General features: G+C 37.2%; 1 protein-coding gene across 2 annotated transcripts; it reads left to right on the top strand.

Annotated features, from left to right (window-relative positions):
• The first annotated feature begins 62,392 nt into the window (after nucleotides 1-62,392).
• On the top strand, nucleotides 62,393-128,090 carry LOC103998333 (uncharacterized). 2 transcript variants are annotated; one of them, XM_065183669.1, is made up of 7 exons: nucleotides 62,675-62,807; nucleotides 65,831-65,945; nucleotides 97,583-97,652; nucleotides 98,326-98,585; nucleotides 114,442-114,558; nucleotides 126,653-126,704; nucleotides 127,461-128,090. In XM_065183669.1, exons 2-7 carry the CDS (start codon nucleotides 65,844-65,846, stop codon nucleotides 127,916-127,918), a joined length of 1,059 nt encoding a protein of 352 aa, XP_065039741.1. In that variant the 5' UTR covers nucleotides 62,675-62,807; nucleotides 65,831-65,843; the 3' UTR covers nucleotides 127,919-128,090. The 2 variants fall into 2 exon arrangements, with proteins under 2 accessions (XP_009418052.2, XP_065039741.1); XM_009419777.3 differs by lacking the exon at nucleotides 65,831-65,945 and having other exon boundaries at nucleotides 62,393-62,807.
• Nucleotides 128,091-144,179: the final 16,089 nt, after the last annotated feature.

Genomic DNA, 144,179 nt, shown 5'->3' with positions numbered 1-144,179 from the left:
TTACTACTAGCATAGGCAAGGAGCATCCTTATGGCTTCTAATCGAGCCACGAGAGCGAAGGTTTCTTCGTAATCGATACCTTCTTCTTGGTTGAAACCTTTGGCCACTAATCTAGCCTTGTTTCTAACTACGATACCATTTTCGTCTTGCTTGTTTCTAAAGACCCATTTAGTACCAATGACTAAATGGTCACTAGGTCTAGGAACAAGCTTCCATACCTTATTCCTCTCAAATTGATTCAATTTCTCTTGCATTGTAATAAACCAAAAATCATCTTTTATGGCCTTGTCAATGCATTTAGGTTCAATTTGAGAAAGGAAGGCGGCATTAGCACAAAAATTCTTGAAAGAGGAACGAGTTTGAACCCCTTTTGATGTATCTCCTATAATTAGTTCCTTTGGATGAGCATCTATATACTTCTATTCCTTGGGTAAGGAAATTTCGGAAGAAGGTGCATCCAAGTTGCTATTTTGAGGAGGAGGTTCATTTAAATTCAAATTATCAAAACCAAGATCATCATCAAAATCATTTTTCTTTAAATTAGAAATTTCATTAAAAACTACATGAATAGACTCTTCTATTACTAACGTTCTTTTGTTAAAAACCCGAAAAGCCTTAGAAACGGAAGAGTAACCAAGAAAGATGCCTTCATCGGATTTAGCATCAAATTTTCCTAAGACATCTCTTTCATTCAAAATAAAGCATTTACAACCGAAAACTTTAAAATAGGAAATATTTGGTTTTTTGTTATTCCACAATTCATAGAGAGTTTTTGATAAGGATGGTCTTATTAGGACTCTATTCATGATGTAGCAAGCCGTATTTACGGCTTCGGCCCAAAAATACTTATGTAAACTATGTTCATTTAACATAGTTCTTGCCATTTCTTGTAGGTTTCTATTTTTTCTTTCAATCACTCCATTTTGTTGGGGATTCCTCGGAGTGGAGAAGTTGTGATTGTATCCATTAACTTCACAAAAATTTTGAAAGTCACGGTTTTGAAATTCGCCACCGTGATCACTCCGAATTGATGAAATCATGAAACCTTTTTCGTTTTGAGTGAATTTATAAAATTTAGAGAAGCACTTGAAGCAATCACTTTTGTGGACTAAGAAATAGGTCCAAGTGTACCTAGTATAGTCATCCACAATTACAAACGCATATTTGCTTCCTCCTAGAGTTGTTGTGTCAATTGGTCCGAATAAGTCCAAATGGATCAATTGTAGTGGTCTAGTGGTGCTAATTTGATTTTTTGGTTTGAAACTAGTTTTTATTTGTTTACCTAGTTGACATGCATCACATACTTTGTCCTTAGTAAACTTCATATTTGGAATCCCTCGTACTAATTCTCTAGATGAGATCTTAGATATTAGTTTCATGCTTGCATGGCCTAATCTCCTATGCCAAAGCCAAGCATCATCATTTACAGCGGAGAAGCACATTTCATTACTTAGTTCATCAAGGTTGATGGTGTAGACATTATTTTGTTTTAATGCAATCATAGTCAAGTTATTGTTTGGTTTTTCGATAATATACATATTTGATTCGAATCTAACGATATAACCTTTATCGCATAGTTGACTAATACTCAAGAGATTATGTTTCAATCCATCAACTAGTAAAACATCATCAATAGAAAAACTAAATTTGTTACCAATAGTTCCCTTGCCAATGATTTTACTTTTGTTGTTATCTCCGAAGGTGGCGTACCCTTCTTCTTTGCTGGTGAGCCTAGAAAAATGAGATGGATCTCCAGTCATATGTCTTGAGCATCCACTATCGAGATACCATCTCTTTCTCCTAGCTTGTGGGTTTGTCTACAAAAGAGGATGACTTTTAGGTACCCATTTGATTTTGGGTGCCTCAAAAATTGATCCACTAACTTTGTTATTTATTATTGAATCCTTTATAGTTCCTTTAGGAACCCATATTAATTTTTGTGAACTAATTTTCCTAAATGGACATTTGTAGGCAATATGTCCGGATTTGCAACAGAAGTTGCATTTCATATAAGAGGAAACATGTAATGTAGGTCCTTTTTATGAAAGTGGTAGGATTTTGATGTAATCCTTTTACAAATCCAATTCCATTTCTATTTGCGATGTGACCCTTGTGTGCAAGGATCATATCTAATCCTTTGCTACCAACCTTAAACTTGTTTAAGGTTTCTTTAAGAAGCAAATTTTTATTTTTTATTACTTCTAAATGCTCACACTTAGAGCATAGAGGAGTTTGAAGACTATCAAACTTATCTTGTAGCAAAGCATGCTCTTTCTTTAAGATACTTAACTTCTTGCTAACAGTTCTACATTCATCAAATAATTCATGAAAAGTGATAGAGAGTTCTTCAAAAGATAAATCTTCATTAAATAAATCACATACCTCTTCTCCTAAAGCCATTAGCGCGTAATGAGCAACTTGCTCGGTGTTGGACTCCTCTTCTTCGGACGCGCTTGAATCATCCCACGTTGCCTTGAGCGCCATCTTCTTTGATGTTCTCTTTTTGGCTTGAGGACAATCGTTCTTGTAGTGTCCCGATTTTTTGCTTTCATAGCAAATCACTTGGTCCTTCTTTTGTTCAAATTTATTTTTTGTATTATTTTTAAATTTATTCTTTCTTAAATATTTTTTAAATTTTTGAGTCAAAAGTGCAATGTCATTGTCACTGTCCTCATCACTTGATGTTCCTTTCAAGTGGTCTTCTTGTGATTTGAGTGTCATATCCTTCCTGTTCTTTGAAAGGGGGTTCTCGAGCTCGTCATGAGCTTGACATGTCATTTCGTAGGTCATTAGAGACCCAATGAGTTCTTCAAGAGGGAATGCTTTAAGGTCTTTGGCCTCTTGAATGGTCGTAACTTTTGGATCCCAACTTTTAGGGAGGGATCTTAAGATTTTAGTTACTAGTTCAAAGTTAGTAAAATCTTTACCAAGAGCTTTGAGTCCATTGATGACATCCGTAAACCGGGTGTACATGTCTTCGATGGACTCACTTGGTTTCATTCGGAAAAGTTTGTAAGAGTGCACAAGGATGTTGATTTTGGACTCTTTCACTCGGCTAGTGCCTTCATGAGTGACCTCAAGAGTTCTCCAAATATCAAAAGCCGAATCACAAATTGAAACATGATTAAATTCATTTTTGTCTAGTGCATAAAACAAGGCATTCATAGCCTTTGCATTTAAAGCAAAAACCTTCTTCTCTGATTCATTCCATTCGCTAATCGGAAGAGAAGATTTTTGAAATCCGTTTTCAACAATAGTCCAAAGCTCGAAATCCATAGAAATGAGGAAGATCCTTATCCGAGTCTTCCAATAAGTATAATCCGACCCATTAAACAAGGGTGGACGTGTGATAGAATGACCCTCATGCATGCCGGAGTAAGCCATCTCTCTTGGGTATTAAACCAAATATGAGAGTGAGTCTTGCTCTGATACCAATTGTTAGGATCGAAGTGGCACTAAGAGGGGGGGGGGGGTTGAATTAGTGCAGCGACTTAAAACGTTGGTTTCGACAAATATTTCATGCGATAAAAATCGGAATCAAAAGTGCTTAACTTGAAAGCGTATTCGCAAAGTTGTACAGTAAATGTAATGAGGAAATAAAGCAAGTAAGAGGGTTTGCAGTAATGTAAATAGCAGTAATGAAATGCAAACCAGAGATTACGCCGTTTTTAAAGTGGTTCGGTCAAGTGACCTACATCCACTTGCGAGGCCCCTCTTCGATGAGGCTCCCACCTTACTCTAGCAAATCTCTTGAAAGAGAAGGGTAAATACCCCTCTTACAACTTTTACAAGCGGTTCACTCTCTTACATATTTTCAGCAAGAAAGAATGAGGTGAACACTACCAAATTGAAAACAAGAAAGGCAAAGACTCTTCTAAGACTTTTCTCTCAATCACTTGCTGCTCAAAAAGTTGTGTTCTCAGCTGAGACTTGAGGGGTATTTATAGGCCTCAAGAGGATTCAAATTTGAGCTCCAAAAATTTGAATTCTCTTATGTTCCCGATGTTGGCGGTACCACCGCCCAGCGCTCGGGTGCTGGACGGTGCAACCGCCCAGCCTAGGAGGTGTCACCGCCCAGCTCTCGGGTGCTGGGCTGTGCTACCGCCCAACCAGGCGGTGCCACCGCCTGGCTCTCCGATTCACTAGTTTGGCTTAATTTTAGCCCAAACCAAATCTGACTTTGGGCCCAGTTGGCCCCTAACCAGGATATAGGATTATCTCTTAATCCTAATCCTAATTACAAGTGAACTACATAACAAAAAAACATCCTAAGCAAGTTTTCAACAGCGAACGTTGAGTCTTGTTCCAGCGAGCTTTCCGATGAACTTCTTCCGACGGACTCCCTGCAAGCACCCGATCTTGTGATGACTTTAACGAGTAGCCGAGCCTTCTCGGTGATCTCCGTGAACCTTCGACGATCTCTTCGGTGAACTTCCGAAAATTCCGATAGGTTCCCGATTTCTTCTCGGTTGGTTCCGGCAGCATCTCCGACGATTCTTCGGACTCTTAAACGTCCATCGAACTTGACTCCGGTATACTTGCTTTGTGTTTTCTGGTTATCGTAGTTAATCCTGCACACTTAGCTCAATAATATGGATTAGATCAATTAACCCATCAATTGATTTTATCATCAAAATCCGAGATTCAACACTTTATGCCTTGCTATCATAGTTAATCCTGCACATGTAAAAACATACTTTAATCTAGACAATTATTACTAAGCATGAATCATGTTGTGCGACATGTCATTGGTCCATCGACGCTTTGTCCGATTTTTTGACGCATCATCTTCTTTTACATCCTATTGCCTAATCGGCCAATTGACCTCCATAACTCCGATATCCTTGGCGTAATTTCTGCTCTTCTTAGCCCGATGCTCGAATCCATGGCTCGAAGCATTCTCTCGATACGTCATCCGATCCTCCGGCTAGACATCCAATCTTCTGACATGTTCCACCGGCCCAACATGATTCTTCCTATTTTAATTGTCTCATCCTGATCAAAGCATCCTGCATCACTTAAAACGTAGATCAATTCATAAACACTTATCAATTGGTTTCATCATCAAAATCCGAGATTCAACAATCTCCCCCTTTTTGATGATGACAACCAATTGATGATGGAGTTAACCTTAACTCCCCCTATCAATATACCATATTGATAGAACCTTGAATTCAAGCTGAATTCAAGTCATTGCAAATTTCATCATGAATATTTGCAACACATCATCATGCATAACATGATCATACTTCTCCCCCTTTATCATCAACAAAAAGGAGAAGTTACAATTATCAAGTATTTGGACATAGAAGTTCAAATCATTGCAATATAATCATGATCTTCAGTTTTATCATTATGCAAGCTAGCAAATTTAGCATCACTTTACAACATGCATAATCATCAAATCATCATTAATTTTAAAGATGTGCAAGATTGTAAATTATGCAAGTTTGCATTTTTGTTTCTTAAGATAGGTAATCTATCAATTTTTTGGTGATGTTCAAGATAGCAAGTTTTTTCTTCTCTTTTGAGAAGTGCCATTTTTGCTTCCTTTGCAAAGTGCAAGTTAGCAAAATTTTACATTATTTTATAACATACAAGCTAGCTATTTGGCAAGTGTTACTTCTCTTTGAAGTATGAAAGCTAGCAAGTTTTTTGAAAAAATAATACAAGATAACAAGCTAGCAGGATATAATGTTTTATATGAAGCAAGCTAACAAGTTTTGCATCTTTTTGTGATATGTACGTTTGTAATTTTTGCTTCTCTTTAGATGTGCTAGCAAGCAAGCAAGTTTTTCTCCTTGCAATTTGTGAGCTAGCAAATTTTACACATATGAAAGTTGACAAGATTTTTGCATCTTTTTGAGATGAGTAAGCTTTTGCTTCTTCTTAAAGTATGCAAGCTAGCAAAATTTGCTCCCCCTATGTCATTGTCAAATTGAAGGGAAGAATACAATGTTGTAATTCTTTTTCCTTTTTATCAATCTTCACATCATGACAAAGGTTGAATAATCAAAGATGAAAAATTAAGTTATGAATGTCAAAATAATTTTTCATCATGAATATTTTATTATTGCATACATCATTATCATAAGTTGAAGTATTACATGCATAATATCAAATCATCATTCATAATTACATTAATGTTTCAATCATTATTTCAATATGTTTATGCATCATTAACATGCACAATTTTAAAACTTTACATATCATCCTTACTCTATGCATGACGTAAATAAATCAATCACCATGGGCATATCATACATGATATTCACGCATTCATGATACATCATTTTGGCAACAAATCATAGCATTTCAAATCATGATGGTATCTAAATATCAAATTATATTACATCTTATCATGTATGATCATAACTTCTCATTTGTATACATCAACATAGTATCACATTCATTTCATCACATGAAGAATATCAAAAATTAATTGGGTGATGAGATATACGCTAAATGAATACAAGGGAGTTTCAAAAGATGAAAGAAAAATCAAGTTATGTATACCATGTTCCAAACTTCAAAGCACATCATCTCAAGTTGAGTGTAAAAGAAAAAATCATGGAAACATTGTGATTCATTTGGACAAATATTCTCATTAATAAACTACAAGAAATCATTCGAGAATAAAAAGTGAGGGATCTTGATTCAATTAAGAAATATATCAAGATTTGATTATGAGAATCCAAGATCATGAGTTCAATAATACTTCCTTTTAATATATAGCAAGTAGAATCATAGGAGATCAAATAGTAAAAGATCTTCAAAATAAATTTTCGGTCATGAATTCCTAAAAAGATATTCTCTTTAGTAAATCGCAAAAGGAAACGTAGGAGAAAAAGATTTCAATTCATGCATAAGAAATTTTATTATTCAAATTCAAATCTCAAGTAATTCCGAAGAATCAAAATCATAATATAGGTAAAAACTCATTTAAATTCAAATAATCAAAATCATCAAAATCTTTTCAAGAAAATTCAATGAAGACAACGTAAATAGATTCTCATGAGAACTTGATTCATGCATAATGTCTCAATTTTTCATGAATATCATAAGGCATGATTTATTTTAATAAATCTCTTCTTTTATAAGTGGATAAAAGAAACATAGGAGATCTTGATTCGTGCATAGAAATTCTCAAGTTATAAATTTTGAAAAATCAAGATAAAGCTCATTTAAATTTAAATCATCAAATCAAAATCATTTTCAAGAGATTCTAAGAATAAAGATAGGTTCATTAGTCTCTCCTTTTTGAAAAGTCGATAAAGTAGAGAAATTTTTCAAGGAGAAAGTTTTCTTCTTTTTAGTAATTCAATTCATAAGATTGATTTCATAGAGCATGCCTTTTTCATTTATGCCAAATAAAAACATGTATCATTCATTAACACCGAAAAAGAACTTTTAAAAGATCACAAAAATTATCATGCATAAGTTCGAAATATAAACTCGTTAAGCATGCTTTCAAATCATCATTATATTTTCATTAAGACATCAACCAGGGTTTCGTTGAACATAATGTTGAATGATTCTTAAAGACATCTAAACTTCTTTAGTTTCAATTTGTGTAATTGACTTTATATTAGCATGCCCAAATATTTGTTCTTATGTCAAAACCATGCATCAACGTTTAAAACGAAAAGATAAAAAATCATCAAGATCAAAAAGTATAACACATAATTCCAAAACATATAATTTCAAATCATTACTTCAAATCCTCATATATAAAATAAAATCATCAAGATATACATTATTGCTTCTTAAACCATACATAGGATTTATCTTAAGTATTAGATTTTAGTCTAATATTTTTATTCATTTATCATAAAACATACAATTTTCATGATCATTTTCAAAATTACTAGAAGGATAAGCATGATCCTAATTTTTTAGCATTTTCATTATATTATTAAATATGTAATTTTCAAGAAAAATAATTAAACTAAATTAAAAATAACTCATTAAAAGTATCATGTAATTTCGAAATAAATTAAGGGAGTATAGTTTACCTCGTCATCAAAAGCTGTTAAGGCATAGTTTGTCACCTCGTCTTCAGAGGAACTCGATTCATCCCAAAGTTCAAAGTTCTTCCCTCTTCTTGCGTTCTTTTTGTTCTTTAATTTTTGCTTCATGAACTTTTTAAATTTCATAGTGATGAGTTCAAGTTCACCATCACTTAAGCTTATGCTCGAGTGGTCTTCAATTGTTCTTAGTCTGAAATCCTTCCTGTTCTTTGGAATGTGGTTCTCAAGTTCTTCACATACATTGCACGTCATCTCATAGGTCATTAGAGACCCGATAAGTTCTTCGATAAAAAAAGTATTCAAAATTTTTTATTCTTGAATAGTCATTATTTTCGAATCCCAATTTTTAGAAAGCGATCGTAAAATCTTGTTAACGAGTTCAAAATTAGAAAAGCATTTGCCAAGAGCTTTTAAACCATTGACGACATCCGTAAAATGGGTGTACATGTCAATAACGGTTTCACTCGGCTTCATTCGAAAAAGTTTAAAATTATACATTAAAAGATTTATTTTTAAAACTTTTAATCTACTAGTGCCTTTGTGAGTGGTTTCAAGAATGTGCTAAATGTCGAAAGCTATTTCGCAAGTAGAAACCCGATTAAACTCATTTTTGTCTAAGGTGCAAAATAGAGCATTCATAGCTCTAGCATTTAAAGAAAAAGTCTTCTCCAAATCATTCCAATGGTTTATTGGAAGAGAAGTCCTTCGAAAACCATTTTCAACAATACTTCATAAATTTAAATCCAAAGAGAGTAAGAAAACTCTTATTCGAGTTTTTCAATATGTATAGTCCATCCCATTGAACAAGGGAGGATGAATGAGAGAAAGTCCCACTTGAAAGTCGAAAAAAGTTATTTCTCTTGGGTGTTAAACCAAATGAGAAATAACGAGGCTTTGATACCAAATGTTAGGAAAAGAATCGGCACTAAGAGGGGGGATGAATTAGTACAACGGTAAAAATTACGTCGGTTTAAAACTTCATTACGATTAAATTTATTTCCGACAAAAAAATATTTTGTAAAGGTATTAACTTTAAAAGCATATGGAAGAGCATAGTGGATGTAAAGCAAGTAAAGTAGTTTACAGTAAAGTAAATTGCACAAGAGAAACGCAAACTAGATTTTTATAGTGGTTTGGTTGTCGTGACCTACATCCACTTCGCTGATTCCTCTTCCGTCGAGGCCACCGGTATCCACTATCGGTCTTCTTTTAATGGGTAAAGACCAACTACCCTTTTATACCCCTATTCTCTTTTTCACAGGCTTAGGAGACAACTTTTTATAATCCTCTTTTACAAGATATCCCTCTCACATCTCCCTTTGAACTCTCTCTAAGCTTTGGGAGGAGAAAACTCAACTTTCTAAGGTTTACAACTTTAGAATCATAGGGTTTTTCATAATATTTCTTCCTTATCCATGTAGAAATAGTGAGGGTATTTATAGGCCCCAAATGGGTTCAAATTTGGAGCCCAAAATTTAAACCCCCGAAATTTCAGGGTATGGGCGGTACCACCGCCTGCAGCTTGACATTGGGTGGTATCACCACCCAAACTGGTGGTACCACCGCCTAGACAGTTTCAGAGACTGAGTCTAGGTGGTACCACCGCCCAGACTGGTGGTACCACCACCTGACACAGTCTCAAAGACTGTGCCACGATAGTTTCACCTGTTTGGTCACTATTTGGGCCTTTCTCTTGGCCCAACACAGCCCAAACTTGGCCAAACTATCCTCTAATTGGGTTGGCCCAATTCTAATCCCTATTATGTGCTAACTTTGAATTTTAAGATATTTACTAAGCTAAACAAAGTTCGTAAGTCTAAGTTTCTTCCGGTAAGCTTCCGGCGAACTTCCAACGATCTCTCGGCAATGTTCCAGCGGACTCCCGATAAGCTCTTGGACTTCATGATGATCTTCTTGGTGAGTTCTAACAAGCTTCTTTGGCAAGCTCTGGGACTTCTCGGTCAATTCCGATAGAACTTTCGATGAACGTTCGTACTTCCGACGAACTCCCAATGAAATCATGTTTTTGACTCCGGGACTTCATTTTTCTTTATATCTTGCTATCGTAGTTAATCCTGCACATGTAAAAACACATTTTGATCTAGACAATTATTACTAAGCATGAATCATGTTGTCTGACATATCATTGGTCCATCGATATTTTATCTGATTCTTCGACGCATCGTCCTCTCATGCAGCCTATTGCCCAATCGGCCAGTTGTCCTCCGCAACTCTGATATCTTTGGCTCCATTTCCACTCTTCTTAGCCCGATGCCCGAATCCATGGCCTAAAGCATTCTCTCGATACATCATCCAATCCTCTGGCTAGATGTCCAATCTTCTGACATGTTCCACCAGCCCAACATGATTCTTCCTACTTTAATTGTCTCATCCTAATCAAAGCATCTTGCGTCACTCAAAACGTAGATCAATTCATAAACACTTATCAATTGGTTTCATCATCAAAATCTGAGATTCAACAATCTCTTTGGGTGTTAGACCAAATGAGAAAGAATGAGACTCTAATACCAATTGTTAGGAACGAGTCGACACTAAGAGGGGGGTTAAATTAGTGCAGCGAATAAAAACATTGATTTTGTAAAATCTTCGTTTGTCGAAAACTGATCTCGGAAAGTGTTTAACTTTAAAGAATTTACAATAATGCAATAAGCAAATAAAGTAAGTAAATCAGTTTGCAATTTGAGAATTAAAAGCAAAACAAGAATGCAAATCGATTTATAGTGGTTCGGTCGTCGTGACCTACATCCACTCCACCGATTCTTCTTCTGTCGAGGCCACCAGCATCCACTATCGATCTTCCTTTAATAGGTAAAGATCAACCTCCTTCTTGCACCCCTCTTCTCCTTTTCACAGGTTTAAGAGACAACCTTTACAAGCACTCACTCCTCTCTCAAACTATTCTAACACTTAGACTAGAAGAGGAGGATTCTTACAAGAGATTACTACAATATTTTTCCCTTTTAAAATTCTCTGTGCTTGTATATGTTAACCAAGGATGAGAGGGGTATTTATAGGCTTCAAGTTGATTCAAACTTGAAGCCTAAAAATATCTCAACCTGAGTTTCCTAGGTACGGGCGGTACCACCGCCTGTGCTGGGTGGTACCACCGTTGGTGTTAGTCTAACACTACACTAGGTGATACCACCGCCTGACACCCTACACTGGAAAATACCACCACCTAGAGCTCCTAGGAGACTGAGTCCCAGGTGGTGCCATCGCCCCAATCTGGCGGTGCCATTGCTAGATAGGGTCCAGCATCTTGGTTGGGCCTTGAATCCGGCCCAAACCAGCCTAACTTCGGGCTTAGCTGGCCCCTAACAGAGTTGATGGGATTACCACCTAAATCACACTCTAATTATATGCTAACTATGATTCTTAAGACATATTCTTAGCAAATTAAGTCCGGTTAGTCTTGGTTTCTTCCGGCGAGCTTCCAAGGAACTTCTAACGATCTCTCGGCAATATTCCAACGGACTCCCGATAAGCTCCTAGACTTCACAATGACATTCTTGGGGAGTTCCGATAAGCTTCTTTGGCAAGCTCTTGGACTTCTCGGTCAATTCCGGCAGAACTTCTGATGAACGTTTGGACTTCTAACGAACTCTCGAACTCCCGACGAAATCGCGCTCTTGACATCGGGACTTCATTTTACTTTATGCCTTGCTATTGTAGTTAATCATGCACACATAAAACATACTTTGATCTAGACAATTATTACTAAGCATGAATCATGTTGTCTGGCATGTCATTGGTCCATCAACGCTTTGTCCGATTCTTCGGCGCATCATCCTCTCTTGCGGCCTATTGCCTAATCGGCCAATTGACCTCCGCAACTCTGATATCCTTAGTGCAATATCCACTCTTCTTGGCTCGATGCCCAAATCCATGGACCAAAGACTTCTGCCGATATGTCGACCGATCCTTCGGCGCGACTTCCAATCTTCTGACATGTTTTCCTCTAGCCTAACATGATTCTTCCTGCTTTAATTGTCTCTCCCTAATCGAAGCATCCTGCATCACTCAAAACACATATCAAATCATAAATACTATCAATTGGTTTCATCATCAAAATTCAAAATTCAACAAAGTTAACACAAGGCCTCTATAAATAGGAGAGAACCAAAGATTCATAGGCTAGAGCTTCTCTGGGTTGCCATCTCCTATTCTCCTCTCCCCTTCTCCTTCTCAGATAATAGGCCTAGAGATTTGAGGAGTATCGTCACAACCCTGCTGTGTGGATCACCGCTAGAGAGGAGGGCACTCAACTTCCTTCATCCTCTCTTACAGATCTAAAGGATTCAAGGATATATGATCTCCCTAAGTAAAAAACAATCTTTCACATATGTAGTTGTCGTTTTTGTAGATTTTGTGCACTAATCTTCGGATGATGACGAATACATCATTGAGAAATTTTGGGATTTTTGTTTTCTATTCCTTCGCTGCACATGTGATATCGCCCCTAGATTTTCCTACAGTGGTCTCAGAGTTAGGTTGTTCATGCGAAAGATTAGTTTTGAACTACATATGTTGTGTTTTAGGAAGACTTTTGTTGTTAAAATCATTGACGCAAAAGGTGAGAGACGGCAGCAATTGTTGCTACCCACACAGGTTGGCCAATGGCTGCTTGCAACCTTGGCCAAGGCCTGGCAGCTTGCTGCTAGCAGCATGCAGGCCGCAAGTAGGCAGCCGCAAGGGTAGGGGCGCCTATAATTAAGATGTTAATTAAAATGTTTAATTAACTTTAATTATTATCTAGTAGTCTTACATAATGATATTTACATGTGATGTATGATATTGATGGATGATCATGGACCATGTGATGTGTGTACTTGTGATTATTATTATTATTATTATGGCTTGCGAGCCACCACTTTATTTCTTATTTATTGTCGGGCCTGCGTGCCTATGATTAAGTTGTGATTACACGAGGAGGTGCAACGAGAGCGTGGAAGCGATAATAGGACCCACGAGGTCGAGACGGACGATCTTGATGCACCGAAATGCCGATGGAACATACAAGAATGAGATGGACGATCACAGGGCATGGAGATGCACTGCTACATACATAGATCTGGATGTGAGTGATTAGGCCCACTGGCTTAGGCCTAATCACATTAGGCTGTGGTCCATGATCATCTAGTGTGATTGCTTATGCACCTACTATATATGTATATATATTTGCATGCAATATAGATATATATTAAATATGTATGTGTGTGACATGTCATATTAGGAGACCAAATCAAAATCACCTCTCTCGATAATATTAAGCCGGTAAACATGAGGCAATTAGATTGACCCGCGTGACCTTTCATCATTATAGGTAGGGATCGATTCTCGACGTAGGTTGAGTTGGTCGAGTCCCTTGAGGCTCACCTATATCATGATTCGCTATCTTGCCTACGACATAGAGATGTCACCGGTGACCTGAGGATATGGTATACTTCGTTAAGAATGAAGTTGCGCCTTATGTGTACAGGAAGGTAAGTGGGAGCATTGTCACTTTCTTGGTACTATATGTGGATGACATCCTGATCATTGGGAATGATGTAGGAATGCTCTCCATAGTAAAGGCTTGATTATCTAGACATTTCTCTGTGAAAGACTTAGGGGAAGCATCCTATATTTTGGGGATTTGAATCTATAGAGGTAGATCAAAGAGGATGCTTGGCTTGTCCCAGTCCAGGTACATAGACACCATTGTCAAAAAGTTTGGCATGAAAAATTCCAAGAGAGGTCTTATACCGATGAGACATGGGATATCGCTTTCTAGGAGTATGTCCACAAAGACTCCTAAAGAAAGGGCAAACATGGATAGGATACCCTATGCATTAGCAATAGGGTCTATCATGTATGTCATGTTATATACCAGGCCTGATATAGCACATGCTCTTAGTGTCACGAGTAAGTATTAGGCGGATCCAGGATTGAAAAATTGGAAAGCAGTAAAATATATCCTTAAGTACTTGAGAAGGACTAAGAATCCTTTACTAGTATATGGAGGTAGTAGCCTTAGGGTTGAAGGCTACACGGACTCGAGTTTCTAGGCTGATGTCGATAATAGCAAGTCTAATTCGAGGTATGTGTTTACCCTAAATAAAGGAGTAGTATGCTAAAAGAGTTCCAAGTAAGATACTACTACTGACTCAACCATAGAAGCAGAGTACATTGCTGTAACAAAAGCAACAAAGGAGAAAGTTTGGATGAAAATGTTCATCATAGATTTGGGAGTCGTGTCAGGTAGCGAGAAGTCGATTCCCTTATATTGCGATAACTATGGGGCGATTACTCAAATGAGGGAACCCGAGTCTCATCAGAAGTGTTATGAGGAGGTTCCAGCTTATTAGAGAGATCGTGGCCCGAGGAGATATAGCAATGGAAAGAGTTCCATCCGAAGATAACATCGTAAATCCACTAACAAAGTCATTGTCTCATATTGTCTTTGAGCGTCATAGGGGTCTGATGGGGATCAGACATATAGGTGATTGACTTTAGATCAAGTGGGAGATTGCTAGTTATAGGTGCCTTGTAAGCCAATCACATAAGTGATGACACGTGTAACTTGACACATAGTCATTTTGCTTATTATTATTATTATTTGATATTTTATCACTTTATATTACCTAATGCATGAATATATTGTGATATCCATGGATCTGTGCAATGGGAATCAGATCGTGATAAGATCACGATAATGAGACCAATTCGCCTTTAAACACAGATTCTAAATATCCCGATCATAGGTTACTCGAGAGGGACATCGAGATAACTAAATAGACTATTGTACTATATACTCATATATATGATGGAAGTAGTTGGTCTCATAGATACTCGTGTAGGGACACTTGGGCTACAGTGTAGGTGCTCATTGGAGAATGAGTTCATTGATTGATCTGTTCACAGAATGCTGGATGGTTGATGATGCCTTATTGTTAGAAAGCGATTTTGTAGTCCCAATGGTGTATCTGGTCCTTATACTTGAGACACTAAGATTGTCCTATATGAGTACTCCACTTTTTGATATGAGACTTATAGGCCTGGAACTTTTAGATTTAGCATAACCGATCATCGGGAGTAGTAACAACCTTACAAGGGCTATTGAGTGTCGATAGAGGATCATTCGACCTCGGTATCATGAGAGGAATATCCCATGTGTTCTTACTCAAACAAATCCCTAGCCAGGGTCATTCAAATTGAGAAAAAGAGTTCTCCGGGAGAATTCGATTAGAGCGAGACTCGAGTAGAAACCATATAAGCTTGACAGCACAATGCTCGGTATATGGTCTCTAGGGTATTAGATGGATGAGGGACTATAGATACACGGTAACTAAGGACAGACAGGTCCAATTGATTGGATTCCTCTGTATAGTTTGGGGTATGTGGCGTAGTGGCCTAGTACGTCCGCAGTCGATGAGTCGAGTGAATTATTATGAAGATAATAATTTACTGAGCCAAAAGGAGTTCTGATAGGTATGACTCATAGCCAGCTCGATATTGGGCCTAGAGGGTCACACACATATGGTAGGCATTGCAATGAGAAGAGGTTCAGATATGAGATATCCATTGAAGCCCTTGTCTTATTTGTTAGGATCGGGGTCGGCACTAAGAGGAGGGATGAATTAGTGCAGTGGTAAAATACATCGGTTCTGGAAAATTCTTTTGTTCGATAAAAACCGATCTCGGAAAGATAGCTTGAAAGCGTACGGAAAAGCATAGTGGATGTAAAGTAAGTAAGGAGGTTTGTAGTTAAAGTATATTACACAAATAAAATGTAAACCATATTTTTATAATGGTTCGGTCGCCTGACCTACATCCACTCTGCCGATTCCTCTTCCGTCGAGGCCACCGGCATCCACTATTGGTCTTTCTTCAATAGGCGAAGACCAACCATCTTTTATACCCCTCTTCTCCTTTTTTTGGGTTTAGGAGACAACCCTTACAAGCACTCACTCCTCTCTTACAGAATTCTAAACTTAGAGTGGAGGAGGGAATTTCTCAAGAGATTGCAGCAGTGTTTTCTCACTTTTAAATTCTTTGTGCTTGTGTGTTTTAACCAGGGATGAGAGGGGTATTTATAGGCTTCAAGTTGATTCAAACATGGAGCCTAAAAACATCTCATCCCGGGTATGGGCGGTACCACTGCTAGTGTTAGTCTGACACTAACACTGCGCTGGGCGGTACCACCACCCAGTCTGGCGGTACCACCACCTGGGGGGTTATGATGGCTAGTACCACCGCTTGGCACCCTACCAAGGGTGGTACAATCACTCAGACTAGCGGTACCACTGCTTGACATAGCCTCAAAGACTATGCCACGATGGTGCCACTTCTTGGAGCATTGTTTGGGCCTCTCATTGGGCCCAACATAGTCTTTACATGGGCCTAGCTGGCCCCTAATTGGGTTGGCCCAAATCCAAACCCAATTACGTGCTAACTACGATTCTTAAGACATTTGCTAAGCTAAACAAGTCCCTATGTCTTGGTTTCTTCCAGCGAGCTTCCGGTGATCTTCCAGCGGACTCCTGGCAAGCTCTTAGACTTCATAATGATCTTCTTGGTGAGTTCCGACAAGCTTCTCTAGTAAGCTCCGAGACTTCTTGGCTGGTTCTGACAAAACTTCCGACGAACGTCTGGGCTTCCGACGAACTCTCGAATTCCCAACGAAATCGCGTCCTTGACTCCGGGACTTCATTTTGCTTCATGCCTTGCTATTGTAGTTAATCTTGCATATGTAAAACATACTTCGATCTAGACAATTAATACTAAGCATTAATCATGTTATCCGGCATGTCATTGGTCCCTCAACGCTTTGTCCGATTCTTCGGCGCATCGTCCTCTCTTGTGGCATATTGCCCAATCGGCCAGTTGACTCCATAACTCCGATATCCTTGGTGCAATATCTGCTCTTCTTGGCCCGATGCCCGAATCCATAGCCCGAAGCCTTCTATCTATACGTCGACCGAACTTCCGGCTCGATGTCCAATCTTCTGACATGTTTTCCCCTAGCCCAACATGATTCTTCCTGCTTTAATTATCTCTCTATGATCGAAGCATCCTGCATCACTCAAAATGCAAATTAAATTATAAATAATTATCAATTGGTTTTATCATCAAAATCCAAGATTCAACAATCTCTCCCTTTTTGATGATAACAACCAATGGATGACGAAGTTAACCTTAACTCTCAAAGTTTAAACAAACTCCCCCTATCAATATGCCATATTGATAGAACCTTAAATTCAAGTTGAATTCAAGTCATTGCAAATTTCATCATGAATATTTACAACACTTCATCATGCATAACATGATCATACTTCTCCCCCTTTGTCATCAATAAAAAGGAGAAGTATACCTTTCATGTGTTTGGACATATTCAAATTTAAATCATTGCATAATAAACATAATTTCTAATTTTATCATTATGCAAGCTAGCAATAATTAAATATGTGCAAGTTAGCATGTTTTGCTTCTTGAGATAGGCAAGATAGCACTTTTGCTTGAGATAGCAACTCTTTGCTTCTCTTTAAATCACAAGCTAGCAATTCTTCAAATTTTACATCATGCAAGGTAGCAAATTTTTTATGATCTTCAAGATATCAAGTTCTTCTCCTTGCAATATGTAAGCTAGCAAAATTTCGAAAGCAAATGCAAGATAGCTTTCTTGTTGAAGTGTGCAAGCTAGCGATTCTTGCTTCCTTTAGCAATGTGCAAGTTATAAGTTTTTGCATTTTCATTAACTTGTGCAAGCTAGCTATCTTCCCCTTTGTCATTGTCAAAAAGAAGGGAAGAATATAATTTTGTATCTCTTTTTCCCTTTACAATAATTTTCAAAGCATTACAAAGGTAAAGTATCAATCTTATTTCAATATGTTTGTTCATCATAATAGTTTTAAATTAAAACATACACAATTTTAAAACTTTATATTTTATTTTTCATGCATGATACCAAAAAAATAAATCAATCATCATTATGGCTATATCATACATGATACTAAAACATTAAAATTTTTAAACATTTATCAACATTTTGATCATGATACCAAACATTCATCATTTAAAGTATTCATGATACCAAACATTAAATCAACATTTATAATACATCATTTTAGCAACAAATCATAGCATTTTAAATCATGATGGTATCTAAATGTCAAATTACATTGCATCCCATATTTCATGCATATTTTTATTTCATCACATTCATTTCATCTCAGCAAGAAAAATTAATTGGGTGATGAATACAAGGAGTTATACAAAAATAAATCATATCATGAGAGATAAGATCATATAAATACCAAAATACATGATTCATATATTAAATCTCCTCTTAAATAAAATACAAAAAAAAATTATAGGAGTACAAAGAAGAGATCTTGAATAAAAAAATAAATCTCAAGTAATAAATGTTAGGATCGGGGTCGGCACAAAGAGGGAGGATGAATTAATGCAGCGGTAAAAATTATGTTCGTTTGAAACTTTCGTACGATAAAAACTATTTACGTTGAAAATTGATCTCGGAAATATCTTAACTTGAAGCACGTTCATAAATGAATTGAAGGCAGTAAGAACTTAAATAGGTTTGCAGTAAGATAATAGCAAGAATAAAATGCAAACCAGAGAACATGATAGTTTTAGAGTGGTTCGGTCAAAGTGACTTACATCCACTTTCGACTTCCTCCTCCGACGAGGTCACCGGCATCTACTAGAGGCCTTCCTTTAATAGGCGAAGGCTAATCACCTTTTACACCCCTCTTCTCCCTTTCACGGGTTTAGGAGATAACCCTTACAAGTACTCACTCTCCTCTCTAAATAGAATTCTAACACTTAAACTAGAGGAGGATTCTCACAAGAAATTTCTTTACTTTTAAACTCTCTATGCTTATGTGCTTTAACCAGGGATGAGAGGGGTATTTATAGGCTTCAAGTTGATTCAAACTTGGAGCCTAAAAACATCTCATCCCAGGTTCCCCGAGCACGAGCGGTACCATCACCTGCGCTGGGCGGTACCACCGCCCAATGTCAGTCACACTAATACTGTCCTAGGTGGTACCACTGCCTAGGTCTAGTGGTACCACCACTTGGGGGGGCAGTGCTGGGAGGTACCATCGCCCAGACTAGCGGTACCACTACCTAGACTAGCGGTACCACCGCCTGGCACCCTACCAGGGGCGGTACAACCGCCCAAACTGGCGGTGGTACCGCTTGACATAGTCTCGAAGATTATGCCATGATGGTGAGACTTCTTGGGGCACTGTTTGGGCCTCTTATTGGGCCCAACATAGTCCTTACATGGGCCTAGTTGACCCCTAATTGGGTTGGCCCAAATCCAAACCCAATTACGTACTAACTACGAAATCCAAGACATAATCTGAGCTAAACAAGTCCGTAAGTCTATTCTTCCGGCGATCTTCCGGCGAACCTCCGACGATCTCTCGGCAATGTTCCGGCGGACTCCCGGCAAGCTCCTGGACTTCATGATGATCTTCTTTGCGAGTTCTAATGATCTTCTCTAGCAACTCTGATATCCTTGGTGCAATATCCGCTCTTCTTGGCCTGATACCCGAATCCATGGCTCGAAGCCTTCTATCGATACGTCGACCGTTCCTCTAGCCCAACGTCCAATCTTCTGACATGTTTTCCTCTGGCACAATATGATTTTTCCTACTTTAATTATCTCATCCTGATCGAAGCATCCTGCACCACTCAAAACGCAAATTAAAATATAAACACATGTCGATTGGTTTCATCATCAAAATCCGAGATTCAACAATAAATCCAAGAACTCACAAGAAAATTCAAGATTCATTTAGAAAATCTCCTCTTAAGAAGATAACAAGTAGAATCGTAGGAGAATGATTAATAAAAAATCTTGATTCATAATAAATCTTTTAAGTTATAATCAAATCATGAATACCAAAAGAACATTCATGATTCATTTGGATAATTTTTCTCTTTTATAAATGGCAAAAAGAAGCATAGGAGATATAAGATTTTGATTCAAAAATCTCAAGAATATGTGAAAGATTTGGATAAAAAGTCATTCAAATTTAACTCATCAAAATCATTTTCAAGTCCAAGAGATTCATAAAAATAGGTTGTCTCTTCTTTTTGAAAAGTCAATAAAGTAGAGAAATTTTTTAAGGAGAAAGCTTTCTTCTTTTTAGTTTGTTTCATACAATCATGCCTTTGTCTTTTTTATACCAATTCAAAATATATATCATCTTTTAAAATAAAAGTGCAAGATTTATCATAAAAATCATCAAGATTAATAAATCACAAAAATCATTAAGCATAATTTTGAAATATAAACTTATTAAGCATGATCATTATGCATCATTACTTTGAGCATGATATCATTAATCATTGAGCATCTTTAATTAAAATTAAGAAATAATATGAAAATCAACATGATTCACATTAATGCTTCTTAAAAACATACATAGGATTATCATTAGATTTAAATCTAACATTTTATTACTTTATCATAAAACATGTAATTTTCATGATCATTACTAGCATGATTCCTATTTTTTTATATTTTTATTATATTATTAAACATGTAATTTTTAAAAATAATTAAACTAAATTAAAAATAACTCATTAAAAGCATCATGTAATTTTGAAATAAATTAAAGGAGTTTCGTTTACCTCATCGTCAAAAGCCATTAAGGTATAGTTTGTCACCTCGTCTTTGTTGATTTTCTCCTCGTCTTCCGAGGAGCTTGATTCATTCTTTTGGCAACTTCTTCTTGCATTCATAGCAAGTGAGTTCAAGTTCACCATCACTTGAGCTTATGCTCGAGTGATTTTCAATCGTTCCAAGTTCGAAATCCTTCCTGTTCTTTGGAAGGTTGTTCTTGAGTTCCTTTTTTGCCACATTATTCATTTCATAGGTCATTAAAGACCCAATTAGTTCTTCGAGTAGAAGGTTATTTAGGTTTTTAGCCACTTATATAGCATTTACTTTTGAATCCCAATCTTTAGAAAGAGAACGTAAAATTTTGTTTACAAGTTCAAAATATGAAAATCTTCTACCAAGTGTTTTTAAACCATTGACGATATCCGTAAAACGGGTGTACATGTTAACAACAGTTTCACTTGGCTTCATTCGAAAAACTTTAAAATTGTGCATTAAAAGATTGACTTTAGAATCTTTAACTCTAGTAGTGCCTTCGTGTGTGATTTCAAAAGTGTGTCATATGTCGAAAGTCGTTTGGTACAAAGAAACCTGATTGAATTCGTTTTTGTCGAAAGCGCAAAATAGAGCATTCATAGCTCTAGCATTTAAGGAAAAAGTCTTTTTATCTAAATCATTTCAATGGTTCATTAGAAGAGAAGACCTTCGAAAACCGCTTTCGATAATATTCCATAAATTCAAATCCAACGAAAGCAAGAAAACTCTCATTCGAGTTTTCCAATATGTGTAGTCCGTCCCATTGAACAAGGGAGGACAAATGAGAGAGTGACTCTCTTGAAAACCGAAAAGAGCCATTTCTCTTGGGCATTAAACCAAATGAGAAACCACGAGGATCTGATACCAATTGTTAGGATCGGGGTCGGCACTTAGAGGGGGGTGAATTAGTGCAACGGTAAAATACGTCAATTATGGAAAAAATTTTCATTCGATAAAAACCGATCTCAGAAAGATAGTTTGAAAGCGTACAAAAAAGAGTAGTGGATGTAAAGTAAGTAAGGAGGTTTGTAGTTAAAGTAAATTGCACAAATAAAACGCAAACCAGATTTTTATAGTGGTTCGATCGCCGTGACCTACATCCACTACGCCGATTCCTCTTCCGTCGAGGCCACCAGCATCCACTATTGGTCTTCCTTTAATAGTCGAAGACCAACCACCTTTTACACCCCTCTTCTCCTTTTCTCGGGTTTAGGAGACAACCCTTACAAGCACTCACTCCTCTCTTACAGAATTCTAAACTTAGAGTGGAGGAGGGAATTTCTCAAGAGATTGCAGTAGTGTTTTCTCACTTTTAAATTCTCTGTGCTTGTGTGTTTTAACCAGGGATGAGAGGGGTATTTATAGGTTTCAAATTGATTTAAACTTAGAGCTTAAAAATATCTCATCCTGGGTTTCCCGGGTATGGGCAGTACCACCGCCTGCACTAGGCGGTACCACCGCCAACGTTAGTCTGACACTAACACTGCGTTGGGTTGTACCACCACCTAGGGGGCTGTGTTGGGCAGTACCACTGCTTGGCACCCTGCTAGGGGCGGTATAATCGCCCAAACTGGTGGTACCACCGCCTGACACAGTCTCGAAGATTGTGCCACGACGGTGCCACTTCTTGAGGCACTATTTGGGCCTCTCATTGGGCCCAACATAGTCTTTACATGGGCCTAGCTAGCCCCTAATTGGGTTGGCCCAAATCCAAACCTAATTACGTGCTAACTACGATTCCTAAGACATTTGCTAAGCTAAACAAGTCCCTATGTCTTGGTTTCTTCCGACGAGCTTCCGGCGATCTTCCGGTGATCTTCCGGCGATGTTCCGGCGGACTCCCGGCAAGCTCCTGGACTTCATGACGATATTCTTGGTGAGTTCCGATGAGCTTCTTTGGCAAGCTCTAATACTTCTCGGCTAGTTCCGACAGAACTTCCGACGAACTCTCGAACTCCCAACGAAATCACGTCCTTGACTCCGGGACTTTATTTTGCTTCATGTCTTGCTATCGTAGTTAATCCTGCACATGTAAAACACACTTCAATCTATACAATTAAAACTAAGCATGAATCATGTTGTTCGGCATGTCATTGCCCTCGACACTTCGTCCGATTCTTTGGCGCATCGTCCTCTCTTGCGGCCTATTGCCTAATTAGCCAGTTAACTCCACAACTCTAATATCCTTAGCCCAATATCCGCCCTTCTTGGCCTGATGCCCGAATCCATGGCTCGAAGCCTTCTATCGATACGTCGACCGATCCTCCTGTTAGGATCGAGAGCACTAAGAGGGGGGGGGGGGGGTGAATTAGTGCAGCGGAAATCTTTCAGCGATTAAAAACGAAAGCTGCGTTTGTTCAATAAAAGCGATTTCGATCTAAAAGCCGATCTTAAGATTAAGCGCAGTTTACGCAGTTTGCGTCTAAACGCAGTTTGCGTCTAAACTCAGTTTGCGTCTAAACGCAGTTTGCGTCTAAACTCAGTTTACGTCTAAACGCAGTTTTACGTTTAAACACAGTTTGCGCAGTTTACGTTTAAACGCAGTTTTACGTCTAAACGCAGTTTGCGTCTAAACGCAGTTTTACGTCTAAACGTAGTTTGCGTCTAAACGCAGTTTTACGTCTAAACGTAGTTTGCATCTAAAACAGTTTCAAAGAGATCCAAACTTAGAAGCTAGTTCATAAAAAGCGCAGAAGACAGTTTTGCAGAATCAAAACACAAACGTAAGCTGATCGTACGAAAAACACAGATTTACGTCTGAATGCATATTCGAAAAGATCAGCACTTAGAACTTGTTCGTAAAGGCGCAGAGAGCAGTAGTTATGTAGGAGGTTTGCAGTAATGATAAGGTACTCGAAATAAAAGCAAACCAGAGATTTAGAGTGGTTCGGTCAGTCTTGACCTACTCCACTTTTGGCTTCCTCCTCCGACGAGGTCACCGACGTCAACTAGCTGCCTTCCTTCAATGGGCGAAGGACAACTGCCCTTTTACAGTTTCACTCCTTTTGATGGGCTCAGGAGACAACCCTTACAGAACCTTTCTCTCCTCACTTTTACAATTCAGAAGCTTAAAGAACAGAAGGAGGAGACTTAAAGGCTTTACAACAATTTTGAGCTCAAGAATCATAGAGAAGATCAAGATTTCGATGTCGGTCTCTTGCTCTTTCTGTGCTGAATGGGTGGGGTATTTATAGGCCCCAACCCAGTTCAAATTTGGAGCTCAAAACGATCAAATCCCGGAATTCCGGGATCAGGCGGTTGCACCTCCTGACTGGAGAGGTTGCACCGCCTGGCAGAGCTCGGAGACTAAGCCCAGGTGGTTGCACCTCTCTGTCAGGGGCGGTTGCACCACTTGAGTCTGGCTCGGAGACTGAGCCCCAGGTGGTGCCACCTCTTGACTGAGGCGGTTGCACCTCTCTGCCAGAGCTCGAAGACCGAGCTCAGGCGGTGCTACCTCTGTCAGGAGAGGTTGCACCGCCCAGTCTCGCTCGGAGACTAAGCCCAGGCGGTGCCACCTCCTGCCTGGGGCGGTTGCACTGCCCAGCTTCGCTGGGAGATCCTCTCCTGGGCGGTGCCACCTCCAACCCTAGCGGTGCCACCTCTTTCACTATTTCAGCTCACTTGGTTTGGCTCCAAACTTGGCCCAAACCAGTCCGAACTTGAGCCTAATTGACCCCTACTTGGGTTATAGGATTAACACCTAATCCTAACCCTAATTAACGTGCTAACTATGAATTTAAAGATATTTTCTAAGCTATTACAAAGTCCGCAAGTCAAGACTTCTTCTGGCGAGCTTCCGGCAAACTTCCGGCGGTCTTCCGATGAACTCTCGGAAACCATTCTGCGGACTCCCGGCAAGCTCCTAGACTTCACGATTTGATCTTAGCGAGTTCCAATGAGCTTCTTCGGCAAGCTCCGATCTTTCTCGGCGATCTCCGGTAGCATTCCCGACGAACCTTCGGACTTCCGTCAAACTTTCGAACTCGCAACAAATCCTTCGCGCTTGACTCCGACACTTTGTTTCGCTTTATGTCTTCATCGTTATCATAGTTAATCCTGCACAATTAAAACAAAACTTCGATCGAGACAATTAATCCTAAGCAATTTAACCAAGTTGTCCGGCATGTCATTGGTCCCTCGACGCTTCGTCCGATTCTTCGGCGCATCGTCCTCTCCTACAGCCTATTGCCCAATCAGCCAGTTGACTCCGCAACTCCGATATCCTTGGCACAATACCCGCTCTTCTTGGCCCGATGCCCGAGTCCACGGCCCGAAGCCTTCTGTCGATACGTTGACCGATCCAACGGCCCGACGTCCAATCTTCTGACATGTTCCTTCGGCACAACATGATTTTCCTGCTTTAATTATCTCATCCTGATCGAAGCATCCTGCGTCACTCAAAACACAGATTAAATCATAAACATATATCAAGTAGTTTCATCATCAAAATATGATATTCAACAATCTCCCCCTTTTTGATGATGACAACCACTTGATGACGGAGTTAAACTTAACTCCCGGAGTTTAAACAAACTCCCCCTATCAATATGCCATATTGATAGAACCTTAAATTCAAACTGAATTCAAGTCATTGCAATATTCATCATGAATACTTGCAACACGTCAACATGAACATATGCATAAACTTATGCATCACATGTCATGTCATCAACATACTTTCATCAACATACTTCTCCCCCTTTGTCATCAACAAAAAGGAGAAGTATCACAACCAATCGTTTGTGATATAGATTAAACTCATTGCATGAAAAACATAGTATCAAGTTTTATCATCATGCAATCTTGGAGCTAGAAGATTTAGCAAGTGTTACATCATGCTTAGAACATTCATGCTATCAAGTTTTAGATATGCAAGTTTTATAGCATATAAGATAGCACTTTTGGTAATGTTCAAGATAGCAAGTTCTACATCATGCAAGCTAGCAAATTAGAGATGTTCAAGAAGGCAACTCTTGCTTCTTAAAAATTTTGCTCACTTTGCTAGATGCGCAAGTTAGCATTTTTGCCTCTTGAGATAGGCAAGATAGCACATTTGCTTCTTTTGAGATAGCAACTTTTTTTGCTTCTCTTTAGACCAACAAGCTAGCAATTTTTACGATATACAAGTTTCACAATATATAAGCTAGCAAAAATTTCGAAAGAAAATGCAAGATAGCTTTCTTGTGTAAGCTCATGATTCTTGCTTCCTATTGCAATGTACAAATTGCAAGTTTTGCTTCTTGAGATATTCAAGATAGTGATGTTCAAGAAGACAATTTTTCTTCTTGAAATAAGCAAGTTAGCAATCTTTGCTACTTAAGATAGGCAAGCTAGCAATCAAGTGTTTGCATCTTCTTGACTTGTACAAGCTAGCTATCTCCCCCTTTGTCATTGTAAAAAAGAAAGAGAGAATACAGTTTTGTAGTTCTTTTTTCCTTTTACAACGATTTCAAAATCATGACAAAGGATGAATAATCAAGTTATGAATGTCAAGACAATTTTTCATCATGAATATTTTATCATTGCATGCATCATTATCATAAGTTGAAGTATTACATGCATGATATCATATCACCATTCATAATTACATTAATGTTTCAATATAACAATTTCTTCTCAAAATGTGTAACTTGGCACTCATAGCATTTTAAATCATGATTTACATCATATGCAATACATCACATCATAATTAGAAAGCACAAGTATTGCATGCATAATTGCACATCATAAATGTTTCATATCATGAGGTATCAATTTTGTCAAATTATATCCTACCATGCATGATCAAAACTTCTCCCTATTTTATCATTGAAAACAAGAAGAAAGTAGGGGGAAGAGCATAAAAGTGTTAAATATTTCAATCATTTCAAGGCATTTACATCATAGATCAAGTCATGATTTGTGATTCATCATAAAGCAAGTTAGTTTTCAATCATCACATAAGGCATTTAAAGGAATTTTTGAAACATAGGAGAATGATTAATTTAAGCATACAATGTTTCAATCCAATTCAAGTCATGAATATCAATGCTTTCATATTGTGAGTATCAATTCATGAATACCACAAGATATTATTTGTGACTTCAATTTTGCAAGATCAAGATTATGATTTAGATAAAACTTATTCAAATCAAATCATTAACTTGAAATTCATAATCAAGTCATTAAAATTAATTTCGAGATTCACAAAATATCATGAAATCATTAATCTCGATCAGATGGGAAAAGCATTTTTTAAGAGATTCTTTTTCATCTAAGCATGCCTTAGTCTTTATATGCCAAATTAAGATAAGCATGAAAGTTCAAGACATAAGGCAAAAAAATCTTGTATTATGAAATATATGATATCAAGGCTCATGATTCATTCGAAAAGATATATTACAAAGAGCAACTTGAAACATTCTTATCAAGATCACATTTTAAAATATTCCAAGTTTCAAGATATCAATATGACACTTCATTGAATTGCATTTCATTTGAAGAACTCCTTTTTGATAAATGTAGGGAGCATAATGAACGATCTTGATTTATAAAGAGCTTCATGTTATAATTATCAAGATCATGATTATGATTATTCTCTTTAGCAAAGAATCACAAAAGCACTTTATTTTTGCATAAGAAATCTCATTGTATTATGATTTATAAATTCTTTTTCTGCACATGAATCATAGGAGATATGAATGTGAAACATATCTTCGCAAGCAAAAACACTATCATTCATATTTTAAGATGGAATTTATAAGCAGGAATCATTTCATCAAATCCATTTTAGAAAAGTATTTTTCATAAGTGTATGAGAAAATCTAATTGTTATGATAGCAATTGTTAAGTGAATCCGAAAATGAAATTAACACTTTCATATATTCATACATGATTTTTGCTATAGATCTTGAAATTAAATCAAGAAGATCAAACAAGCTTATGATCATGGATAACTTAAAATCTCATGCATAAAATTGTTAATAACCATTTAATATTACATCTTTATGTATTACTTTAAATCAAACGTGATTTCATTCAACAATGTTAATCAAACATGATACACATTATTACTTCTTAACCATGATCAAAATCATTTTATTTGTTTATCATGCAATATTATCATTTTTGAAATTATCAGCATGATCATAATTTTTTGTATTTTTATTTTTAAACATGTAATTTTCAAGAAAATTAATTCTAAACTAAAAAAGAAAATATATCATGAAAGCATAAAGTAATTTTAAAATAAACCAAAGGCATATTAATTACCTCAATGTCGTAGGCTGGTAAGGCGTAGTTTGCCGCCTCGCTTTTGTTGACTTTCTCGTCTTCAGAGAAGCTCGATTCATCCCAATTTTTTTTCTTCTTCTTGCGTTTAAAGCAAGTAGTTCCATTCTTTTTGCTTTTTAATTTTCGTTTCATTTGTAGTTTAAGTTCACCATCACATGAGCTTATGCTCGAGTGGTATTCAAATGTTCTATGTCCCAAATCCTTCCTGTTCTTTGGAAGGTTGGTTTGTTCATCATTGTCCTCATCACTTGAGTCATCGCTCAAGTGGCATTCATTTGTCCAGAGTTCCAAATCCTTCCTATTCTTTGGAAGGTGATTGTGTTCAACATGTTCATCATGTGCATTGTGCACCATTTCATATGTCATCAATGAACCAATTAGTTCTTCAAGTGGAAATTGGTTCAAGTTTTTCGATTCTTGAATAGCAGTTACTTTTGAATCCCAAGTTTTAGAAAGTGAGCGCAAAACTTTGTTAACGAGTTCAAAATCCGAAAAGCTTTTACCAAGTGATTTTAAACCATTGACGACATCCGTAAAACGGGTGTACATGTCAACAACGGTTTCGCTTCGTTTTATATGGAAAAGCTCGAAATCATGCAGTAAAATATTAACTTTTGTGTCTTTGACTCTACTAGTTCCCTCGTGCGTGATTTCAAGAGTGCGCCAAATATCGAAAGCCGTTTCGCACAAAGAAACCCGATTGAACTCATTTTTGTCCAAAGCGCAAAATAAGGCATTCATAGCCTTTGCGTTTAAAGAAAAATACTTCTTCTCTAAATCCGACCATTCGTTCATCGGTTTAGAGGGAAGTTGAAAACCGTTTTCAACGATATTCCATAAATCCAGATTTAGAGAAATCAAGAAAACTCTCATTCGAGTTTTCCAATAAGTGTAGTCCAATCCGTTAAAGAACGATGGATGAAAGACCGAAAAGCCCTCTTGAAGAGCCATATCTCTCGGGTGTAAATCCGAAATGAGAAATACTCCGCTCTGATACCAATTGTTAGGATCGAGAGCACTAAGAGGGGGGGGGTGAATTAGTGCAGCGGAAATCTTTCAGCGATTAAAAACGAAAGCTGCGTTTGTTCAATAAAAGCGATTTCGATCTAAAAGCCGATCTTAAGATTAAGCGCAGTTTACGCAGTTTGCGTCTAAACGCAGTTTGCGTCTAAACTCAGTTTGCGTCTAAACGCAGTTTGCGTCTAAACTCAGTTTACGTCTAAACGCAGTTTTACGTTTAAACACAGTTTGCGCAGTTTACGTTTAAACGCAGTTTTACGTCTAAACGCAGTTTGCGTCTAAACGCAGTTTTACGTCTAAACGTAGTTTACGTCTAAACGCAGTTTTACGTCTAAACGTAGTTTGCGTCTAAAACAGTTTCAAAGAGATCCAAACTTAGAAGCTAGTTCATAAAAAGCGCAGAAGACAGTTTTGCAGAATCAAAACACAAACGTAAGCTGATCGTACGAAAAACACAGATTTACGTCTGAATGCATATTCGAAAATATCAGCACTTAGAACTTGTTCGTAAAGGCGTAGAGAGCAGTAGTTATGTAGGAGGTTTGCAGTAATGATAAGGTACTCGAAATAAAAGCAAACCAGAGATTTAGAGTGGTTCGGTCAGTCTTGACCTACTCCACTTTTGGCTTCCTCCTCCGACGAGGTCATCGACGTCAACTAGCTGCCTTCCTTCAATGGGCGAAGGACAACTGCCCTTTTACAGTTTCACTCCATTTGATGGGCTCAGGAGACAACCCTTACAGAACCTTTCTCTCCTCACTTTTACAATTCAGAAGCTTAAAGAACAGAAGGAGGAGACTTAAAGGCTTTACAACAATTTTGAGCTCAAGAATCACAGAGAAGATCAAGATTTCGGTGTTGGTCTCTTGCTCTTTCTGTGCTGAATGGGTGGGGTATTTATAGGCCCCAACCCAGTTCAAATTTGGAGCTCAAAACGATCAAATCCCGGAATTCCGGGATCAGGCGGTTGCACCTCCTGACTGGAGAGGTTGCACCGCCTGGCAGAGCTCTGAGACTGAGCCCAGGCGGTTGCACCTCTCTGTCAGGGGCGGTTGCACCACCTGAGTCTGGCTCGGAGACTGAGCCCCAGGTGGTGCCACCTCTTGACTGAGGCGGTTGCACCTCTCTGCCAGAGCTCGAAGACTGAGCTCAGGCGGTGCTACCTCTGTCAGGAGAGGTTGCACCGCCCAGTCTCGCTCGGAGACTGAGCCCAGGCGGTGCCACCTCCTGCCTGGGGCGGTTGCACCGCCCAGCTTCGCTGGGAGATCCTCTCCTGGGCGGTGCCACCTCCAACCCTGGCGGTGCCACCTCCAACCCTGGCGGTGCCACCTCTTTCACTATTTCAGCTCACTTGGTTTGGCTCCAAACTTGGTCCAAACCAGTCCGAACTTGAGCCTAATTGACCCCTACTTGGGTTATAGGATTAACACCTAATCCTAACCCTAATTAACGTGCTAACTATGAATTTAAAGATATTTTCTAAGCTATTACAAAGTCCACAAGTCAAGACTTCTTCTGGCGAGCTTCCGGCAAACTTCCGGCGGTCTTCCGATGAACTCTCGGAAACCATTCTGCGGACTCCCGGCAAGCTCCTAGACTTCACGATTTGATCTTAGCGAGTTCCAATGAGCTTCTTCAGCAAGCTCCGATCTTTCTCGGCGAGCTCCGGTAGCATTCCCGACGAACCTTCGGACTTCCGTCAAACTTTCGAACTCGCAACAAATCCTTCGCGCTTGACTCCGACACTTTGTTTCGCTTTATGTCTTCATCGTTATCATAGTTAATCCTGCACAATTAAAACAAAACTTCGATCGAGACAATTAATCCTAAGCAATTTAACCAAGTTGTCCGGCATGTCATTGGTCCCTCGACGCTTCGTCCGATTCTTCGGCGCATCGTCCTCTCCTGCAGCCTATTGCCCAATCAGCCAGTTGACTCCGCAACTCCGATATCCTTGGCACAATACCCGCTCTTCTTGGCCCGATGCCCGAGTCCACGGCCCGAAGCCTTTTGTCGATACGTTGACCGATCCACCGGCCCGACGTCTAATCTTCTGACATGTTCCTTCGGCACAACATGATTTTCCTGCTTTAATTGTCTCATCCTGATCGAAGCATCCTACGTCACTCAAAACACAGATTAAATCATAAACATATATCAAGTAGTTTCATCATCAAAATACGAGATTCAACACCTCCGACTCGACATCTAATCTTTTGACATGTTTTCCTCCGGCCTAACATGATTCTTCCTGCTTTAATTGTCTCTCCCTGATCAAAGCATCCTACATCACTCAAAATGTAGATCAAATCATAAACAATTATCAATTGGTTTCAATATCAAAATCCGAGATTCAACATTATTGGATATCCAATAAACCCCTAAATTATTGGATCCTATGAATGAGATCCAATAAAAGCCAATGAGAGATTATTAGATAGAGATTCACTAATTTAAGGAACTTGGGTAGTTGGATAGAGATCTAATATCCAATAGGATATGATCCATTATGGTTAAGTTGATAGGGGGCTTCTATAAATAGGATGGAACCAAAGGTTCATAGGCTAGAGCTTCTCTTGGTTGTCATCTCCTATTCTCGTTTCTTATTCTCTTCATCGAATAGTAGGCCTGGAGATTTGAGGAGTGTCATCGTAGCCCTACTGTGTTGATCACCACTAGAGAAGAGGGTGCTTGACTTCCTCCATCATCTCCTATAGATATACATAGATTAAGGGATATACGATCTCCCAAGGTAAAACATAATCTTTCATATACGTAGTTATTATTTTTACAGATTTTACGTACCAATTTTCGCACGACGACGAATAGATCGTTGGGAAATTTGAAGGTTTTTGTTTTATGTTCTTCCACTACGCATGCAATATCACCCTTAGATTTCGATATAGCCATCACCTGGCCTAATTCAACCCTAATTCATCTGGTGCTTCGTCCCACTCTTCGACACATCGTCCTCTCCTTCAGCATATTACCCAATCGGCATATTGCCTTCTCACAACATCTGATCTCCTTGGCGCAATGTCCATCTTCTTGGCCTGATGCCTGAACTCGTGACACGAAGCCTTCTGCCGACATGTCGACCATTCCTCCGGTCTGACGTCCAATCTTCTAACATGTTCAATTCCAACCCAACTTCTCATTCTTCTTGTTTTAATCAATTTGCCTCTCTTGATCGAAGCTAGTCCTACATCACTCAAAACACAGATTAGATCATAACATTATCAATTGGTTTCATCATCAAAATCCGAGATTCTACAGTTATTTTGTTCCTTCTATAATTAATTATATTATTTCTATGTCATGTTTGAAAGTTAGTGGATATAAATTAGTTTTTAAGAACAATGATTGTTCAATATTATTAGATGATGAGATCATCATAAGAGAAACATTGCATAATTATTTGTTTATGCTAGACACTGCTCCACACATCATAAATATAAGTGTGCCCAAGAGGAAACGAGATGAGGCGAACAGTGCATACCTGTGGCATTGTAGGCTAGGCCACATCCATGAGGGAATGATTCAAAAGTTACTAAAGAATGGATATCTAGATCCATTCGACTATGAGTCATATGCAACTTGCGAGCCTTGCCTTCACGGCAAACTGACCAACTCTTCTTTTAGTGGAACTGGAGAGAGAGCCACTGAGCTGTTGGAACTCATACATAGTGATATATGTGGACTCATGTCAACTCATGTCATAGGTGGTTACTCATACTATATTACTTTTACTAATGATTTCTCAAGGTATGGAAATGTGTACTTAATGAAGTACAAGTTCGAGGCCTTTGAGAAATTTAGAGAGTATAAGAATGAAATGGAGACCAGACTGGAAAGAGTATTAAAACTCTTCGATTAGATCAAGGAGGTGAGTACTTGAGTACAGAGTTTATCTAGTTCCTTGAGGACCATGGGATTCTATCCCAATAGATACCTCCTTATACACCTCAACTCAATGGTATATCTGAAAGGAGGAATCGTACCCCATTAGACATGGTGCGATCCATAATAAGCTTCGTCGATCTACCCATCTCATTCTAGGGATATGCCCTAGAGACCACAGTTTACCTTCTGAATAGAGTTCCAACTAAGTCGATAGTATCTACATTATATGAGATATGGAAAAGGAAGAAGCTCGATCTTAAGGTTGTTAAGATTTGGGGCTGCCCTGCCCACGTTAAAAGACACAACCCCGATAAGTTGGAATCCAAGACGAAGCGGTGCAAGTTCGTGGGATACCTTAAGAAAACTTGTGAGTATTACTTATATCATCCCGAGGCTCAAAAGGTCTTTGTAGCCAAGAGAGCGGTATTCCTTGAGAAGGAACATATTCTTGGCGAAGACAATGAGAGCGTGATAGAGTTGAGTGAGGTTGGAGAACCTAGCTCAAGCCGTATTCCTTCAATAGCCCTCGTAAGGTTGACTGTCACTCCCGATGATCGTCTATGCTAGATTTGAAACTTTCAAACCTATAAATCTAATATCAAAGAGTGGAAGACTTATAAAGGACATCCTTGGTGTCTCATGTCTAAAAACTAGGTACACCATTGTGACAACAGAATCGCTGTCTGATTATAAGGTATCATTAACTATCCAGTATTCTGTGAGCGGATCAATCAGTAAACTCATTCTCCAATAAGCACTTGCACTATAGCCCTAATGTCCTCACACGAGCAGCTATGAGACTAGCTACCTCCATCATATGGATGGATATACAACACACTAGTTTGTTTGGTTATCTTGATGTCTTTCTCGAGTAACATATGACCAAGATTATTTAGCGACTATGTTTAAAGGTGAATCGATCTCATCATGATCTCATTATGTTTCGATTTTCATTGCATAGATCCATAGACATTACAATATATATATATATATATATACACACAAAAATAATATAAAGTGATAAAATACCAAATAATACAATAAGCAAAAAGAATGCATATCATGTCATACGTGTCATCACTCACGTGATTGGCTTGTAGAGCACTTATGACAACTATGAGACTAGCTGCCTCTATCATATGGATGGATATATAGCACACTAGTTTGTTTGGTTATCTTGATGTCCTTCTCGAATAACCTATGACCAAGATTATTTTGGGACTATGTTTAAAGGTGAATCGATCTCATTATTATGATCTCATCATGATCCAATTTTTATTGCATTGATCCATAGACATCATTATATATATATATATATATATATATATATATATATATATATATATATATATATATATATATATATATATATATATATATATATATATATATATATATATATATATAATATAAAGTGATAAAATACCAAATAATATAATAAGCAAAAAGAATGTGTATCATGTCATACGTGTCATCACTCACGTGATTGCCTTGTAGAGCACTTATGACTATCACTCACGTGATAGCACTCACGTGCCATCACTCACCTATATGTCTTATCCCCATCAGAGCCCTATGTCACTCAAATACAATATAAGACAATGGTTTTGTTAGTGGATCTGTGATGTTATCTTTGGATGAAACTCTTTTTATTATTATATCTCCTCTAGTCATGATCTCTTTGATTATGTGGAACCTCCTCAGAATGTGCTTAGACTTCTGATGAGACTTGGGTTCCTTCACTTAAGCAATTGCCCTATTATTATCGTAATATAAGGGAATCAACACCTTGCTTCCCGGCATGACTCCCAAATATGTGATGAACTTCTTCATCCAAACTCCCTCTTTTTTTGCCTCTACTATAGCAATGTATTCTGCCTCTGTGGTCAAGTTAGTAGTAGTATCTTACTTAGAACTCTTACAGCATACTGCTCCTCCATTCTGGGTAAACACATACCCCCAATTAAACTTGCTATCATCGACATCGGACTGGAAACTCAAGTCCGTGTAGCCTTTAACCTTTAGGGTACTTTCTTCATATACTAGCAAAAAATCCTTAGTCCTTTGCAAGTACTTAAGGATACACTTTACTGCTTTCCAATGCTCCAAGCCTAGATCTGCTTGATACTTGCTAGTGATACTTAGAGCATACTGTCACGGACTTAGCTGGTTTTGCCTAAGTCGTGTGGCACCCTTGCGTGTCCGTCCGCAAAGGTCAGCCTCCCCAAAGCCTCCCATTGTCCCTTAGGACCAACAAAAGAGAGAACGGGCTAGAGAGAACGTCTCAATCGGGATCCACAAGCAAACATCTCCGAAAAATACTTCATAGACAATGCAAATTGCAAACAGACTTTACAAGCTCTGAACAGTGGCACAACAAAGGGTAAAATGGTCCATTATAGATCGAGAATCTCTCGCACGTGTCCACATGACACAACCTTTATTTATAAGCCTAAAGAGGTCACCAACCCAACTAAAGTGGGACTATTAAGCCTTCGGCCGCCCCTCTACATGTTGTACAAGGCATGAACATGCCAAAAGACACGGACACACATAAGCATTACATCGAACATCTTGTTTAGAAGTTTGTCCGTGACAATACGCTACATCAAGCTTGGTACATAGCATGACATACATGATAAACCCTATTGTTGAGGCATAGGGTATCCTATCCATGTTCACACTTTCTTCATGAGTCTTTGGAGACATACTCCTAGAAAGCGATATCCCATATCTCATCAGTATGAGAAATCTTTTGGAATTTTTTATGCCAAACCTTTTGAAAATGGTGTCTATGTACCTTGATTGGGATAAGCCAAGCATCTTCTTAGATCTATTTCTATAGATCCAAATCCCCAAGATATAGGATGCTTCCCTTAATTCCTTCATGGAGAAGTGTCTAAATAACTAAGCCTTTATTGTGGATAGTATTTCTACATCATTTCCAATTATTAGGATGTCATCCACATATAACACCAAGAAGGCGATAGCACTCCCACTTACCTTCTTGTATACACAAGGCTCATCTTCATTTTTAATGAAGTCATAAGATCCGATTGCCTCATCAAATTTTATGTTTCAACTTTGGGAGCTTGCTTCAATCCATGAATAGACCTAAGCAACCTACGCACCTTATTTGGGAAGTTCTTGGACACGAATCCTTCAGGTTGTATCATATATACCTGCTCCTTAAGGTTGTCATTGAGGAACATGATTTTTACGTCCATTTTCTAGGTCTCATAATCATAGTATGCTGCAATAGCCAATAGAATTCAGATAGATTTTAGCATAGCCACGGGTGAGAAGGTTTTGTCATAGTCAACACCTTGCCTTTGACAATATCCCTTAGCCACAAGTCTTGCTTTATAGGTCTCTACCTTTCCATCTACTTCAATCTTCTTCTGGAAGATCCACTTGCAACCAATGGGTATAATACCCTCAGGTGCATCAACTAAGTTTCAAACCTTGTTGGAGTATATGGAATCTATCTCAGAATTCATGGCTTTTTGCCACTTCCTAAAGTCTATACTTGTAATAGCCTCCTCATAGGTCTCAATAGAGGATTATCCGCTCTCAGTGTCATGAGAGGAATATCTCATGTATTCTTGCTCAGACAAATCTTTAGCTAGGGTCATTCAAATTGAGAGAGAAAGAGTTCTCCGGGAGAATATGATTAGAGCGAGACTCGAGAAGAAACTGTATGGGTCTGACAATACCATGCCCGGTATACGGTCTCTAGGATATTAGATAGATGAGGGACTATAGGTACACGGTAACTAAGGATAGATAGGTCTAAAGGATTGGAATCTCCTATATCGTCTAGAGGCTGGGGCGTAGTGGCCTAGTACGTTCGCAGTTGATGCGTCGAGTAAATTATTATGAAGATAATAATTCACTATGCTACAATGAGTTTTGATATGTGTAACTCACAACCAGCTCGATATTGGGCATAGAGAGTTATACACCTATGGTAAGTGTTACGACGAGTATAGGTTTGGATATGAGATATCCGTCGAAGCCCCTATCTTATTGGATATCCAATAAGCCCATAAATTATTAGATCTTATGAATGAGATTTAATAAAAGCTAATGAGAGATTATTGGATAGAGATCCACTAATCTAAGAGGCTTAGGTAGTTGGATGAAGATCTAATACCCAATAGGGCATGATCCGGTTAAGTTGTCAAGGGACCTTTATAAATAGTATGGAACCAAAGATCCATAGGCTAGAGACTTCTTGGTTGCCACCTCCTATTTTCCTCTCCCCTTCTCTTCCTCAAATAGTAGGTGTGGAGATTTAGGCAGTGATTTGAGGAGTGTCGTCGTAGCCCTACTATTTGGATCACCACTAGAGAGGATGACACTTGACCTTCTTCTTCCTCTCCTATATATCTATAGGGATTCAGAGATATATAATCTCCCTAGGTAACACAACTATCTCATGCGTGGTTTTAAATTTCGCGGGTTTTGCACACCAATCTTCACACGATGACGAACATATTTTTTGAAAATTTAAGAATTTTTATTTTTTGTTCTTCCGCTGCACATGTGATGTCACCCCTCGATTTCCCTATAGTATAGAGTCACTTCTTCCTAGTATTTAGAAAATTCTTCTAAAGGGAGAAATAAGGTCTGAGTGTAAAAAAGAGAGGTATAAAGGTTTTCTCCTGAGCTTGTGAAAAGTGTTGAATCTCGAATTTTGATGATGAAACCAATCGATAGTGTTTATGATTTGATCTATGTTTTGAGTGACGTAGGAAGCTTCGATCAGGGAGAGACAATTAAAGCAAGAAGAATTATGTTGGGCCGGAGAGAAATATGTCAGAAGATTGGATGTCGAGTTGGAGAATCGGTCAACGTATCGATAGAAGGTTTCGGGCCATGGATTTGAGCATCGGGCCAAGAAGAGCAAAAATTGCACCAAGGAAATCAAAGTTGCAAAGGTTAACTAGCCAATTAGGCAACATGCCACAAGAGAGGATGATGCGCCGAAGAATCGGACGAAGCGTCAATGAACCAATGACATGCCGGACAACATGATTCAAGCTTCGTAATAATTATCTAAATTGAAATAGGTTTTATTTGTACAGGATTAACTACGATAGTGATTAAGGCATAAAGCAAAATGAAGTCCCAAAGTCAAGAACGAGACTTCGTTGGGAGTTCGAGAGTTCGTTGGAAGTTCGGACGTTCGTCGAAAGTTCTACTAGAACTAGCCGAGAAGTCTAGGAGCTTGTCGAAGAAGCTCGTCGGACTCGCTAAGAAGATCATCGTGAAGTCCAGGAGCTTGTTGGGAGTCCATTGGAACATTACCGAGAGATCATCGGAAGTTCACCGAAAGATCGTCGGAAGCTCACCAGAAGAAACATAGACTAACCAGACCATATTTGCTTAGTGTATGCCTTAAATTTCATAATTAGCACATAAATAGAATTATAATTGGGCCAACCCAATTAGGGGTTAGTTGGGCCCATGTATGGACTGTGTTGGGCCAAGAGAAAAACCCAAACAATGACCTAATAGGTGGCACCATCATGGCACGGTCTCCGAGACTATGTCAAGCAATGGTATGGCTAGTCTGGGTGGTGGTACCACCCAGACACAGTCTCCCAAGCGGTGGTAGTACCGCCTAGTGTCATTGCTGCAGGCGGTGGTACCACCCAGCACAGGCGGTGATACCGCCAGGACCCAGGAAACCTAGGATGAGACCTTTTTAGGCTCTAAGTTTGAATTAACTTGAGGCCTATAAATACCTCTCTCATCCCTGGTTAACAAATACACAACTGAGTATACAAATTGGGAAAAACACTATTGTAATCTTGAGAGTTCTCCTCCTCTAGCCTAAGTGTTTAGAATTCTATTTAGGGAGGAGTAAGTGGGGTTGTAAAGGTTCTCTCATAAACCTGTCATAAGGAGAATCAAGTTGTAAGAGTAGTTGATCTTTGCCCATTGAAGGAAGATTGTTAGTGGGTGCCAGTGGCCTCGATGGAAGAGGAATCGGCAGAGTGGATGTAGGTCACGATGATCGAACCGCTATAAAATCTGGTTTGCATTTATGCTTTGCTATTTACATTTATTGGAAACTATCTTACTTGCTTAACTTTCACATTACACTCGTCTGTTTGCTTTCAAGTTAAACGCACTTTGTCGAAATTGGTTTTTATTTTAAGTAGATTTTGTAACCTGTATATTTTTATCCACTATACTAATTCACCCCTCCCCCCCCCCTCTTAGTGCTGACTCGTTCCTAATAGTTGGTATCAGAGTCACGTTATTTCTTATTTGGTTTAACACCTAAGAGAAATGACTCTTTCAGATTTCAAGAGGGTTTTTATATCATTCATTCTCCTATGTTCAATAGGATGGACTATACTTATTGGAAAACTCGAATAAGAGTTTTCTTACTTTCTATGGATTTAAACTTATGAAATATCATTGAAAACAGATTTCAAAAGTCTTCTACTCTAATGAATGAATGAAAAGATTTGGAGAAAAAAACTTTTTTTTTTAATGCTAAAGCTATGAATGCTTTATTTTGCGCCTTAGACAAAAATAAATTCAATCGAATTTTTATATACGAAACGGCTTTCAATATTTGTCACACTCTTGAAATCACACACGAAAGCACTAGTAGAGTAAAAGATTCTAAGATAAATCTTTTGATGCATGATTTTGAATTTTTTCAAATGAAGCCAAGCGAGACTATTGGAGACATGTACACTCGTTTTACGGATGTCATCAATAGTCTAAAAGCACTTGGCAAATGTTTTTTGAATTTTGAACTTGTTAATAAAATTTTACGATCTCTTTCTAAAAATTGAGACTCTAAAGTAATAGTTATTCAAGAGGCCAAGGATTTGAATACTTTTTCGATCGAATAACTTATCGAGTCTTTGATGACCTACGAAATGACCAATATGGCATAAAACAAATATGAGAACAACCTTCCAAAGAATAGGAAGGATTTGACACTTAGAACAAATGACCAATATGGCACAAAGCTCAAGTGATGATGAACTTGAACTTCTCACTATAAAAGTTAAAAAGTTCATTAAACAATGATTAAAAAATAAAAATAAACTTAAAAATAAGTTATAAAAGAAGAAGAAAGCACTCAAAGTGACTTGGGACGAAACGAGTGCATCCGAAGACGAGGAGCAAACCAACAAGGTAAGCGACTCAATCGAATATCCTTTTCCTTACAATGAAATTACTTAGTGCTTTTCATGATTAGTTTTTAATATATATATATATATATATATATATATATATATATATATATATATATATATATATATATTTATAATAAAGGAACAAAATGTTAAAATTAAATGCTTTATGTTTAATGAAATCATATTTGATACTTTAATGATTTAATTATGCATAATGATTTTGTGTTGATTTTTGATTTTAAACATGATGAATCGTTTTCATAAAAAAAAACTTGAGCATGCTTGTGTGAAATAAATCAAACAAAAAGGGGGAGGAAAACATTTTTCTTAAGAATTTCTCAATCCCTATCTTATCAAGTTTTCAAAAAGGAGATTGATGAATATATTTGTATGAATCTTTTGAAACTTAAAATAATTTTGATTTGATAATTTAAATTTGAATAAGCTTTATCTTGATTTTTCGAGATTTATAACTTGAGATTTCTTATGCATTAATCAAGATATTATATATTTTGTTCTCCTATGATTCTTTTTTGTTATTCACTAAAAATGAGACTTATCCTAACAAACCATGATATGCTACTTGACATCTTGAGAATTTATAACATGAGTTTTGTTATGCATTTCTTTCCTTTTTCGTTCTTGTTTATAATGACAAAAGGGAGAAATAAAATCGCTAGCATAGATTGATAAATCAATTAATGCCATTTTGAATCTCTTATGATTTTGATGATTTGAATCTAAATAAGATTTTTCCAATCGAATCATGAACCTTCTCTTGATTTCTTAAACTTGAGATTTTCTTTTATGAATCAGGATTTCTTACTCTTTATTTTTATATGATTCTTGCATTTTGTTTAAGAGAAAATTTTCTATATGAATCATATTTTTTGGTATTCACATGATCTTATCTTTCATGATATGATTTTTATAATTCCTTGTATTCATGAAGTATATCTCATCACCCAATTAACTTGTCTTGATATTCTTTAGATATGAAATTATGCATGAAATACTCATGATATTATGTTGATGCATTCAAATGATAAGTTATGATCATGCATGGTAGGATGTAATGTAATTTGACATTTTGATACCATCATGATAGCTTGAAATACTTATGATTTGGAATGATGCATGCAATATTATAATTTTTTGTTATGAAATGATGTGAAAGTCAACAATTATCATTTTCTAAAATAATACCATATTGCAATAAAGAATGACATATTATCTTTGTCATAATTTGAAGATTGACATAAAGGGAAATGAATTGCACCTTTATTTTATTATTCCTCTTTTTGCCAATGACAAAGGAGAAGAAAGAATTGCTAGTGTGTACATCTCAAAAGAGAAAGATTTGCTAACTTGCAAAAGTCAAGAAAATTCAAAAACATGCTAGCTTGTTCATTTCAAAAGAGAAGCAAAGATTGCTAACTTGCATATTTCAAGAAGCAAAAGTTGCATTCTTGAACATCTCAAAATTGCTAGTTTGCATGTTGTAAAATTCACTAGCTTGCATGATGTAGAACTTACGATCTTGAACATCACCAAGAATTGCTATCTTACAATCTCAAGAGAAACAAAAGTGCTATCTTACCTATCTCAAGAAGCAAAACTTGCAACTTGCACATTGCAAAAGAAAGCAAAAATTGCTAGCTTGCATCCTTCAACAAGAGGCAAAAATGTTATTTTCAAAAACTTGCTAGTTTAAACATTACAAATAAAAGCAAACATGCTAAACTCTGCACATCTCTAAAACTTGCTAACTTGCATGATGATAAAACTTGATATTATGTTTATTATGCAATGAATTCAAGAGTTCTATAAACATTTGTTAGTTGCACTTCTCCTTTTTATTGATGACAAAGGGGGAGAAGTTATGATAATGATCATGCATGGAATGATGTATTATAAATTTGATTATGCATGATTTTATGATGACGTGTTACAAATATTAATTATTAAATTTACTTTGACTTGAAATCAATTTGAATTCAAGAGTTCTATCAGTATACCATATTGATAGGGGGAGTTAAGGTTAACTCCATCATCAATTGGTTGTCATCATAAAAAAGGGGGAGATTGTTGAATCTCGGATTTTGATAATAAAACCAATTGATAGTGTTTATGATTTGATCTACGTTTTGAGTGACACAGGAAGCTTCGATCAAGGAGAGACAATTAAAGCAGGAAGAATCATGTTGGGCCGGAGAGAAACATATCAGAAGATTGGACGTCGAGCTGGAGAATCGATCGACGTATCGACAGAAGACTTCGGACCATGGATTCGAGCATCGGGCTAAGAAGAGCAAAAATTACTCCATGGAAATTGAAGTTACTGAGGTCAACTTACCGATTAAGCAACATGCCGCAAGAGATGATGATGCGCTGAAGAATCGGACGAAGTGTCGATGAACCAATGACATGCCAAACAACATGTTTCAAGCTTTGTAATAATTGTCTAGATCGAAGTAGGTTTTATTTGTGTAGGATTAACTATGATAGTGATCAAGGCATAAAGCAAAATAAAGTCCTAGAGTCAAGAATAAGACTTCATTGGGAGTTTGAGAGCTCATCAAAAGTTCAAACGTTCGTCGAAAGTTCTGTCGGAATTGATCGAGAAGTCTAGGAGCTTGCTGAAGAAGCTCATTAAAACTCACCAAGAAGATCATTGTGAAGTCCAGGAGCTTATTGTGAGTCGGCTAGAATATTGCCGAGAGATCATCGAAAGATCGCCGAAAGCTCACCGGAAGAAACATAGACTAACCAGACCGGATTTTCTTAGTGTATGCCTTAAATTTCATAGTTAGCATATAATTAGGATTAGAATTAGGCCAACCCAATTAGGGGTCAGTTAGGCCCATGTATGGACTGTGTTGGGCCAAGAAAAAGGCCCAAACAGTGACCCAACATGTGGCACCGTCGTGGCATAGTCTTCGAGACTATGTCAGGCGGTGGCATCGCTAATCTGGGTAGTGGTACCGCCCATACACAATCTCCCAGGTGGTGGTATTGCCCAGTATCAATGATGTAGGCGGTGGTACCGCCAAGACCCAGGAAACCCGGGATGAGACCTTTTTAGGCTCCAAGTTTGAATCAACTTGAGGCCTATAAATACCCCTCTCATCCCTGGTTAACAAATACACAACTGAGTATACAAATTGGGAAAAACTATGTTATAATCTTGAGAGTTCTCCTTCTCTAGCCTAAGTGTTTAGAATTCTATTAGGGAGGCGTAAGTGGGGTTGTATAGGTTCTCTCCTAAACCTGTCAAAAGGAGAATCGAGTTGTAATGGTAGTTGATCTTCGCCCATTGAAGGAAGATCGTTAGTGGATGTCGGTGGCCTCGATAGAAGAGGAATCAACGGAGTGGATGTAGATCACGACGACCGAACCATTATAAAATCTGGTTCACATTTATTGCAAACTGCCTTACTTGCTTAACTTTCACATTACACCCTTCCGTTCACTTTAAGTTAAACTCATTTTGTCGAAATCGGTTTTTATTCTAAGAAGATTTTTGAACCAATATATTTTTATCCACTACACTAATTCACCCCCCCCTAGTGTTGACTCGTTCCTAACAAAACAAAAAAAGAGTTATAAGGGTAGTTAATCTTCGGCCATTAGAAATAAGATCGGTAGTGAAAGTTGGTGGCCTCGAGTGGAGGAATCGTGAGTGGACGTGGGTCATGACGATTGAACTACTATAAATTGGTTTGCATTTACTTTATGCTTTTCATTCTTATTATAAACTGATTTACTTATTCACGATGCTTGTGAATGCTTTTAAGTTAAATGTTTTTCCGATACGAGCTTTATCGAACGAAGTTTTTTTAATTAATGTAATTTTACGTAAGCACTAATTCACACCCCCCCTCCCCTACTTGCTAGGAAGGCGCAACACTTCTAGGCGCAAAAGGCGACAATGTGTTCTATCAAGTTGGTACTACCATCAAAGGTCTCCAGTGATGAGAAGTGAAAGTTCATCGAGATTGGCTCCTTCTGAATGTTCTAAGTAAATGGGCGCTAACTCGAGGTGGGGTTGTCTAGCCTTTCCTCTCAAAATTGCTGGAACTCTCATTGCATCTCTTCTAGACGTTAGTTCATTTAGATCCTCAAGGAGCCATCCATTGAATCCACTAACTAGGTCTCAGATTCGAGCAGAGCAAAGTAATGGTACGATGATGCACTGAATTCCATGATTTGGGAGCGAGGCGCTACCTTAGATAGCAATTCCATAGGCCTTGGGTGATCATGAGATGTTGACATCGCGTCAGGCGAGAGAATCCCAACGAGCACCAAAGCCAATGGCAATTGAGATACTGATCATGGTTGAGATTGTAGTGTTGCTTATTAGGCTAACTAAGGCAAGAGTAGAGCGATAGCTTGGATCATGATGGTTAGCGTCTATAATTATTGGGTGAAGTTAAGAAAAACCTCGGTGGGGAAAAGTAAGTGACCTGAGGTTGTCCTTGGGGGCAAAAGACCTGAGTCATTGAATAAACGTCAATACCATGTCAGTGTTGTTGAATCTCATATTTTGATAATGAAACCAAATGATAAGTGTTTATGATTTGATCTGTGTTTTTAGTGATGCAGGATGCTTCGATCAGGATGAGACAATTAAAGAAAGAATCATGTTGGGCCGGAGGAAAATATATCAGATGATTGGACGTCGGGCCGGAGGATCGGTCGACATATCGACAGAAGGCTTTGGGCCATGGATTCGGGCATTGGGCCAAGAAGAGCGGATATTACGCCAAGGATATTGAAGCTGCGGAGTCAACTGGCCGATTGGGCAATAGGTCATAAGAGAGGACGATGCGCCAAAGAATCGAACGAAGCGTTGATGGACCAATGACATGCCAGACAACATGATTCATGCTTAGTATTAATTGTCTAGATCGAAGTATATTTTTACATGTGCAGGATTAACTATAATAGCAAGACATAAAACAAAATGAAGTCCCGGAGTCAAGGATGCGATTTCGTTGGGAGTTCGAGAGTTCGTCGGAAGTCTGGATGTTCGTTGGAAGTTCTGCAGGAACTAGCCAAGAAGTCTCGGAGCTTGCCAGAGAAGCTCATTGGAACTCGCCAAGAAAATCATCATGAAGTCCAGGAGCTTATCGGGAGTCCGCTGGAACATTGCCGAGAGATCGTCGAAAGTTCACCGGAAGATCACCGGAAGCTCGCTAGAAGAAACTAGACTTACGGACTTGTTTAGCTTAGGAAATGTCTTAAATTTCATAGTTAGCACATAATTGGGTTTGGATTTGGGCTAACCCAATTAGGGGCTAGTTGGGCCTATGTAAGGACTAGGTTGGGCCCAATGAAAAGCCCAAACAGTGACCCAAGAAGTGGCACCATCATGACATATTCTTCGAGAATGTGTTAAGCAGTGGTATCGCCAGTCTGAGTGGTGGTACTACCCCTGGTAGGGTGCCAGGCGATGGTACCACCCAGTGGCCCAGTGCTAGGCAGTGGTATTGCCAGACTGGGTGGTGGTACCGCCCAACACAGTGTTAGTGTCAAACTAACACTAGCGGTGGTACCGCCCAGCATAGGCGGTGGTATCGCTTGGACCCAGGAAACCCGGGATGAGATGTTTTTAGGCTCCAAGTTTGAATCAACTTGAAGCCTATAAATACCCCTCTCATCCCTAGTTAAAATACACAAGCATAGAGAATTTAAAGAGGGAAAAACATTATTGTAATCTCTTATGAGAATCCTCCTCTTCTAGTCTAAGTATTAGAATAGTTTGAGAGAAGAGTGGGTGCTTGTAAGGGTTGTCTCCTAAACCTGGTAAAAGGAGAAGAGGGGTGTAAGAAGGAGGTTGATCTTTGCCTATTAAAGGAAGATCGATAGTGGATGTCAGTGGCCTCGACGGAAGAGGAAACAGAGGAGTGGATGTAGGTCACGACGACTGAACCACTATAAATCAGTTTGCATTTCTATTTTGCTATTTATCATAACTATAAACTGCCTTCCTTGCTTTACATCAACTACACTTCCGTATGCTTTCAATTTAAAGATCTTTTATAAACAATTTTCATTAAAACTAGATTTTATCGTACGAAGGTTTTGTTGGGAAATCTTGGGGGCGACATCACATGCGCAGCGGAAGAACAAGAAAATAAAATCCCCGATTCCCAAAAAGATGTTCGTCGTCGTGCGAAGATTGGTGTGCAAAATTCGTGAAACTCAAAACTGCATATAGAGTATATTGTGTTACCTAGGGAGATCATATATCCCTGTTTCCTTGCAGATCCTTAGGAGAAGGTGAAGGAGGTCAAGCGTCCTCCTCTCTAGTGGTGATCCACACAGTAGGGTTGCGATGACGCTCCTCAAAACTCCAGGCCTGCTCTGAGGTGGAGAGGGAGAGGAGAATAGGAAAGGCAAGTAAAGACTCTGGCCTATGAGGCTCTGAATCCCTCCTATTTATAGAGGTCCCCTGTCAAACCCTAATGGGTCCTCCCCTAGTGGGTATTGGATCTGCATCTAATAAGACAAGGGCTCCGTCGGATATCTCATATCCGAACCTTTACTCATCGCAATGCCTACCATATGTGTGTGACCCTTTAGGCCCAATATTGAGCTGGTCGTGAGTCATACCTGTCAGAACTCCTTCTAACTCAGTGAATTATTATCTCTGTAATAATTCACTCGACTCATCGACTACGGACGTACTAGGCCACTACGCCGTAGTCCCCAGACAATACAGGGGAATCCAATCCATTGGACCTGTCTGTCCACAGTTACCGTGTACCTATAGTCCCTCATCCATCTAATATCCTAGAGACCGTATATCGAGCATGGTGTTGTCAGACCCATACGATTTCTACTCGAGTCTCGCTCTAATCGGATTCTCCTGGAGAACTATTTCTCTCTCAACCCGAATGACCCTAGCCAGGGATTTGTCAGAGCGAGAACACATGGGATATTCCTCTCATGACGCCAAGAGTGGATGATCCTCTATCGACACTCAATAGCCCTCGTATGATTGACTACCACTCCCAATGACCAGTTGTACTAGATCTGGGACAGCCAAACCTATAAGTCTGGTATCAAAGAGTGGAGCACTCATACAGGACATCCTTGGTGTCTCAAGTCTAAGGACCAAATACACCACTAGGACTACAGAATCGCTGTCTAACAATAAGGCATCATCAACCATCCAGCATTTCGTAAGTGGATTAATCAGTGAACTCGTTCTCTAATGAGCACCTGTACTGTATCCCTAGTGTCCCTATACGAGCAGCTATGAGACCAGCTGCATCCATCATATGGACAGGTATACAGCACACCAATCTGTCCGGTTATCACGATGTCCCTCTCGAGTAACCTATGATTGGGATTATTTAGGATATGTGTTTAAAGGTGAATCGATCTCATTATCATGATCTCATCACGATCCGATTCCCATTGCACAAATCCAAGGACATCACAATATAAATATATGCATTTATACAATAGTTATAAAGTGATATACGCCAAAATATAATAAGCAAAAAGATTTTATATCAAGTCACACGTGTCATCACTCACGTGATTGGCTTGCTGGGCACCTATGACTAGCAAGTTTTTCAAACCGACATAGTTTTTACCACTGCACTAATTCACCCCCCCCCCCCCCCCCCCCTCTTAGTGCCGACTCTTTTCCTAATAATTGGTATCAGAGCCTTGTTTTTCTCATTTGGTTTAACACCCAAAAAGAAATGACTCTTTTCAGCTTTCAAGAGGGTCACTCTCTCATTCGTCCTCCCTTTTTCAATGGAACAAACTACACTTATTGGAAAACTCGAATGAGAGTTTTTTTGTTTTCATTGAATCTCGATTTATGACACATAGTCAAATTTGATTTTCAAAGGTCTTCTCTTCCAATGAACCATTGGAATGATTTGGAGAAGAAGACTTTTTCTCTAAATGCAAAGGCTATGAATGTCTTATTTTACGTCTTAGATAAAACTGAGTTTAATCGGGTTTTTATGTGCAAAATGACTTTCGACATTTGGCACACACTCAAAATCACACACGAAGGCATTAATAGAGTAAAATATTTGAAGATTAATTTTTTAATGTATGATTTCAAGCTATTTCAAATGAAGCCGAGCGAGACTATTGTTGACATGTACACCCACTTTACGGATGTCATCAATAGTTTAAAAGCTCTTGGCAAATATTTTTTGAATCTTGAACTTGTGAACAAAGGTTTACACTCACTTTCTAAAACTTGGGAATCAAAGTAACAGCTATTCAAGAATTAAAAAACTTGAACCATTTACCAATTGAAGAACTTATAAGGTCTTTGATGACCTATGAAATAACGTGTAATGCATGTGAAGAACTTGAGAACCACCTTTCAAAGAACAGGAAGGATTTCGGACATCGAACAAAAGAAGACCACTCGAGCGAAAGCTCAAGTGATGATGAACTTGAACTTCTCATAATAAAATTTAAAAAGTACTTAAATCAAGAATCAAAAAAGAAAAACAAATTGAAGAAGAAGAAAGCACTTTGGGGCGAAACGAGTACCTCCGAAGATAATGAGCAAACTAACAAATGCGAGGTGGCAAACTACGCCTTAACGGTATTCGACGATGAGGTAATCAAAATGTCTTTAATTTATTTCGAAATTATATGATGCTTTTCATGAGTTATTTTTAATTTAGTTTAGAATAATTATTTTTCTTGAGAATTGCATGTTTAATGAAAATACAAAAATAAAATTGGATCATGCTTACTTTTCTAGTGATTTTAAAAATAATCATAAAAATTATATATTTTATGATAAATAAACAAAATGATTTTGATTAAAGATGCTCTATGATTAATGAAATAATGTTTGATTCGAAGTAATAATTTGATAATAATGCTTAATGAGTTGATCTTTCGAAATGATGCATGATGATTTTTGTGATTTATGTCTTATTGATCTTTGACGTAATAAATCTTGCACTTTCGATTTTAAACGTTGATATATTTTTTTTTATTTAGCATAAATGAAAAAGGTAAACTTCTATGAAATAAATCATATATATTGAAACAACTAAAAAGAGAAAAGCATTTTTCTTAAAAAAAAAATTTCTCTATCTTATTGACTTTGATGAATCTATTTGATCATCTTTTTATGAATCTCTTGAAAATGATTTTGATTTGACGATTTGAATTTAAATGAGTTTTTATTCAAATCATGTTGATCTCTTGTAATTATTTGAGATTTTTTTCAAGATCTCTTCTTTGTACTCCTATAATTTTTTCTTGGTATTTTACTAAATAAGAGATTTTCTATGTGAATCATAATATTTTATATGCATGAATTAAGGTCTTGTTCTCCTACAAGATTAAATGAATTTTCTCTATATCATGATATCCTAAGAATTCTTTTTGTTATTTATTTAAGAGGAGATTTGTTAAAATGAATCATGGTGTTTCTTGATATTCACAATTTGTCTTCATTATTTATGCATCTCATCATCAAAATTCTCTTGATATTTTTCATGTGATGATATAAAATTATGCATGAAATACTCTTGATATTATTTTGATGCATATAAATGTGAAGTTATGATCATGCATGGTAGGATGTAATGTAATATTTATTTTAACTTTTTGATACCATCATGATTTAAAATATTTATGATTTTTATATCATATGATATGATTGAATCATTATTGTAAAAGAAAAAGGAGATTGTTAGCTTGCACATTGCAAAAGAGAACAAAAAATATATGCTAGCTTGAATGATAAACATGAGATTATGTTTATAATGCAAATCTATTATTCTCATGATGTGAAAATTGATGTAAAGGGAAAAGAACTACAAAATTGTATTCTTCCCCTTTTTTTGCCAATGACAAAGGGGGAGAAAGAGTTGCTAATGTGCACATCTCAAAGAGAAATATGCTAGTTTGCATAATTCAAGAATGAAGTAAAATTTTGTTAGCTTGCACTTTGCAAATGAAGCAAAAATGACACTTCTCAAAAGAGAAGAAAGAGCTTACTATCTTGAACATCACTAGCTTGTCTATCTTAAGAAACAAAAATTGAAAAAGTACTATCTTACGTATCTCAAGAAGCAAAACTTACAACTTGCACATTGCAATAGGAAGCAAGAATCGTTAGCTTACACACTTCAACAAGAAAGCTATCTTGCATTTGCTTTCAAAAATTTTGCTAGCTTTTATATTGAGAACATGCTATCTTACTACCTTGCATATCTAAAACTTGATAGCTTGCATGTTCTAATATGATGTAGCATTTGCTAAATTTGCTAGCTTGTTTGATGATAAAACTTGAAATTGTTTCTTATACAACGATTTGAACTTGTATTTCCAAACATTTGAAAGTTACACTTCTCCTTTTTGTTGATAACTGTAATCAAATCAAATATTTAAGTTAGAAATTGATTTTATTTCCTTACTTGTTATTATAATTTAAGAAAATCTTAATCTACTTCCTTGTTTGTTGATATGAATTAAGGAAATAACTATTAAGTATTCCAAATATGATGATATCATATTTGTTAGTATATTAAATGAAAATAATTTATATTAAATAAATATAATAATTAAAATAAATTTCCCTTAATAGAGGCTCACCTTCTCCTATTTAAAGAGGAGGGATCTCTTTCCTTCGTTCCTCACCTAGTCGAGCTTGGCAACGGGAGGAACGAGGAGTTACACCCTATTGACAAGAGAACGAGAAGTTACACCATATTGACAAGAGGTAGGTTTCCCTGCCTTTCTTAAATTTAAAAGTTTTAGTTTTTATTTTGATTCTTTGAATGTTGAAAACTTGTAGTTTGAAAAATGTTTATCAATTCTTTAAATGTTAAATTTTTTTATTATTACATTAAAGTAATCACTTGTATAATGTTGAGCCATGATTAAGCTTTTATTGTAGATTTAAAGATGTTAAAAATTTATATGTTTTATCTGATATTTCCTGATATTATTATTTATCTTTAATCTTATCTGGATTAAAATATTATTAGATTAAAATATGTTATCTAAAATCTTTTGTGATATTCATTAATTTGAAATTTAAAATATGCTATTCTAAATGATTTAGAATTTGACTAGAATATGTTGAAATTTTATATGTATTGAAAGCATGATTTTTATGTGAATTTAGAAGGTTATTTCATTATATTAAAGTTTATGTCTTTTAATGTATTATGATTTCCATTTAAATTAGAATGTTATTTCCTTGTTTTAAAGCTTATCTCATTGTCTATCATTCAATCCGTTATTATGTTTTTTGTTTATATTGTTAATGAATATATGTTGCGGTATGAAATTATATATTATTTGGATTGAAATTGCTCATAGGCCAGGCCCAACCCATAGGTCAGGCCACAGCCTATTGGATAGGCCTAATTAGTAGACCAGGCCCAGCCTGTAGGCCAGGCTCAACCCACGGATCAGGCCTTGGCCCGTAGGCTAACCCAGCCTAACCATCATGGGCGGTCACATGAGATGCACATGACCAATCCATGGGCCAAGGCTGGGCCAGCTTTGTGTGATGCATGCCCAGTCATGTATAATGCACGTGACTAGTAGATGAGCTGGCTTAATCTAGCTTAATATTATTGTTGGATTTGAGCCCAAGTATTGATTGAACTAAAATAGGCTTGATTACTCTAGATCAATTCAGGGTGATTCCAAATTGATTGACTTATTCAAGTTAGTTTAACCTAAATTGAACCTAATCTAATCCAAATTATACTAGTTTAGGGTGGTTCCAAACCAGTTAAATAAGGATTAGAGATCGGTTTAGTTAGGTCCTAGTAAATTGAGTTCAATTGGATCAATTGAACTAGAGTTCAAGTCAATTGAGGGCTAATTTGTATTATTTGGTATTGATGATATTTGAAAGAAATGTTTAAATGTGTTATTTCATCCCTATATGGACATGACTAGTGTGAGATTATGTTATTTCCCTGCCAAGGGCAGGTAGGGTGATTCCCTTCGGGGATTAGCAGGCCGTCAGACGTGGTGGCTGGACGGTTCCTCCATCCGCTGTTGGGAGGAATGTGTCCCCACTTTGGCGGGTGTGGGACACCACTCCATCCGCTGTTGGGAGTGTGATATGAGTTTGCCTCCATCCGCTGTTGGGAGAACACAAACTCATCCCGTAGGATAAAGCCTCTCCATCCGCTGTTGGGGGAGTGCTCCTTCGGGTATTTGATATACGCCAATGGGATGATTGATTGAATTTTGATAATGTATTCATCTTGATTTGACTTTTGGGGTCCCTACTCAGCGTTGCTGAATTTTCTTTATTTTTGATTTTCAGAGCAACCTCCCTCTAGTACTAAATCGGATTCCGGTGGAGTGCGGACCTTCCTCTACCGCTAGGTAGAGCCACTTGGATGACTCTTGAAGTTAACATCACTATGTTTACTTTTCTATTTGTAATTTGATGAATAAATAAATTGTAATAAATGGTTATAGATGATGAATAAAGTGATGTTTATCTATTTGGCCTGTGTGGAAATATAAAAAAAAATTCAGGATATGACATCTTTTTATGGTATCGGAGCATGGTCTAGGGCCTGTAGGTGTATTAGGTCCATTGATTGATTCTAACCGATGATTGTCTTTAACCTATTATAGGAGTAATAGAGCCAATTCCAAAGATTAGTGGTCCTATCACTCGGGGTGCTTATGGTCGTAATGCTATTGGTCTACGCACTCGGAGAGGTGTTCAAACAAATAATAACTTGGAAGCTCCATGCATCGTAGAGCAAACTCAATCCTCATGTACACCTGTCACTGATTATAGACCAGCTTCTTCGACTTCGCAGAATGCCCCTCATGCCCCAGCACCCGTCAATGCTCAAGATAATGTACATGGAGTCCTCAATGCTATTAGAGGATATTTTGAGCGTCAAGAGGAACGAGATGAAATTCCACGGGGTAGGAATAATACTTTAGATCACTTTAAGAGATTGGGACCACCAGTTTTTGAAGGCAAGCCAGATCTAATCTTTGCTGAACGTTGGATTCGTCAAGTGGAAAAGACATTCGAAGCTATCGAATGTAGGGAAAATCATAAATTGCCTTTTGCTTCTTTCATTTTGGAAGGGAAGGCAGACACTTGGTGGACCTCAAAAAGGAGGATGTTAGAGGCTAGAGGTAATGTGGTAACTTGGGAGCAGTTTAAAGATGCATTTTATGAGCAGTTCATTCCTGATTCAGTTCGCTTTGAGAAACAACAAGAGTTCCTTAGCATCTACTAAGGAAATAGAACTGTAATGGAATATGATCATCATTTCACTGAGTTGACTCAGTTCTCTCCACATATTGCTTTTAATGAAAGTCAAAGAGCTCATCATTTTGAGAGGGGACTTCGATCATCAATTAGAAAGTCTATTGCAGTACTGATTTTACCAACATATGCTGAAGTGTTAAATCGAGCTTTGGTGGTAGAGAAATTGGATAATGAATTACAACAAACAAAGGATCGAAAGCGACCTTTTAGTGCTGCACCATTTACGTATGGGGGATCACATTCTGGACCCTCAAAGAAAGGAAAAGGCAAACAGTTCGGGCATCAACAAGCAGGAGCTCCTAGCAATCAAGTTGTTATAAGATGTTATTTCTGTGGGAAGACAGATCATGTTTCCACCTTATGCCCCATGGGACAACTCGTATGTTTTTATTGTTAACAACCGGGGCACATGTCGAAGGATTGCCCACGGAAGCAACATCAACGCCGAGCTCCACCCCAAACAATTGGACAACAACAGCTACGACCGAGAGAGGAAGGATAGGCAAGAGTCTATGCACTGACTCACCAAGATGCTGAAGCCTCGAGATCTATTATTAAAGGTATCATCACACTCTGTGGTATGCCAGCATCTGTGCTTATTGATTCTGGTTCTACGCATTCTTTTATATCACCTTGTTTTGCTATGAAACTGCATAAGAATCGTGAGACAATGAATAATACATTAATGGTAGTAATACCAGTTGGAAACTCTTTGATAGTTGATCAGATATATAGAAACTGTGTTATTACTATTGAAAGTCACAATTTGTTAGTAGATCTTATTCTACTAAAATTTTAAGATTTTGATGCTATCTTGGGTATGGACTGACTTTCAGCATACCATGCAAGTGTCGATTGTTTTCGGAAGACTGTTACTTTCTCACCTTTAGATCAACCACCTTTCAAGTTCATTGGGATTCAAGAAAAGTTCCCTTCCATTATTTCAGCCTTGAGTGCTACCCAACTATTACTAAAGGGATGTCAGGGATACTTGGCCTTTATTTCTGGAGAAGAATCTAAGAAGCCAGTATTAAAGAACATCCCCATTGTAAGGGATTTTCCAGATGTTTTTCCTGAAGATCTACTTGCACTGCCACCAAATAGACAGATTAAATTTACAATTGATCTTCTACCTAGTACTGCACCTATTTCTAAACCTCCATATAGAATGGCACCAATTGAGTTGGAGGAGTTAAAGAAATAGATCCAAGAGCTTTTGGACAAGGGTTTTATTCGACCTAGTGTATCACCTTGGGGTGTCCCTGTCCTATTTGTGAAGAAGAAAGATGGATCTATGCGACTATGCATTGATTATAGACAACTCAACCAAGTGACCATAAAGAATAAATATCCTCTTCCTCGAATAGATGACATGTTTGATCAACTTCAAGGTACTCAGGTATACTCAAAGATTGATTTGAGATCCGGGTATCATCAACTAAAGATAAGGGAAGGAGACATATAGAAAACTGCCTTTAGAACAAGATATGGTCATTATGAATTCTCAGTAATGCCTTTTGGACTCACAAATGCACTAGTTGCCTTCATGGATCTCATGAATAGAGTGTTCCACCCTTATCTCGATAAATTTGTAATTGTGTTTATTAATGATATCTTGATCTACTCCAAAAGCATAGCAGAGCATGAACACCATCTTAAGACAGTTCTGGAAGTCCTAAGGCGAGAGAAACTATATGCCAAGTTAAGTGTAACTTTTGGCTCAATGAAATTATGTTTCTCGGTCATGTAATTTCGAGCGCTGGCATATCTGTTGACCCTCACAAGATTGAAGCTGTAATAAAATGGAAGCATCCTTCTAATGTTTTAGAGATTAGAAGCTTCTTGGGTTTGGCTAGATACTATAGAAGATTCGTAGAAGGCTTTTCAAAAATAGCAGCACCATTGACCAAGTTGACACAAAAGAACATAAAATTCATGTGGGATGATAAATGTCAACAAAGTTTTCAAGAATTGAAGAAGAAATTAACCAATGCTCCTATCTTGGTGATTCCTTTAGGGGGAGAAGGTTTTGTAGTGTATAGTGATGCCTCACTACAAGGGCTTGGTTGCGTTCTAATGCAAAACGAGAGGGCAGTTGCTTATGCATCGAGGCAATTAAAGCCTCATGAAAAGAACTATCCTACTCATGACTTAGAGCTAGCAGCTATCATTTTTGCATTGATAATTTGGAGGCATTATCTCTATGGACAGACTTTCGAAATCTTCACAGATCATAAGAGTCTCAAATATATTTTCACATAGAAAGATTTAAATATGAGACAAAGAAGGTGGTTGGACTTTCTAAAGGATTATGATTTTAATATCAACTACCATCCTGGGAAAGCTAATGTAGTTGCTGATGCCTTAAGCAGAAATACCTACAATCTTGTAGCCTATATGAATATTCAAATGAATTCTATGATGACGGAGTTAACAGACTTAAAACTTAAACTTTTATCGGAGACAAATAAAGGTTTTCTTGTGTGTTTGATGGCACAATCATTTTTGGTGGAAAAGGTTAAAGAAGGTCAAAAGGAAGATACATATCTTCAAATGATAGTTAAGGAAATAGCTCAAGGATCTAGCCCTGAATTCATCCAAGCCGAAGATGGTTCTATTACATTCCACAATCGACTTTGTGTTCCCGAAAGCCATCTAGTAAAAATGCAATTATTAGAGGAGGCACATAGATCAAAATTTAATATCCATCCCGGGACTACTAAGATGTATCGAGATTTATGCCAAAACTATTGGTGGCGTAGTATGAAGAGAGATATAGCAGAGTTTGTCTCTAAATGTCTGATATGTCAACAGGTGAAGATAGAACATCGAGTATCTACGGGAAAGTTGCAAAGGTTTTCGATTCTTGAATGGAAGTGGGAGCAAGTCACTATGGATTTTGTGATAGGATTACCCAAGACTGTGAAAGGATACGACAGAATTTGGGTAATAGTAGACAGACTTACTAAATATGTTCACTTCCTTCTTATTAACAAGAAGTATTCATTGGATAAACTAGCAAGCTTATATATTAAGGAAATTATTCGATATCATGGGGTGTCAGTTAGCATTATTTTAGATAGAGATCCAAGATTCACCTCCAAATTTTGGGGAAGTCTACAAAAATCTTTGGGCACGCAGTTAAAGTTTAGTACAGCCTTTCACCCCCAAACTGATGGTCAATCTGAAAGGACAATACAAACTCTTGAAGATCTCTTAAGAGCATGTGCTTTGGACTTTGGTGGGAGTTGGGATATGCACTTACATCTAATTGAGTTTTCTTATAATAATAGTTACCACTCTAGCATACAAATAACTCCATTTGAAGCTCTTTATGGAAGAAAGTGCAGATCACCTGTATATTGGGATGAGGTAGGAGAACGGAAGCTTTTGGGGCCTCAATTAATTCAAAAAAATGCTGATAATATTCGAATTATATGCCAAAGATTATTAACAACTCAAAGTCATCAGAAAAGTTATGCAGATCAAAGGCGAAGAGATCTAGAGTTCGAAGTTGATGAGCACGTCTTCTTAAAGGTGTCGCCAACCAAGGGAGTTATGAGATTTGGTCAAAGGGGAAAGTTAGCCCCAAGATTTATTGGCTCATTTGAGATCTTACAAAAGGTTGGGCCTGTAGCATACAGATTGGCATTGCCCCCGGCTTTGGCTAGCATCCATGATGTATTCCACGTGTCAATGCTTCGAAGATATATCAGGGATCCATCACATGTCATATCTTACCAACCTCTACAACTACGAGATGATGCCACATTTAGAGAACAACCAACCCAGATCTTGGAAAGGAAAAAACATGTTCTAAGGAACAAAATTATACCTTTAGTAAAGATTTATTGGCAACACCATTCAGACCAAGAGGCAACGTGAGAAAGAGAAGAAGATATGCGAGAGCAGTATCCTCATCTATTCTATTAAGGTAAGCTAAATTTTGGGACCAAATTTCCTATAGGAGGGGAGAAATGTAATCAAATCAAATATTTAAGTTAGGAATTGATTTTATTTCCTTACTTGTTATTATAATTTAGGAAATCTTAATCTACTTCCTTGTTTGTTGATATGAATTAAGGAAATAACTATTAAGTATTCTAAATATGATGATATCATATTTGTTAGTATATTAAATGAAAATAATTTATATTAAATAAATATAAAAATTAAAATAATTTTCCCTTAATAGAGGCTCACCTTCTCCTATTTAAAGGGGAGGGATCTCTCTCCTTCGTTCCTCACCTAGTCGAGCCTGGCAGCGGGAGGAACGAGGAGTTACACCCTGTTGACAAGAGGTAGGTTTCCTTGCCTTTCTTAAATTTAAAAGTTTTAGTTTTTATTTTGATTCTTTGAACGTTGAAAGCTTGTAGTTTGAAAAATGTTTATCAATTCTTTAAATGTTAAATTTTTTTATTATTACATTAAAGTAATCACTTGTATAATGTTGACCCATGATTAAGTTTTTATTGTAGATTTAAAGATGTTAAAAATTTATATGTTTTATCTGATATTTCCTGATATTACTGTTTATCTTTAATCTTATCTGGATTAAAATATTATTAGATTAAAATATGTTATCTAAAATCTTTTGTGATATTTATTAATTTGAAATTTAAAATATGCTATTCTAAATGATTTAGAATTTGACTAGAATATGTTGAAATTTTATATGTATTGAAAGCATGATTTTTATGTGAATTTAGAAGGTTATTTCATTATATTAAAGTTTATGTCTTTTAATGTATTATGATTTCCATTTAAATTAGAATGTTATTTCCTTGTTTTAAAGCTTATCTCCTTGTCTATCATTCAATGCGTTATTATGTTTTTTGTTTATATTGCTAATGAATATATATTGCGCTATGAAATTATATATTATTTAGATTGAAATTGCTCACAGGGCAGGCCCAACCCATAGGTCAGGCCATAGCCTATTGGCTAGGCCTAATCAGTAGACCAGGCCCAGCCCGTAGGCCAGGCCCAACCCACGGATCATGCCTTGGCCCGTAGGCTAACCCAGCCTAATCATCATGGGCGATCACATGAGATGCACATGACCAGTCCATGGGCCAAGGTTGGGCCAGCTTTGTGTGATGCATGCCCAGTCATGTATAATGCACGTGACTAGTAGATGAGCTGGCTTAATCTAGCTCAATATTATTGTTGGATTTGAGCCCAAGTATTGATTGAACTAAACTAGGCTTGATTAGTCTAGATCAATTCAGGGTGATTCCAAATTGATTGACTTATTCAAGTTAGTTTAACCTAAATTAAACATAATCTAATCCAAATTATACTAGTTTAGGGTGGTTCCAGATCAGTTAAATAAGGATTAGAGATCGGTTCAGTTAGGTCCTAGTAAATTGAGTTCAATTGGATCAATTGAACTAGAGTTCAAGTCAACTGAGGGCTAATTTGTATTATTTGGTATTGATGATATTTGAAAGAAATGTTTAAATGTGTTATTTCATCCCTATATGGACATGACTAGTGTGAGATTATGTTATTTCCCTGCCAAGGGCAGGTAGGGCGATTCCCTTTTAGGATTAGCAGGCCGTCAGACGTGGCGGCTAGACGGTTCCTCCATCCGCTGTTGGGAGGAACGTGTCCCCACTTTGGCGGGTGTGGGACACCACTCCATCCGCTGTTGGGAGTGTGATATGAGTTTGCCTCCATCCGCTGTTGGGAGAACACAAACTCATCCCGTAGGATAAAGCCTCTCCATCCGCTATTGGGGGAGTGCTCCTTCGGGTATTTGATATACGCCAATGGGATGATTGATTGAATTTTAATCATGTATTCATCTTGATTTGACTTTTGGGGTTCCTACTTAGCGTTGCTGAATTTTCTTTGTTTTTGATTTTCAGAGCAGCCTCCCTCTAGTACTAAATCGGATTCCAATGGAGAGCGGACCTTCCTCTACTGCTAGGTAGAGCTACTTGGATGACTCTTGAAGTTAACATCACTATGTTTACTTTTCTATTTGTAATTTGATGAATAAATGAATTGTAATAAATGGTTATAGATGATGAATAAAGTGATGTTTATCTATTTGGCTTGTGTGGAAATAAAAAAAAAAAAAATCAAGATGTGACAATAACAAAGGGGGAGAAGTATGATCATGTTATGCATGATGACGTGTTGCAAATATTCATGATGAATATTCGCAAGGACTTGAATTCAGCTTGAATTCAAAGTTCTATCAATATGGCATATTGATAGGGGGAGTTAAGGTTAACTCCGTCATCAATTAGTTGTCATCATAAAAAATGGGGAGATGGTTGAATCTTATATTTTGATATGAAACCAATTGATAAGTGTTTTTTATTTGATCTGTGTTTTTAGTTATGCAAGATGCTTCGATCAGGACGAGACAATTAAAGCAGGAAGAATCATGTTGGGCCGGAGAAAAACATATCAGATGATTGGACGTCGGGCTAAAGGATCGGTCGACGTATCGATAGAAAGTTTCGGGCCATGGATTCGGGCATCGGACCAAGAAGAGTGGATATTGCACCAAGGATATCGAAGCTACGGAGTCAACTGATCGATTGGATAATAGGCAACAAGAGAGGACGATGCGTCGAAGAATCGGATGAAGCGTCGATGGACCAATGATATGTTGAATAACATGATTCATGCTTAGTATTAATTATCTAGATCAAAGTATGTTTTTATATGTGCAGAATTAACTACGATAGCAAGACATAAAACAAAATGAAGTCCCGAAGTCAAGGATGCGATTTTGTTGAGAGTTCGAGAGTTCGTCGAAAGTCCGGACGTTCGTCGGAAGTTCTACAGGAACCAGCCGAGAAGTCTCGGAGCTTGCCAGAGAAGCTCATCGGAACTCACTAAGAAGATCATCATGAAGTCCAAGAGCTTGCCAGGAGTCCGCTGGAACATTACCGAGAGATCATCAGAAGTTCGTCGAAAATCGCCAGAAGCTCGCAAGAAGAAACTAGACTTACGTACTTGTTTAGCTTAGGAAATGTCTTAGATTTCGTAGTTAGCACATAATTGGGTTTGGATTTTGGCCAACCCAATTAGGGTCCAGTTGGACCCATGTAAGGACTGTGTTGTGTCCAATAAAAGGCCCAAATAGTGACCCAAGAAGTGGTACCATCGTGGCATAGTCTTCGAGACTGTGTTAGGCGGTGGTATTGCCAGTCTGGGCGGTGGTACCGCCTAGTGGCCTAGTGCCAAGCGGTGGTACCACTAGTCTGGGTAGTGGTACCGCCCAATGGCCCAATGCCAAGCGATGGTACCGCCCAGCATAGTGTCAGTGTCAGATTAACACTAGCGGTGGTACCGCCCAACGCAGTGTTAATGTCAAACTAACACTAGCGGTGGTACCGCCCGGACCTAGGAAACCCGGGATGAGATATTTTTAGGCTCTAATTTTTAATCAACTTGAAACCTATAAATACCCCTCTTATCCATGGTTAAAATACACAAGCACAGAGAATTTAAAGAGGGAAAAACACTGTTGTAATCTCTTATGAGAATCCTCCTCTTCTAGTTTAAGTGTTAGAATAGTTTAAGAGATGAGTGAGTGATTATAAGGGTTGTCTCCTAAACCCGGTAAAAGGAGAAGAGAGGTGTACGAAGGAGGTTAATCTTCACTTATTAAAGGAAGATCGATAGTGGATGTCGATGGTCTCGACGGAAGAGGAATCAGAGGAGTGGATGTAGGTCATGATGACCGAACCACTATAAATCGGTTTGCATTTTTGTTTTGCTATTTATTTTAACTGCAAACTGTCTTCATTGCTTTACATCAACTACATGTCCGTATGCTTTCACTTTAAAGATCTTTCCGAAATGGTTTTCGTCGAAACTAGATTTTATCGTATGAAGGTTTTTCAAACCGATGTAGTTTTTACCGCTACACTAATTCAACCCCCCTCTTAGTGCCGACTCTTTTCCTAACAAGTGTTTGCATTGAAGTAGACACATCTATGTGAGGGAAGGGCGAAAGCTGTCTCCTTGAGTAAAAGTACTATGAGTCGGACGTAGAACCTCCTCATTAGAGCATTCATTGGGGAGATTGATAGGTGTATGTTCCTACGACATCCAACTCTCTTTCTAGTGCCAAAATATTAGGAAAAAATATTATTGATGTTTTGGTCAGCCTGATGTGATCTCGAACCTATATGCATAGAATGATATAAAGTATCTCTAAGGTGGAAACTTCGTACTTTCGAGATGCCACATAAATAAAGACCGAGGTAAGGAGAGATTTTTTGTGCCACATACACAAAACTAGATATAAAGTACCAAATATGAGTTTAAGTAGTACAAAAGAGTTCATTACAAATGTCATTTTATACTTTAAAAATGAGAAGAGAATTTATCATTACTTTTATTATCATAAATGATAAAAAAAAAGTTTGTTTTATCTTGTCCAAGATAAGTGGTGATGATCAATGACCCTTGTATCAAGTTTCAAAAATCTTTACTATATCAACTAATGAAACTTTTCTTAATGATTTATGTATATCAAAATATTATTGAAGAACCATAGGGAGGTTTAGCGCCTTTCAAATTAGTTTTTGAATCTTTTTTCTATTATTTTGATATTTTTGAATTAAAATAATATATATATATATATAAATAATTCTAAATTGATAAAAAATAAATAAATATAGCCACACCATATATCTCATGTATATTTGTCGGGTAAAAAAATAAATTTACCAAACTAGACCATTCTTAAAAGATATAAGTGGATTTTTGAGTACTTATTTTGCCCTGAAATATTATCTAAAAATCATTAGATTTGAAGAATAGGGTTGGTTTCATACTTTTCAAGCTACGTCAGAAATTTTAAAGATTTTTTATTGAATTTTAGATCTTAATTGTTCTATTCTTCCTTTTCTTTGTACTATTGGATTTAATTATTTTTAAAATCGACACTCGATCTTTTGAATACAACTATAAAAAACTTAAAGGGAGTGATCACTGACTGACAAAAATTGTTGTGATTTAAAAAGCGGAGTAGGCTGTGTTTTCAGATAAATCGCCCCAAATTTCTTCCATGGTATTAGAGGCGTGATGTAGAAGTATCAGAGGCGGTTACAATTAAAAGGAATAAAATCCCACTTTTACACTTCCACAAAACGACATCGGAAATATTCATGGGAAAGGGAACGCGGGTTGTTCTTTCGGATCATACTCAGCCACAATGAATGCCAGTTTGGTTGATTCTTTTGCTATTTGTATTGACCCTCTCTTTCTCCCGCTTTACTGGTTCGAGTCTTTGGACGTTCCATCTCCAAATCCCTCATCAATCTCCCTCACCCCCTTTCTCAACGGTCCGCCCTCTTTCCCCCTGTCCACGCCGTCCGTCGGCTGCAAATTACGGTGCTCCTTCATCTACCTCTGCATTCGCGTCTTGCCCTACGGATCGCGTCGACGCTCCATCTCAGGTACTCTCCTCCTCCTCCTCCTCCTCTCTCTGTCTCTGATGTTAAACCTTACATGTACACCAAACCCCTCCAAAACTGCCGCTGTCACCCTCCTATCTCTCTGCATCTCTTGTCCCGCCGATGTCTGCGCTGGTGGCCACAGTTTTCGGAGCGGCCGCTTCGGTGGTTTGCCTCATCTCTCTCGTGTCTTCCGGGAATGCTATTAATGGCCGTTCTACCTTCGCCAAGAAGTGGCTGCCCGTGGCTCTACCAGTGCTTGCATGTCGGGGGACTGCAAAAACCCTGCTTTATCTGGTTTAATTGGTTGTATGGTTCAAGAAAACGTGTCATCGGTCGGTTAAGCGAACCATGAGTCGTTCTTTCGAGTAGTATGGACAGTGATGAATTATTTGAAGCTTTAAAAAGCTTCCATGATATGCAAGTATGCATATTGCTGATAAACCATATCAGTCAAAGCTTCTACTAACTTTTTAATTGCTTCTTTGAAGTCTTGTTGTTTGCTGTAGAATGGAGGGCATGTGTTTACCTTCTTATAGGCTCGTACTTGTTGTTTCTAATTCCAATAACACCTCGGTGAAATTTGCTGTTACCATGTCATCTACTAAAACCTATAAGCAGTTCCTCCATAGCCACATGATATTTTCAATTACAGAAAAGCAAGGTCATGTACATAGAGTTATGTCCCCCAAAACAAGGTTTCCACTCCATAACAGGTTCTGATGACTCTTGATGATACCACAATATCATACTTTCAATATCTTATTTTTTCTGTAGTTTCTGTCATAATCCACTTCATCTTATAAATGGCTCCTTCACACTTGCATGATAAGTTGAATGACCAAACTAAGGCCATGCGCAAAGAATGATGTGCTACATACTTGGTTTTAGTGGGTTGCAGATGCCTCTTAGACTAGCTGAGGACGCATCTTCCTTTTTTGATCATGTTTATCCAATAATTTAGTCTCAGTTTGATGAATAGAAGGTTCTCAACAGCTCAATCAAGAGCTAGATTCCCTCATGGAATATATTTTGAGAAGTCCTAAAACTCAGTTTGATGACTATAAGGTACTCAACAGCTCAATCAAGAGCTAGATTCCCTCGTGGAATATATTTTGAGGAGTCATAAATACGGTTGATAGCTTGACACCCTCTTAGTAGTTATTTATCTAGTCAGATTTTAGGTCTCTATGGGCTGTGGGCCTAGTGTTGGAGATCTTGGAGCCAATTTTAGGCTAGGAATACCTCTATTGCAAGTTTGTATTCCTGGATACCTTTTGGTATTCCGAATGATCTTGATCTCCATCTAAAGGTCAGCAAATCTGAGAAAAATCCGTTTGTTGTTGGTTTAATGTGAGTGTTCTTATACCACTTGTTGCCAAATTTGGTGCTATTCTTCATGGGTTCCTTTAAAGGCAATAAGCCCATCCAAGTGTTATGACTGGTATGCGGTGGACACTTTAAATTACATATTATGCTAAAGGGGTTTCAAACCCTACCACTAGGTGTAAAGCTCTTTAAAACCCAATGAAGTGCTAATATATCTTCTGATAACATTTCAAAGGGATAGGAGGCCTTCAAAAAGTAATGGTGGGATCAAATTGGTCTCAGGTTCTTTTAATGGGTTTTGAACTTAATCTAAGTCTTCTGAATTCCTCTTTCACTATTGAGGGTTGGGTTGGTAGTTCTTCACATTCGAAGCTAAGCCTAGAGAAACCCATTAGTGATGAGAACATCTTGGACATCTCATGCGACCTTTGTTGATTATTCATCAATTGAAAAGGAAGCTATGACATTATTGACTGTGAAGGTTGCCCTTGCCTCCTTGAAATGACTCTACACGTGTTACCAATGACAGGGTATATTATTAACAAATAAAATTTCTTTTCTAAAGTGAAAATTGGGTTTATAGAGTTCAATTGCTTTTAGCTTAGTGAAAAGGTTGTTTATTTCCAATCCAATGTTATAAATTGGATGGGGAAATGGGAACATGTGATCCTGAATTATCTTGACACATTGAATGAGTAGATTAATTATCTAGGTGATCCAAGGTTCAGTAAATTTACGGTGTCCTTAAGTCAGCTAGGAGTCTTATCTTTACAACTTGTAAGAATGGATTTGCGACCAATTCTATCGACTGAAGGTTAATATCCTCAGTAAAATCAGGCAGTAGTTTTGTTACATATCTCATCGATCCCTTATAATTAAAGAGTACAACTGGTATAGGTGCTTCCATTGCAAACAGGAAAACTTTGACTTTGTGCTTACATGGATAGGACCAGAAAGCTTGCTACTCTACATGTTTTTCTTTGGACATCTGAGAAAGTGAAAACTTGTCTTTTGTCTGTATTTACTTTACTCTTTATAGAAATAAATCTTTCAACAGTTTTTTTCACTTTCTCTTGCTTCTTCTTTCCCTTTTTTTGTTTGTCCAAATGGTAAATTCATTCTTTATCTATCTTTGTATAACTGGCACATTCATTTAATGACAACTAATCTCTTGAGCCAGATGATGTATTATGTGACATGGAATACATAGAATGTCAAATGAATTACAGCTTTGATGAGACTTTTTGTGTAATTAATGTGGAACTCCTTCACAAAGCTGCGTCATTGCATAGGGCAATAGTTCTCTATGCATTCATGTGTTGGAAGACTTCATGGTGTGTATTCTAGTGCTATTCCATTCGAAGAGTGAACTTGCTTGTAGCCAACTTCCAACAAAGAACCTTTTACTTTATTAACATTTTGTGCTACTTCTTAGTTTCCTCACGTATTCATTTTTCAAAAACCATTATTTTGCTCTTTTATTATATCTTAGAGGTTTTATATAATCTGTTCCATTGAATAAATTGCATTTTGACCTGTTGAAGTAAACATATTTTTCATATGTACATTGTTTTTCTAAAATGTTCCTAGTAATTTATCTTTGCTTTGGGAGCACTATTGATTATAAGAAGAAACTTCTGACAACTAACTACTTGGGATTACAATTCTGACAACTAACTACTGAGATTACAATTCAGGATCACCATACAGATGAGTGTCAATTTAGATCATCAGTTGCCTTTCAGAGTTAATCAAGAGGCTGAGTCTAAAAGCTTTATGATTGGCTACCGAAGTGCTTGGTTCCGTTGCAAGGTTAGATCTTGAAATAGTTTTGCATATTGGATTACAAGGTATATGTAAATGTTTTTTTTATAAGCAGCTTAAATAGTTTGATGTCCTAAGCATACATGCAGTTATATGCAATTAAGGACAATATCAAGCAAGCATTTGTCCATTTATACAACTTTAGGAGGCTTTTAAGGGAGAAGTCTTGTCTCTTGATGAAACCATCAAATACAGGAGTGAGATCTGCCACTACTGGTGGGCAGTTGGGGGACCCATATATGTCATCATCAGCCACAGCTTGCTAGCTGAGGTGAGAGATTGGCAGATACAACAGGCCCATGCCTACCTAGATTGGAGCACTACCTGTTGTGTTTTAGTTGCTTGGCTGATGCAAAGCAGAGCCACCCTCCTTTAGGTAGTTCTCTGTGGATGCACAAATCATTCTGTAGTTCTTAATTTAGGTTTTCTCTACCAAGGTTTTAGATACTGGTATATTAATAATTGCAATGACCTTTTTGGGCTGTTATGATCAAGGATCACCGTTTCGGGTACCAGACCCGTTTCGATGATCTGGTTGGACCGGTACATACTGGTCAGTACTGACATACTGTGTAGGTACACTAGTATGTACTAGTGTTTCGTAGAGGAAGAAAAAGGAGAAGAGGAAGGGCGGCTGGAGGAAGAGGAGGAAGGAGGAAGGAGGAAGGAGGAAGAAGAAGAAGAAAGGAAGAAGAGGAGATAGTGGAGGAAGAGGGAGAGGAGGCATATCCACGAAGTGATTAGGGCACAAGTCGTACATGGAGGTGGTGTATAGCGAAACCTTGCAAGTCACGGTGAGAAGTGAAGATCGTGACTGCATGAGAAGTGAAGGCATCAGTGAGTGAGAAGTGGAGGTTGTGGTTGCATAAGAAGCGGAGGCATTGGTCATGGTGAGAAGCGGAGATCATGACTGCATGAGAAGTGAAGGCATCTGTGAGTGAGAAGTTGTGGTGAGAAGTGGAGTTTGTGGCTGCGTAAGAAGCGGAGGCGCCAGTCGCGGTGAGAAGCGGAGGTAGGTCGTAGCTGCGTGAGAAGCGGAGGTGTTAGTCATGGTGAGAAGTGGAGGTTGCGGCGACGTGCAAAGCTGCTTGAGAAGCATATTAGGGTTAGAAGTTTTATTGATTTTATCTTAAATTTGCTTTTTAATTTAGTTTCTTATGAATATACTCATAATCCATATCAAATAGCTGTTGGTGGCAATGAGAAAAATAATTCATCTTTTTTTTATTACTACAAGGGCAAAATTTCTTATCACTATTTGCTTTTAAAATTTTTACACTAAAGCATGAATTTGTGAGGATAAACAGAAAAGCAATTAATAGAGTATTCAGATTCAATTAAGTAGGTTTTATTTATCATGTAATTTTGAGGATAGTGATGTCTTTCATTAGAGAAAAAAACATATATTTCTTGAAGTTCATGTACCCTAATTGAAGAGATAGGATTATATGGAACAATAATCTATGCATGAAATTATAGAACATAAACTTTCCAAACATTTGTGTGGTCTACTTATCTGATACCTAATAATCACACAAGAAAAAGCTATCAAAATACAAACTTGTATTTGTGGATTTGAGTTTTACTATGAGTAAGCTGAGTTTAGCTCTTATAGTCCTATTTGGTTATGGCTTGTTTCATCTAAGTTAATGGGCCAACTAAGTTACCTTGGTATCACATATAACTTTATGTGGATTGAGCCATTGAGGTATAGTTTGATGGATTTGCATCCAAGTCTCATTATTGTTTGCTCTGATGAGACTTGTAAGTAATATGGTGGGATGCCATGTAGGTTTATGTTACAAAGAATAACTCGATAGCATGTTGCTTTTGGACTGTATTTGATGCTTTCACAAGGATTTTAAAGGGCTCAAGGCAGATTCCGAAACATCAATATACTTCAAAGTGTTTGCCTTACATTAATCTTGCATTTTATAAGTTGAAACTGATGCATTATGAGTTATTTTTTTTTTCTTTCTAATTTTGGTATTGTGTAATTGATTAAGCAGAAAAAATTATCATCTTATATTGTACAATATTTAACGTGCTTGTAAAATAAATAGTGCTGTTAGAGGTGTTTGACCCTAAAAGGCCTATCAAGGTGTTAGGTTAGGCGCTAAAAGGCATCAAGGTTCCAAAATGCCTATCACCGCTAAGATATCATATTTCATTTATTTAACCATCTATAAGGCCTCAAAATGTTAAATTGTTCAAATTTAACAAAAAAGACAAAGCAAAAGAACATTAACATCAATAGTTCAAGAATAATTAACAAACAATATTTAACATTTTACATTACTACTAAAGCTAAAGTCAAAGAAAGAAAGTGCAAGGATTTAGGTAATATTACATGAATTAAAGATGAAGATCAAAGAATACTTGTTAACTTTAACGATAGATAATAGTGCTAGATTTGATAATCATAGTTTTATTTGAAAAATTAAAGGTAGTGATGTAAAAAAAATGTCTTAAAAAAGATGAAAATAACTAAGAGTGTGGGACCTAGTAAGATCTCTATTGAGATTTAAAAAAGTTTAGTAGACCAAGGTAAGTAATTTATTTAACAAAATTTTGAGAATTATAAAGATACCACATGAAGGGAGGAAGAACTTTTTAGTATTAATTTATATGAACAAGGATGACATGTTAGATTGTTCTAATTATAGAGTAATTAATATCATGAGTTACATTATGAAATTTAAAGAAAGAGTTATTGAAAATAGGATAAGATTTGAAATAAATATCTTTAAGGGCGGGTCTTGGTACCAAAGTCTGCCGTACCGAAGCGTATCGCTCGTATCGGGCGGTATGTACCGGTCCGACAGGTTATCGGTACGCGAACCGCCCGGTACCGCTACAGTGCTATAGTACTATACTATAGCACTGCTACAGTATAAAAAATAAAAAAAAATATTCGGTACATCAGAGCGTATCGCTCGGTATGCCCTAATGTACCACCCGGTACATCGGTACCGTACCGTATCGAGCCCGGGTTGAAACGTCGGTACGGTACGGTACATCGAACCTTGTTTGGTACAATGATAAGATTGGTCCTTTATGACCTGGGAGACCAGTTTGAGTTATGAAAACATTATTTTTAAATATTTGAAGGTAAAGTTGCATACATTGATCATCCCTTAACCTTGTATTGGCAAGAACATCGTGTCTTAGGTGCATCTTTTTTATCAATAATAGAAGTTATTTATTTATTAAGATAATTTGTGAAGAAGTATAGAGAGAAAGATTTGCTTATGGCTTTTATTGATGTATAGAAAGCCTACAATGAGTTTTAAGAGATTTATTATTGTGGGATTTTTGAATAGAAAGGTGTATCCATACTGACACGGACTTAGCTGGTTTTGCCTAAGTCGTGCGGCACCCTCGCGCGTCCGTCCGCAAAGGTCAGCCTCCCCGAAGCCTTCCATTGTCCTTTAGGACCAACAAAAGAGAGAACGGGTTAAAAAGAACGCCTCAATCGGGATCCACAAGCAAACATGCCCGAAAAAAAAATTCATAGACAATGCAAATTACAAACAGACTTTACAAGCTCTGAACAGTGGCACAACAAAGGGTAAAATGGTCCATTACAGACCGAAAAGCTCTTGCACGTGTCCACATGACACAACCTTTATTTACAAGCCTAAAGAGGCCACCAACCCAACTAACATGGGACTATTTAGCCTTCGGCCGCCCCTCTACCTGCTGTACAAGGAATGAACATGCCAAAAGACAACGGACAGACATAAGCATTACATCCAACATCTTGTTTAGAAGTTTGTCCGTTACATTCTCCCCCACTTATCCCTTCGACGTCCTCGTCGAAGCCTTTGTGAACATTGCAACTCTTCACCTTTGCTGAGTCTTCAATCTTCCGCTCCAACTGCAATGCGCCTCCTGGCTCCCAGCTGCTCTCCGCTGCTGTTTTTGAGTAGTCGAACCTTTGATCCGCCATGCTGCTTCAACTCGCCAATGACTCTGACTCTGGTGTGGGGTTGGCTGAGTTGTATTGATCCTCGTTGATTCCTACGGATCCACCAAATGAAGGAAAAGACCATCCTTACTGCGCCAGTCTCTCAAAATTTCCACATGCTGCTTGAACTGGGTGGATGCTTGTTGGAGCTTTAACGAGCATCGCCTCGCAAACTTCTGAAGTTTTAGGTCATTCCTCCACAAAATCTCCTCATTGACTCTTCTTTCGGTTAGTTGTCACATCCAAGTAGGTTCGCATCACTTCCGCTTTCGATTGGCATTTCGTTAGGAAATGAAGCGGACAATCTACTCTTAGTAGCACTGATCACCGTCGGTGAGGATTTGACAACTATTGTCTTCCATTATCTTCGAAGGGTCTTTGAACTTGTGCAGAGCTCCTCTGCTGGATAGATAAGAGAACTGGGGTACTCGGTTTCGCCCATTCTCTTAAGAGTTGAGAAGGCAAAGGTTACTTGACTTCGCCCGCCTCCTCGAGGTTGTACTTCATGCATCGAGCTGGTTACTGGTCTTCGCCTGCTCTTTGCTCACACTTCTGAAGCACTTGAAGTGTTTGCACTCCTTGCGTTGAGTTAGCTACTGTGATTCACCTTCTCAATGCCATCGAACTTCTGGAATGCGGGAAGTTTTCACCCCAACTTGGAGTAATTCTCTGATAGATGAGGTCGCCTCTGGGATTGTACCGTCTTCTCCATCAACCCTGCCGCCTACTCCACTAAGTAGCAAAGGTACAGCACCGCGTACTACCTGCTTCGTTCCTTGGTCATGCACTCTTGCATGACCCGAAGTCATGCACTCTTGATGAGAAACTTGTTGACACCGGTCTTACGAAGTTTCTTGGCCTCTGCCCTTCAGCCTTGTCTCGGTACTTGGAGATTGCCTCTGCATACTCCACCTCCTCGGCCCCTTTCACGACCAAGCGCTCTCCCTCCGTGAGAGCAAGGGATCAATGACTTGCACGGAAGTCCCGCCTCTACGGTACCATGGCGCTGCCATGCCCATGGCCCTACTATCCGTCGCCTCGCCTCTGTATCCCTTTTCTTCACAATCAGTAGAGATGTCTCCGTGGCACTCCTCTGAGTCCACCTCCATTCTAACTGATGCTTGATTTTGGGTAGCTAAGTCCCTCTGGACTCGTCGTCGCTTCCTCGCCCCTTTCGACCCCCTGCTTCAACACCTCTGTGTTCTCCAAGCAGTCCGTTTGGTCGATGGAAAGACAGACTGCAACTCCCATGCATGGCCTCTGCCATCACGTTGTAGAGTTTGCACCGATTCTGTTCTCCTTAGCTTCATTGGTAGCAACGTTCGCTTACTCGACCTTGTCCTCTGACTTGTCGGGCTCCCTTAAGCGAATATGAGCTCTGGAGCAGTCCAACTCTCCAACTGCTTCGATCATACCTCTGCATGATCAAGTCCCTCCCATGGAACTCACTAGTACTTGCATTCGAACTTTTCCCTTGGTGGAACCCAGCCCCCATATGCTGATGACCAAGGTTTTCATCCGATGCAAAATTCGGTGCACGCCCGGAAGACCCGCCTCTGCGGTACCATGGCCTTCACTCCTTGAATCCATAGCCCTTCCTGCCGTCGTGTTGTTCACCAAAGCGGAGCTCCCAATAGCTCCCGATCATACCTCCATATGATCTCATCCCTCACGGGACCATGTCGTGTGTGTCGCATTGCCACGAACTTTTCCACCACGATCCGCTGCACCATGTCGCCTCCTGGTGACATCTCCATTCCATTCTGATCCCTGTGGAATAAACTCTAATTGTGAACCCTCCATGTGTGGCCTTTGCCAATACATCGCAGGGTCTCTTCCACCTTCGAATTTGTTCGCTCCTTTGGCAATCGACCTTCATCCACCCACTCTTGGGTCACACCTAGATGAAGCACCGCTCTAGGACAGTCCGTCGCCTAGTAGCTCCCAAAGTCCACCGACTTCACTGTAGTTTGTGCACCATTGTCTGGATCCTAGGCCTCTGCCTGTACCAGTACAATCTCCGCTGCGCACTGCTTCCTTCATGGCAACTTGAATGGCAACACTGTGGCATATTCTTCAAGAGTACCCGCCTCTGCGTCCTCTTGCCCCGTGCTAAGGCCTTCTGAACCCAACTTCGCCTCCGCAAATTGAGTCGCCTTAGTTCCTCCATCAAATGCTCCTCCGAGATAAGGTGCATGTGCCCAGAAGCTCCCTTCGTCTTTGGCACCATGCAAGATGAGTCCGCTCCGTCAGAATGAAGGACCGATGGAACAACATGATCCTACCCTTGCCTCTGCAAGAGTTCATGTCTTTGACCTCTGTTTAAGGAAAGCACTGTGCTTCTGCTCCATGTTCCAACTTCTCTGCTGGCTCCCTTCGGGCGGCTTGGGTACTTCGCCAAGTTACACCCAAGTTGCTCCGCTCCTCGTTTTTGCATTGAGTCGATGGTGGCCCTCGCGCCCACCATTCCACGGGTCAGCCCTCCCTTGAGTCCGATCTCCATATCGACTCTAAGTGTGCCTTCATTTAAGTTGCTTCAGGTCGCTCCCCCACTTGATCTCGCAATGCATCCACCAATGCATTCTCTCGAGCGAGATCATGCGGCAACTCCTCGCTGCTTGCTCGGTCCATTGAGCTTCGTGGAGTTGTTGTTTGTGAGGTACTCCTCCTCAACATGTGAAGACCGTCTTACATGATTCTCCCTCTGGAGAGCCAAGACTTATCCCTCCTGGATAACTGTCTCGTTGGAGCAACATCTCTCTTCGTTTCGGAGACCACCATCCCCTTGGACTATTCCGATCTGCTGAACAAACTGTGCATTGTTCTGCCTCTTGCAAACGCACTTGCTAGATTGCGCCTCCACGTCAATACAGCCACCGCCGCACCCCTCAAGGCCTAGCAACATGCTAAACTCGTTGCACACTTCAACCTCCTCCGGACGTATCCTTTGCATGCCGAAGAGAAAGTTTCAATGCTCCATGGCGTCGAGTCTCGGTCGCCTTGGGATGGCCACGAACATTCCATCGTCCGCATATAAGCCCATGCATGAGTACCAAATTCTTCGAGTTAGCAATTCCCCTCACCTCTGTGAGCTTTGCATAACTCTTTTGGTCGTTGAGCAACTCATTCCACCTTGGATGGTCTCATTCTCGCCAAGCGCCTCGCTTGCCTAGAGCACCATCAAGTATAGTTGTCAACGTTGAGCCGTAGCTCAAACTCAGCCATCTCAACCTTTGTGCGCTCCAAATTCTTCCAAGCTTGCCTGTTCTCGTGGTGCCTCTTGCGCGAAGGGTTGGCCATTCCTCTGAATGCCAATCTCAGATGCTCGCTCCTCTGAGCGACTCTTTTCCCTACATCTCCATGCCCGTTTTCCCTCAAACGGTCGCGCGTGTGCTGACTGCCCTCAACGCAGCCTCGTTAGGTCCCCCACGTTTGCATGTCAAGTTTTTCTATGAGTGCTTGTCCCGCTCTGATACCATATGACACGGACTTAGCTGGTTTTGCCTAAGTCGTGCGGTACCCTCGCGCGTCCGTCCGCAAAGGTCAGCCTCCCCGAAGCCTCCCATTGTCCCTTAGGACCAACAAAAGAGAGAACGGGTTAAAGAGAACGCCTCAATCGGGATCCACAAGCAAACATGCCTGAAAAAAAACTTCATAGACAATGCAAATTACAAACAGACTTTACAAGCTCTGAACAGTGGCATAACAAAGGGTAAAATGGTCCATTACAGACCGAAAAGCTCTCGCACGTGTCCACATGACACAACCTTTATTTACAAGCCTAAAGAGGCCACCAACCCAACTAACATGGGACTATTTAGCCTTCGGCCGCCCCTCTACCTGCTGTACAAGGCATGAACATGCCAAAAGACAACGGACAGACATAAGCATTACATCCAACATCTTGTTTAGAAGTTTGTCCGTTACAATACGTTATTAAGGAAATGTGTGATAATATAAAGTTATAAACTATAAGGAATTGTCTAGTAGTTTCCTATTAGGATAGGATTTGTATTAAGTCTATACTTTCTTCTATTGATAATGGATAGAGTTCAAGGATTGAAACTTCGTACCGTACCGAAGTTTCAAGCTTTGCTTAGTACGGTGTACTGAGCGATACGCCTAATTAGGGGTAAAATCCTCCGAAAACACCTGGAAAATAGAAAAAAAGTTAGGATAGGGTTTTTATGTCAGAAAGAAATATAGTAATAGTATAAGTTTAGCAAAATCAATGTAAATTAGGTAAGAATAGTATCATATCTTTTTCGGGCTTTGAGGAATAACCTTGTGCAAGGTTCGTATTTCAATCTATTACAGATTGTCTTTCTATAAATATTAAAATATCTACAGAAAAATCATATGAATTGTTAGATTATTTTGTTACAATATAAGCTTTAAAATTCAAATGAATTAAATAATCATATATGTAGATATACTTGATTGTTGATTCTACCATCAAAACGAATGACAGGCCTTCACGGGTGGTGGATCAGGGTCCTCGATCTTATGCACCTGCATATCAATATGATATGTTTGTTGGACTCAATTCTGAAATTGATCATACGACATAGTGTATTGATACATCGTATGCTATTGGTGCATCAATATGGTGATGATCGTAGGTTGATCGTTATGAATCATATTTGTCTGAGACGGCTCTTGAGGCATGTATTGGTGAACATTAGAGCTTCTATTTCCACTACTGATCTGCTACTTTGTATCATACTGTTGCTTGGGGAAGTATGACCAACTATCATTGTACTGTTGTTAGCCGTATGATTCTCCATAATACGACGACTATGAATACGATGAGCTTCGTTCTGTGTCTACATCATGTAGGCTCAATCGCATCTGCTCAAATTCATCCACTGCCTTCCTCTTCTCCTTTCGCGTATAAACTTGACCAATATCTTATCGAGTTTCATTATCTGAATCTTAGGTGGCATGTGTAAAATATTGCTCCTCGGTCCATGCACCACCCTTAAGTTGTGTAGATGAGACCAACGATTGTCCAGCGTCGCTGCCATCATCTGTTGAGGCACTACTGTCTGTGTTGCTGTCATGTCTTTGGACCGAGTAAGTTGTTGAATGCGATCGTGAAGGTGTCTTGTCGCTCGACTCGATTCTTTTCAACGATACGACTGATGCTACTTCCTTTCCCTTTTCCTTTGCATGCTGGGCGGACGATTGTGACCGTTGGGCGTCTATAGTTTCTCGAGCAGTTTGACTCGATGTTGTTTGACTCTTGCCACGTTGTGATCGAACGGGATTTTCCACCTATTGAGGTTGTGCTTCTTCTTCTCCTTCTATTACCTCGATGATAAAACGTGAAGGACGTTGAGGATCTCTTATCTCATCAAGTAGAGGATCCTCTTTGTTCTCTACCGCTTCAACCCACTCTGACATCGGCTCTGAATCTTCGTTGTAGAATTGGAGGTCGTTGGGATCAATATCTGGTTCCTCTGGCTCCTTATCCAGGTCAGCACATCGCAACCTTAGTCGCATGTTATAATGGACATATACCAATTTCTTTAACCGTCTATATGATAGTTTGTTGTAGACCTTTGTGTGAATCAATACAAACGTTGATCAATTATGTTCGCAACTATTAGATGTCGTCGTTTGTGAAAGTACACGAATGGTAACCTTCCTTAATTGTGGTGCATCCCCTCTAAATTGTAGCCACCACTCGATTGCAAAAAGATATAAATAAGATTTTATTAGCATAACAAATAAATAAATAATTAACATAAAATATAATTGATAATCAATATGTGTAACTTTTCCTCACCAGGATCTATAGTGTAACGACATGATACAGCTACAACGTCGGAGAATAAACCAACTGTTTCTCGGAATAATCGACCCTCCATAAGAGCATCGGTTGTATCAGCAGTGTTTGGCAAGAGTCGATATATAACATTTCGTAGTACCGTTAGTAAATCATTTTACGTTTCGAGAGCATACCGATATTGAATTGTCGAGTTTAGATAATACGCTACAAGACATAATTTTGTTAATATGATTTTTTATTATATAAAAAATAATAAATTAAATTATTCTGAGTATGAATTTACTTGTATTATGGATATCTTGATCCATATAAACATCAGTTCGACGATCAATGATCCGTACGTATTGGTCGGCCTTAAAATCATCTTTCAATGCTTTCTTGACCTCCTCTCTTGCTGAAATCAACATATATTTAAGATACGGCATCTTTGGACACTTGTCCATATCGACTTTACGGAGAACAATATAAAGTGGTTTCACACCTTTTATGATTTCAACCACGGTCTCTGAAAATCTAGAGGAAAGAATGGACTTTTCTATTTTCTTTCCATCGCTCAATCTTGAATATCTAGAATCAGACTACTCTAGTGAGGTGACCATTGCCTTCAAGCTATGCCTTTCTTGCTGTAATAACTTTAATAAAATAAAATTGATAGCAAACTAAGTGACTTCAAGTTGGAGTATCTCACTGTTTACATACTTTTGCATTAAAGAGTGGGCCCAATGATGATGATATCTATATAAGAGCTGCACATGGAGTCCAAAACAATATTTTTCTTTCCATCAATTGCAAACCGACCTTCTTAAAATTCGCTCCATTGTCGGTTATTATATGGACAATATACTATGGTGAGATATCCTCTACTACGGTGCCCATCAAGTTCTCAATGTAGTCTGCATCTTGGATCTTTTCAGAAGCATTAACTAACTTATGAAACACCACCCTTCTATTGCAATAAACAAGGAAGTTGATGATACTCATTCTTGTTGGTCCTGTCCAACTGTCGCATATCAGTGTCACTTCATATTCGTCCCATTGCCTCTTGAAGGATTTGATCTAATCCTTCAGTTCTGCCACCTTCTCATCTAAGTATATGTCGTGAATCACCCTCGGTGGTGGAGATTGGATTCTCATGCCAGACTTTTGAATAGATGAGACTATGCTTTGATAATATGGACCTTGGGCTATGTTGGCTAGAATTATGTGGAAATTGAACCATTTTGAAATTATCTTCCCAATATCCCGCTTCTTTTCTTTTGTATATGCATCGTCAATTCGTGTTTGTTTTGTTGTTTGTGGGGGATAGGCTTACGGATCAATATCAATATCTGGTGCAGACCTCCTGCCAAGACCTCTCATAAAACCACGAAGTCCACCATGCCTCATGCTGCTAGTTTGGGCTACCTGTGGAGGAGCAGTTGGCTGCCTCATGTTGGTCGACCTCTGGATTCCACTACCACTACCATGCTCCAATTGTGAGTCAGGTCATCGATGCCTCATTGCTTCATCGACCATATACTGATGCTTCAATGATGCACGAATCCCAACTGTGAGATCCGGGTCGACTTTATCGCCACGACCCTCATACTGATCATAAACTGGTTGCTACGTAGCCCTACAGTATTCTTCCTCTACTCTTGCCTTCTTTTTTAATGTATCTTCCTTTGTTTGTTGTAGCTTGTTTTGAAATAATTTATGGATCTCTGTCGGAACCTTCTTGCATTTTGTAACATCGGGATACCCGTTGGCCAAATGTATCTTCACCTAAGTTATTCGTCCACCCTTGCCAATGTAATCACAATAAATACATTTACTATGATGACGGTTCCTATCTATCTTTCGGGCATGAACCCATACATCATCATATGATTGTTCTTTTGATGTCATGATATTATCAAATTAAAATCAAATAAGCTATAAAGTATAAACATTTTGAATTGACCTAATATCCATCGAAAACCACTAACCGTAGCATAATTTTATTAAAATATAATTAATCCTATTTTACCATCATAAATATATGAAACACATAAAAAAATATTAAATACGTTATTTTGATCCAATATACATCAAATTATGATAAAATCATCATTAAATATACTAATCACACGATTAACATAGTTAATTATTCATTAATTACTTCTCTTTTAACATTATACACATGTCAACCACCCTAATAGATATTAAAAATATTGAATTATCCTAAAATCAATCAAATTTTAATTAAATCATCATTAAAATGACTAATTGCAGCATTAAATAACTTTAATAAAACCTAATTAAACCTATTTTACCATCATAAATATGTGAAACATATAAAAGAAACATTAAATACGTAGTTTTGATCCAATATACATCAAATTATTATGAAATCATCATTAAATATACTAATCACACCATTAACATAGTTAATTACCCATTAATTACTTTTCTTTCAACACTATAAATATATTAAACATCTTAATATGTATTAAAGACATTGAATTAATCCAAAATCGATCATATTTCGATTAAATCATCATTAAAATCACTAATTACAGTATTAAATAACTTTAATAAAACTTAATTAAACATATTTTTCCATCATAAATATCTTCCAATATTTAATATGTATGAAATATAAACATTTGACCTATTAAGTGTCTAATTTTGAATTAATCAATATTTAAACACATTAAATATAATATTAAAGATCTTAATTACTCTCTAATTAAAGAAAAAGAATACATACTTCTTGATTAAAAGGTTCTTCCTCTTAATCCTCCCAAATTAGTCACGATTCAATTCACAAATCATTATTTTGTAGAGTTTAGGAGAGTGCAAATGTGAGAAAAAAAAGAATTTAATGTAATTTAAGAGAGTGTGAGAGTGAAATGGAGTGAAATATGGGGGAGGATGGGTTTAAAAACCCATGAGAAATGGCTCCAATGATCACTGTGACCGTTGGAACACTGTTACATGTTGGTAACGATCGATTTCAATTGTTACCGACCTGTGTCGGGTGATAACGGTTAAAATTTTGATCGTTATCGCCCAATATAGCCTCGTATCGTTAGATACGGGTTATATTTAATGTTTCGCCTAGTAGCGGGCGGTCGCAGACCGGTACGTACCACTTGTACCGGGCGGTATTATTCGAAATTAAAAACATAGGGATGGACCTTCGTAGTGTATAAAATTTTGCTAATACCGCCCGTACCGGGCGGTACGTATCGGTCCGTCAGCTGACCGGTACACGGACCGTCCGTTATCGGACGGAGAATATATATATATATATATATATCAAGCGATATATTGAATGGTATATTGCTCTGTGTGCAGTATCGTACCGTACCAAGCGAACGTTGAAACTTCGGTACGGTACAATATTTCAATCCTTGGTTTTAAGTTGAATTATATCAAAACTTAAGTTATGGAGGTAATTCTTAAATTTTAAATTTTTTAGATTAAATAGGATTGAAATCGAATATATATAATGTAATTTTAATCAAGGTTTGTAATTTTGGTTTGTATTAGTGTATCGACCAATATGCCCAAAAAAATAAAAAATAGCTCTAAAAATACTTGAAAAATAGAAAAAGTTAGATTAGGGTTTTAAGTTAGAAATAAATATAAATTTAGTATAATCTTAGCAAAAATAATCTAAATTAGGAAAGAGTAGTGACATATTTTTTTTGAGCTTTGAGGAGTAGCTTTGTGGTACATTCTAGATCGTCCTTCTGTTAATATTGAATCATCTATAAAGAAATTATTTGAATTGTTAGATACGAGTGAGAATGAGTTTGAGAGAGTTAAAGAGATTGAGAGAGCGATATGTGTTGAAAAAAGAGTGAGGAGGAAAGGGTTTAAAAACCCTTTCCTATTATTTAAACGGTCAATTTGATCGTTTGAAATTGGGCAATCTTAGCCCTTGATCGGTAATGGTCGAATTTCGATTGTTACCACCTAGTAGACCTCGTATCGCTCGATACAGGGTTAGGTTATGGTATCGCCCGGTAGATTGTGTCTTGTCGAATCGGTACATACTGTCTGTACCAAGCGGTACGCGTTGGTATTGCGAACCATGATTTTAATAATACTAGGAATAGATTGGAGGATATAATTAAGTTGGATGGACAAGAAGTTTCATTAAACAAAATGAGTATCTTGGATCAATTATTCTACAAGATTGTGAGATTGATGAAAAATTATTCATCGAGTAAAAAGAAGATGGTTAAAATGACTAGGACATCATAAGTTTTGTATGATATGATTAAAAAGAAAAGTTTTATTAGATAGTGCTAGGAAGCAACACATAAAGAGTTTGTGTTGCTTATATTAGAATGTTGAGATGGATATGTGGAGTTATTAGGAAAGATAAGAATTTGAAATGTTCTTATTCGTGAACCTTAGAAGACTTCAATAAAAACTATAAATAAAGATTTAAATACTCTTAACTTAATTAACATAGATAATATGGAGTTTTATTAGACAGTGTTAGGAAACAACACATAAATAGTTTGTGTTGCTTATATTAGAATGTTGAGATGAATATGTGGAGTTATCAAGAAAGATAGAAATATGAAATGTTCTTATTCGTGAACCATAAAAGACTTCAATAGAGACTATAAATAAAGATTTAAATACTCTTAACTTAACTAACACAAATATCAATAGCCGATTCAAAAATAGTTGGGACTGTACGAACTTGTTATTGTACAAGAAGGCCAAATGGGGGCTATCCGAGAGAGAAAGAAGAAGAGTAGGACAGAGGGTGTATTGGACAAAGTAGAGTTGTCAAAGGAACAAGTCAAGGGAGATAAGGATAAAGAGAAGGGTGAGGGAAAGAAGCCTAGGGGTGGGAGCTGTCGAGTGTAGCAACTCTATTGGGAAAAAGAAGAGAGCAATTAGTGGAGAGTAGGGGACCACTGAGGAGGCTTGACAGGGCCGGTGACTCTGCTAGGTAGAAGCAAAGAGTGGCACTATAGAGGATGGGAGGGGAGGTAGAAGCAAAGAGTGGCACTATAGAGGATGGGAGGGGAGGTTTCATTAGGGCAACGAAGGAGGAGATAGAGGGAGAGTGACAACGAGAGGGAGGGGGTTGTTATAGACATTGTTTTCAAAAGGCGCTTGGGCAAGGCGAGGCCCAAGCACCTCGCAGAACCTCCAAGCGAGGCGTTTCGATGAAGCATCGCTCGGGCACCTCGGGCGAATGCTCGAGTGAAGTTGGGTTGAGGTGCGAGCTTGGTAAAATTGTTTAGCACTAGTTAGAAACTTGTTTAGCATCTATTAGTAGAAATCATATTGTCATTTTTATTTTTATGATTATATTTATCAATCATAATATATGTTTTCTAAATTTTAATATTCTGGAGCGTTTTGCTTCACTTGTGCAGGCGCTTAGACGAGCGCCTAGTGTCGCGGGAGTTTTGGGATCTTAGCACCTTTTGGCACCTAGTGCTTTTAAAAACATTGGATTTATAGAGGCTCGGTTGGGGGCGATGTTGGCTGAGGAGGAGAGAGCATGACAGTGGGAGGGAAGGAGAGGGGAGGGGGAAAAGCAAGGAGGAGTGTTATTAGGAAGTCTTGGTAGGGGATGACGAGGGAGGAGGAGAAAGAGGGAGAATGACAATGAGAATGAGGAAGAGGGGGAGGCACACTAATGAGATCGTGAGATAGAGAGATGCATCGCCGATTGGATGGAGGAGGATCATTGATTGGCTTACATGGACTTTGGCACGTGCCTTATGACACCACGTATGCTCACATCTTAAAAAAGTTCAATGGCACATGTTGACATGGGTCTGACCAAGGACTGACATCGGTCTGGTAACCAATACATCAAACCATGTTTTACATTATCATGCATGCCTTTTTGATGTATGCCATTCCATGGCATGTACATGTAGAACATGTTCATCAAAACATGTCAACAAGGTCAGCAGAATTGGTCGCCTGCAAGATTCAGATGATAAATTGCTGCATTGTGCTATACTGCTATTCACCTCCATGATTAGTGTACGAAATAGTCTTGTTCTGATGGAAATTTTTGAAAATTCAAATCAATAGATAATTTTTCTGAATGGCCTTTGAAAGTGTGTTTCATTTAAAACTGGTGAAACTTGATCTTAATTATGAAATCATCATGTTTACCTGTTAGGATCAAGAGCGGCACTAAGAGAGAGGGGGGTGGGGGGATTAGTGCAGCGGAAAAATTGTAGCGGAAAAATTACGTCGGTTTGAAAATCTTCGTACGATAAAATCCGATTCTGACGAAAACCGTTTTGTTTTTCTTGAATGAGTAGAGAAGAGGGGATTGGATAGTTTGTAATAAAGTAAAGTTGAATGCAATAAAGAGATTAAGCAGTAAGGAATGAATACACCGAGATTTATAGTGGTTCGGTCCGGTGATTTAAAAAACGCTAGGCGCTCGCCCGAGCAAAGTGAGGCGCTAAAAATTAATAATATTAAAATTAATAGTATTAAAATCAAAATAATAGTGTTAAACTGTATACAGTTAACAGTATACAGTATAACAGTATACTATATACTTTTAACAATATACTATATACTGTTAACAGTATATTTTCGATTTCAAAAGAGGAAAAGCGAAAGAGAAGAGAAGAGTGTAAGGGAAGACCGAGGGTGCTAAGAAAAGCGAGAGCGGCAGCGGTAGCGGTAACGGCGACCGACGACAGTGGCAGCGGCAGCGGTAGCAGCGAGTAGGGGGAGCGGCGAGTGGCGACAAAGGCAGCGACAGCAGCAGCGGCTGCAGGAGCGACGAGCGGCGATAGTGGCAGCGACAGTGGCAGCGAGAGCGGCAATAGTGGCAGCGGCAACAACAAGCAGCGGGAGCAGGAGCGGCGACAACGACAGCGAGCAGCGTGAACGGCGAGCACGGTTAGGGTTGGTTCGATTGAACCAACTAAAGCATCGAAGACCGAACCAGACCTAAACCGTTGGTTCGGTCGCTTGGTTTAACCCAGGCGCTCGCCCGAAGCGCCCGGGGCCTGGGCTCGGGCGAGCGCTTAGGCGGCGCCTCTTTGAAGCGCGCCACCTAAAAATGAAGCGAGGCGCTTGGGCCTCGCCTTGCCTCGCCCGAGCGCCTAGGCGAGCGCCCGAGCGCCTTTTTAAATCATTGGTTCGGTCGTTGTGACCTACATCCACTTTCGATTCCTTCTCCTTTGGGGTCACCGACGTCCACCAATGGTCCTCCTTCAATAGGCGAAGACCAACCACCTCTTTACAGCGCTTTCTCCTTTTCATGAGTTGAGGAGATAACCCTTACAAGCCTCACACCTCTTCTTGGATGATTATAAAGCTAAAGAGAGGGAGGAGGACTCTTCTCACTTTTACAACACTTTTAACACCCCAACACTTAGAGTTTTTTTCACACTTTGATTGTACTTTGTTGCATTTTCATGCAGAAAAGGGTGGGGTATTTATAGGCCCCAATGACTTCAAAATTGGAGCCTAGAAGTGTCTCATCCAGGGTTTTTGGGGTATTGGCGGTAACACCGCCTAACATAGTCTCGGAGGTACCACCTAGCAGTAATAACCGTCGGTGGTACCACCGCTCAGTTTGGGCGGTACCAATGCCCAGACCACCTGGGAGACCGTTCCCTGGGCGGTTCCACCATCCACCGCCAGACAAGGTCCAGTAACCTGGTTGGGCCTTGAATCCGGCCCAAACCAATCCAATTACGGGCTTAGTTGGCCCCTAACTGAGTTAGTGGGATTACCTCCCAAACCTAACCCTAATTATGTGCTAACTACGATTTTTAAGGCATACACTAAATGAAATAAGCCCGGTAAGTCTAGGTATCTTCCGGTGATCTTCCAGCGGACTTTCAACGATCTCTCAGCAATCTTCCAGCGGACTTCCGGTAATCTCCTGGACTTCACGACGATCTTCTTGGCGAGTTTCGACGAGCTTCTTCTCGGTCAATTCCGGCAGCATTTCTGACGAACCTTCTACTTTCGATGAACTCTCAAACTCCTAACGAAATCTCGATCTTGACTCCGGCATTTCATTTTGTTTTTTTCCTTGATCGCTATCGTAGTTAATTCTGCACACTTTTCTCAACATTTAGATTTGATCAAATAATTTACCAATTAATTTCATCATAAAAATTCGAGATTCAACAATCTCTCCTTTTTTTCTGATGATAATAAATTGATGACGAAGTTAACCTTAACTCCCCCTATCTATATGCCATACTTGAGAAAAGACACTCTTGAATTCAAGGCCTTTGAATTCAAGCATTAAACCGATAAGTTTTATGCATTTAAACTTATCGATATGCATATCATGATACCAATCATGATTTACCATCTCAAAATATGATACCATGTATTTCTCACAATACAAATGATGTAAGGCATGACATCCATTCTTAAGTCTAATTTAGAATGATGATAGACAATCATCATTTTCAAGTATGATACAAATTTCAATATGAAATTTAGCAAGATTCAATTTTCGATAAAAGATGACAATTCATCATTCTGAGGCATGATATCAATTGTAAATAGCATGATAAATTACATACCTCATCATAATGATAGACATATATTATTTTGATACGAAATCAAGCATGATTTTAAGAATAAACATTTCAAGTATCCATGCCACATTACGATACATTTCAAGCATTCATGATACATTTCAATTATCTACGATGCATATGCAATACATTTTGATATGTTTCAAGTATTTGCGATTCCAATCATATTTCAAGCATTCAAGCATTTACGATAACTGCTTTTGGATAAGCTAACATTTTTACTTTAGATGCGCAAAAGTTTTTTGGTTCTTCTTGAGATGTGGAGGTTTCTTTCTTCCTTTGCCATAAGGATAAGAAGAAGAGGAAGAAGGGTAAGGAAGGAATTCATCAAGAACTAAATTCATGAAAGGATTTGAACAAAATCAAATGAAAATAAATAAGTTTCATTGAAGAAGGGTAAGGAAGGAATTCATCAAGAACCAAATTTATGAAAGGATTTGAACCAAGTCAAATGAAAATAAATGATTTTCATTGAATCAAGCTTCTAGTTCAACAAGGAGAAGGGATTCATGAAAAGGATCAAGATATCCATACAAAATCAAATCCCCATTCTTGCAAGTGATCATCACATACTAAAAATTCATAAAATTCTTCTTTCACGAGAAGAGTAAGGAAGAATTCATGGGAAAGAAATTCATGAATAAAACTTCGTAAATCAAATTCATTTCTCATTAAAAATTCGTAAGAGTGAAAACCATGAGAGATGTATTTGTCAATGAATTCCACGAGTGAAGGGACTAAGTGTATCAAAAATCATTAAGTGATGGAGCAAGGGTATGAAGTAAATTTGATACCAAGTAAATTAATATTTCGGATTTCATGAAAGCTTTAAAAAAAATTGAGAAAGTACAACAAACTCATGCATTCGGACAATTTAACATCCCAAATTCTCTTCTAATGAAATCAAATTGTTCTTTATTTAAAGGTTTTGTAAAGATTCTCTTCTAATGAAATCAAATTGTTCTTTATTTAAAGGTTTTGTAAAGATATCGGCTAATTGATATTTCGTATCACTAAACTCTAAAGATATATCATGGTTATTAACATGATCTCTTATGAAATAATGCCTAATGTAAATATGTTTAGTTATAGAGTGTTGAATAGGATTTTTTGTTAAACATATTGCACTTGTGTTATCATATTTTATGGGAATATTCTTAAGGTGAATATTGTAATCTTCTAATGTATTTTTCATCCATACAACTTGTGCACAACATGCACCAGCTGTTATATACTCAACTTCAGTTATGGATAATGCAACCGAGTTTTGTTTCTTGGAAGACCAAGAAACAAGTGCATGACCTAAGAATTGACATGTTCTGGATGTGCTTTTTCTATCTTCTCTACATCCAACAAAATCCGCATCAGCATAAGCAATTAATTCAAAGTCTTCGGATTTTGGATACCATAATCCTAGATTAGGGGTTCCTTTAAAATATCTAAGAATTCTATTAACGACTTTAAGATGAGATAGCTTATGATTAGATTGAAATCACAAAGTCTTACGCTAAACATGATGTCCGGTCTAGTTGCGGTAAGGTATAGTAAACTTCCTATCATACCCATATAAATTTTTTGATCAAAACTTTCTCCACTTTCGTCTATGTCTAACTTAGTGGAGGTACTCATAGGAGTATTGATAGCTTTTGAACCATCCATATTAAACCGTTTAAGCAATTCTAATGCATATTTGGTTTGACTAAGAAAAATACTATTACTAAGTTGTTTGATTTGTAAGCCTAAAAAGAAAGTTAGTTCACCCATTAAACTCATCTCAAACTCTTGACTCATACTCTTAGCAAACGATTCGCATAAGGATTCATTTGTAGAACTAAAAATAATATCATCAACATAAATTTGAATAACAAGAAAGTCATTTTCAAAATTTTTAATAAACAATGTAGTATCAACCTTACCTTTAGAGAAATTATTTTGGATAAGAAAGAAGCTAAGTCTTTCAAACCAAGCCCTCGGGGCTTGTTTTAATTTATAGAGAGCTTTAGTTAATATAAACACATGATTAGGAAAAAAAGAGTTCTAAAATCCAGGTGGTTGTTCAACACAAGGATTGCCATACCGACCCGTACCGCCCGGTACGAGCGGTACGTACCGGTCCAATGGTATATCGGTACGCGGACTGCCCGTTACCGGGCGGAACGAATAATAATAATAATAATAATAAATATATATATTAATATATATATATATATATATATATATATATATAATATTAATAATTTAAATAAAATCGAGGCGACATCGCGTCACCTCGGCGATGTCACCGAGGCGACACGACGTCGCCTTTATCGGCGACGTCGCTATATATATATATATATATATATATATATATAATTTAAATAAACGTCGCCTCGGCGATGTCGCCCCGTGTGGGGAAGGAAAAGGTGACGTTGCCGAGGCGATGCGACCTCGGCCAATAATCGATACCTCGGTATACCGTTCCGTACCGTACCGAGAGATCGTCGAAACTCCGGTACGGTACGAAATTTCAAACCTTGGTTCAACATACACTTCTTCGAAAATAAAGCCATTTAAGAAAGCACTTTTAACATCCATTTGAAATAACTTAAAATAATTACTACTAGCATAAGCAAAGAGCATCATTATGACTTCTAATCTTGCCACAAGAGCGAAGGTTTCTTCATAATCGATACCTTCTTCTTGGTTAAAACTCTTGGCCACTAATCTAGCCTTATTTCTAACCACGATACTAAATTCATCTTGCTTGTTTCTAAAGACCAATTTAGTATCAATAACTACATGGTCATTTGGCATCGGAACAAGCTTCTACATCTCGTTTCTCTCAAATTGGATTAACTTTTCTTGCATTGCGATAACCCATGAATTATCTTTCAAGGCTTCGTCAATGCATTTTGGTTCAATTTGAGAAAGAAAAGTGACGTTGACACAAAAATTTTTAAGAGAACGAGTTTGAACCCCTTTGATGTGTCTCCTATGATTAGCTCTTTAGGATGAGTATCTATATACTTTTATTCCATGGGTAAGGATGTTTCGGAAGAAGATGTATCCAAGTTGCTAGTTGGAGGAGAGGGTTCATTTAAATTCAAACCATCAAAATTAAGATCATCATCAAACTCATTTTTCTTAAATTCGGAGACTTCATTAAAGACAACATGAATAGACTCTTCTATGACTAAGATTCTTTTATTAAAGACACGAAAGACTTTTGAAATAGAAGAATAACCAAGAAAAATGCCTTCATTGGATTTTGTATCAAACTTTCCTAAGGCATCTTTTTCATTCAAGATAAAACATTTACAACCGAAAACTTTAAAGTATGAAACATTGGGTTTTTTGTCATTTCACAATTCATAAGAATTTTTGGAAAGTAATGGTCTTATTAGAATCCTATTCATGACATAGAATACTGTATTAACGGCTTCGGCCCAAAAATTATGGTTGTATTCAAGGTTCGTAATTTCGTACTGTACTGGAGTTTCGACGTTAGCTCAGTACGGTACGATACTGTATTCCGAGCGGTATATTGTTCGATATATATATATATATATATATATATATATATATATATATATATATATATATATATATATATATATATATATCTCAAGGTTCGTAATACCGTACCGGTGTTTCGACCTGGGCTCGGTACGGTACGGTACGGTGTACCGAGCGGTACACCGAGGTGTATCGAGTGGTACACCTGATTTCAGTCCGTTAAACCCTTCGAAAATACCTGAAAAAAAAAAAATTAGGATAGGATTTTCAAGTTACAAATAAATATAGTAATAGTATAAGTTTAGCAAAATCAATGTAAATTAGGTAAGAATAGTATCACATATCTTTTTCGGGCTTTGAGGTAGTCTTGTTCGAGGTTCATATTTCAGCTCATTATAGATTGAAATATCTACAGAAAAATCATTTGAATTGTTAGACTATTTTGTTACAATATAAACTTTAAAATTTAAATGAATTAAATAATCACATATGTAGATATACCTGATTGTTGATTCTACCACCAAAACGAACGATGGGCCTCCACGGGTGGTGGATCGGGGTCCTCGATCCGATACATCTGCATATCAATATGATACGTTTGTTGGATCCAATCATAAAATTGATCCCATGACATAGTGTATTGATACACCGTATGCCATTGATGCATCAATGTGGTGCTGATCGTTGACTGATCGTTATGAATTATATTTGTTCGAGACAGCTCTTGAGACATATATTGGTGAATGTCAGAGCTTCTACTTTCGCTACTGATCTGTTGTTCTGTATCATATTGTTGTTCAGAGAAGGATAACCAACTATCACCATACTGTTGTTGCCCGTATGATTCTCCATAATACGATGACTGTGAATACGATGAGCCTTTTTCTGTGTCTATATCATGTATGCTTTGTCGCATTTGTTCATATTCATACATTGCCTTCCCCTTCCCCTTCCCCTTCCGCGTATAAACTTGACCAGTACCTTGTCGAGTTCCATGATCTGAATCTTGAGTGACATGTGTAAAATATTGCTCCTCAGTCCATTCACCACCCTCAAGTTGTGTAGACGAGACTAACGACTGCCCGACATCACCGCCATCATCTGTCGAGACACTACTGTCCGTGTTGCTGTCATGTCTCTAGACCAAGCGAGTTGCTGAATGTGATTGTGAAGGTGTCTCGTCGCCCGACTCGATTCTTTCCAACGATGCAACTAATGCTACTGCCTTCCCCTTTGCTTTTGCACGTTGGGCGGACGAGTGTGACCGTTCGGTGTCCGTAGTTCCTCGAGCAGTTTGACTCCTACCACGTTGTAATCGAGGGGGATTTTTCACCTGTTGAGGTTGTGCTTCTTCTATTGCCTCGGTGATAAAACGTGAAGGACGTTGATTATCTCCCGCCTCATCAAGTAGAGGATCCTCTTGGTTCTCTACTACTTCAACCCAATCTAACATTGGCTCTGAATCTTCGTTGTAGAATTGGAGATCAATGGGATCAATATCTGGTTCCTCTGGCCTCCTTATCCAACTCAGCACATCGCAATTTTAGCCGCATGTTATAATGGACATATACTAGTTTCTTTAACCGTATGTAGGAGAGTCTGTTGCGAACCTTCGTATGAATCAATGCAAACGTTGACCAATTACGTTCACAATCACTAGATGTTGGTGTTTGTGAAAGTACACGAACGATAACCTTCCTTAAATGTGGTGCATCCCCTCCAAATTGTAGCCACCACTCGATTGCAAAAAGATATAAATAAGATTTTATTAGCATAACAAATAATTAACATTAAATATAATTGATAATCAGTATGCATAACTTTTCCTCACTAGGATCCATAGTGTAACGACACGATACAACTACAACTTCGAAGAATGAACCAATTGTTTCTCGAAATAATCGACCCTTCATAAGAGCATCGGCTGCCTCAGTAGTGTTTGGCAAGAATCGATATATAACATTTCGTAGTGTCGTTAGAAAATTATTTTGCGTTCCGAGAGCATATCGATATTGAATTGCTGGGTTTAGATAATACACTGTAAAACATAATTTTGTTAGTATGATTTTTTATTATCTAAATAATAATAAATTAAATTATTCTGAATATAAATTTATCTACATTATGGATATCTTGATCCATATGAACTTCGGTCCGACGATCAATGATTCGTAAGTTTTGGTCGGCCTTAAAATCATCTTTAAATGTTTTCCTGACCTCCTCTCTTGTTGAAATCAGCACATATTTAAGATATGGTATCTGTGGACGCTTGTCCATATCGACCTTACGGAGGACAATATAAAGTGGTTCTACACCTTTTATGATTTCTGACGTAGTCTCCCAAAATCTAGAGGAAAGAATGAATTTTTCTATCTTCTTTCCATCGCTCAACTTCGAATATCTGGATTCAGACCACTCTTGTGAGGTAACCATTGCCTTCAAGCCATGCCTTTTTTGTTGTAATGACTTTAATGCAATAAAATTGGTAGCAAACCGAGTAATTTCAGGTCGAAGTATCTCACCGTTTACATACTTTTGGATTAAAGCGTGGACCCAATGATGATTATATATAAACTTTGTAATTGATTGTGCTCGAGCTACACATTTCTTGACTGCATCCAACTCACCAATATCCTTCAGTATTAGATCTATGCAATGAGCTGTATATGGACTCCGAAACAAAGTTATTCTTTTTTCCATCAATTGTAAATCGGCCTTTTTGAAATTTGCTCCATTGTCGGTTATTATTTGGACAACATACTGTGGTCCAATCTCCTCTACCATTAGTGTCCATCAAGCTCTCAATGTAGTTTGCATCTTGGATCTTTTCAAAAGCATTAACAGATTTATGAAACACCAACTATCACACATCAATGTCACCCCATATTCGTCCCATTGCCTCTTGAAGGATTTGATCCAATCCTTTAGTTCTGTCACCTCTTCATCTAAGTACACGCCGTAAATCTCCTTCGGTGTTGGAGGTTGGATCCCCGTGCAGACTTTTGAATAGAAGAGATCATGCTATGATAATATGGACCTTGGGCTGTGTTGGCTGGAATCCTATGGAAGTTGAACCATTTTGAGATTGCCTTCCTAATATCCCGTTTTTTTTCTTTTGTGTATGCATCGTCAATTCGTATCTGTTTCGCTGTTTGTTGGGGATAGGCTTGCGGATCAGTATCAACAATATCTGGTGCGGACCTCCTGCCAAGACCTCTTATAAAACCACGGAGTCCACCATACCTCATGCTACTAGTTCGGCCTGACTGAGAAGGAGCAGTTGGTTACCTCATGTTGGTTGACCTCTGGATTCCACTACCACTGCCATGCTCCAATTGTGAGTCAGGTCGTCCATGCCTCATTGTTTCATCGACCGTATACTGATGCTCCAATGATGCACGAATCCCAGTTGTGAGATCCGTGTCGACTTGATCGTCGCAACCCTCATACTGATCATAAATTGGTTCCTGTGTAGCCCTATAATATTCTTCCTCAACTCTTGCCTTCTTTTTTAATGTATCTTCCTTTGCTTGTTGAAGTTTGCTTTGAAATAATTTACGGATATCCATTGGAACATTCTTGCATTTTGCAACATCAGGATACCCACCAGCCAAATGCATTTTCACCCGAGTTATTCCTCCACCCTTGCCAATGTAGTCACAATAAATACATTGCCAATGATGACGATTTCCATCTATCTTTCAGGCATGAACCCATGCATCATCATGTAGCTGTTCCTTTGATGCCATGATCCTACCAAATTTAAATCAAATAAACTATAAAGTATAAACATATTAAATTGACCAAATATCGATCATAAATCACTAATCGCAACATTAAATAATTTTATTAAAACATAACTAATCATATTTTATCATCATAAATATGTTACATGCATAAAAGAAGTATTAAAATCATTAGATACACTAATTACATGATTAACATAGTAAATTTTTCATTAATTATTTCTTTTTCAACACTATAAACATGGCAAACACCCTAATAGGTATTAAAGATATTGAATTGACATAAAATCAAACAAATTTTGATTAAATCATCATTAAAATGACTAATCATTAGTATTAAATTACTTTAATAAAACATAATTAAACTTATTTTACCATCATATATATGTCAAACACATAAAAGAAACATTAAATATGTAATTTTAATCCAATATGATTCAAATTATGATAAAATCATCATTTATCTGCACTAATTATATGATTAACATAGTTAATTTTTCACTAATTACTTCTCTTTTAACACTATAAACATGACAAATACCCTAATAGGTATTAAAGACATTGAATTGATATAAAATTGAATAAATTTCGATTAAATCATCATTAAAATGACTAATCACAGCATTAAATAACTTTAATAAAACTTAATTAAACTTATTTTACTATCATAAATATTATTCAATATTTAATATGCATGAAACACACTAATCATAACCTTAAAGTTCTTAATTACTCTCTAATTAAAGAAAGCGAATACATACCTCTTGATTAGAAAGTTCTTCCTCTTAATCTTCCCAAATTAGCCTTGATTGAATTCACAAATCGTTGTTTTGTAGAGTTTAGGAGAGAAAAAAAAGTTTTAGAGAGAGTTTAAGAGAGTATAATGAAATAGGGGAGAAGAATGACTTAAATAGAATGAGAAAGGACTCCAATAATTAAATTGATCGTTGGAGCACTATAACACTGCTATAGTGCGGTAATGGTTGAAATCGACCGTTATTGAGTTCTGCCGGGCGGTAACGGTCGAAATTTCGATCGTTATTGCCCGATATTACCCCGTATCGTTCGATACGGGGTTTTTTTGAACGTACTGCTCGGTAGCGGGCGATCTGCATACCGGTACATACCGCCCATACCGGGCGGTATAATTCGATATTGCAGACCTTGATATATATATATATATATATATATATATATATATATATATATATATATATAAATATTCGTCGAAAAAGGTGATGTCGAGTCGCCTTGGTGACATCGTCGAAAAAGGCGATGCGACGTCGCCTTATATATATATATATATATATATATATATATATATATATACATACATCGTTTCGTCCGGTAACGAGCGGTTCGTGTGTCGGTCAACTGACGGACCGGTACGTACCGCCCGTACCGGGCGATATTATTCTAAATTGCATAACTTGGTTGTATACATTAGATTCATAAAAAAAATTAAAAATCATGGTTTTGAAATTCACTATCGTGATCACTCCGAATTGATAAAATCATAAAGTCTTTTTCATTTTAAATAAGTTTACAAAACTTAGAAAAATATCTAAAGTAATCATTTTGGTGTGCTAAGAAGTTTGTCCAAGTGTATCTACTATAATCGTCCACAATTACAAAGACGTATTTGCTACCTCCTAGGCTTGATGTATCAATTGGTCTAAACAAATCCATATAGATCAATTGCAATGGTCCAAAGGTGCTTATTTGATTCTTTGGTTTGAAACTACCTTTTATTTGTTTTCCTAATTGACATGCATCACACATTATATTTAACAAACTTAATGTTAGGAATACCTCTTACAAGTTCTTTGGATGAGATTTGGGAGATTAGTTTCATGTTAGCATCACCTAATCTCCTATGCCAAAGCCAAACATCGTCATTCAAAATCGAAAAACACATTTCATTACAAAGATCATCAATATCAACAGTGTATACATTATTTTGTTTAGGGCAATCATAGATGTGTTTTTGTGTGGTTGTTCAATAATACAAGCATTGGATTCAAATCTAATGACGTATCCTTTATCACATAATTGACTAATGCTCAAAAGATTATGCTTTAAGCCATCAACCAATAACACATTTTTAATCAAAAAGTTGAATTTGTTACCTATGGTTCCTTTGCCAATGATTTTACCCTTGTTATCTCCGAAGGTGATATCCTTCGTCTAGGCTAGTGAGCTTAGAGAATTCGGATGGATCTCCGGTCATATGCCTTGAGCATCCACTATCAAGGTACAATCTCTTGCTCCTAGCTTATGATGGTAAACATTTCTACAAAAGAGGGTGATTTTTAGGTAACCACATGACCTTGGGTGCCTCATAAATCGATCTACTCAACTTATCATATTGCATTGAGTCATTTGAGGTTCCTTTAGGAACTCAAATCAATTTATGTGGACTATATCTCTTAAATGGACATTTATGAGCAATATGTCCGAGTTTACAACAAAAGTTGCATTTGGTGTGGAGTGATACATGCAAGGTAGGGCCTTTTACAAAGGTGGTTGGATTTTGGTGAGAGCTACTCACAAATCCGATTCCACTTCTTCTATGAAAGTGACCCTTATTGACAAGGATCATGTTCAAGGACTTGCTACTAACTTTAAACTTTTCTAAGGTTTCTTTGAGTAGCAAGTTTTCCTTCTCAAGTGCCTCTAAGTGTTCACACTTAGTGCATGGAGGCAAAGAATGATTGTCATGCTTAAGTTTTTTAAATTCAATATTTAAAAGGACATGTTCCTTTTTTAAAGAATTATACTTTTTGCTCATTATTCTACATTCATCAAATAAATAATGAAAAGCGCTTAAAAGCTTATTGAAAGATAAATTTGCATCTAATGAACACTACTTACCTCATCTTTGATGGCCATTAGTGCGTAGTTGACGATTTCCTTGTTGCTTTGTTCTTCGTCTTCGGAATCACTTGAATCATCCCACGTTGCTTTGAGCTCCTTCTTCTTTAGTTGTTTCTTCCTCACTTGGGGATATTCGTTTTTGAAATGTCCCGGCTTCTTGCATTCGTAGCATATGACTTATTTTTTCTTGGGTTCAACTTTATTTTTAGTGTCATTTTTAGATTTATTTCTTTTTATAAATTTTTTGAACTTTCTTGTCAAGAGTGCCAAGTCATTATCATAGTCCTCATCACTTGAATTTTCTTTCAAGTGGTCTTCATGAGTTCTTAGTGCCATATCTTTCCTTTTCTTTGGAAGGTTGTTCTCAAGCTCTTCATGAGCATTGCAAGTCACCTCATAGGTCATTAATGACTTGATAAGTTCTTCCAGAGGAAAATTATTCAAATCCTTAGTCTCTTGAATAACTGTAACTTTAGGGCCCCAACTCTTTGGAAGGGATCTCAATATTTTATTAACAAGTTCAAAGTTCGAAAAACATTTATCAAGAGCTTTTAAACTATTGACGACATCCGTAAAACAGGTGTATATGTTAACAATAGTTTCGCTTGGCTTCATCCGAAACAATTCATAAGTATGAACTAAAAGATTTATCTTGGACTCCTTTACTCTACCAGTGCCTTCGTGAGTGATTTCGAGTGTGTGCCAAATATCAAAAGTCGTTTCACAAATAGACACTTGATTGGACTCATTTTTATTTAAAGCGCAAAACAAGGCATTCATAGCCTTTGCATTTAAAAAGAAAGTCTTCTTCTCTAACTCATTCCAATTGTTCATTGGAAGAGAAGACTTTTGAAAGCCATTTTCCGCAATGTTCCATAACTCAAAATCTATAGAAATTAGAAAAATCTTCATTCTAGTCTTCCAATAGGTGTAATCCGTCCCATTGAACATTGGTGGACGTGTGATTGTGTGACCCTCTTGGCTGCCGGCAAATGTCATCTCTCTTGAGTTTTAAACCAAAATGAGAGTGACCTCGCTCTGATACCAATTGTTAGGATCAAGAGCGGCACTAAGAGGGGGGGGGGGGGGTGAATTAGTGTAGCGGAAAAATTATGTCGGTTTGAAAATCTTCGTATGATAAAATCTGATTCTGCAAAAATCGTTTCGTTTTTCTTGAATGAGTTGAGAAAAGGGGATTAGATAGTTTGTAATGAAGTAAAGTTGAATGCAGTAAATAGATTAAGCAGTAAGGAATGAACACACTGGAATTTATAGTGGTTCGATCGTTGTGACCTACATCCACTTCCGATTCCTCCTTATTTGAGGTCCCCGACGTCTACTAATGGTCCTTCTTCAATAGGCGAAGACCAACCACCTCTTTACAGCGCTTTCTTCTTTTCACGAGTTTAGGAGATAACTCTTAACCCTTACAAGCTTTACACCTCTTCTTGGATGATTACAAATCTAAAGAGAGGGAGAAGGAGGACTCTTTAAGTTTTACAACACTTTTAACACCCCAACACTTAGAGTTTTTTTCACACTTTGATTGCACTTCGTTGTATTTTCATGCAGAAAAGGGTGAGGTATTTATAGGCCCCAATGGCTTCAAAATTGGAGCAAAAAAATATCTCATCATGGGTTTTCGGGGTATTGGCGGTACCACCGCCTAACACTCTAACACTGGGCGGTACCACCGCCTGACAGAGTCTCGGATACTGAGCTCTTGTGGTACCATCGCTTGACAAGGCAGTACCACTGCCTGGCAGTAATAACTACCGGCGGTACCACCGCCCAAACCACCTGGGAGATCGTTCCTTGGGCGGTTCCACCGCCCCAGTCTGGCGGTGCCACCGCCAGACAAGGTCCAGCAACATAGTTGGGCCTTGAATCCGGCCCAAACCAGTCCAATTACGGGCCCAGTTGGCCCCTAACTGAGTTAGTGGGATTACCTCCCAAACCTAATCCTAATTATGTGCTAACTATGATTTTTAAGGTATACACTAAACGAAACAAGCCCAGTAAGTCTAGGTATCTTCCGACGAGCTTCCGGCGGACTTCCGACGATCTCTTGGCAATCTTCCAGCGGACTTCCGGCAAGCTTCTGAACTTAACGATGATCTTCTTGGCGAGTTCCGACGAGCTTCTTCTTGGTCAATTGCGACAGCATTTTCGATGAACCTCCGGACTTCCGATGAACTCTCGAACTCCCAACGAAATCTCGATCTTGACTTCGGCACTTCGTTTTGCTTTATGCCTTGATCGCTATCGTAGTTAATCCTACACACTTTTCTCAACATATAGATTTGATCAAATAATTTACCAATTGATTTCATCATCAAAATCCGAGATTCAACATTATCAAATTTAGTGATTTTGCATGTCTTAATTTTCACTTGTGTACCACTATGTACACCTCATTGAATCTCTTTAATGTTTGGTCAAATTGTGTTTTCACTCCTGACCAATTTCCATAGGACACCACATAAGAGATTAGATATTTGTGCCAGATTTATATTAACAGGAAAATGTACTTAGCTTGATGTTTTAGAAGATCATCCTCTGATACCTGTGTTTCTTTATCCTCCTTTAAGATTGCTTCTTGATTCATAGTTGACAAAAGAGGTGCTAACTTGATGTAAACATGACAAGGATATAGTGTAGGTACCCTTGTGGAGAACACTGAGCATACCTATGTTATTATCTAAAGTTCTTTGTCATAAAGCTTAGCTTCAGTACAATCACCATTTCTATAGTGCAGCATTTTTTTTCCATTGCTCAGAAGAAACATAGGATTCATGAATCTGAGTATCAATTGATGCATGGAATTTTCTATTACACTCAAAATTATGAAAAACTGTGAATTTCTGGATTTTAGTTTTGTTATCTGAAATAATGTGCAATCAGGTATTTGCCATTTCTTAACTTAGCTCCATAAGATATATTTTTACAAGTTAAGCTGCTGCCAACTCTTCAGAAGTGGAATTTGATCATTTGGTCTGAAGTTTCTGCTACTCTTCAAAAGTGGACTTTGTGAATAGTTTTGCTTGATTAATAATCAATATTTTTGATCTTGCATTTTTAAACTTGAAAATTAACTTGACTGCATTTGCTTAGTTATCTCCATAACATTTAGCAGACACTTTTTCCTTCATTAGGTTCTCCTGATATGTTATTGCTTTCACCTGAAATTTCATCAGATAAAGAGTATGAGCTTCCGGAAAAGGCAGATTGGGTATTTTTTGGAGTTCTTTGACTACCCTGATGAAAGTAAGTAATCTATTTAAATATAATTTTTCATTTATCTTAATCATTGTAGGCTTATGAAGTTTGACCTATAGACATTCATCAGGATATTCAACATCAATGTAACAGAAGGAACTATTGTGAAAATTCTATGCAGTCCTTGATTGGATGAAGGACCAAGTTAGTGACATGATTCATTAAGAAAATTCTATGCCAGCTTATCTAACCACATAAAATATGGCTTTTTCAGTGGTTTAACTTGCTGGCTTATTAGGGCCTTTTCTTTTTCGATATTTCTCTTTGTGGGGAGAAAAGTCTCCTACATTGCCTGTAATCTCTTTTTTTTAAGCCTGGTGTTTTTAAACAATGGCACTATTAGCACTCTTATCTGTACTTATATTCATCGAATATTACATTGAACTTGTACAGATTTGATTGAGATGGTTGGACATATGGGCTGTATGCTTCATTCAGGCTTTCTGCTGTTGCATATAGCTGGCAAGCTTGTTATAGTACTCGAAAGATAATATACTGCAGATTTATGGTTTAGTTGAAATATGATATTTAAGCATTGACGTTTTGTAGATAATATTCTCACTTGCAACTTTTGATGCTAGTGTGTGCTTCATTTTATTACTTTGCATTTTTGTATGTGCTGACACAATTATTGTTTGTTTAAATTCTGAACTTCTCACAGAGACAAGATGGACTAAACTATACCAAAAGCCCCTTCAACAACCTGACCAAGCACTTGAAGAAGGCAAATTGGAGCTTATGGTGCGACCTCCATTTCCTCCCTTCTTCCGGAAAAGTCAACCGCCCAAGTTTTGCCCAACATCAGATGTGATAGCAATTACAAATGATTCATGGAAAGTTGGTGATTTGGTTGATTGGTGGTATGATAGTTGTTATTGGTCAGGAAGAGTAAGCGAATTGCTCAAGGATGATCACATAAAGGTGAACGTTGCATCTCTTTCTCTTTCTATACTTTTCATTCTTCACTATATCAGGAATTATATTAGGTGGAGGACTTTAGCTCATTTATATCTTAATTGCACTTCCTTAGACTATCATGTCATTGCCATTGGTAAATTATTTTGCTTTCATTCAGTTACTTGATTAATAATTTAAAATATTTTTCAATTCCTTCTGAATGCATAGTTTCATATGCTTTTACATTTACAGTAGAACAGAAACATGCATTTAATTATTACCTCAAATTTCAGTTTCTTGGCAGCCTGTCCTTCAACTGTTTTTTCAAATTTCTAAACCTTGTCTGCTGTTTCTACAAATGGAGGTTCCCAAAGATTTTTCTATAAAATAGGGAGTTGTTTTTTTACAGCTGCTCAGGACAGTTGACTATTTTCTGATTATTAATTTCTATTCAATTGTGTTAGGATTATGGCATCTTTATATTCCTAAAAACTTTTTAGTTTATTACATGTTCAAATATGGTAGATGGAAGGTATTTTATCATCTGATTCCGTCAGTCGAGAAATTAAGAAGACTTATAGATAGGAATAATAAATTTTGACAATGATCATATGTTAGTTTTATGTATGATTCACTTGAAAGTCCATTTTTTGTTGCCTTTTCAATTTTACACAAGATTGTTCCAAATCTATTCTGAGATACTTTTTGGAGTGTCTAAATACTGAAATATGGTTTAAGTTAGGCTTGGGGCTTAGAGTGTCAGTCCTTATATTTAAACATCCATGAGCCACTTGTACTATCATCCATAGTGAATGGGTATTTTGGAGCTTATCTTAGTTTTAAATAATATTTAAAACAAGAATGTGTAGGGATAGTTCTTTGTAAGCTTAAGTTCATTACGTCTGTATATAGTGACACATATTACGTATGCAACCTTATTTTGTTTTCTTAGAATATGAACAATTAGAATGCTATGTAAGAATGAGTATTTTGGAGATTATCTTAGTTTTAGATAATATTAAAAATGAGAATAATTAAAGGATGAATCTAACAGCTAATCATGGCCTAAAAGAAGGCTTATGTTATGTAAACTTATCTTCAGTTAGACAAGGTTGCTCATTTCCTAAGAGCTAGCCATGTTGACCTAGCACAACCTAAAGGGGATACTTGATATGACTGAGAGAATTAGGTGAGGATGGATAATAAATAAAAAAAAGCTAAAACAGAGAGAGGAGACGAGAAAAACTGATTTGCCAAAATATTAAGTAATAAACAACAAGTACTAAAATTCAACACATACTAAGATGGTTGAGAGCTTAGAGACATCGATTGGCTTACGTTGTTGAAAGGTTGATCCATGGGTATTCATTGCAAGCTGGCACAAATCTTGGACTCACTCAAAGTCCTCCAACTCACATTGGGGGGAAATTGTGACCTCGTACCACTCACACATTACGTGGGAAATAACACTCTTATTCATTCAAAGATTGTTTACCCATTACAATTCTTTGACTTTTTATATATGCCTCAAATACAAAAAACAAGATTAACATAGAAGAAAATAAATCATATTAAAATGATTAATTATATGTGGTCATATTATAAGAAGATAAGCTTTTAAAATTATCTAGGTAAATAATCTTCCTTTGTGCATGATACTCTTCCTTTCTTATGAGATAATGATTCTTTTCTTATCTTGTCTTTATTTCCTTCTTCGTTATTATCAATATAAGAAATAAGATCACAACTGTATAGGATGATGTCATGTGACAACCTGAATATGTCAATTAAATCAAAATCAAGTTTACCATTAATCTAAAGTGATTCAGGTTGACACTTTTTCTTCCTACATTTGTGAAATGTAGTTTGATTTCCATTAACTCTCCCTGGCTTGAAAGCATTAATCTTCGATGAAGTGATGAGGCTCTATTGATTGTAGATTTAAAGTTGAGGAGTTGGAGTTCTTGTGTGGTTTCTTTATAGTTAATAAAATGAGGATATCAATGATTTGAGATTTGATATCCTCTATTACGAGTGAAGACTTATTGTTCGTCCAAGATATCCAATAATTTTCTCTTTTATTCTCTTATAGGTTAGTGATTTAAATAGGCGATCGAGCGCTTACCTAAGCGCTTGGGCGAGGTGCGGCGAGGCCCGAGCGCCTCGTGTGTGGACCAGGAGGCGCGCTTCTATGAGGTGCTGCTTGGGCGCTCGCCTGAACCCAAGCGTTGGGCACTTCGATCGAGCGCCCGGTTCAATCAAGCAAACCGAACCAGTTTAAGTTTGGTTCGGTTCGTAGCTTCTTACCTCAAAAGCCACGCTTCACGCCCGCGTGACCCCGAGGAACCCTAACGCTACTTCTGACTTCGCCGTCGACACTTTCTGTCGCTGCCTCCACCGTCGATTTTTTTTGCCATTGCCTCCGCCCTAGACGCAACGGATCGAGCTGTTAGAACCCTTGCAAATTCTAAGCTTGGGGTTGATCTCCTTAGGGGATCGGCCTATTTGGAACTCTATAGGGGTTCTTTTCTCCAAATTGTTGCTCAAAGGCTGCAGAAAAGATACATCTATTGTTTGTTAAAAGAGGATGAATACATGGCTATTTATAGGGCTTTTAAACCCTTACTCCTAATAAGACTCCTATTCCTTTACAACTCCTAATGCTTCTCTAAGAACAACTCCTAATATGACTCCTATTCATTTACAACTCTAAATGCTTGTCTCAGAAATAACCTCCTAACCCTAGCCGGCCTCTTCACCTCTTTAATAGGGGTCAGTTAGGTAGGTTAACATGAATCCCCCTCTCAATTAGGATTCTCCTAGTTAGAGTCCTAACAGACCCGCCCTCTTCAAATTAGCCTTGTCCTCGAGGCTGGGATTCTATGAACTCAGGGAACCGGGTCTTCAGCTCCCCATATGATTCCCATGTGGCGTCTTTAAGTGGTAAATTATTCCAATGCACTAGTACTTTAGTAAAGGGACGTCGGCGACGCATCACGATCCTGCGGTCGAGGATGGCTTATGGTTGGGCTTGAATAACTCCATCCTCCGTGGTGTTGGGCAGTTGGATCTGGGGTGACTCGTGTTCTCCCAACTTGGGCTTCAAGCATGACACGTGGAATACAGGGTGAATTTTGGCATCCTCATGCAATTTAAGTCTGTACGCCACGGCTCCAATACACTCTGTGATCTGATAGGGCCCATAAAAACGTGGGGATAGCTTCATGGAGGCTTGAGTGTTGATGGAGAGTTGCTTGTATGACTGTAGGCGAACATAAACCCAATCTCCTACTGAAAATTCTTTTTCGCTTCATCGTGTGTCGGCTTGCTGCTTCATTCTGGCTTAAGCGGTAGAGAGATTATCCTTTAACAGTTGTAGGAGTTTGTCCCTGTCAATCAATTCTTGGTCGACTTGATCTACCTTGGTCGAGCCAACTACATACTTTGGAATCACAGTGGTTGGCCGACCATACAGTGCTTCATAAGGGGCACATTTGGTAGATGAATGATATGTAGTATTATTCCACCATTTGGCCCAGGGAAGCTATTTCGTCGACTCCTTTGGCCGGTCGCTGGCGAAACACCGAAGGTACGTCTCTAAACACCTGTTTACCACCTCTGTTTGGCCGTCAGTTTGTGGATGATACGATGTGCTCATCTTGAGTTTGGTGCCTTGTAACTGAAATAACTCTACTCGAAATCTGCTCGTGAAGATGCAAGTAGAATTTAGCACAAGCACAATGCGTCCCTTATAGTGCAATTCTTTTAAGTCCCAACTGTAATGAGCCACGGAGTTTGCTGCTTCCTCCAATTTTTTTATGATCTTACTGGTCTCCGGATCCTTCTTTCATTCTTCTCTAATGTCCTCGAGGAAGCTAGTGGTAGGAATGGAGATGGCTGAAAACTTAGCTTGCTCAGGTAGCCGTGAGAGTGCATCTGCAACAACGTTTTCTTTCCCCTTTTTGTAAATAATTTTATAATAAAATCCAAGAAGTTTAGTTACCCATTTTTGTTGCTCAGGGGATGATATCTTTTGCTCCAAAAAGTACTTGAGGCTTTTATGGTCGGTTTTAATTTGAAATCGCCGACCGATCAAGTAGGATCTCCACCTCGTTACTGCGTGCACAATGGCGAGCATCTCCTTATCATATATTAGCATATTTTGATAGGAGGGAGATAATGTCTTGCTGGTGTATGTGAGTGGTCGACCATCTTGCATGAGAACGACTCCAATTCCGACTCCAGATGCGTCGGCCTTAATGATAAAGGGTCAGCTGAAATCTGGTAGTGCTAGCACCGACGTTGTCGTCATGGTTGCCTTAAGTTTGTCGAAGGCGGCGGAGGTTTTGTTCGACCATTGGAAGGCATCTTTTTTCAGTAGAGAAATGGGGGGTGCTCTGATCTTCCTATAGCTCTTAACAAATTTTCGGTAGTAGCCCGTTAGTCCAAGGAATCCACGTAGTAATTTCACGTTTGTAGGTTTCGGCCAGCCTTGCATTGCTTCAATTTTTGTTGGGTCTACCGCCACTCCTTATGATATTATGTGCCCAAGGTACTTTGTTTTTTGCTGGAGAAAAGTGCACTTTGACAGCACAAATTTGCGACGAAAGGTCCGAAAAATATCGTTCATGAGACTTTGGAAAGTTGAAGGAGCATTAGTGAGTCCAAAAGGCATTACCAAGAATTCATAATGGCCGTTATATGTGTGGAATGCAGTTTTTGTAATATCGTCTTCACATATCCAAATTTGGTGGTAACCGGATTGGAGGTCCAACTTCGTGAAGACTCGAGCTCCTTTTAACTCATCAAGAAGTTCATCCACCACTGGTATTGGGTACTTGTCCTTGACGGTGATGCCATTTAAAACTCGGTAATCGATGGACATCCGCCAAGTTTCGTCCTTCTTGCGTACAAGTAGCACCAGTGAGGAATAGGGGCTGCAACTTGGTCGAATCACCCCTGTTTCAAGCTTCTCCTTTATGATCTTTTCAATTTCATCCTTCTGGAGGTGAGGAAATCGGTATGGCCGAGTGTTTGCTGGTGGCTTGCCCGGAAGGATTGGAATTCGATGGTCATGTTGCCGAGTAGGAGGAAGACCGCGCGGCTTAGCAAAAATGTCGGCAAATTCAACAAGCAATTGGGCGAGATTTTGATCTTGAATTTCTATTTTCTTCCCCTCTTGTTGTTGTTGGAGATGCATCAAAAAGCCATAATTTACCTTGTGTAAAACTTTCTCCATTCGTTGGGTCAAAACGGTGGTTACGTTGCTTCCGCGTTTCCCGCGTAGGATGATTTGTTTGCCTTTGTCGTAGAATTTCATAATTAATTTGGAAAAATTCCAAGAGACATCACCTAGTGTCATCAGTCATTCTATGCCAAGCACGACCTCATAGTCATCAATTGGTAGGAGGAAGAAGTCGGTGATAATTTCTTGGTCTTGCAGTAATAGTTTCACCTACGGACATCTTTGGTCGCACTTTAGGATTCTTCCGTCGACGACCTTTACGTCGAACTTGCTACAACCTTGGATGTGGAGCGTCATCCGAGCAGCAACCTTACTGTTTAGGAAGTTATTAGTGCTGCCCATGTCGATGAGAACAGTGATTGGTTATTGTTTGAGAAGGCCTCCAACTTTCATCGTTTGTGGGTTTGAGTAGCCGGCTAATGCATGTACCGTAAAGTCGGTCGGTTGTGGCTCTTCTTCCGCATCTTATTCTTCATGTTCAAGGCTCTCTTCTGGATGTTCAATGACTTCTTTTACTGGTTCAATCATAAGAAGTCTCCATTTTTTACAGCGATTCTCGCGGCTTCACGGCTCGTCGTAATGCCAACATAACCCCTTTGCTGATCGCTCCCGAAGCTCTTCTCTTGTCAACCTTTTTGGTGTAGGGTCTCGGTTGACATTAGGGGGGCTGAGGGCTTCAGTATTGCTGGTCGAGGAGCGAATCTAGTCCTTCGGGCTTCATGGTTCAATCACTCCTCTTAAAGTCGTGCGAAAGAGATGGCTGCCATAAGCATGTACGACTGTCACGCTTTAACTTCTCCCCGGATCTCTGGCTTCAAGCCCTCAATGAAGGTCCATAATAGTTGTTTTTCAGACCAATCACGAGTTTGATTAGATATCCTTTCAAACCTAGTTTGGTACTCCTGAAAGGTGGAGGCTTGTCGGATTTTTGCTAGTTGTTCGTCAATGTTCTCGTAATTGGTTGGTCCGAAGCGGCTCAACAGTCCTTCTTTGAATTGTCGCCATGAGAGGACTCCATGAGTATGTTCAAACCAATTAAACCATTGTATGACATCCCTTTCAAGATGTATAGCCGTAATTTCCACCATAGATGTGTCTGCGGTTTTGTGGTACCGAAAATATCGCTTAGCGCGCGAGATCCAACCAATGGGGTCTCCTTCTTTCCATCTAGGGAAGTTTACCCTCATGCGTGGATAGTTGGGATCGGTTATAGAGCCTCCCCTTTCTTGGGAGTCATCTCTTCGGGCTTTATGTGATTGGTCAGAGCTCTTTCCTTGATGTGATTTCTTCGAGCTTGGTTGTCGGCCCAAATTGAGTTCGGTAAAGAGAGTCTGAATCTTATCCTCAATTCATGCCTCGAAGGCAATTTAGCATTGATTGCCTCCTCAGATGCTATAGTATATGCCTCCAAATCCGTAATGTTAAGATCTCTCTTTTGTTGTCGGGTTAAAGACATGTATCGGTTGAGAGAAGTGGTGGTCGAAATGGTTGGTGGATAGGTGGATGTAGGCTGCGGTTTAGGCTTGTTTTGTGGCTGTTTTGGATGTAGTTTGAGGGTGTGGTTTGGTGGAGTTTTAGGGCTGTGATGGTAGTGGATGAAGGTTAGGGAAAAAGTTTTAGATCTGTGGTAGATGGCAGCAAAGGTTTGATAGAAATCAGTGAAAGTTGCTACAGATATGTGTTGTCTTGTAAGAGCAGATTTGTCGTCGAAGAAACAGCAGTTTCTCGACGAAATTTCCAGCAAAAACCGAGAGATTTGAGGAGGAAATTTGACAGCAAAATCTCGGTTTATATTACAGCAAAGATGACCAATTTAATCAAGAAAATTTCGGCAGTATAACAGTAAGGAAATTGGTGCAAGTTGCGATAGCAGAATTCTTGTCGAAAAATTTCAGCGATTTGCGACGAAAATTTGCAGCAACACAAGAATGTTTTTAGAGATGAATTCCTCAATAGATTAATCTTAGATGGAAGCCAAGATGATCTATGAAGTGTATCAGAAATTTCGTTCAAAAAGGGTTGCAAATAGGTCGGTTAAGGCAACAATATGCGGCTGAAATTTTCTGCAGCAATCATTCGTTCGTAAAGATGATAACTTTTGCGGCGAAAGGAATTCGCAGGAATATAGGAACAATTTTTTTTGGATTTTCGAATAGGGATAACTATATTGCAACAGCAGTAAGGTAGGAAACCAGAACCTATTGCAATTCACGGGGAGATCAAAGGATGATTCGCGGTGGTGGAGATGACGCTAGAATTCGACGACGATCTTTTAAGCAATTGTGTGAATTGCTCTGGGCGGTTGTGGAAGGGCAGCGAGACGCTAAGAACGCTGCTCTGATACCAGATGTTAGAACCCTTGCAGATTCTAAGCTTGGGGTTGATCTCTTTAGGGGATCGGCCTCCTTAGAACTCTATAGGGGTTCCTTCCTCCAAATTACTGCTCAAAGGCTGCAGAAAAGATTCATCTATTGCTTGTTAAAAGAGAATGAATACATGACTATTTATAGGGCTTCTAAACCCTAACTCTTAATAGGACTCCAATTCCTTTACAACTCTTAATGCTTCTCTAAGAATAATTCCTAATATGACTCCTACTCAAGACTCCTATTCATTTACAACTCCTAATGCTTCTCTAAGAAATAACCTCTTAACCCTAGCCAGCCTCTTCATCTCTTTAATTGGGGTCGGCTAGGTAGGTTAACATGAATGCCCCTCTCAATTAGGACTCTCCTAGCTAGAGTCCTAACACGAGCCTTCCTTTGTTGTCGATGGACGAGTCTGACGATCCCTGTAGCTTCCTTCTGCTGTTGCTTCCTTCCACTATCGAGGGAGAGGATCGCAAGTTCCTCTGCCACTGACAGACGCCCTCTGGAGCTTTCATTGTTGTCGCCGTTGCTGTCCACAGCTTCTGTCGTTGCCGTTACTACTGTCCGTAGCTTTCGTCGTCGCTGTCGTTGTTATCCTTCGCAATGCTGCCATAACTATCTTAAACTAATCCTCCGTCGCTACCGCTATCTCCCTCTATTACTGTTAACATTTTTTTCTCCCCTCTCTAACTTTAAGTAATATACTGTTAACAGTATATTTTTAATTTAATATCATATTTTTATTTTAATTATATTATATTTTTTTATATTTTAATATTTCAGAAAATATTTTTTTCTCCCCCTCTAACTTAAGTAATATACTTTTAACAATATATTTTTAATTTAATATCATATTATTATTTAAATAATTATATTATATATTTTTAATATTTTAATATTTCAGAGCGTCTCGCTTCGCTTGGGCGTTTTGGGACCTTGGTGCCTTTTGGCGCTTAGTGTTTTTTAAATCATTATTATAGGTCGGTTTAAATGGGGAAGACATTATAGGTCATGTTGGTGATAACGAGAAGATTGGATACTTGGTAGGTGAAGTGGAGTATTGTCTTGTGGTTCATTGTTAGGTGTTAAATTTTCAATGTTGATAACTCGACTAAAGCAAAGATATGGTGGAAGGTTGAGTTCATAGGCAGCTGATTTTTCGTATAATTTTGTTAGGTCCAGAGTTTTTGGCATGAAACTTTTTTAGTGTTTCTCACTGAAACCTCATGGGTTGGACTCATTATTACCATATCTTCCTCCTTAAATTCTTGTGACCTGTAATATCTACAATAGACTTGTATAATAATTTATTGCTTAAATTAATTTTTCTGTGAATTTTGGGGTGTAAGTCTTTGATGTGTTTAGCAGATGATGCGAGGTTCGCTTGATCTAGCTTATAGAGAATTAGGAATATTAGGAATAAGATCAATAGGTTTTTCAGGTTGTTGTCCAATGATGACCTCAAAAGGGCTAAAACCAATTGACTTTATATGCAAACCCACTTGTATGGGTTTAAATCCAATCACTTCAGTGGTCACATAGTGCAAGACAAGTGCTATTCTACTAAGTGCATTAGCAGTTGCTTGCGGACAAATGTATATTATTTAAGGGACAAATTGTGTATATTACAGACAAGAGACCTTAATTTTCTTTATGACTGAATATACTGTAGGGATTAATTTATTTGGCAACAAATAGTGTTGTTAATACCTTAAGGTTTAGACAATCATATAAAACTCCTTTTCATACCTTAAGGTTTACCAACACATGGTACATGAGGGTGTACTGACATATTGCCCGTACCGGTTCTCTGTCGGACTGGTACATACTGCCCGTACCGAGTGGTATGCTGCAGTATGATGAACCTTGGTCCTATATGGACTATGAGTAGACCAGATCCTATTTTGGAATAATTATCAGAATGGGAAGACACAAGGAGGTGGTGGCGAGAGTCTTCAGTTAACGATTGGATTCCACAATAAAACAGGGGGCTGGCCAGCCTCTCATCTCATAAAAAGAAAGAAAAGAAAAGCTGACAGTCCTGTTTGTGTCTGACTTTCTCATGGGGGGTTTGACCCTTGACCATGTAATTCAGTTTGGTGAGTGTGGAAGGAAAGTGTCCAGTAGTTTTCTTAGTAAAACACAAAAACTGATCTAATATCCAAGGATTGTTAGGGGTCCATGTATTAATGTACATGATGATCTGACATTATTATATGGGACATCAAGGGTTTTTTATCATCTTCTCTGGCATATTATGTCCTCTAGCCTTTTGTTTGGTGATTTCCTATGAAGAAGAGACACTTCTCCAAGTGTCTTCTTGGCTGTTGCACACTCTGATCACTTTCCCATAATCCTCAAAGCATTGAGAGAGACCAGTGCCGACATAATTTTTGAGGAGCCACTTTATCTAATCTTACTAAAAATTTCGTTTGGTGAGCTAGACTAGCTCAAACAAAAGCAAGAGAAGCAAAATTTTGTTTCCCTTATTGTTATTCAGGACCCTAATCCATGGTGCGTTGGGCCAGCTCATTGTCATGTTCACTTGACAAATGTGCTGGTTCAACCTTTAGTCCATCTCCAACACAAAACAGTAGAATTCCATGTCCCAATGCTCGGGTGTGGAATTAAAAATATCTGGCAAACCCAAAGTTTCAACCGACACTTAAATCCTTGGTGGTTTTTATTATGTTAACTTTCATTTTGTATCATGATTTCAGTGAGTTGTTTAATCATAAACTACATGGAGTTAAAACTTTCAACATTGAGTATTTAATCTAGAAATTTTTTTCTTTTAATGGCAAAATGCAGCTATCAAGTTTTCGATAATCTAACTTCCAGCACAATTTGTCACCTAATAAAAGCAACCATGCATTTAGGACTTCGGGTATGGTCCTTGGAATCTCAATTGATAGGTAAGTTTTTCATGGTCGATGATTTCTTAACTCTTCAAGGAGAGAATGCATTGCTGGTGGCATTATACGCTTTGAAGTTCAAATGAGGATTGAACAAATTTTAAACATATCAACAATGTTATAAATAGCATGTAATAGGCATAATGGTAGATGGTTTTCTTGGTGGATAGCAGATTGCAGGTGTCCTAAGCCCAAAGCATATCGCTAATGTAAATTCACAGTTTATGTTACCAAAAGTTGTCAAACAATTTACAGTGGACTCTAAATAATCATACAAAGTTTCACTTCAAGTGAAGATGCTATTCGGTATAAAAACTAATATATGATCATCAACCATTGGCACATAAAAATACCAAAAAACTATTATATGATCATCCACCATCGGCAAAACATCAAAAATACCAAAACATGATATGATCATTTACAATCTAGTAAAAGTGAGATTTTATTTTGCAATCTCTTCATTATAAAGGCAAGAAAAAGATGATTAGAAACCATTATATTTAATTCTCTCATTTATCATATTGTTCAATATGAGTGACAAATAGGGAGCAACTGCAAGGCGACTCCTGTTGGAGGAAAGGAGAATGCTCATGCCAAAGAGAAGGAACAGTGCAGAACAATGAAAGTGGTAGATCAATGAACAATCATTATATTTGTATATAAAATGATGGATTGAGATGATAGAGTAAAAACTGAAATTCTTTTACCTGGACTTGGATCATGGTTAAAATTTTCAAACGAGTTCAGCTTGAGAATTATTTACCTATTTATATGGTCTTAAAAATTTAAAAATAAATTTAATTTGAGTTGGCTTGAGCCATTTTACAGCCAGTTTATATGGATTTGTTGAACAAAGTGGCCATTGCATTTGAATTTGCTCACTATGTGTGAATAGCCTAGTGGCAATTGTGAACCTAAATTGTGTCATAAAGCATTTACATTGCATAGCATTAGAATCTTGGTGCAGGAATGTTGGTTGTCTGGTGGACCACTACAGTATCAATACATGCACATTTTATGTATAGGCACAGATTGGTACTGAATGGAATAGATTGGTAGTAGTGTTGGACCTATTTAAAAGTCAACTCTAAACCTAATTTTATTAAATAATTAATAATAAAACTAAATTTAGTGCATATTTAGACCAAATAATGAATAAAAACATTTTTTACCATGTATTACATAGTCTATACACAGAAAAAACACATTTAAGTCCTTTACATGACATGAGACATGTATTATAAACATGAGTGAAATTGAATGTCATATATTATAATTGGCATGTGGTTAGCAACATGATTGCCATGTCTCAATGGGATTTGGTTATAGTTTCTTATTTTGACTCGTTTGTAGATTAAGATCATTATTTATAGAACTAATACATGAAGCTACTCTCTAACATCCAATATTGTTATACAGAGCCACTGATGAAATAGTTGTAGGTAGTCATGGCCTTGTCATTATTAATTACCTATGTGGTAATACGCTATTGGGGTAAGGATTGTAGTGGCAAGCAAGGATTGTAATTTTGGGTAATGAATTGGTACAGTCCTAGGCCTAATCCATTTCAACGTACCAAGAAAATATGTTCGAAACATAATGCAGTATCAATCTGAGTGGTACAGCACCACTCGATTGTTTTATACTTGCATAGTTGCACTTCTCCCTAATCCTTGTGAACCACTCTTCCTTGTAATGGAGGACCACTTGAACTTGGAAGGTTTTTGTATAGATGCTCCAATGATGCATGAATTGCAACTACAAGCTAAGTGTCTTAATTTATATCATCCTCACAGTCCTCATGTTCAACATAAAATGTGTGATTTAGATACTCGCTTATCAGGTCCTTTTGGGGTCTCAGTTGTATCCTTATGGCTTTTTGGGGATCGAGTTTTTCCTTGCAAACTCATTTGATCCCTTCAGGGTATCCAACTTTCTCTTTCTACCCGTGATGTTAATGGATGCTCAACCGCTTGCCTAGGCACTTGACGAGGCGAGGCTCGAGCGCCTCATTTTAAATTAAAAAAGGCACGTGGGCTTGGGTGTAGCCTAGGCGAGAGCTTGGACCTGAGAGTGCTCGCATTTAGTCAAATCCCACCTTTGAGTCCAATTAGACCAAGCCAAATGGTTTGGCTCAGTCAATTAATCCTAATTAACCCAACCTCCCCCAACCTTGTGCCTTACCCCAGTCAGTGGATCCTCCCACTCCCACGTCGGCAAATGATTGCATGACTCCCTCCACCAGCCCTCAGTGGGTCATGACCTCCTCCTCCAAGGACCTCTCTCTATAGGCGGTGTACTCACCCCTCCTCTCTACCCTTCCCCCTTCTCTTCAGGTGGTGCAAACAACCCTGCCCTGTCCCTTCTTTCTCTCTCCCCCACTTCTTTCTCTCTTGCTCTAAACTTTCTCTCTCCCCCCTCCCCTTCCCTCTCTCTTTTTCTCTCGGCAGTGCAGTCCCCCTCCGCCCCTTCTCTCTTGCTCACTGTCAGTTCTCTCTTACCCCTTCCCCTTCCCTTTTGGTATCCTAGCAATGCAGGGCCCTCTTTCAGTGCAGGACCGCCCAGCCCCTACCTCTCTTGCCTCTCAACCGCCACCCACTCCCTGTCTCCCCCTACTCTTAATCGCCACCCCTGCCTTTGCACTCAGTTGAACAATGTTGGACTTCAACACATTTGGACTCAACTGGACAGCCAATCAACGGGCACATTGTAGTGGCATCATTCACCATCATGATCTTTGGACTCAACTAAACACCATATCTCCTATCCGTTGCTTTTGCATTCTATTAGTATAGCTCTTGATCATTGATTCAAAATAGTTAATTAGTGGATTATTACTATCACTCATTCGGATTGTCACAGTTTTAGGATCTTGGATCATGGCAACCATAAGTACCTTTTTTTTAGTAGTTAAACTTATACAATTCGATGTCTTAGTGGTCATATTTTGAATATGGAATAATATTAAATTGATATAATGATCATCTTTATCCTAAATTATATTTTTAATAATTTTCTACATTGGCAAGCGCCTTGCGTTGCTTGGGCAAGCACCTAGGACCTTGGGCATTTTAGAACCTTTGCGCCTTTTAACACCTTGCTCCTTTGACAAAACTGCTTTCTACTGCAGGGACAATTTTGGGTTTCTAGCCTTATCTTGGAATACCTTAATACATTTGTCCATATTAGGAAATTCCTTTACCAAATGCCTGCTTCAATCGGCTTATTCTTATGCATAGAATGATATAGTTGCAGTGGAGGCATTGCCAATGATGATGGTACACTAGGCCACGGGCATGTTATGACCCTAGATCAGTACTTTGCTATGTCGATGTCATTGTCTCAAACATTAATAAGCTCATTCAGGTGCCCAATAATTTGAATTTACATTTGATATTGATAGCATGTACTACATCTAACTTGGTTTTGTGCAAATTTAGTCCAAACATGTGAGGATATAGCCAAATTTATGTAGATGTATATTAGATCTACATGGATCTAGCCTTCGTTTACACGGATATCGGCTGATTTTGTTTGGATCTAAGTCAGATCCACTTGAGTATAGGCTGTTACAGCATTGATCTAGCCTAGTATACAAATTTAGGTCTGATCTTTGTGGATCTAATTTAAATTTTAACATCTACGCTAGATCCATATGGATTTTGGTCGGTTATGAATGGATAACTTGTTAGATTCCAAGCTGGTCTAACTTAGAATGAGGTAGATGTATGCTAAATTTGCATAGATCCTGTTGATGAACAGGTGTACCGTGGCCGATGTGTCAACACGGCTTGGTCCAGGGGTCGATGTCGGGAGTTCACGATCGGTCGAGCGAGGCGCCGAGGTTGATTACGTCCGCAAGTCGGGATGTCAACGTCGTCTGAGGGAAAGCGCCTCTCGGTCGGGACACTGGCATCGTCAGGGAGCAGGCGTTTTCTTGATTGGGATGCTGACACCGTCTTCAAGGAGGGCGTCTCTCGATCAGGGTATTCGCACTTCCGGGTGCAGCCGGGCTCCTGCACAGATGGCCCTCGTCGGGAAGTTCCCGACTTTGGCCCCTCGATGACTAAGTTAGTGATTAACTCCCCTTTTTCCCTTCTGCCCCCTGGCCAGATGCCGGTCAGGGGCTTTTATACTACTATGGGAGGACCGGCTGTACACGGGTTTGGCGCGGCGACCGATCCCCGAGGGGCGAGGTGGTACCTTTGTGCGGTCGTCGTCCCAGAATGCACGGAACGGTGCCAGGCGACACCGTCCCGAGCTTTTCGTGACGGGACGTATCGAGGGGTGCCTTGGCATGGCTTTTGTCTTTGCGCGCTGAAGTCCCCCCCGTGCTGATGTGGTAGGGGCGCGGGTGGTGACGTGGCTGTAGTCCAAAATATGCCTTATCAGATCCCATCACATTTTAACAATAAACTAGGATAGGGAATTGCATAGTTATAGAAATAAGGCTACACCTAAACATGTGGTCATGATCTCAAGATAAAAAAATCATAGGAACAAAGCTTAAATCAACAAAAACTAAAAAAAAAATTTGTATTTGTGCTTTGGATTTACCTTAGTTTGGATGAACTAATGATGCTTTTCTTAGTTTGAACCTTTATTTTCTTGGATTTAAGGAAGATAGAAATTGGGATGTGAGAGAAATTGAGAGGGCTTTGAGAAAGACCATATGAAGGAGGGGAGAGATGATGGAAAAGGGATGGGGAGGGCCGGGTGATTGGGCGGTAGGCTTAACACCCAATTTAGTTGTGTGTACCAGTCAGTCACTACTCAGCACGCATGGTTCAGAATGTGTATCAAGCATTATAGTGTGTAGCTGACTGAATGTGACAAATCTCCCAGTCGTATTGATTGGCTATCAGGCTATTTATTACTGACCTCCTTGGAATAATGCATATTCAAACTTGTTTCCCTCGCCTGCTGGAAAAAAAATCCACAGTAAACTAAGAAAAGAAAAAGAAAAGATAACAGCATAACAAATAACAAGGAATATGTCAAATGAAAATAGTGAACTAATGGAATTTTCTTGATACTATAAATGATTTTTCAGAAGTAAATGCTTTATGTGCTGTTTAGTGGCACAGAATGGATAATGGAGTTAGCTGAAGTACTGAACATCAGAATATCAGACAGCATCACAGTGCATATTTGCAGTATTCCTGTGATTGTCTGTTATTCAGTTTGTGTAGAAAGACTAGGTTGGCCAACATTTACTTTGGAATGTGTTGAACAAGTTACAATAGCTGCAACCATGCTTTCCTCTGATCTTACACGAATTTGACCACATTTATCATTCTATCTGATCGTTTGAAATTCAAATTATTTAATATGGCTTTGCTTTGCAGATAGATTTGCCAAAGCCTCCAATTGGTGAAGGAAATTTTTATATTGCTCATTGCAAGGACTTGCGTCCATCACTGGATTGGACTCCAGAAAATGGCTGGATGCTTCCTGTGCAAAAGGTAAGTACCTTCATACTCTACTTTTGATAATTTGTTCAATCAATAGGAAAGCTATTTTACAATAATATTAAGATAGTATTTTTTTCTCTTTTTAGCTTAGTATTGTTTTTTCCAAGGTTTGACGTACCAAAGCATACCGCTCAGTACAGGTGATACGTATCGGTCCGATAGAGGATCTGTACGGGCGGTACATCGGTACATCTCAGTGTACCATGTGTCGGTATACTTGGTACAACTCGATATGTACTATACCGACAGTTGGTTGGTACACTGGTACAGACCGGTAATGCGAAACATGTTTTTTTCCTTTTAGCCTTTTGCAAGATTTCATCTTTCTTAAGAATTTAGAGTTCCATTTTTATAATCGTGTAATTTTCAAAATATAATAAGGTTATTATTTGTAAAACAAAAGTTTTATTGGTTATGCTTTATTGTTGGGGTTTGTCATTGTTTTGGACTTTAGTATAGTTTTACCCTTTTGCTTCAAAAAGTAAAAGTGTTGATCTGATAATTTTCTGAATATACATATTAGAAAAATGATCCTTTATAAATCGTTTCAGATGTTTTCTGAAAATTTTAGGATTTTTAGAAAAATTTAGAGGTGAATTACACTCATTTTTAAAAGGACCATCCCATTCAAAAATTATGTAATTTTGTTCTATAAAAATATTTTTCCCCAAACCTTTGAAAAACCTTGTCAAATAATATTCAAGTGGTTTTTAGCCTAAAGTTATTGTAAATTCACCTTAAATTGGATAAAATTTAAAAATAACAGAAATTCAAACTTTTATTGGTTGAAATCAGTAATAATATCTATTTTGAAGACTTAAAAATAGAAAAATATGATCATTATTATTTCTAATGTTTCCTAAAAAATTAAGATTTATTGAAAAAATGTGTAAGGTTAATTGAATATCTTTTTTTCAATGAGATTATATTATTTATTAATAGGATCCAAAAACTGTATAATTCTATTTCAATAGTGTATAGGTCTGTTAGAACCCTTACAGATTCTTAGCTTGGGGTTGATCTCTTTAGGGGATCGGTTTCCTTGGAACTCTATAGGGGTTCCTTCCTCCAAATTGCTGCAGAAAAGATTTATCTATTGCTTATCAAAAGAGGATCAATACATAGCTATTTATAGGGTTTCTAAACCCTAACTCCTAATAGGACTCCTACTCAAGACTCATACTCAATTAAGACTCCTACTCAAGACTCCTATTCATTTACAACTCCTAATTCTTCTTTAAGAAATAACCTCCAAACCCTAGCCGACCTCTTCACTTCTTTTATAGGGGTCGGCTTAGGTAGGTTTTACATGAATGCCCCTCTCAATTAGGACTCTCCTAGCTAGAGTTTTAGCAGACCCGCCCTCTTCAAATCAGCCTTGCCCTCGAGGCTGACAATCTATGAATTTTGAGAATTTGATCTTCAAGTTGTTATAGTTCTCCTAAGTGGCACCTTCTACTAGTAAGTTCGCCCACTGTATTAGTATTTCAGTAGTGGGTCGTCGTCGTCAAGTCACGATTCGTCGATCAATAATGACACTCGACTGGGTATGGAGTTCTCCTTGGGTAGTCATATTTGGTGGGTGGCTTTGGGCTGTCTCCAAGCACCTATTCACCATATCCGTCTGGCCATTGGTTTGTGGGTGATACGTCGTACTCCTTTTCAATTTAGTGCTCTGCATTTGGAATAACTTTGTCCAAAATCTGCTCGTAAAGATGCAAGTAGAATTTGGCACAAGCACGATGCGTCCCTTATAGCATAATCCTTTTAAGTCTCAACTGTAATGAGCCACGGAGCTTAGTGCTTCCTCCAATTTTTTTATGATTTTACTGGTCTCCGGATCTTCCTGTCATTCCCTCTTAATATCCTCAAGGAAGTCGTTGGTCGAAAGTGAAACGATCGAAAATTCAGCTTGTTCGGGTAGTCGTGAAAGCGCATTTGCAATAACATTCTCTTTTCCTTTTTTGTAAATTTCATAATCATATCCAAGAAGCTTTGTTACCCATTTTTGTTGCTCGAGGGAAGATATCTTCTGGTCCAAGAAATATTTTAGGCTTTTATGGTCGGCCTTGATTTAAAAGCGTCGCCTGATCAAGTATGGTCTCCACTTGGACACTGCATGCACAATCGTGAGCATCTCCTTGTCGTAAATAGTCATCTTAAGATGGGAAAGAGATAACGCCTTACTGGTATAAGCGAGGGGGCGGCCATCTTGCATTAGTACAGTACCAATTCTGACTCCAGAGGCATCGACTTCAATAACAAAAGTCTTGCCGAAGTCGAGTAGCGTTAGTACGAGCGTTGTCATCATGGCTGCCTTAAGTTTGTCGAAGGCAGTGGAGGCTTTGTCCGACTATTGGAAGGTATCTTTTTTCAGTAGGGAAGTGAGGGGTGCGCTGATCTTCCCATAGACCTTAACAAATTTTCGGTAGTAGCCCGTTAGTCCAAGGAACCCGCATAGTAATTTCACGTTTGTAGGTTTCGGCCAGCCTTTATTGCTTTAATTTTTATTGGGTCTACTGCCACTCCTTCTGATATTATATGCCCAAGGTACCCTACTTTTTGCTGGAGAAAACTGCACTTTGGTTAATTAACAAAAAGAGTATTCTCCGAAGGATCGTCAAAACAACTCGTAAATGCTGAAAGTGAGTCTCAAGAGAAGAGCTATAAATGAGAATATCATCGAAAAATATCAGCACAAATTTGCAAAGAAAGCTTCGAAAAATATTGTTTATGAGACTTTGGAAGGTTAAAGGAGCATTAGTGAGTCCAAAAGGCATTACCAAGAATTCATAATGGTCATTATGTGTGCGGAATGTAGTTTTTAGAATGTCGTCTTCACATACCTGAATTTGGTGGTAGCCGGATCGGAGGTCCAACTTCGTGAAGACTCGAGCTCCTTTTGACTCATCAAGAAGTTCATCCACCACTGGTATTGGATACTTGTCCTTGACGGTGATGCCATTTAAAGCTCGGTAGTCGATGCACATTCGCCAAGTTCCATCCTTCTTGCGTACAAGTAGCACCGGTGAGGAATAGGGGCGCTGAATCACCCTTGTTTCAAGCATCTCCTTTACGATCTTTTTAATTTCATCCTTCTGGAGGTGAGGATATTGGTACGGCCGAGTGTTCGCTAGTGGCTTGCTCGGAAGGATTGGAATCCGATGGTCATGTTGCTGAGTAGGAGGAAGACTGCGCGGCACAACAAAAATGTCGACAAATTCAGCAAGCAATTGGGCGAGATTTTGATCTTCAATTTCTATTTTCTTCCTCACTGGTTGCTGTTGGAGATGCATAAAAAAGCCACCATTTACCTTGTGCAAAAATTTTTCTATTTGTTAGGTTGAAACAGTGGTTACGTTGCTTCCGCGCTTCCCGCGTAGGATGATCTGTTTGCCTTTGCAGTAGAATTTCATAATTAATTTGGAGAAGTTTCAAGAGACATCACCTAGCGTCGTTAGTCGTTCTATGTCAAACACGGCCTCATAGTCATCAATTGGTAGAAGGAAGAAGTCGGTGATAGTTACTTGGGCTTGCAGTAATAGTTTCACCTGCGGACATCTTTGGTCGCACTTTAGGATTCTTCCGTCGGTGACCTTTACGTCGAACTTGCTGCAACCTTCGATGTGGAGCGCCATCCGAGCAACAAGCTTACTATTTAGGAAGTTATTAGTGTTGCCCGTGTCGATGAGAACAGTGATCGGTTGTTGTTTGAGAAGGTTTCCAACTTTCATCGTTTGCGGGTTTGAGTAGTCGGCTAGTGCGTGTACCGTAACGTCGGTCGGTTGTGGCTCTTCTTCTGCATCTTCTTCTTCATGTTCAAGGCTCTCTTCTGGATGTTCAATGACCATTTCTTCTACTGGTTCAATGATAAGAAGTCTCCCTTTTCTATAGCGATGCTCGCGGCTCCACGGCTCGTCGCAGTGCCAATATAACCCCTTCGCATATCGCTCCTGAAGCTCTTCTCTTATCAACCTTTTTGGTGCAGGGACTTGGTTGATAGTAGGGGGGCTGAGGGCTTCAGTATTGCTGGTCGAGGAGCGACCCTAGTCCTCCGGGCTTCATGGTTCAATCGCTCCTCTTGAAATCGTGCGAAAGAGATGGCTACCATAAGCGTGTACGATTGTTGCGCTTTAACTTCTCCCCGGATCTTCGGCTTCAAGCCCTCAATGAAGATCCCCAATACCTATTTTTCAGATCAATCATAAGTTTGATTAGATAACCTTTCAAACCTGGTTTGGTATTCCTGAATGGTGGAGGTTTGTAGGATCTTTGCTAGTTGTCCGTCAGTGTTTTCGTAATCGGTTGGTTCGAAGCGGATCAACAGTCCTTTGAATTGTTGCCATGAGAGGACTCCACGAGTGTGTTCAAACCAGTCAAACCATTGTATGGCATCCCCTTCAAGATGTATAGCCGCAATTTTCACCGTAGATGCGTCCGCAGTTTTGTGATACCGAAAATATCGCTCCGCGCGCGAGATCCAACCAATCGGGTCTCCTTCTTCCCATCTAAGGAAGTCCACTCTCATGCATGGATAGTTGGGATCGATCATAGAACCTCCCCTCTCTTGGAAGTCATCTCTTCGGGCTTGGTGCTATTGGTTAGAGCTCTCCCCTTGATGTGATTTCTTCGGGCTTGGTGGTCGGCCCAAACTGAGTTCGGTAAAGAGAGTCTGAATCTTATCTTTCATTCACACCTAGAAGGCTTCGAATTTAGCATTGATTGCCTCCTTAGATGCCATAGTATATTCTTCCAAATCTGTGATGTTAAGATCTCTCTTTTGTTGTCGGGTTAAAGGCATGTATAGGTTGCGAGAAGTGATGGTCGAAAGGGTTGGTGGATTGGTGGATGTAGGCTGCGGTTTAGGTTTATTTTGTGGCTGTTTTGGGTGCAGCTTGAGGGTATGGTTTGGTGGAGTTTTAGGGCTGTGATGGTAGTGGATGAAGGTTAGGGAAAAAGTTTTTGATCTGTGGTAGATGGCAGCAAATGTTTGATAGAAATCAATGGAAGTTGCTGCAGGTATGTGTTGTCTTGTAAGAGCAGAATTGTCGTCGAAGAAACAGTGGTTTCTCGATGAAATTTCTACCAAAAACTTGAGAAATTTGAGGAGGGAATTGATAACAAAATCTCAGTTTATATGACAAAGTTGCGATAGCAGAATTCTTATCGAAAAATTTCAATGGTTTGCGATGAAAATTTGCAGCAACACAAAATTGTTTTTAGAGATAAATTCCTCAATAGATCAATCTTCGATGTAAGCCAAGATGATCTATGAAGTGTATAAGAAATTTTGTTCAAAAAGTATTGCAAATAGATCGGTTAAGGCAACAATATGCGGCTGAAATTTTCAAGTGTAGCAAATTGGACGTAAAAGATCAGTGGTTTATATTGAGAAATTTTCGATGAAACTAAAGGGAAATATGCTGTTAGGAAGTGTCAAATCTGTCATAAAAAATTTGTAGAGATTTGGACCGAAAAAACGTAGTAGCAAGATCAAACAGACTGTGCTATGCGGTTGGAATTCTGCAAAGTATCTTTTGTCGTAGAGTTAAAAACTTTACGATAAAAAGTTTATGCAGCAATATAGGAACAATTTTTTTTTGGATTTTCGAATAAGGATAACTAAATTGCAGCAGCAGTAAGGTAAGAAACTAGAACCTGTTGTAATTCACGGGGAGATCAAAGGATGATCTGCAGTGGTGGAGATGACGGCGGAATTCGACGACGATCTTTTAAGCAATTGTGGGAATTGCTTTGGGCGGTTGTGGAGGGCTGATGGATGGCTGTGGAAGGACAACGAGATGCCAAGAACGCTGCTCTGATACCAGATGTTAGAACCCTTGTAGATTATAAGCTTTGGGTTGATCTCTTTAGGGGATCGGCCTCCTTGGAACTCTATAGGGGTTTCTTTCTCCAAATTGTTGTTCAAAGGCTGTAGAAAAAATTCATCTATTGCTTATCAAAAGAGGATGAATACATGACTATTTATAGGGTTTCTAAACCCTAACTCCTAATAGGACTCCTACTCAATTAAGATTCCTACTTAAGACTCCTACTCAAGACTCCTATTCATTTACAACTCCTAATTCTTTTATAAGAAATAACCTCTAAACCCTAGCCGGCCTCTTCACCTCTTTAATAGGAGTCGGCTTAGGTAGGTTTTACATGAATGCCCCTCTTAATTAGGACTCTCCTAGCTAGAGTCCTAATAAGGTCATAAAAAAGGTTTTCTCAAAATTTTATAGAGATAACATTTAAATGGTTTTTGGTTCACAGTGGTCGTAAATTTATCTTAAATTAGGTAAAATTGAAAAAAAAAAAATTACAAATTTCACCTTTTGATTGCTAAAATTAATAAAAATATCTATTTAAAGGCTTAAAATAGAAAAAATGTTCATATAGGTCTTTGTAAGTCATTTCTAGAGTTTCTTAAAAATTTGAGAATTGATGGAAAAAGTGAGAACTGAGTTATGTTATTTTTGAATGAGATTAGATAGTTTTAAAATGAGATTTAAAAATTGTGTTACACCGTTCAAAAACATTAGAAAAATGGTACAGATTTTTGCTCTTAGGTGGTTGTAAATTTATCTTAATTGGGCTAATTAGAAAGATGACACAATTTAACCTTTTAGGAGTTATAACTGTTGAAAATACCTATTTCAAAGATTTTAAAATAACAAAAATAAGAAAAATTATCACTTAGATATTTGGAAGTAATTTTTAAGGTTTTGGAATATTTGAGAAGTTCTGGAAAAGGTGGGAGGTGAGTTACACTTTGAATGAGGTTTTACTTTTTTTAATAGAGCCCATTAAAAAAAGGTGCAGGTCTTCAAAAATTTATTTTTTCTCAAAACTTGAGAAATACTTTCAGATAATATACGGGTGATTTTGGCCTGTAAATTATCTTAAATTTGGCAAGATTGAAAAAATAGATAAATTAAACTTTTGAGTGCTGAAATTAAGGAAAAAATATATTTTAAAGACTTAAAAAATGACCTACAAAAACCTAAATGATCATTTTTCAATTTTAAGTATCTTGAAAATTTGACAATTTTCAGAAAACGTGAAGCCTGTCTGTTGGCATACACTATTTTTTAGTACCAGAAATAGTGTAACTTAGCTTTCCAAGAAATATTTTTTCCTCAAAACTTCAGAAAATCTTAATATGGACAAAATTAAAAAATAAGGCAAAATGAGACAAATGACACAAATTAGGCAAAGTGATTATGTATTCAACTTAAGTTTAGGGAAAAATTAGAAAATTAACATAAATGCAACCTTTTAAGGGAATAAATAAGGAAAAATATTTATTTTATTTATGTTTAGGCATATAACTCAGTTTGAAGGTTTCCTAAATATTTGACTTTTTTTTAAAAAGTGGAGGTGAGCAGTACTATTTTTTTAAGATGATCCAAAAACAATATAAACCTATTCAAAATTATCTTATCTCATGTCTTGAAAAAAAATTTATTTCTAGAAACTTTTTAAAATCCATCTCTGTTAATCTTCAAGTTGTTTTTAATAAATTTATATTATATTGAATAAAATTTGCTGAAATCAATATAAACACCAATTTTAAATGCATAAAAAATACAAAAAAGCACCATTTGAGGATGACATGCCTTTATAAACAATTTGAAAGGTTTTTCTGAAATTTTGATATTTTTTGAAAAAATGGGAGGTGAGTTAATAGTGTGTTAGAATGAGATTACACTTTTTTTTTTATAGAACCCTAAAGAGAATATAATTTTCCATTTTTTCTCAGTACTTTGGGAAACATATCAGATAAATTAATCTTAAATGGGGCAAAATTAGAAAAATGATACAGATTTAATCTTTTAAGGGTTGAAATCTGTAAAACTACAGTTAAATTGAAAACTTAAAAACTAATCATTTAGGCCTTCGTAAAACATTTTAAATGTTTTTTTTGAAATTTTCAGAATTTTTAGAAAAATTCAGAGCTGAATTACACTGATAGAAAATGAAAATTTTATTTTTTTTCTCAAATTTTGAAAGACCTTGTTTAATAATATTCAAGTAGTCGATGAAATCAGTAAAATATCTTTTTTAAAGGCTTGAAAATAAATAAAAAAAATCATTTTCATTTCTAATGTTTCTTAAAAATTCAAAAAAATTTAAAGAAAATTGTACAAGTAGTTGAATACATTATACTTTTTTTTTAATGGGTTCCAAAAACCTATGGAACTATATCCAAATTGCATAACTTAAATCATCAAAAAGAAGTTTTTCCCCGAAGTTTTAGAAATCCCTCTTTGATAACATTCTACTAGTTTTTGGTCGAAAGTGGATATAAATTCACCTTAAATTATGTAAAATTTTAAAAAAGGAACAAATCCAACTTTTTAAGGCTAAAATTAACAAAAATATCTTTTTAAAGGTTTAGAAATAATAAAAAAGATCATTTAGGTCTTTGGAAGTAGTTTTTAGTGTTTTCTAAAAATTTGAGAATTCTTGAAAAAGAAAACTGAGCACTGAGTTACGTTATTTTTGAATGAGATTATGAATGTTTTGAATGAGCTCTAAAATCCATGGAACACCTATTTTCAATGCTAAAAAATTGGGAAGTGAGTTATAGTTTGATTGAGTTTATAAATTCATCTTAAATGGGACAAAATTAGAAAAATAGTACAAATTTAATCTTTAAAGGTTGAAATCAGTAAAAATACTTTTAAATTTAAAACTAAAAAATGACCATTTAGGCCTTTGTAAATCATTTCAAATCTTTTCTAAAATTTCATAATTTTTAAAAAATTGAGAGGTGAATCACACAGTTTTTGAAAAGGAGAATCCAAAAATAGTGTAAACCTATTTAAAAATTATGTAATTTTTTTTGTCCAAGAAATATTTTTTTCTCAAAATTTGAAAAATATTTTCTAATAATATTAAAGTAGTTTTTGGCCTAAAGTTGTAAATTCTCCTTAAATTGGGTGAATTTTTAAAAAGCATAAATTTAAACATTTAAGGATTGAAATCAAGAAAAACATCTATTTTAAAGGCTTAAAAATTAAAAAAATGATCATTTTCATTTCTAATGTTTCCTAAAAATTTGAAAATTTTTGAAATAAAGTGCAAGGTTAGTTGAATACTATATGTTTTAGTGATGTATACTATTTTTTAAAGGATTCAAATACTGTGTAACTTAAATATTAAAAAAAAATTGTTGATACTTTACAAAACCTTTTTTGATAATATTCGATTGGTTTTTGTAAATTCACCTTAATGTAGGTAAAATTCAGAAAATATGATACAAATCCAACATTTCGAGGGGCAAAAACAATAAAAATATCTATTTGAAAGGTTTAAAAATTGAAGAAACTGGTCATTTAAGTCTTTAGCAGCCTTTTGTAGTGTTTCCTAAAAAATTGAGAATTTTTGGAAAAGTGACAATTGAGTTATGTTGTGTTTGAATGGGATTTTACATTTTTTGAATGATATTTAAAAATCATTGAACACCAACGGAGAATACTGTAACTGAACTCTCCTCGAAGAGTTTTCAAAACTTCAAAAAAGTTTCTCTTGTTCAATGATTTTCGGTCCAAGGTTGTAAATTTATCTTAAATTGAAAAAATTAGAAAAATGACACAATTCAACCTTTTAAGAGTTATAACATGTGAAAATACCTATTTAAAAAACTTTCAAATAAAAGAAGGAAAAATATTAGTTAGGTGTTTGTAAGGGAATTTGATTTGTTTTTGAAAATTTGAGAATTTTTGGTAAAAGTCGGAGGTGAGTTACACTTTGAATGAGGTTATACTTTTTCTATTGAACCCATTAAAAGAACATGTTGGTCTCCAAAATTTTATTTTTCTCAAAACTTCAGAATACTTGTCCGATAATATGCTAGTGATTTTGGCCTGTAAATTATCTTAAATTGGGCAATATTGAAAAATATATATATAAATTCAGCATTTTAAGAGCTGAAACTAGGGAAAATATGTATTTTAAAAGCTTAAGAATAGAAAAATAATCATTTATGTCTTTGTAGGTAATTTTCAAGGCATCATGAAAATTTGATTATTTTTTAGAAAATGTAAAACATGTGTCACACTATTTTCAATTGGGTTACACTATTTTTGGATAGGACCTACAAACAATGCATCCTAGGTTTTTCATAAGATATACATTTTTTTCAAAACTTCATAAAATCTTGATTTGGGCAAAATTTAAAAATAGGTAAAATTTAAAAAATAGCACAAATTATATATTCACCTTAATTTGAGGGAAAAATTAAAAAATTAACATATAAAGGGCTAAAATTAGGGAAAATATCTATTTTATTCATATTTAGGCATATAAAAACTTATTCTCAACGTTTTCTAAATATTTGGAATTTTTTTTTATAAAAATGGATGTGAACCCCGTTACGTTTGTATGTGGTTGTATTATCTTTTAATAGGATTCAAAAAACAGTGGAACCCCATTGAAAACTATCTAACTCGAGTTCTCAAAAAAATTGTCTCAAAACTTAAGAAAAACCTTCTCTGGTAATATTCAATTGGTTTTTTGTAAATTTATCTTATACCGGACAAATTTGAAAAAATATCAGGGTTCAAATTAGTGTGAACACCAATTTTAAATGCTTAAAATTACAAAATGATCATTTGAGAATGACATGTCTTTGTAAGTGATTTTAAATATTTTCTGAGATTTTGATAATTTATTTTAAAATGGGAGGTGAGTTATTAGTGTCTTTTATTAGATTACACTTTTTTTTAGGGAGGGCCCTAAAGATAGTATAATTTGGATAGCCTTATATGATAATATTCTAGTGGCTTTTGGCACAAAGTGATTGCAAATTCACCTTAAATTATGTAAATTTTAAAAATAATGAAAATTTATATTTTAAGGGTTGAAATAAGTCAAAATACTTATTTAAATGATTAGGATAGAAAAATGATCATTTAGACTTCTATAGGTTATTTCTAAGGTTTATGAAAATTTGAGATCTTTTAGAAAAAATTGGAGGTAAGTGACACTATTTTTGTATGCGATTGTACCGTTTTTTAAAATGACTCAAAAATTAATTCAAAAACTGTGTAGCTTAGTTCCTAAAAAGAATTTTTTTCTTAAAACTTTTGAAAATATTCTTGGATAATATTTAAATAATTTTTGGTCAATTAATAATTTTATTGTTATTTATTTAAAATATGCAAATAATATTATTATATTATGGTTTACTTTGCATTAATAATATGATTTTTATTTTGTCATAATTTGTTGTTTTATTTGTAATATAAGGATTAGTTATTTTTATTTTTTATTAATATAAATAATATATATTAAAATTATTTAAATTTACTAGGTATTATTTATATGGATCAGTTTAAATTTTGGGCTGGTTAAACCAGTTCATTTGAATGAGCTGATTCAATTGAATGAATTTGAAAAAAAGAGAAGGAAAGAGAAAAGAGTAGTGGGGGAGTGCACTTTGTTCAATTGAAAAACTAGAGGGTTTTCTGTGGAAAAAGAATCAACATAGGCACTCTGTGGAATAATAAAAGCCCAAAACAGAGATTTTTCTTAAGGAAATTGCCCTTGTAGTTAAACTATATTTAACTATCATTTGCATGTGGGTTGTGCACTGTTTTTCCAAAAATTGTTGTCAATATGACTGTGTTTTGTATCCATGCCTCACTTTTTAGTTTCGTCAACACTGAAGACAAATGGATTGAATTGCCTCAGACATTATTAAGATGACCCACGGGCATTTTTTCTGATCTATGGTGCCTTTTTTTTTTTTTAAATGTTCAATGAACCTGTTACTCCGTTGAGTATCAAGACAATGAATTAGTTGCATATAGTTGGAACTTATTCCAAGTAATGATGGGCACCTTCGCATTTTCTTTCTTCACAAGCCCTTTGATAGATCTTATATCTGTTCTTATACAAGAGCTACTAGTTTTAGGATATTAATACCATGTACAGCTGACAACTCAGTTCTATCCAGAACTTATTGATGCATGGTATGCATTTTTGTTCTAGTTTATCAAAACTGCTTGATTACTTTTACAAATAATTTCTTCAGTTATCTTTATAACAATTCTGTTCTCACTGATGGTACTAGGAACATGGCAATTTTGACAGTTGTGCCATTCTGATTCATCGGAATAGTTATGGTAATGTTGATCCTCATTTATTATTTGCTCTTATTTCTGTTATATTCATGTAACATGAGAGAATATAGTTTTAAGGTTGCTGCTGCATTTATTACGTATGAGCAGATAGTAATTGTAAAAACAAAACTTTTAAAGAAGAGCTGTAATCCTAGTGAGAGCCTATTTTGTATTTAAACTGTATTAATTATGGTTCATGGCGGTGGAACCTTTGGAATTGCTGAATATCTAGCAACTTGGATTTAGCTGTGTTTTTCCTCTTCTTCTATCCCCTTTGAGATTAATTGGATCATGATCTTTTTATAATGTGAATTTATGTTGAATATGCCTGTTTCACTATTTGAAAAGTAAAGTTTAGTTTCTTATATAAGTATTGAATATGCTTATTGTTTCTGAGATTCACTAATAAGCCATTTGGTGGTGTTTTGAACATACACCGTACAATCCACTTCTAGTTGCGATAGAAAAACGTGGCCTTTCATTGTTGTTCGGCAAGTTTCTTTGTTGTAAAAGTTATTTGCCTTGAAGCATCCATAGAGGTTAAAGAAGTTGTCAGTTGTAACAAGGAAGTAACAAGATAGGTTATTATTATGGAGCATCTGTGGCTCTGCATCATGTGGAACAATGTATTTTATTTTCTTCCAAGATTCACTACTCTGTCAGGATTATCCTAAAAACAAGATACCATGTCAGTTTAAATTCACATAATAGTATGGACTGACGTTAATGTTTTTTCATGTTTATCTTCCGTATGCTCAGAAACCATCAAGACAAGGATGAGCATGCCTTGCGATAGTTCCCTGGAAGGAAAACCAAATTGCTCGTATACTGCTACCGAAGAGCTCAGCAATACATCAAGTGTACCAACAGAAGCATCATATACAGACGATCAAGCTAGTGCCACGGATTCAGTCAGGAAGATTCATATTAGTGGGAGTGACCGTGTGATTTCAACAAAAGATGACGTCGGCATAGGGAGAAAACAACCATCTGCAAGGGATCATTTGAATTCTCTTGGGAAGATATGGATTGATGAAACGAATCATACGGCTTCTTTAAAGCATCCACCTGACAGCATAGAGTCATCCATCATTCAGCTAGAGGTACTCGCACAGAAGATCAAATGGCTTAAAGGTCTACAGAAGTTTCGGTTTCAATGGTCAAGTGCAACCAAATCATCATGGAAATTTGTGGAGAATAATACCTTTTTGAAATAGAGATGACAATTGGACAATTTTGGATCCATTTGTCGAACATTTCAATCCTTTTTCTTTTTCCCCAGTTTCATTTTTTGGATAATTTGTGCTGAAGCAGATTTCTTTTTCCCCAGATTGCTAGAACCCTGATTGAATTTTAAGGAATAAGTAATGACAAATACTTTCAACTTAATATTTGATTCCATGTAGTATAAAATTTTCTGTCAATAATTGTTAACTAGTAAGAGATTGAATTTTAAGGAATAAGCAAAGCCAAATACTTTCAACATAATATTTGATTCCATATATTTTAAAATATTTTGTTAATAATTTTTAGCTATCAAAAGATTGAATTTTAAGGAATGGGCAAGGCCAAATACTTTCCATATAATATTTGATTTCATGTAGAATAAAATTTTCTGTTAATAATTGTCAACTATCAGGATATTGAATTTTAAGGAATAACGAACACCTAATACTTTCGACATAATATTTGATTTCATTTAGTATAAAATTTTGTGTTAATAATTTTTCACTATCATGAGATTGAATTATAAGGAATAAGCAACCACAAATACTTTCCACATAATATTTGATTCCACTTAGTCTAAAATTTTCTGTTAATAAATATTAATTATCAGGAGATTGAATTTTAAGGAATAAGCAGAGCCAAATACTTTCGAAATAATGTTTGATTCCATGTAGTATAAAATTTTCTATCAATAATTATTAACTATTAGGAGATTAAATTTTAATGAATAAGCAATGTCAAATACTTTCGATTGAATATTCGATTCCATGTAGAATAAATTTTTTTGTTAATAACTATTAACTATCAAGTGATTGAATATTTAGGAATAAGTAACGCCAAATACTTTTGACATAATATTTGATTCCATGTAGTGTAAATTTTTTTTATTAATAATTGTTAACTTTCAGGAAATTGAATTTTAAGGAATATGCAACGCCAAATACTTTCGACATAATATTCGATTCCATGTAGTATAAAATTTTCTCTTAATAATTGTTAACTATCAAGATATTTATTTTTAAGGAATAAGCTACGTCAAATACTTTTGACATAATATTTGATTCCATGTAGTATAAAATTTTATGTTAATAATTGTTCACTATCAAGAGATTAAATTTTAAGGAATAAGTAATGACAAATACTTTCGATATAATATTTGATTCCAAGTTGTATAAAATTTTATGTTAATAATTATTAATTATTAGGAGATTAAATTTTAAGAAATAAGGAATGCCGAATACTTTGCACATAATATTTGATTCGATGTAATATAAAATTTTCTGATAATAATTATTAACTATCAATAGATTGAATTTTAAGAAATAAGCAATGCCCAATACTTTCGACATAATATTTGATTCCATGTAGTACAAAATTTTATTTTAATAATTTTTAACTATAATGAGATTGAATTTTAAGGAATAAGCAATGATAAATACTTTCGACTTAATATTTGATTCCTTGTAGTATAAAATTTTCTGTCAATAATTGTTAACTAGTAAGAGATTGAATTTTAAGGAATAAGCATTGGCAAATACTTTTGTCATAATATTTGATTTCATATATTTTATAATATTTTGTTAATAATTTTTAGCTATCAAGAGATTGAATTTCAAGGAATGGGCAAGGCCAAATACTTTTCATATAATATTTGATTCCATACAGTATAAAATTTTCTATTAATAATTGTTAACTATCAGGAGATTTATTTTTAAGGAATAAGCTACGCCAAATACTTTTAACATAATATTTGATTCCATATAGTATAAATTTTTTTGTTAATAATTGTTCACTATCAGGAGATTGAATTTTAAGGAATAAGCAATGACAAATACTTTCGACATAATATTTGATTCCAAGTTGTATAAAATTTTATGTTAATAATTGTTAACTATTAGGAGATTAAATTTTAAGAAATAAGGAATGCCGAATACTTTGCACATAATATTTGATTCGATGTAGTATAAACTTTTCTAATAATAATTATTAACTATCAAGAGATTGAATTTTAAGGAATAAGCCACACCTAGTACTTTCGACATAATATTTGATTTCATTTAGTATAAAATTTTATGTTAATAATTTTTAACTATCATGAGATTGAGTTTTAAGGAATAAGCAACCACAAATACTTTCCACATAATATTTGATTACACTTAGTATAAAATTTTATGTTAATAATTGTTAACTATTAGGAGATTGAATTTTAAGGAATAAGTAAAGCCAAATACTTTCAAAATAATACTTGATTCCATGAAATATAAAATTTTTTGTCAATAATTGTTAACAATTAGGAGATTAAATTTTAATGAATAAGCAACGCCAAATACTTTCGACATAATATTTGATTCCATGTACTATAAATTTTTTTGTTAATAATTATTAACTATCAAGTGATTGAATTTTTAGGAATAAGCAACGCTAAATACTTTCGACATAATATTTGATTCCATGTAGTGTAAATTTATTCTATTAATAATTGTTAATTTTTTGGAAATTGAATTTTAAGGAATAAGCAACGCCAAATTCTTTTGACATAATATTTGATCCCATGTAGTATAAAATTTTCTCTTAATAATTGTTAACTATTAGAAGATTTATTTTTAAGGAATAAGCAATACCAAATACTTTCAACATAATATTTGATTCCATGCAGTATAAAATTTTTTGTTAATAATTTTTCACAATTAGGAGATTGAATTTTAAGGAATAAGCAACGACAAATACTTTCGACATAATATTTGATTCCAAGTTGTATAAAATTTTATGTTAATAATTGTTAACTATTAGGAGATTAAAATTTAAGAAATAAGGAATGCTGAATAATTTGCACATAATATTTCATTCGATGTTGTATAAAATTTTCTGTTAATAATTGTGAACTATCAAGAGATTGAATTTTAGGAAATAAGCTATGCCTAATACTTTCAACATAATATTTGATTCCATGTAGTATAATATTTTGTGTTAATAATTTTTAACTATTATGAGATTGAATTTTAAGGAATAAGCAGTGATAAATACTTCCCACATAATATTTGATGTCACGTAGTATAAAATTTTCTGTTAATAATTATTAACTATCAGGTGATTGAATTTTAAGGAATAAGCATAGATAAATACTTTCGACAAAATATTTGATTCCATGTAATATAAAGTTTTCTATCAATAATTGTTAACTACCAAGAGATTGAATTTTAAGGAATAAGTATAGCTAAATACTTACGACAAAATATTTGATTCCGTGTAATATAAAATTTTCTGTCAATAATTGTTAACTACTAGGAGATTGAATTTTAAATAATAAGCAACGCCAAATACATTCAACATAATATTTGATTCCATGTAGTATAAAATTTTCTATTAATAATTATTAACAATCAAGAAATTAAATTTTAAGGAATAAGAAAAGTCAAATACTTTCGACATAATATTTGATTCCATGTAGTATAAAATTTTCTGTCAATAATTGGTAACTATCAGGAGATTGAATTTTATAAAATAAGCAATGTCAAAGACTTTCCACATACTTTCGACATAATATTTGATTCCATATAGTATAAAATTTTATGTTAATAACTGTTAACTATCAAGAGATTGAATTTTAAGGAATAAGAATCGTCAAATACTTTCTATATAATATTCGATTCGATATTGTATAAAATTTTTTGTTAATAATTTTTAACTATCACAAGATTAAATTTTAAGGAATATGCAACGTCAAATACTTATCACATAATATTTGATTCCATGTAGTATAAAATTTTCTGTTAATAATTGTTAACTATCAGGAGATTAAATTTTAAGGAATAAGCATAGCGTAATACTTTCGACATAATATTTGTTTCCATATAGTATAAATTTTTTTGTTAATAATGTTAGGATTAAGAGCACTAAGAGGGGGGGGGTGAATTAGTGCAACGGAAAACTTTCGACGATTAAAACTGCATTCGTACGATAAAAGCAATTTTGGTAAGAAAGCCAATTCGTAAATCACTTTAACTTATGATCAAGTGAGACGCAGTTAAAGCAAATATATAGAGGCAGTTTGCAGTTAAGATAGACAACATAATGTAATAGTAAACTGGAATACGACATTCGTACGATAAAATCGATTTCCGTCTTAACGCCGATTCGGAAGGTAGTAAATGAGCAGAAGGTAGTAAGCTACTGAGAAGGTTTGCAGTAAAGATAATATGCTCAAAGTAAATGCAAACCGAGATTTAGAGTGGTTCGGTCAATCTTGACCTACATCCACTTTTGGCTTCCTCCACCGACGAGGTCACCGACGTCCACTAGTGGCCTTCCTTCAATAGGCGAAGACCAACCACCCTTTTACAGTTTCACTTCTTTTGACGGGCTTAGGAGACAACCCTTACAAAATTTCTCTCCTATCTTGAAAGCTCAAAACTTGGAAGAAAAGAGGGAGGAGAACTTCTAGCCTTTACAACACTTTTGAGCTCTAAAAATCACATAGTAAGATTGGATTTTCGGTGCTTTTTTGTTGCCCTTTCATGTAGGAAAGGGTGGGGTTTATATAGGCCCCAAACTGGTTTGAATTTGGAGCTCAAAAGTGTCTTTTCCCGGATTTTCGGGGTCCTAGTGGTACTACCTCCTGACTGAGGCGGTATAATCGCCTGATAGAGCTCGGAGACTGAGCCCATGCGATGCCACTGCCTGACTAGGGCGATTGCACCGCTTGGCAGAGCTCAGAGACCGAGCTCAGGCAATTCCACTGCTTGTCAAGGGTGGTTGCACTGCCCAGCCTAGCTCGGAGACTGAGCCCTAGGCGGTGCCACCGCTGGCTAAGAAATCTGGGTCCGAATGGGCTGATTCATTCGGCCCAATTTGGGTCTGTCAAGGGCCTAATTGCCCCAAGATTAAGTTAATGGAATCACCTCTCATTTCTAACTTAATTATTGTACTAACTATGATATTTCTTAAGACATTTACTGTAACTTGCTCCGGTGCGTCAATCGCTTCTTGCGACGAGCTTTCGACGAACTTCCGTCGATCATCCGATGAACCCTTGGTGATGCTCCTGCGGACTTCTGAAAAACTTCTAGACTTGCGACGATCCACTTGGCGAGTTCCGACGAGCTTCTTTTGGCAAGCTCCTGGACTTCTCGGATTTGTTCCCGCAGAACCTCCGACGACCGTCCGGACTTCCGTCCGAACTTCCATCGAACTCTCGAACTCCCAACGTGATCATAGTCTTGACTCCGGCGTAACTCCTACTGTATGTCTTACTTTCATTGTAGTTAATCTTGTACACTTATCTCAATATATGGATTAGATAACAAATGAAAATTGACTTCATCATCAAAATCCGAGATTCAACAATCTCCCCCTTTTGATGATGACAATCAATTGATAACGGAGTTAACCTTAACTCCCCCTATCTATATGCCATACTTGAGATATATCATTCTTGAATTCAAAGTTTTTGAATTCAAAAGACATATTGATAAGTTAAAATCATTTAACCTTATCAATACTCTCATTATGATTCCTATCATGATGTATCTCTCTGAAAATGATGTCAAGGCTTGACATCCATTTTCAAATTTCAAATGTGAATGATGGTAATGGTAGCAATTCATCATATGGTAAGATATCAACATATAAAATTTTGAAGTAAGATTTTGATATCTTAACATAATTCAAATTCAAATATGGCACTTATAGCATCAATTCATATATTTCTCATTCAAATATGGCACTCACAGTATCAATTCATATATTTCTCCCCCTTTGTCATCAACAAAAGGAGAAGTAGCTCTAGCTATTTTAAAAGATATGCAAGTTTTTGTAACATGAAGCTAGATTTTCATTACAACATATAAGCACAAAAGCATAGCAAGATTCTTAAGTTCAACCATGGCAATTCAACACTTGCTTCTTATGCAAGATTGCACTTTGCTTTTCTTTGCATGTTCTAACTAGCAAAAGCTTTCTCCCCTTTGTTTTTGTTGAAAAGAAGTGAAGAGTACAAGCTAGCCAGCATTTGCCTCTAGCTAGCAATCTTTCTCCCCTAATGTCATTGCCGAAAAGAATGAGAGGAACCAATGTTTTAGACTTTAAATAAACTATGAATTTGCATCAATCAATATTTCAATCATCACATGATACATACAAGATAACAATGCAAAGAAATCATGTCATGAAAGACATCAATTGTTAAACATGATACGATAATAGTCTCAAAATTTTCAATTTGTGATACATGTGATACATTGTGATACACTAAAAAATTTAATGTGATGCTTTTAAGGATATCAACCTATTTTTGATACAAAGCATGGCAAGAGCAATTATATTGTAAGTTTTCTAAGTTTTGCATTTTTTGCTTCTTTCGATATAGCAATTCTTTGCTTCTCTTTATATTGCAAGATTTGTAATTCATTGGTAGTGTTCATGATAGCAAGTTCTTTCAATGAAATGATCGAGCTAGCAAATTTTCCTTCCTTTGAAATATGTAGGCTAGTAAACTAACTCCCCCTTTATCATTATCGAAAAGAAGGGAGAAATCAATGGCTAAAAAATTTAATCATTATACAAGCCATATTACAAAATCATGTCATGATATCAAGAAAATTCAAGAAGGACATGATTCATTCGACAAATCTTTTTAATAGAGCAAAAGAATTATACAACCAAGGATCATGATTAAAATATATCAATATCATAGATCAAGTCATGATTCGTGATTCATCATAAAGCAAATTAATTTTCAATCATCACATATGGCATTTAAAGAATTTTTGAAACATAAGAGAATGATTAATTTAAGCATGCAATGTTTCAATCAAATTCAAGTCATGAATACCAATACTTTCATATTGTGAGTATCAATTCATGAATACCAAAAGATATTATTTGTGATTACAATTTTACAAGATCAAGATTATGATTTAGATAAAACTCATTCAAATCAAATCGTTAACTTGAAACTCATAATCAAGTCATCAAAATCAATTTCGAGATTCACAAAATATTATGAAATCATTAATCTCGATTAGACGGGAAAAGTATTTTTTAAGTTATTCTTTTTCATCTAAGCATGCCTTAGTCTTTATATGCCAAATCAAGATAAGCATGAAAGTTCAAGACGTAAAGGCAAAATCTTATAAAACAACTCATCAAGCAAGATTTTAAAGATCTATTTTCAAGCCATATAATGAGTAAGCCAAGGATTCAATTATCTCATGTCATGAATTCCAACGGGCATCTCAAATTATCAACATCACATTAAAAAGATATTTCAAAAAGATATATCGATAAGTGATTCATTTGTATCATTTCATTCATTCGGAAGATTCTCTTCTTTAGTAAATAAATCTAGGAGAACAAAATGAATTAAGGGAGATATAACATGATTGAAGCATTGAACATGATTTATATTTAAAATGTGTCTCATGTCATAAGTATGAATCAAGCATTTGTGAAATCCGAAATCATCCTCAAAGTCACATTCAATAAATTCATACATGACAAGCATAGATTTATTGAAAAGTCGATAAGATAGAGGATCACATTTTGTTTTTATAAATTTCTATTCATGTGATTTGCTTCTTATAAGCATGCCTTTACCTTTAATAAAACAAGTGTCAACATTTAAGACGGAAAGGTAAATTTCATAAAACAAATCATCAAGCATGGTTCCATGATAACATCCTTTTAATATCTTGATATTCATCATCAAGTATGATTTCAAAAAGTATGTTCAAGAGAAATCATTAAGACCAAATGTATGATACACTCATTTATTTTCAAAATATTCATCATGTTTATTTTCATGAGATTCACTAGTTTGGTAAAATAAATTCATTAATCTCAATAGGATAGAAAATTCATTTCCATTTTATACAATTGATTTCATGTGAGAGTATTCAAGTTTTTTGTGAAAATATGTATCATCATTTAAAATCGAAACATAAGTTTCGTCATGAAGCCGTCAAGACCAAACACATCATGATATCACATCTATCATCAAAAGACTCAAGAAATTCATACATAGATGTACATGCACTATGTCATCTTAATATGTCATGAGAATGTCATCTTAATTCGTCATAAAAACGATTAGACCAAAAATATATTAATCTAAAATGAGAGTTTCAAATCAACATTTACTTCAAAAACTCATGCATGACATAAAATCATCAAGATACATATGCATGGATTAATCCTAAGCATTATCACATATCATATAATTATCATCCCTAATGTTGCATACATCATTCAACATTTCAAAACATAACATGCATGAAACCTTAGCAATATACTTTTCATGACCAAATTTTTAATTTTTCAAAGATGCTAAAAAGAAAAACATGATATAATTTTTTATTTCCTATTCCTACTATCTAAATTAAGCACTCATAAAAAATTTCAAGTAATTTCAAAATAATTCAAGAGAGTTGAGTTACTTACCTTATAGTCTCGCTTGGTTTCATTCGAAAAAGCTCAAAATCATGTAATAAAATATTAACTTTCGAGTCTTTGACTCTACTAGTTCCCTCGTGCATGATTTCAACTGTTCGTCAAATATCAAAAGTTGTTTCGCATGTAGAAATCCGATTGAACTCATTTTTGTCCAAAGCACAAAATAAGGCATTCATAGCCTTTGCGTTTAAAGAAAAATACTTCTTCTCCAAATCCGACCATTCGTTCATCGGTTTAGAAGGAAGTTGAAAACCATTTTCAACAATATTCCATAAATCCAAATTCATAGAAATCAAGAAAACTCTCATTCGAGTTTTCCAATAAGTGTAGTACAATCCGTTAAACAATAGTGGACGAACAACCGATAAGCCCTCTTGAAAACAATGAAGAGCCATTTCTCTCGGGTGTAAATCCAAAATGAGAAATATCGGGCTCTGATACCAATTGTTAGGATCAAGAGCACTAAGAAGGGGGGGTGAATTAGTGCAGCAGAAAACTTTCAACGATTAAAACTGTAATTGTACGATAAAAGTGATTTTGGTAAGAAAGCCGATTCGTAAATCACTTTAACTTGTGATCAAGCGAGATGCAATTAAAGTAAATATATAGAGGCAGTTTGCAGTTAAGATAGACAACAGAATGTAATAGCAAATTGGAATACGACGTTCATACGATAAAACCGATTTTCGTCTTAACGCCGATTCGAAAAATACTTAACTATGAAACACGTTCGTAAATGAGCAGAAAGCAGTAAGCTACTGAGGAGGTTTGCAGTAAAGATAAGATACTCAAAGTAAATGCAAACCGAGATTTAGAGTGGTTCGGTCAATCTTGACCTACATCCACTTTTGGCTTACTCCACCGACGAGGTCACCGACGTCCACTAGAGGCCTTCCTTCAATAGGTGAAGGTCAACCACCCTTTTACAGTTTCACTCCTTTTGATGGGCTTAAGAGACAACCCTTACAGAATTTCTCTCCTCTCTTGAAAGCTCAAAACTTGGAAGAAAAGAGGGGGGAGAACTTCTAGCCTTTACAACACTTTTGAGCTCTAAAAATCACAGAGTAAGATTGGATTTTCGGTGCTTTTGGGTTGCCCTTTCATGCAGGAAAGGGTGGGGTTTATATAGGCCCCAAACTGGTTTGAATTTGGAGCTCAAAAGTATCTTTTCCCGGATTTCCAGGGTCCTAGCAGTACTACCTCCTGACTTGGGCGATACAACCGCCTAACATAGCTCGAAGACCAAGCTCTGATGGTGCCACCGCCTGACAGGGGCGGTTGCACCGCCCAGTCTCGCTCTGAGACTGAGCCCAGGAGATGCCACCGCCTGACTGGGGCGGTTGCACCGCTTGGCAGAGCTCGAAGACCGAGCTCAAGCGGTTGCACCGCCTGTTACGGGCAGTTGCACCGCCCAACCTAGCTCGGAGACTGAGCCCTAGGCGGTGCCACCGCCGACCTAGGCGGTGCCACCGCCGACCTAGGCGGTGCCACCGCCGACCTAGGCGGTGCCACCGCTGGCCAAGAAATCTAGGTCTGAATGGGCTGATTCATTCGGCCCAATTTGGGTCTGTCAAGGGCCTCATTGCCCCAAGATTAAGTTAATGGGATCACCTCCCATTTCTAACTTAATCATCGTGCTAACTACGATATTTCTTAAGACATTTACTGTAACTTGCTCTAGTGCGTCAATCGCTTCTTCCGGCGAACTTTCGTTGATCATCCGATGAACCCTCGGTGATGCTCTTGTGGACGTCCGGCAAACTTCTGGACTTGCGACAATCCACTTGGTGAGTTCCGACGAGCTTCTTTTGGCAAGCTCCTAGACTTCTCGGATTTGTTCCCGCAGAATCTCATACGACCGTCCGGACTTCTGTCGAACTCCCAACGTGATCATAGTCTTGCCTCTGACGTAACTCCTGCTACATATCATACTTTTATCGTAGTTAATCTTGCACACTTATCTCAACATATGGATTAGATAACAAATGACAATTGACTTCATCATCAAAATCCGAAATTCAACAAATAATTGTTAACTATCAGGAGATTGAATTTTAAAGAATAAGCAACGCCAAATACTTTCCACATAATATTTGATTCCATATAGTATAAAATATTCTGTTAATAATTGTTAACTATCAAGAGATTAAATATTAAGGAATAAGCAACGCCAAATACTTTCGACATAATATTTAATTCGATGTAGTATAAAACTTTTGTTAATAATTCTTAACTATCAAGAGATTGAATTTTTAAGAATAAGCAACCCCAAATACATTCAACAAAATATTTGATTCCATGTAGTGTAAAATTTTCTATTAATAATTGTTAACTATCACGAAATTGAATTTTAAGGAATAAGCAACACCAAATACTTTCGACAAAATATTTGATTCAATGTAGTATAAAATTTTCTGTTACTTATTGTTAACTATCAGGAGATTAAATTTTAAGGAATAAGGATCGCCAAATACTTTCGACAAAATATTTGATTTCATATAGTATAAAATTTTCTATTAATAATTGTTAACTATCAAGAGATTAAATTTTAAAGAATAAGGAATGTCAAATACTTTCCATATAATATTTAATTATATATAGTATAAAATTTTCTATTAATAATTGTTAACTATCAAGAGATTGAATTTTAATTAATAAGTAATATTAAATACTTTTGATATAATATTTGATTCCATGCAGTATAAATTTTTTTGTTAATAATTGTTAACTATCGTAAGATTGAATTTTAATGAATAAGCAACGCCAAATACTTTTGACATAATATTTGATTACATGAAATATAAAATTTTCTATTAATAATTGTTTACTATTAGGAGATTGAATTTTAAAGAATAAGCAATGCCTAATACTTTCAATATAATATTTGATTCCAGAAGTATAAAATTTTCTATTAATAATTGTTAACTATCAAGAGATTGAATTTTTAGGAATAAGTAACGCCAAATACTTTCGACATAATATTTGTTTCCATGTAGTATAAAATTTTCTATTAATAATTGTTAACTATCTGGAGATTGAATTTCAATGAATAAACAACGTCGAAAGGATTTCGAGATAATATTTTATTCATTGTAGTATAAAATTTTTCTATTAATAATTGTTAACTATGAGGAAATTGAATTTATGGAATAAGCAATGCTAAATACTTTCAACATAATATTTGATTCCATGTAGTATAAAATTTTCTATTAATAATTGTTAACGATCAGGAGATTGAATTTTAAGGAATAAGCAACGCCAAATACATTCGACATAATATTTGAATTCATGTAGTATAAAATTTTCTGTTAATAAATGTTAACTATAAAGAGATTGAATTTTAAGGAATAAGCAACGCCAAATACTTTCAATATAATATTTGATTCAATTTAGTATCAAATTTTGTGTTAATAATTATTAACTATCAGGAGACTGAATTTTAAGTAATAAGCAATGTCAAATATATTCCACATACTTTCGATATAATATTTTATTCCATATAGTATAAATATTTTTGTTAAAAATTACTAACTATTAGGAGATTAAATTTTAAGGAATAAGTTGTTGAATCTCGGATTTTGATGATGAAACTAATTGATTGTGTTTAGATGTTTAATTGCATTTTGAGTGATGCAGGTCTACTCGATCAGGATTAGACAATTAACGCAGGAGGAATTGACGTTGTGCCGGAGGAGATCATGATAGGATATTGGATGGCAGAAGGCTTCGGACATCGGGCATCGGACCAAGAGCGGAATTGCGCCAAGGATATCGGGGTTGCAGAGGTCAACCGCCGATTGGGCAACAAGCCGCAAGAGAGGACGATGTGCTGAAGAATCGGATGAAGCACCAACCAATGACGTGTCTGGCAACAGAATGTCAATTCGCATTGTAATAATTGTCTAGATCGGAGTAGAGTTTTGGCTTGTGTGTGCAGGGTTAACTACGATAACGATGAAGACATAAAGCGAAACAAAGTGTCGGAGTCAAGCGCAAAGGATTTGTTGTGAGTTTGAGAGTTCGATGGAAGTCCGAATGTTCATCGGGAATGCTGCCGGAACTAGCCGAGAATGAGTACGGAGCTTGCCGAAGGGTTTTTCGGAAGCTCGCCGGAAGGTTCTTTGGAAGTTCGCGGAGCTCGCCGAGAAAGATCGGAGCTTGCCGAAGAAGCTGATTGGAACTCGCCAAGATCAAATCATGAAGTCTAGGAGCTTGCCGGGAGTCCGCAGAATGGTTTCCGAGAGTTTATCAGAAGACCGCCGGAAGTTCGTCGGAAGCTCGCCGGAAGAAGTCTTGACTTATGGACTTTGTAATAGCTTAGGAAATGTCTTTAAATTCATATTTAGCATGTTAATTAGAGTTAGGATTAGGTGTTAATCCTACAACCCAAGTATGGGCCAATTGGGCCCGAGTTCAGATTGGTTTGGGCCAAGTTTGGAGCCCAACCAATGAGCTGAAATAGTGTAGGCGGTGGCACCGCCTAGAACCCGAGAACTGAGCAGTGGCACCGCCGGACTAAGTGGTGGCACCGCCCAGAACCCGAGAGGTCGGGCGGTGGCACCACCAGCCTCGGGAACCCAAGAGAATTCAAAATTTGGAGCCCAAATTTGAATCCTCTTGGGGCCTATAAATACCCCTCAATTCTCAGCTGATATTACAACCTTTGAGAAGCAAGAGATGGAGATAAAAGTCTTAGCAAAGTCTTTAGCAAGTTTTTGTTTTCAATAGCTTGAGTGTTCACCTCCCTCTTTCTCTTCAAAAATTGTAAGAGTGTGAACCACTTGTAAAAGGTTGTAAGAGGGGTATTTGTCCTTCCCCTTCAAAGAGATTTGCTAGTGGAAGTTGAGAGCCTCATTGAAGAAGGCTTCGCAAGTGGATGTAGGTCATTTGACCAAACTACTTTAAATTGGTGTATTCATTAAATGTGTGAGTACTTACTTTCTACAATCGTTATCTACACAACAGTAAGTTTCCGGTTTTTACTTTACTCAAGTTACAATCAAAGCGAAATCTCCTTACATTTTACGGAATCATTTTCGAACTTACAAGTTTTAATCCACTGCACTAATTCACACCCCCCCCCCCTCTTAGTGCCGCTCCAATCCTAACAATTGGTATCAGAGCCCGATATTTCTCATTTCGGATTTACACCCGAGAGAAATGGCTCTTCATGACTTTCAAGAGGGCTTATCAGTTGTTCGTCCACCGTTGTTTAATAGATTGGACTACACTTATTGGAAAACTCGAATGAGAGTTTTCTTGATTTCTATGAATTTGGATTTATGGAATATCGTTGAAAACGGTTTTCAACTTCCCTCTAAACCGATGAACGAATGGTCGGATTTGCTAGTCATAGGTGCCCAACAAACCAATCACGTGAGTGATGGCATGTGTGACTTGATATAGAATCTTTTTGTTTATTATATTTCGACGTATATCACTTTATAACTATTGCATAAATGCATATATATATTGTGATGTCCTTGGATTTGTGCAATGGGAATCGGATCGTGATGAGATCACGATAATGAGATCGATTCACCTTTAAACATATATCCTAAATAATCCCGGTCATAGGTTACTCGAGAGGGACATCGTGATAACCGGACAGACTAGTGTGCTGTATATCCATCCATATGATGGATGCAGCTGGTCTCATAGCTGCTCGTGTAGGGACACTAGGGATACAGTACAGGTGTTCATTGGAGAATGAGTTCACTGATTGATCCGCTTACGGAATGTTGGATGGTTGATGATGCCTTATTGTCAGACAGCGATTCCGTAGTCCTAGTGGTGTATCTGGTCCTTAGACTTGAGACACCAAGGATGTCCTATATGAGTGCTCCACTTTTTGATACCAGACTTATAGGTTTGGCTGTCCCAGATCTAGTACAGTTAGTCATTGGGAGTGGTAGTCGACCTTACGAGGGTTATTGAGTGTCGATAGAGGATCATCCACTCTCGACGTCATGAGAGGAATATCTCATGTGTTCTTGCTCAGACAAATCTCTGGCCAGGGTCATTCGGGTTGAGAGAGAAAGAGTTCTCCGGGAGAATCCGATTAAAGCGAGACTCAAGTAGATACCGTATGGGTCTGACAGCACCATGCTCGATATACGGTCTCTGGGATATTAGATGGATGAGGGACTATAGGTACACGGTAACTGAGGACAAACAGGTCTAATGGATTGAATTCCCCTATATCGTTTGGGGACTACAACGTAATGGCCTAGTACGTCTGTAGTCGATGAGTCAAGTGAATTATTCCAGAGATAATAATTCATTGAGTTAGAAGGAGTTCTGACGGGAATGACTCGCGGCCAGCTCGATATTGGGCCTAGAGAGTCACACACATATGGTAGGCATTGCGATGAGTAGAGGTTCGGATATGAGATATCCGACGGAGCCCTTATCTTATTGGATGCAGATCCAATACCCACTAGGGGAGGACCCATTAGGGTTTGATAGGGGTCCTCTATAAATAGGAGGGATTTAGAGCCTCATAGGCTAGAGCTTTTACTTGCCTTTCCTATTCTCCTCTCCCTCTCCACCTCAGAGCAGGCCTGGAGTTTTGAGGAGCGTCGTCGCAACCCTACTGTGTGGATCACCACTAGAGAGGAGGACGCTTGACCTCCTTCACCCTCTCCTAAGGATCTGCAAGGAAATAGGGATATACGATCTCCCTAGGTCACACAATCTACTCTATACGCAGTTTTGAGTTTCGCGGATTTTGCGCACTAATCTTCGCACAACGACGAACATCTTTTCGGGAATCGGGGATTTTTTTTTCTTGTTCTTCCGCTGCGCATGTGATGTCGCCCCCAAGATTTCGAACTTACAAGTTTTAATCTGCTACACTAATTCACCCCCCCCCCCCCCCCCTCTTAGTGCCGCTCCGATCCTAACAATTGGTATCAGAGCCCGATATTTCTCATTTCGGATTTATACTCGAGAGAAATGGCTCTTCATGGCTTTCAAGAGGGCTTATTAGTTGTTCGTCCACCGTTGTTTAATAGATTGGACTACACTTATTGGAAAACTCGAATGAGAGTTTTCTTGATTTCTATGAATTTGGATTTAGGAATATCGTTGAAAACAGTTTTCAACTTCCCTCTAAACCGATGAACGAATGGTCGGATTTGGAGAAGAAGTATTTTTCTTTAAATACAAAGGCTATGAATGTCTTATTTTGCGCTTTGGACAAAAATGAGTTCAATCGGATTTCTACATGCGAAATTGCTTTTAATATTTGGCAAACACTTGAAATCACGCACGAGGGAACTAGTAGAGTCAAAGACTCGAAAGTTAACATTTTATTGCATGATTTTGAGCTTTTTCGAATGCAACCAAGCGAAACTATAGGCGACATGTACACCCATTTCATGGATGTCGTCAATAATCTAAGAGTTCTTGGTAAATCTTTTTCGAATTTTGATCTCGTAAGCAAGATCTTAAGATCCCTTCCAAAAAGGTGGGATCCTAAAATAACCGCAATACAAGAAACAAAAGATTTAAATATTTTTTCACTCGAAGAACTAATTGGTTTGTTGATGACATATGAAATGGTGCATAATGCACATGATGAACAAAATCACCTTCCAAAGAACAGGAAGGATTTGGAACTCCGGACAAATGAATACTACTTGAGCAATGATGAACTTAAACTTCGAACACTAAATCTTAATAAGTTCATTAAACAAAAATCTAAAATAAACAATGAACTTGAACGGAGGAAGAGGCCAAAGAAGAGGAAGGCAACCAAGGATGAATCAAGAACTTCCAAAGGTAAAACGGCGAATTGGG

This window comes from Musa acuminata, chromosome BXJ1-5 (genome assembly GCF_036884655.1).
Source record: "Musa acuminata AAA Group cultivar baxijiao chromosome BXJ1-5, Cavendish_Baxijiao_AAA, whole genome shotgun sequence".
In the NCBI taxonomy this organism is placed as follows: domain Eukaryota; kingdom Viridiplantae; phylum Streptophyta; class Magnoliopsida; order Zingiberales; family Musaceae; genus Musa; species Musa acuminata.
This window is presented reverse-complemented; position numbering and strand designations above follow the sequence as displayed.

Bases quoted from the DNA above. Each gene is read 5' to 3' on its own strand.
- LOC103998333 (XM_009419777.3), top strand. From the start codon at position 62,568: ATGCCAGTTTGGTTGATTCTTTTGCTATTTGTATTGACCCTCTCTTTC. The intron at 98,586-114,441 runs GTGAACGTTGCA...TTTGCTTTGCAG, and splicing joins TCAAGGATGATCACATAAAG to ATAGATTTGCCAAAGCCTCC. The intron at 126,705-127,460 runs GTAATGTTGATC...CCGTATGCTCAG, and splicing joins GATTCATCGGAATAGTTATG to AAACCATCAAGACAAGGATG.